At 41.4% G+C, this 144,179-nt stretch overlaps 2 protein-coding genes and 1 long non-coding RNA gene across 5 annotated transcripts; 2 read left to right on the top strand and 1 right to left on the bottom strand.

Annotated features, from left to right (window-relative positions):
- Window positions 1–77,745: 77,745 nt before the first annotated feature.
- LOC140316783 (teashirt homolog 1-like) lies at window positions 77,746–115,545 on the bottom strand. 2 transcript variants are annotated; one of them, XM_072394753.1, is made up of 3 exons: window positions 115,359–115,545; window positions 112,625–113,163; window positions 77,746–82,679 (listed from the first exon to the last, which is right to left on the bottom strand). In XM_072394753.1, exons 2-3 carry the CDS (start codon window positions 112,662–112,664, stop codon window positions 79,144–79,146), a joined length of 3,576 nt encoding a protein of 1,191 aa, XP_072250854.1. In that variant the 5' UTR covers window positions 112,665–113,163; window positions 115,359–115,545; the 3' UTR covers window positions 77,746–79,143. The 2 variants fall into 2 exon arrangements, with proteins under 2 accessions (XP_072250854.1, XP_072250853.1); XM_072394752.1 differs by lacking the exon at window positions 115,359–115,545 and adding an exon at window positions 113,374–113,860.
- LOC140316787 (prostaglandin reductase 3-like) lies at window positions 114,552–118,599 on the top strand. 2 transcript variants are annotated; one of them, XM_072394758.1, is made up of 2 exons: window positions 114,552–115,198; window positions 117,499–118,599. In XM_072394758.1, exons 1-2 carry the CDS (start codon window positions 114,912–114,914, stop codon window positions 118,427–118,429), a joined length of 1,218 nt encoding a protein of 405 aa, XP_072250859.1. In that variant the 5' UTR covers window positions 114,552–114,911; the 3' UTR covers window positions 118,430–118,599. The 2 variants fall into 2 exon arrangements, with proteins under 2 accessions (XP_072250859.1, XP_072250860.1); XM_072394759.1 differs by lacking the exon at window positions 114,552–115,198 and adding an exon at window positions 116,803–117,395.
- A 9,469-nt stretch (window positions 118,600–128,068) lies between these two features.
- On the top strand, window positions 128,069–142,975 carry LOC140315744 (uncharacterized). The gene is made up of 3 exons (XR_011917289.1): window positions 128,069–128,156; window positions 128,648–128,714; window positions 142,523–142,975. It is a non-coding gene; the product is annotated as an uncharacterized lncRNA (long non-coding RNA).
- The last annotated feature ends 1,204 nt before the right edge of the window (window positions 142,976–144,179 follow it).

Genomic DNA, 144,179 nt, shown 5'->3' with positions numbered 1-144,179 from the left:
CTGAAAAAGAGGATTTGACTTTGGATTTATTTTCATGGGTTAGCATCTGCAAATGCCTTTGCATGCATGCATGCATGCACACAACAATGTCCTCTGTGTGTGTTTGTGTGCATGACAAACCTGAGCCGCTATCTGTTGTCTCCTCATTCGTTCCCACCACCTGATCTCCATCTGAATTGACAGCTGTAATGCTGACTCTTTTCATCCGTGCCACAGTTGAAAACAGGAAAATAACAGCAGGCACAGAGAGCAGCACCGCAGCACATTGATGGCGTCTGTGTATGTGTGTCATTCACTCACTGCAGAGAGTGTTACAAGTCACCCTGTATTTTTAACTCATCTCCAGCAGAACTGTAATCTTGTCCATTGAACCTTCAAATTGTTGGATGTTACCTCAGAGAGAATTGGAGGAGAAAAACACCACATATTGCTTATTGTCACTTCTCTTACCTCTGTCATACCTGCGTTTGCTCCTTTGCCACCCTGTTATTCTACCTGCTACTTTCTTCTGATTATTATTTTTTCAATCTTTTCCTGAACGCGTGCATCCTCTTTGTTGAATACAAGGCTTTACAGAAATGTATGTACAATATTGCCACAGAAAAATAGCAGTTTTCCCACACTGACAAACAAGTTTATGCGCTGAAATCACACTGAAAGTTTTGATAATCTAATTTGAAGCCATGTGCTAATTGTCTAATAACATCACAGGCACAACTGCAAAATTCTAATTCAAATTAAGTCATTGCAACAATTTGCACTGTGTGTTACTTGTTCTGCTTTCTGCTTTTTGTTGCAGTATATTACATCTCTGTTTGTTTCATGTCTCCTCTCTGCTGCTTGAGAACCCCACCCACCATGTCTCTCGCCCTTTTCTCTGGTTACAGGATTATAGGGCTGAGGGTCAGAGTCGGTGTGCGCTGGACTGTGGGCCAGAGATTAGCTTCCAAAGTTCCTATCCAGCTCAGTTCATAAAAGAGGGAGGTGTGTGAGGGGGGATTAGTGTGTGAGAGACTGCACTGCAACTCTGCAACATACTCCTCGATCTCATACACGTATCCCACTCCTTCTGGAAAGAATGGTACGGTCCTTTATGCGTGTGTGAGTTTGTAGCTCTGCCCTGTCAGGCTTTTGGTAGGGTCTGGCCCAGGAGGAATGCTAACTCACAGAGCTAGTGCCTGTCACAGCGTCTCCACTCTCAACCTGCAAACATACACATATACAGAGGTACATGCACACACACACATTGTACTTGTCATGGCTCCTCCACACCAGACTGGTAATTAAACTCCTACTGATTTATTGAGTGACACCGACAAATCCCAACTCGGCTTTTTTATGTCAACCATACCTCCTCGGGCCACAGTCACCATCTTTTTTCTCCCTCTTTTTGTATGTGTATTCTTTTAACACTGTGTTTGAATGAAGCCTCTGGGTGAGGAAATACTTCAGCCATCTTTCTTGAAAACACATAAATTACAAAAGTAAGGCCTTCAGCTTACACACAGAAAAGATCTTTAAACTTTATTTGTACCATTTTGTGCTCTTTCTTTGGTCTTGCCCTTCAGCTTCAAGTCACAAGATTGAAATGTGGATGTCTATGTTATAAATGAAGTCTATTATGAAGCCCAGCATGCTCGGGCACCCCGCCCCAAACATGCATTGTAAGAACTATAATTAGTTATTCCGTGTGACAGGAAGCCTTGTGGGTGTCTTGCTGACCACTCATGATGACACTGTGGGATGCTTTACCTTTGTAATCACAACAGGGGAACTGACTGACGGCTACGTCAAAGTGTCCACCATCATTACAAGACGATAATTGCCAACAGATAAAAGAAGCTTTGCTCTCTAAATACAGTTCCTTCTCCAAACACAAAGTTCTCATCACTAAACCACAAGCAAGGCTTTCGTTTGTCAACATGTGCTATCATGTACCCTTCCTCAGTCAGACAGAATTAACAGGAGTGAAAGGAGACAAGGGAGAACTGGTGTATCTGATTCCTCTAAGATGATGCTTGGGTGGGCGCAGTGGTGGGATAAGAGCCTCCGCTCCTTGGCAGCTGCCAATCAAGCAGCTCTCTGAAGGGCAATCAATATCATCAAGAACCTCGTCAACCTGACTCACCTCAGAACAAAACATGTCTCAGTTCATTTGAGGAGAAGAAAAGAAGATTTCCATTAGGAATTGTGAAGTAAATGTCAAAACGCATCCGTCACTCAAACAACTCTATTTATGTATCTTTTATTTGATGCATGCCTGTCATCATAAAAGCACAACAACAAATGTTTGGGTAGAAAGTTTTCTTGCAGGAGTGTTGGCTGGTGAAAAGTGCACGGGTGGGGCTCCCAGACTGTGGGACTAAAGGTGTGTCACAGGGGCGGTGGAAGGGGCGGGGTGGCGGTGGATTTGCGCTGACAGCTCAACACATGGAGAGCTGCTGGCTCCCTCATGACAGAAAGAACAGCATACTAAATGCCTACCTGAGGTGCTACAGATGGAGAAGTCAAAGACAGAGGATCCTTTACAAGGCATTTTGGAAGGCGCCATTAATATTTCATCAAAACTGCGTTTACACACGCAAACAAACAAAAAAGGAAGCATGTCGCCTTAATCCACCCTGCAGTCTCTCATTCACTGACACTCACATATGCTCTATTCTGTACTTCTGATCCCCTCTTCACTCACTCCTCTTTTCTTTTTATTGCTTCACCCATGAGCCCTAGCCAAGAATTACATTTTGTTGTCTTACTTTGTTTCACTAACTCCTAAAGCAAATAGGTTTAGAAATGCTTAGCAATGACATACTTAACAGTTACAGCCAGGTATTTTAAGTTGTTAAATTCAGCATTTTATAAATTCCTCAGCAGGAGGTTCGATGGTGTTAAATCTTATATTTTGCATGAGCTTTAGTCTGGCCTCTTATCATCCACTCTTGTTTCGGGAAGTGACATGCCAAGATGGAAAAGCTTCTAACAAAAGAATTGTAAGACCAAAATTCATGTAAGTTCACTTGACAGGCTGAAAGCTAACAACCACTTTTCTGTCTGTGTGCATATCTATATACAATCTATATACAGTAACAGTAAAAAGTTCAGACACATATTCAGAATGAATTGGTTGTTGTGCCCAAAGTCTTAACCACAACTGAATAATCAGACGACAACATCTTCAAATGTGATGGGTCACCACCATCTTTTTTGTTGCTTCCGCTTCTGATAATGGAACGACACTTACATTGCAGAACATGTATCCGATTCATGTGCACAATATCCATTTTGACAAAAGTTTAAACATTAATTTCTATATGAAAAATGCTAAGCAGCTTTGTACATACTTAAATTGGTCTCTGGCAATCTGGTGGCTCTTAAGAGGATAAGTATTTGTAAAGACTTTTGTGACGGTATTTCAGCACTGAGCCTCTGAACTTATTTTGTTATAAAGCTGCTCTATGGATCTGTTGGACACATTTAAATAGTGGAACAAGTATTCTGATCATTTACTTAAGTACAGGCGTACAGTACAGCTGAAATGTAATGGAGTGGATGTAGGCTATATTGTAGCATAAACTCAAGTAAGGCAAGATAACCTCAAAACTGTACCCAAGTACAGGACTAACTGTCCTTAAGAACTTTCAACCTCTGCTACTCTGTAAATTGTGTAATTTATAGAGAGAGATCAGTTGCTCCATAGTCTCCTCAGTTCTATGAAACAGTTAGCTAAATGTTTTATTCTTGCTAATATTTTGTGTAAACTGGTGAATGAGAAGCTAATTTGCCTTGTCTAAAATTGTTAACTTACATTGTAACACTTGCTGCTTTGAGTGCATACGCGTGTTAAATTGACAAGTACTGACAGCGTGACCGCCAACCAGTGTTCAAAAAGTAGGAGGATTGTCTAATGTATTGGCAATGCTAGCTAGCTAATTAGCTAGATATTAATAGGGCATTACCAATAAATGCTGTGGCATTGCTCTTGTTTATAATATCCTTGGTGAATTGATATCTAACATGTACCATTTAAGTACAATTTGATGGTTTTGGTCGCATACAGTGCCTTTTTAGGTGGTAATAAATTATTATGCACAGCCCATTAAACTGTTTTGGCATTACCTTAAATAGAGAGAATAGTACATAGCTAGGTTTCCATAATTGTTGAGTTAATTGAGTAAATTTTGTGCTGCCTTCTGAAATGTCAAAATATCCCAAAACAATCTGGCTTCAAAATGCCTTCAGAAGATGATGAATTATATACACATGTCCATAAAACAACAACAACAACACTTTATTTGTTAAGTAGAAATTAAACCATGAGTAAGCACCTTAAGTTTACTTGACCACAGCTACATTACAGTAAAAATCTGTGGGCTGTATGCTAAGCTCAGAATCAGTGGCTCCAACTTCCACCCAATTGTTGTACGTGTGTTTTTTTGTTTCAAGAGGGCTTGTTTAGATTATTCTTTCATATCTGATATCTGAAGCAGAAAAAGATCATTGCACAAGTGAGTAAAATATTTACGACATCAGAACTTATTTCTATCTCCCTTCATCATCTTTTTCAGTGTAAAAACTTCCTGGGAATCTGAAGGTATTTTTTATTCCTTAGTTTAGCTGTTTTCATCAACATTTCCTAATGTGCAACTTCAAAATGCACTACAAAAACTACTGAAGACATGACTGTGGTACACAATATCTCTCTACACACAGGCTACTTCAAACAATAGCGCATCAAACTCAGAATGCCAGATGATGATCTGGAAATAATCTGAAAATAATAATCTCTGATGTTATAATATAGAGCATTCTTATTAAGAGGCTGGTCTTGAAATACTGACGAATTTTCCATGGTACTTAACTGCCTTTATTCAATAAAACCCACCAGCGCACGGAGCACAAAATCAGAGACATATTCACTCAGCCTTTTAACCCTGCTACTGCACAACATAGATAAATTCTCCTCTGATCATAATGTGCTTCACTGATGCATTGTGTGGCACTCTTGGATTGTTGGCCAATACGATCTGAAGCCATCAAAGTTTTTATGGAAGCAGGCAGTGACCACAGACATCAAGTGAGCAGCAGGGTGGAGCTGCTTCGGCATGTTTTAACATTTCTGCAGAAAGGCATGAACTGTTAGATCAGAGATATTGGGAAAGCTGGAAATGTGTATTGCCTGTTCAGTCACTGTAAAATCTAGAGTAAATATTGCTGTGGTATGAGGACCAGTGCCTCTGATCCACTTAATCCAAACATTCAGTGACCTGACCTGACTTTATTAGTACAGAACCGAGTAACAGAGTCTCCTTGTAATATAGGAATGCAAAATCCTTCATAACACAGGAACATAAAGAATAATGCCAAGACACACACATATCGTCTCACTCACACACACTCGGAGTAACACATGGCACAGTGGTAGATCAACATGTGACGGTGAGAGATAGCAGCAGCTTGCCGTCTTTGCCGGGAGCAGCCATTAAATAAACATGTCAAGTTGTGTGCGTTTTAATGATGATCAGCCGAGCCCTGTGAAGCGCCAGCCAAAAAGGATCGACACAGTGCAACTCCCCAGACCTCCTCTCTCCGTCTCTCTTTCTCCGATCCTGCCTCTCATCCACACTTCCCTCACACTGACAGAGATGGAAAGAAAGAAAGAACAAGAGGCAGGCCCCTTTTGAATCAGGTTTGGGAGTGAAGAGGGGGTTGTTTGTGTGATGATTTTTCATTTGAAAAGAAAGAAAAACATCAGTCAAGTGCATGCTTTTGTGAGGGCTTCAACACAGCGCTATCCCCGGTAGTGCGTGTTTTAGTTAGTTCTGAGTGCTATGTGTTTGACATGAGAGTGAGTAACAGGCCGGCTGGTAAACGCTCTGTTTGTGTGTTTATGGTGTTGCACACCCTTAGGTGAGGCGGTTCTCTCTCTCTCTTTTCCTTACTTCCGTCTCGACTTTGAAGAGCAGGGGCTCGGCGCCGGATTAAAGTTTGTTTGTTTTACGTTTAGCGAGCGAGAGCTGCCATTTCTCCCCTCCTTTCCTCCTCGTCTTCTCCCACTCAAAGTATGAATGCTTACACTCTGGCGCACACATCCCATAGTAAATCTCACAAACACTCCCTCACACACATACACCACACATCAGAAGTAGTGTGGAGTGCTGAGGCTGCATATGTAAATGCTGAGAGATTGTCAAGTGTCTGGGTGTGCATACATCAGGGTAATCAAGCCAGCGCTGATGGGGAGCGCTCGCTCCAGGAGCAGATCCGCAGTACTGGCAGTCACACAGCCGTCACTGAACTGCTGCCAATAATGGGTTTGAGAGGTGCTAGAGGAGGGGGTTTAGAGCGTGTGTGTGTGTGTGTGTGTGTTTACTCGCACACAAACATGCCCATCTGCAAGTTGCCATCTATTTTGTATGGCTTGTGTGCATGCATGTATGTTAATGTGACACCTCTATGATAGAAAGGCTGATTGAGAGTGTGAAGGTGAAGCCAATCTGCCCGCACTGGCGTTGGAGTTGCAGTTTGAGTGCTGCTGAGTTCCAATCTGATAGAAAAATGCCCGCAGATAAACTGGCGTTGCTGCACCTTTTTTTCAGAACCAAGTAAAATCCAATAATAACCTTTTAGCTCCTTTCCAACCCAATCACATCATAGGCGGCTGTTTTCGTATCCCTGTGACACCAATCAAAGGCCGGATGAAGCAGTACCTGACTGTCAAGCTCCCAGTTCATCCTACCACACCCTAGCCTACATCCAATGAAATGTCCTTTACTTTCTTCATTCCATAGTTCACACGAATACAAATGTGAAGTGAATACAGCAGAGTACTTCTGACTATGTAGTTTAGAAAAAACAACAACAACAAAAACGCCTTGCTTGCCACCAGTTTCACTTATAAGTGTGGAAAGCGGGAAGTGAGAAATCCTCAGATGTAGGGTGTATCCTTTATGAGGGGTTGAGGAGGTACTCAGATGCATAGAGTAGCAACAATGCTGCATAAAATTGTTGAATTTAAAGCAAAATTGGAAAAAAAAAAAACATCTAGACATACATATTCTGTTTCAGAAATTAGCCCTGTTGAGTCTCACTCCCGAATAATGACAAATGAATCGATGCATGGACACGCTGGCATCAAATTCTCAGACACATTGTATCCTTTACCATCATTTTTGTGAGTGGGTGTACTTTGAGCCAAACAAAGATCTATTGTTAACCAGTTACAAAGTAGATATTTTGACCAACCAAACAGTTCTGATGCCTAAACCTAATCCCAAACCAAAATGATATTAACTGAGTAAACAATAGTCTCACACTGGACTCACAAGAGAGGTGAAAGTCTGTCTGCTTTTGTCCTCCCTGTCAGAGGAGGTAACTTACACTATCGGGACCGACAGCAGGAATACTTTGTTCATATTTCAGAGATCCGAGAGGCCTTTACAAAACCTGAGTATTTTATGCCTTGAGAATAAGATAGGGTTAGTAATACTTACAGGTGAACTAACATAGAGACATTTTACCTCTGTAGACAAGGTAGAGCACCTTTTTTCCCTCCTACTCTCAGAAAGTGTAAACTAGTATCGATCATATTTCATCTGCTCAATAAATGTTTAGCATGTAAAATCTTCATTGACAGTACACCCTCTTTCAGTTCAATGGTTTTACTTATCAGCACATAAGAAAAATCATCTGGTTCTTACACTGTGTCATTATTCAGTCAATAGAAACTAAGCCAAAATGCAGAAGCAGTATGTATGTAAACACAAGCCGCGATTGAACAGCTTGCAGAACCAGCTTCAGCAGAAATAACTTGGAGTAATGACATTATAATCACTGTGGAGGATCTTTAGCCCACTCTTCTTTACAATATTGTTTCAGTTCACTGAAGTTTGTGGGCATTGTTTATGCACAGCTCTCTTAAGGTCTCACCAGCATTTAAATCAAATTGTGATCTGGACTCATACAACATTAGAACCAGGCCATTGCAACACTTTTTTCTATTCTTTTTTAGTCATTTTGTTGTAGATTTGCTACTGTGTTCAGATTTCAGTCAAGCTTTAGCTGTCGGACAGATGGCCTCACATTTAACTAATTTATTTTGGTGTACAGAGGAGTTTGTGGTCCACTCAAAGACTCGAAGATGCTATGGTGCTATGGATGCAAAACAAGCCCAAACCATCGGCCCTCCACCACCATGCTTTACATTTGGTATAAGGTGTTTGTGCTGATATCCCAACGTTTTTCAATAATGAGCCGAATAGACCAAGTAGTTTGGCAACCCTTCCCAGATTGATGGGCAGCAACAAGTGTTTCTTTAAGATCATTGCCGACATCTTTCCTCCTTGTCATTGTGCTAACACACATATGCATATAATTACACTCTTATCCATTCCAGAGATCATTCTACATAACAGTGTATTGTCTTTTGTCTGCTATGTTTTCATGCTTAGCCTTACAATGCTATTCTTCTCTGAAGAATCCTTTATCTCATCCTTTTCTGTCACACCCTGCTTTTATATTGTATCCTACACCAGTCTGCTCCCTAGCCTGGCAAGAGCATTGGCACGTCTGATCAGCTAAACAGATCCCCCAGCAGGCCTTATTCTTCCCCGTGGAGAGCCTGGGATTGGGAGGAATGTTAACGTTGCATTACAGCACGCCGCCACATACACCATGTCCTCGATGAACGACACGGCTTTATCTGTCTCCCATGGGATCGCAGCGAAGCCTTCTTCCTTCACCCTTGCTATTCCTATGATATTCTCAATGTCCCCTTCTCTCACCTCCCCCTCCCTTTCTGTACACACATGTGCGATAGAAAGAATATCAGGATTACAGTATGAGCTGACATGGTGACACGGTGTTAATCGTTAGAGTCGTGTTTGTTTCCGCCCAGAAACTGTCACCCTCTAATAACGAGCCCCCAAAAACCCAACACAATTGGCGCTGGAATGGCAGGAGTGGCACAATAGGCACAAAAACCCGGCAATCTTGTCAACATATACAAATGGAAGACGTGGAAGGAAGCCACACACTTCCCCTTTTCTCTTGTTGTCATAGAACACATGCGCACCCTTCATGTCTTCTTCCTGAGTCGTGTCAGCAGAGGTCTGCAATTAATTTGTGTAATTGCTCCCTCTATACACACAAATCTGCACACACACACATGCACACACGCATCAATATCCAGTCCAAATCCAACTACCTCTCCATCCCATCCTTTCAACCTCCTTTGAGTTTGGCAGCACAGTCCCCTTGTTTTATCCCAACACATGCCAGTCAACTCATGCACACAATGTGTCCAAACAAACACAGCAACACACAAAGACAGATTTTCATTAAGGCTTTATAACCAAAGTTTTTATAAGGCTGTCGAATGGGTCATAAAAGAACTGAAAGGCTTAAAGTGAATACCCTGCTAATGAAAGAGGAATAGACTTACGAAACTAGTATCTTACAAAACAAATACTTTTTCCAGACTGTGATGGACTGGTGACTTCTCCAGGATGAACCCTTCTTGTTACCTATTAGTAGCTGGGATAGGTTACCCCCTGTGCTCATAAGTTGATTAAATATACTATCGAAGTTTCTTTATGCAACAAAGTTTTGCAGTGAAGTTTAAAACTTTTTAGCTGTAAATCTTGACATTTTGCAAAGTCCTGATGTGCTTACAGACGTGCCAAACTAACAAATTTCTTTCTCATATTCAATGGTGCCATTTTGACAAAGCTACCTGGTGGAAGGTCTGCTTCAAGAGAGACACTTCAAGAGACAGAGGCTGGGTTGATGGAGTACATTGCAAGTATGAGACTTGTCTTCTTCCCACTTAGGTGTGTGTGTTTGGTTTTTGATCCATTTTTTGCACCGGCTGTGTTCAACCCAATTCACGGTCAGAGTCTGGAGCCTGTCCCAGCTGCCATCAGACAAGAGGTGGGGTACTTTCATCACGGGGCCACGCAGAGACAAACAATCTCACGGTCACTTTAGAATCATCATAATTACATTTACCATAACCAGCAAAACTGATTAAGGTTAGACACTGAAACTACTTTGTAAATTTGAGGCACAAAAATACTCAAGATATATCTTTTCTCAAATTTAACCCTGCAGCTTCAAAATACACACCAAAGTGTGACAACAAAAGGGGTGTTAGCCAATCTGCCGCCACTCCAAACCTATATGGACACATTTTCAGGATCTCTCGGTGACAGTTTTTAACACACACAGCACCCTTCAGCAACACTTTTAATTGTAGCGGGAAGTTCAGTCCTATGACTCAAAATTGTTCTGTTGACATGCTTGCTCCCACACTGACAGTCAAACTCCAACACCTGTCCAGGCCTGAAAACATGGACCCTGTGGGCCGTTATAAGACCTTGGCAGGCAAGATGCAGCTGTATATCAGCATCCTGTGTTTAAAAAAAGTCTCCAAAGGGGTATCAAGTTTGTTCAAATATAACGCAAGTGGCTCTTGTCAAAGCATCAGGATGTGACAAGTTGGGAGTGAGAATGTGTTGTCCTCACAAAGCAGCATGATGTGGAGCTAGAAGTGACAGAATAACATCAGACCTTTGATTTGCCAGCAGAAACACCCTTTCTTTTGGGCTGAATGACTTATAAAACAATGGTCTAATGCATATATGTAATGATTTCTTTCGAACTGGAGAGAATTGCAGGACATAGCATTGCGTAAAGCTCTATTTCAAAGGTGAATTTTTAATTATCAATTATTTCAAAGGTCACTGTGATTTTGAGTGAGGTTCTCATACATCTGAAAGAGAACACCCTTTTGCTTTGTCTTGTTATGGCATGGAGAGTGATTTTTTTTAAAATTCTAATTAGATGTACTTTGATTTGAAAGTTTCCTGCCAGAGACAAATAAAAATGTTCTCAAAAGGATTTTGATTTCTGGGGTTAGGTCATAGTAAGACCACAGCACATTTTAATAACTACATTATTAATCATATTGTTTTCTGTGCATCATTGACTACTGTGATTGCCTCATATTAAGTTCTGATTGGAGGCTGGTAACTGTAAAACAATATATCAGTCTAACGTCAGTGTTTGTGTGTGTGCTCGGCTTTGTGCTTTGATAGCTGCACTCCTGCACTGCCATAGGGAAAGCATGTGTAGAGCGGCAGCTGCAAAAAAGGGCCCTCCCAAACCCGAGCTGACGCGAAGTGACAGCTCTGCATATCTCTCACTGGCACTGACAGCTGACAGATGGATAGCACTCATACACCGCAGGAAAAAAGACAGAGAGAGTAGGGGGGAGTGTGAGGAGAGGAGGGATGGAGAAAGGGAGAGAAAGAAAGAGAGAGACAGAAAGAAAGCCCCCAGGATGATTCGCCAGCACTGCTCTCTGTTCAGAGGGCCGGCGTTTGATTGAGTGCTACAGAGAATAATAAACCCTCTACTACCCGATGCAGTGCCAAGCTTTCTCTCCCCCTTATCTCTGGCTTTTCCCTCCCTTTTCTCTATAACCCCTCTCCTCCCTTAATTCTCTCCCTCTCTCCCCAACCCTTTTATTGTCGCCCCTCCTTTGGCGCTCTGCTCTTGCTCCTTTATGCTCAGGCTCCTATTCCCCAGGCCCATCTTCAACACCTCGTGGGCTATCTTTATGTTTTTCTCTCTTGCTGCTCTCCCTTTCACTCGTCTGCTATCTGCTTCTATCTGCCGTCCCGGTGTATTTGTCTCTCTCTATCTGAGGTGTGAGAGACAAGGGTAAGAGGTCCCTGTCAAACAAACCAACAGTACTCACTCACAGCTATTCCCCTGTGGATCTGACTGTGTATCTGGATCTTTACGGCGCTCTCTGTTTCCGCAACTACTGATACACCAGGCACACGCACACACACAAACACACACACATGGCAGCTTTCCCCACAGCAGGGGAACATGTGATCTGCAATATGAGCAAGAGCATTACATCAAAGGCAAGTAAACATTCATTATGCTTGGAAACTGGTTGTATGAGAATACATAAACCCTTACGCAATTTAATTATCTCATCTGAAGAGTGCAGCAGCATAATTCGATTACTGCCTGTTAAATAATACCTTGTAAAAATAAAAATAGTTATTTTGGTGATCTGGTGAAACAATATTAATTGCCAGAATGCCCCAAATTTTTTGGAGATAGTGTAACATTTTAAGAATGTTACAGGCTGAATATTAACTCAGGGTGCACCTTTGACAGGATGCAGGACCTTTATAGGAAGAGGGAATGCACACGATGACATCAGACATGTGACCGCACTTGGGTTACTGAGTAGCTAAAAAGTTGCAGACTCAATAATGTTGGACTCTTTGGCCAGCTGGAAAACACAGTAAACACATCGAGGAGGGGGAGCTGTTGAGTGACTGAGTGTACCAACAGCTTCAGTGACTTCTTAAAAGTATGGAGAAGAGAACCAAACGGTGTGCTGAGATGGAAGGAGACAACTGGAAATCAGGGCTTGAGTGACAGTAATTATGGAACAAACCTGACAAACTTTGAGCAGTTATTTAGCATTACCCATTTGTGGTCCGTTTAACAATATGTTTTTGCCAAGCATCTGATGGGAAATAAATATAACAATGCTCATTTTGGTCTGCATTGTGGTTGAAGGTTAGATGTTAGCAATCGAGATTTTAGTTCACAATTACCTTCACACAGAAAAGCCCTATCTAACCAGCAGTGTCCTGTGTGACTCATCTGATCTGACTAACTGTTCCCCTTCCTCTTCCTGTATCTTATTATTTTGAAAAAGTTTTGATGATGGCGTTGATTGTGCAGATTGTTGAGCCAGGCTGGTTCTTTCGTTGAATGGTTGTAAAGGTTCACAAAGAACTGACAGAGATAATTAGATTAAGATTCAGATGTTAATCTCCACGGCGATATTCTTTAAGCAACAATTATTAGTATAATTGTGCATCTTTACCCAACAGCTCCACCAAAACAAGTTCAACTCTGACTGCACTGTTTCTACATCCTGAATTTAGCGACTGTGATTGGCTTAAGAAAAAAGGGCTTTCCTTCATTTAACAAGGCAGTACAAAGACCTTCCTGACAATGAAATACAGCACCTGTGTCCATACCCAGCAAAAAAGCTCTGTCAAATTCAAGGAGTAAATTTTCTGTATATCATCATGCTGGTTCTTAGAATAAACAACATTGGTTTCAGTGCAGAAAGTGAACTGTCGATGTTACTTCTGTCAATATGGAACATAAAGTCTTTCAATAAGATAAAAAAAAAAACATATATTTTAAACAATCTATTTACAGTACGTTTTTATATAAACTCATGTGTGCTGTACCTGGCTTTAACTCCAGCTAAGGTACAGTTGCCTAACATAAAAGAGGCTATTTATATCTGACTTGAGATGAGTTAAGGGATCTTCCTTAGACCACTTGATAATCTGTTTACACAAACAACACCAATTATTGCATTTTTTTTCAGTGTTTGAGATTGAACAGATTCAAAACCAGAACCTTCTATGAGGCAACACTGTTAACCACTGTACCAATGTGCCACCCTTTAAAAAAAGGTAAAGAAAATAATCAGCCCTCCTGCTCACCCTAATGTCAGGGGAAAAGCACTATAAGTGAACCAACATGCTATGTTTTGGTCACGTTTGGTATAATACTATAATAATGATATTTATGATGCATTTGTCTGGAGATTTAATCATAGAAATATGACAATGTGATCCAAAAACCCAAAGAGGACTGTTACACTTCTGAATATGTCGTTCCACAAACAATGATGTCATCTTAAAGGTCACTTCTGTTCTCTTCTATTATTGAAAAAAAATCCCTTTAACTGTTGAGGAAGAGGAAATGTTCATTATGATGAGTTCACTGATTTAGGATGACACATTTTTTGTTAATATTCTGGTTTTATATTTTCAATTGTCAGATTGTCAAGCTCATAGATCAGCCTTGCAGTAAATGTAAGTCATTTTAGGTTATATTGTGCTGAATGTGTCTGATTTACTGGTTCCATTTATTGTCTTGATTGTTTACAGAACTATACAGAACTGTTATAGTAACGAACAATTTACGGTAATCTGTTAGCACACAGTGAAGATATTACAGACAGTAAAATCCTTCAACTTCAACAGGTAACAGGTATCCAGCAATGATTATAAAATCATTGGTCGTAGTTCAGTGGACATGTCAGTGAAGCTGTCAGTGTCTTACCAGCAGCAGACAGCAGTCAAAGTGCTCAGCTAGAAGAATCTGAGGAACTCTGACGGGAGCGCTAAGCTTAGAGTTACTCCAAAGGGAGCCTAAGAGAAGCAGATGTTTGCCATATAAAACAACTCAAACCTCAAAAATTTCATGGCAGTCTGAGTGAACTCTAGACAAGGTTACTTCTGCATTGGACAGCTGTGACTCAAACGTCTGCTGGTCCAATCCCGAAATACCCCTACAGGACGGTAAAAAACGGAGGAAAAGCCTTGAAAAGTGCAAACATGTAGAGTCTTTGAAAAAATCTTTGTAAGAAATAATGCCTGGCAGTAAGGTAGCCAAGAAAATTAGTTTTAGATGGGGAAAATGTTCTGTACTGTTGCCCCACTCTGAGTAGCTGTCAGCTTAGCTCCCCCTTCTGAATTCCTCCCTGCTTCTCCATACTGACTGCTGTCTACTGCACGTAAGACACTAATTACTCATAAGTACCTTACCCAATCCCTCTTTAAAAAAGCAAATAAACAAATAATTAAACAAATAATCCTTTTAATCAAAGTGACTAATGCAGATTGTCAGTGTACAAGGCAAATGTGACCAAATCAAACAAATACATACATATATATATATATATATAGTTTTATATATATAGTTTTGTAGAAACTAGAGTTTTTGGATACTCTTGAGGCCAGATTATATTTTTCTACAGTGACATTGCTTTTGGCACTTTGATCCATCCCAGAGAAAAGGAAGCCACTCTTCAGCTGATATTTCAATACAATTTCTTCTAATTAAGATGAACTTTTCATATAAAGGTAAAGGTAACTAACCACTTCTTGCAATCTGTGTTTCTCCACACTCACACATACACGCACGTTTGCGCAGTTCCGCTCTATTTTCCATCTCCTCCATGAGGGTTAATCTGTGGATGTGTTCCAGTGCCCTCCTCTCTTTCTCTGTCTCTCTGCCCCCTTTCTTCTCCTCCTTTTCTTTTCCCCTCTCATCCCTCCATCCCCATGGGTCTGCAGACAGCCTGTTTCACTGCATCTCAGCGTTGAAGGGGAGAAGCTGAGAGAATGCCTAGCTGCTCGGCCGGCCGGCTGGCATGAAATTGAAAGATGTTTACTAAATAGCCCCCATGTCCCTGCGCCTGGCATTTAGTAGTCAAGACTCCGCTTGCCTGTTAGAGCAAAATATGAAGGGGAAATGACTCATAGCATGCCTTAGTGACATAGAGCATGCACAGTGCACTCTATTTGGGCCTAACATTCACAGTTTTTAAATATTTTAATAAGTCATTTCAATTATAGCACTCAGTCTTGAAACACAATTTTATCTGGGGAAACACTAGATTATCATTTTCACTTCCTGTAACACCCTTCTTCACATTTACTCAGATGGAAATTCACACTGGATGCCACTCAAAGAAAACAAAGCACCTCCTCGTTGCAGATTTTTTCTGTTCGCTCACCTCTCTCACTTTCGGAATGAAGTTGGTGGATGTTATAAGAATAACTTGGCAAAAATGTGTACTTCTGTTGTGGATGGTACAGCCGGGAGAGCTCATAAACTCACGAGCTCTGCCTGTGATTTTCTTTCACACACATCCAATAAAACGCACATACAACCTCAGACTTGCTCATCTCTGTGTGGGACAAACCAGGTTCACCATAAATCAAGATGATGAATCCCGATCATAAGTCAGTCAGGCTGCCGTCAGAGCCAGCAGGCAGAGACATGTCCTGGGATGACAGGGACACCGCTGACACGCGCACCCATCACCTTCACATGTCACCCAGCTGAGACACAGAGATTTCTCTGTCCACCACTGCTTGCTATCCTGTCCTTCAAACATCCCGCCAAGGACATACCCTTCCTCTCGCAAAAAAAAGAGAGAAAATGAAAGAAAATGCACACAAACACATTATAGCACTTATTCTACTTGAAGATAGAGCTCTATGTTACTGAGCCAGAGCTACAAAGGAGGAAAAAAAAAACACATGTCTACCTTCACTTATGTGAGTCAGAAATGGTCTTGGCTATTAGCCTGGGCCGACCCTCATTAAGAGATTACCATTGATTCCTCAGAACGAGCTGTGTTCCCTAATTAAAACCAAGAACATCACGCTGGTTTACCCAAATAAACGTCTAATAAAATATCAGCAGAATAGTGTAGTCAGAGGCGACGAGTGGCCTGTGCTGCCAGGCTTTGCAGGAGGACACCAAGGTAAATCACACTCAGAGAAGTGAGTGTTTGACAGACCTGGTCCTTGTGCCGCTTGTCACGCACATTTGATATTTTGATAGCTTCCCGTCTCTTCCCATTAGCCCCTGGGGTCCCAAAACCATTTTAGATGTTTATCGGCAAAGCGCTGGGGGTTAATTTCGTGTCTCGTCAGGAGCTCCGGCAAAGAACGGTATCGCGCTGTCACCCATCGTGGCCGACCGCCGCAATCGGCCGGCTTATCAGGGAGAGTTGTGTTACACTGACTGACACATGACAATGACCCTGGTGACTCTCAGTGGGCTGATAGCATCTGGGTTTTTCTTTTCGCTAGTCTCTCGCTCTTTTCCACCCGCCTCCCCTCCATCTTTCTCTCTTACTGCAGGCAATGGAGAAATTGGGACTTTGTCTCAGGGGAAGTGAAAAGAGTAGGAGGGAGAGTGTATGGTGTCTTTGAAGGAGTGTAATGCTCACACACATGCACAGATAGGACACATACAGAAAACCCCCATAAGCTCAACGCACACAGCAGCTCTGATTGTGCAGAGGGGGTGTGCATGGGTGATAATATGCATGCCTATCTGTGGCCATCCAGTTTTATCAGTGACAAAAAGGTATTGGTTTCACTGTTTGGTGTGGAACAGCATGGAGCCACAGGGCATGCCTGCACAGTAATCAGCTAACACAGACACACACAAGCAAAAGAAAGGCTCAACTCAAACCATCAGCATGCTGAAACCGTCGAGGTGGTATATGAAAGAATGCACACGCACAGGACACGTAAAAGTACACAAATAAATCAACACACAAAAATTCAAGTGTTCACATTGCACAACACATCGTGGACACAATCCAGTCATTTCCACTCTCAATAAGGCACCTTTCACAGCTTGCCAAGCTAACAGTTTGTTGGCCTCTTTGCTACTTTGTTTATTCAGCTTTCTGGCTCACAGTGCGGCCTTTCTCTACAATCCACTGCAAAAGTTAAACTTTATCGACTTTCTTGAGGCGTATTGAGCATAGCTACTGATTATGCAGCTCCACATTGGAATGAATGGATTTCAGGTCAACTGGTATGAACACAAAAGTATGTGGAGAGGAAGCACAGGTGCACCATTTGAAATTTCATTTTGAACCTCTTAAATAAAGCCTAGTTGAAAAATAGGACAAGTCCTACTAATAAAAATTGGAATTTTGAATAAAGTAATGGTGCTTTTCTGTGGCATGGCACAGTACAGTTTTGTATGGTGCAGCTTGCCTTTTTGTTTTGTTCGTTTTTCATATTGGTTAGTATCATGTTATTAATATTATCTGATACTTGTTTTGATATTACCTCAGTTGAGTTTCAGAGTGAGTTGAGTCGAGACTACAAAGTCGAGACGTGGAAACACTGCAGACTGCTGATTGGTCAGAAAAAACAACCAAGTGTGGGTATAAACAACTCTTAACATCAGCACCAACATGCTCACACTCCATGAAGTGGTTGTACAACGGACAGTTTACACAGATATCTCATTTGTCTGCAGAGATCACATATTGTTGTGTGTGTGACTAATGAATACATGAGCGTCTTTATTAACCGTGAGTATGGATTTACAAATCAGGCTTTGTTTCTCCGCTGACCAGAGATTAGCTTTGCAGAGCTCAGTCATTATGATCACTACCAAAAGATATTCAACCCCTGCTGAATTAAAAGCCTGTTGGAAACTTATTTGGTGCAATAACTACTCTGAAGTCATCTATACCCCTGACTTGAAGGTCACTTTGGATAAAAGCATCTCCTAAATTAATGTAATGTGATAAACACACATACACAATAAAGTTGTGTGTTTCCTCTTTATCATCACAGCTTCACACACGCTGTAATGATAAAGAACTGATCCTGAACAGAGTGAGGGGACACTGTAGGGAAAAATTAAGCATGGAGGAACCATGTCCAGTCGAGCTGTACCGTACCCTTCTGTACCATGTGATGGAAAATGCAATATCAAAGGTCTGCCTCAAATGAAGACCTTCATAAGCTGTTAAAGTAAAAGCAGGCCATGGCCTTTGTTTGAAGGAATAAGGTACACACATAAATGTAATTTATTTACATTTTCTGTTTTTTTTTATTGATATATATCTGTTGGTTTTATATTTTATTCTTTTGTCTTTTTTTCAGGACCTTTGTATTCTCTTGATGTTTGGGGTGGAGGTTTCAAATGAGCACATGGACATTCTTGCTCTTCTTGCACTTTTTGGTATTTGTAATTCCTTTTCCTTTGACTGTTTTGAAGAATACCGGCTGGGGTCATGTATATTAAGCTAATTGGTAATTCTAAATTGTTCCTCGGAGTGAGTGTGAGTGAGCATAGTTGTCTGGCTGGTTTGTCTGTGTGTGGCCCTGTGATGGACTGGCAACTGGTCCAGGGTGTACCCCGCCTCTCGCCTGATGGCAGCTGGGATGGGCTCCAGCTGTCCCGTGACCCTAAATTGAATTGAGTTGGTATAAAAACTGTATGGATGTATGGATGGTTCTGTTATGTGTTTTAAATGGTGCTAACTAAATGAAACTGTAATGCAAAAAACCTTATGACAACTCAAAGATGATTACTTTGTAACAGTGGCATGTGTGGGTCTGACATGTAGACGATATTAAGTAATGATGAGAACTTCCTTACAATGATCTATTCTAACATCTGACGTATGGAGTATGGAGGAGAAGCCTGCTGCAGAAGAAAAACGTGTACCTTCCAACATGCGATTGTTGTTGGCAAAAGATGTATTTTAACACAAAGCATGATACTTTCCTAAACTTAAGTTTTGGTGCCTAAATGTAACCAGACAACAGGAAATCTTTTGTTTTATTTATGCTGAACTCCTTCAGCTTCTAATTCATGCAAAAGAAAAGCTAACACTAAAAGGCTACTCACTGTATTAACGGCGATGCCAAGAACCCCTGACCGAGCATCACCGCATAATGAGTTGGTAGCAAAGATGACAGGATGTTTGCTGATGTTTTGGAACAAGTCTGAACTGTAGCACCTTCAGTCTTCAACATATGCCGCTTCAAGGATATGCCGCCAACGTTTTGCTGCCAGACACCCCACCACACCCTCAGAGGTCTTGCAGAGTTCAGGCCAAGCAGGTTGGAGATGTTTTGGCTGTTCGCCGAGGACCAACAGCAGTGGTGGTCGTAATGTTTTGCATCATCAATATGTTATTGCTGGGCTGATTTAAACTGAATTCAGTAACTCATAGTCAGTACAATCCTTTTCATGCTGGACTGCAGAAATACTGAATGTGTTACTCACAGTCACAAGATGATGCATCTGTGCATGTTTGCTCAAGTGAAGAAAGCGAAGGGGGCGTGTGTGTGTATATGTGTGTGTAATTCTTTGGGCGCCAGCCATGTCAATCAGCCCCCTGCAGTGCAACTGCCCTTCACACTTCTGTTTATCTACTGCTGCTGAGGACTGGCAAGACTGATAAGAGTACATCACTCCCTGTCTCCCTCTCTCTGTCTCTCTCACAAGTATTAATACACACACACACATGCACAGATTGCTTGCTGTCCCTTTTAGCAGTCTTCATCAGGAGTCAAGTTTATCCGGAGTGTGTGTTAGCACAGCCATAAAGAACACTGTGTTGTTTGAAGCAAGACCTGTTCATTGTTGATATTCACCCCCTGCTCTTCACATCCAGTGTTTTCAGCTCAGGTTTCATCTGTGTACTTTGGGGATGCACTCCTTTCAGTGGTGTCATGTTTGTCCTCCGATGCTGAGGAAATGATCAAACTTATGTATCTAATGGTCAGGGACAGACAATTTTCCTGCTTTTCAATTTGCTTCTTCAATCACCATGTGTGTTTGAGCTGTTTCAGATCGTTCCTTAAATTATAATCAAGGATCAGAATTCATTTTCCCATCAAAGAGCTTGCCGGCGGCTATGTTGATTAACACAAGCCCCTAGAATGTTTTTTTTTCAGTTTTTTTGTTCTCACTGCCACCTGAAATGTTCTCAATTCACGTCTGAGGGCTGGTGACTGCAAGGCTTTACATTTCCCTGGAGACTGGACATTGTTACCATGGTCTCCAGACATTATTGGCAGCCATTGTGCCACCCATGTACACCTGTCACTCACTGACAGAGCGGCTACTCTGAGTACACAGGCTATTGGCCTGAATGTGAGCATATGATTGTCCTGAGCGTTTACTGAGTCTATGCGTGTATGTCGAGTGGCAGGAGTTTACATGCATGTGCGTGTGTGTGTGCTGGCGTGAATATGTGTGCTTGAAAACGTCTGTGTGTGTGTCCTCACTCAGTCAGCCAGCTGAGTCTGCAGTCAGTTTACGTTTGACTGCAGGGCAAAAGCTCGAGCAAGAAATGAATTCTGACTCGCCGAGCGCCTTACATAAATTCCCTTTCTCATATTCAGACACAAAAGACAACATATCTGCATTGCATTAGCCCTGGGACTCCTTTCTCATTCTGATGATGATTTAGGAATGTTGAGATCTCCCCATGAACATCAGAGAGAAACAGTGAGACAGAGATAAGGAGGAAAGACACACAAAGAAATGACTTTAAGTTGTGGAGAGGGGTACTAAGAGAAGAAAAGAAAAGCTGAAATTATATATAAGCGGACGCAGAATTATTTGTTTGCCAAGATTTAAAGGTGCACAAATCAAAATTGCAGTATGTAAAGAAAATGGCCATAGTCAAAGATTTTACCTTCACTGTTATATTTCAAGTTTGATAATTGAATCAATGACGTTTTTTTAGGTTTATTATCATATTTATTACCTCACTTTTACAATTTGATAGAGTGCTTATATCTCCTAATACCTTATGATGTAATGTCTGATCATCTTATTGTACAAATTTTCTACACCTCTAGCTGTGCTGACATGAACTGGCACATTCCACGCACTTTTTCATGGTAACAAAGCTTACAAAACAGGTCTAGATTTGAATGAGAGATGTCCATTTTTTTGTCCTTGCGCAGGACAGATAAACGTACCAGATAATGTTTTCGTTTGATAAGTTGACAGACTTCGATTGTCATTTAGTCCCAGTAAAGCCACTGTAACAAGAGGCAGATGTTAAAACAGACACAACTGATTTCAAGTTTTTATTTTCTTTTTGACTGAAAGATGAACTTTTTAGGAGTGTAAGAGAGCACTTTACCCATATCTCAGCTCACTGTGTTGCTACAATCATACTGCAATAGAAAATATTGATGGAAACGGCAAACTTTGCAAAACCAAAAGTCTCTTTAAACTCCATATTCAGTTAACACGTTTAATAAGGTTTGAACATGGCAAAGTGTCATTTGTATGTTCATGTGCGTATGGCGCTGAGTTTCATATGAAGAAAATATGAATACAGTGATCACATGTCTAAATACTGCAAAGTTGACTCACTTACCCATAATTTTCTGAACATATTCTTCATTATAGCTTTGTGTTCTTTGACCCAGAAGGTGGACTGCATTAGTTAACCAATTTTCTGGCAGCATCTATACCCACATTTGAAACAGTGACCTTTCCACACTTTAAGGCAACATACTTAATGGTCCAAACGGTGACTGCATCATTGGTGCTTCACTACATGTTGTATTGTTATTATTGTCTCCGGTACAGTACAAGTAAAGAAGGTTTTAACCTTCATTTGGTGCTCCAGGGATAAAGGTCTGGCACATAGGAGGGTGGGGGTTGTGTGTGAGTGTATGCGTGTGTGTGTGTGTTTGTTGGGGGGATGAGGGGTGTCTCCTGGTATCAGAAAGGAAAGGGTAAGATGCAACTGTGAACCTCTCATTATCGAGTGGCATGTGTCCTGTCACTCATTCATTGTTATTGGCCATGTTCACATCTGAGCTCTTTCACATTACTCATCCTCTGTTTGCCCCACCTGACCTCCCTCTCTGACACACATACATGTACACACATGCATGTGTGTTAGTGTACAGCTGCGTACGCAGGCAGACACAGCTTCATTGCTCTACAATATTTATACATCTCAGTTCATGTGTGGTCGACTTAGAAAAGAGGGAACTGTCTACAAAATACCTCCCATGCATTATTTACTCCTCATTTCCCCGTTTATACACACAATTTCTTTGTAACCCAACTTTATGAACACAACCATAAAGAAATGCCATTTCAGAGGAGAAGTACTGGAGTACAATTAATAGTCATAACCACTTATAACATCACATCAGACAATTTCAAAAGGTTGTCTACAGTAGGTAAAGAAACCATATGACTAACAGTAGAAGACCAAAGGAACAGCGTTTATTTCCCCCATCTTGGGGTGGTAGTGTGTGATTATGATGGTATGGGGAATTGCATTGGGCTATGCTGTACGCATCATTTCATGGGTGACAGAAAATGGAGAGCCCCCAGTGGGCGCCTCCTTCTGCTCGGAGAAGCCAGAGGACAGAAAGACTTTAGGGACTTGAGAGAGTTAAGAAATGGAGTGAGAGAGGGGGGTTCTGTCTTCACATGGGATGGATCAAACCACAGCTGGCTGATTTCATTCGTCCCTTGCCTCCCCCTCTTCACATCTGACCCTTCTTCTCATTCTAACTCCTCCTTGCATTTCCCTGACCTCTTTCAGCGACGCAGGGGAACATAGAAGATCTAAAATGTTTTCGGTGTTCAGCCTGTTGATCATACCCAATGAAATTTTTATGAACATGATTTCTGTATTTATAAACTAAATACTAATACAAATATTATCCACCTCCAAATCTTTGTAGTAATAAAAGAAACTAAAGACTCTCTCTGGACAAAGAATTGTAACATATTGACTTAAGAGAACAGGAACTCTTCTTCATAAATACAACCATCCAATTAACCTGACTGCCCATCTCATTATATATGACTACGGTACCCAGTTGGCTAAAATATAGTGCTGTTAAAAGACACAAAGGCTAACTATGCAGTTGGGACTACAATATGGCTTAATCTTGCTGTGCATTGTCGTACTCTTTATATTTTTTCTGATATTAGTCACAGCAAAAGTTTGCATAGCAGTGCTCTGGGCTGTATGCTAATGCCAATAAGCTAAAATGCCACTATCTTTGTTTGCCATTTTAACATGATATTCTTTGGCATTTACAAGAAGCTGACAGGAATATCTCAGGTTTTGTAAATATAATACAAGACACATAATTAAAATAAGAATGAAATTATGGCTGTACAATAGTGGACCTGTGGGGTACAGAAATTTGGCTCCTACTGCCTGAGGTCAGTAATGCGTCTACAAAAAAGTGACAAGAATTCCTTTCAATAGTTTTTAAGATATTATAGCCTGGACCAAAGAGGCTGACTGGCAAATTGACTTGTACTTTTATTACTAAAGTCAGTTGGTTCTGCCTAGAATGATTTAACTGATTTCATAACATAGGTATTGAAAGTAGTTATGTCTTCTATCAGGTGTACCCACCTGCTAAAACCTGTTAAAACCTGTTACTTTTTGAGTGAAAACACCATGAAAGACATCTACCTGTGAAGCTGCAGACTGCAACCAACTGTGTACCCCTTACTTCAATCTTGTGGTCCCTACAGTGGTCCCTAAAAATGCAAGAGTTGTCTTTTCTGTTTTGGGCTAGTATGAAAATAACTGTGTGGAAAACAATTGGCTCCATCTGTAGAAGATGATAGGATGCATGTTATGATCCCCTGCAGTTAACTTATCCCACAGTAACAAAAACACAGCGGCACTAACTTCCACATGATTCTACACAGATGAAAACACACCTATGAATATTACCATGTATTTCTGCCAACAGACGATCAAAACCCTACACAGTGGAACAGCAGTTGTACTTTTTTCCTGCTTTTTGTCAGTTTATGTATAACTCTTTTTGATTGCTTAAGCTTTCTGAGGATACTGCCAGTGGCAAGGGTTGTATTTATCACATACAGTATCAATTGTCTCCTTCTAAACTGTAAGTACAGATTACCTAACTCAAGGCCAGAAAAGTCCACATGACCACCAGCCCATGGCTATATTTCAATCAGCGCTGTTACCCCTACCTCCTACGCTTCCTGCTCCCTGCTCTCTTTTTTTTTTTCCATGCAGAGAAGGCGGAGGACGGAGAGAGAGATCAGACCACACATACAGATCCAGGCCTCCACCCCCAGCCTCCAGTTCCCCCCACCATCTGTGCACGTCCCTCTGCCTGCAACTCCACAACAACAAGGCCCTGAACCTCTGCAGAGGAGTCAATCCATCACTGGAGAGAGAGAGAAAGAGACAGAGAAAGGAAATAAAAAGAGAGAACCGATGGGTGGGGGTGAAGGAGGGGTAGAAGAAAAAAGGAGAAGTGAGGAAAAGCGAAAGTGAGATGCCATGAAACTTAATCATAGAAAGGGTCGTGTCGGGCAGAGGAGGGGAACAGATTAAATTAGCATAGCATTAGATATGGAAAATGATCTCTGTCAAAATCATCCGCTGCACAATTATAATATGTTAATTACTTATTTCATTAAGGAAGTTTATTATGGCCTCGCAGATGAAATCATGCAGGCCAAAGACACCTGGAGGAAAAGCACTGATGCCTGAATCTCTCTCCCTCCCTCTCTCCCGTCACTCCTCAGTCTCATCTGGGGCTCTCGCGTCCCCCCGCCCTCATTCCTTCACACATCTCTCTTTGTTCCTCAACACATAACTTACAGTGTCACATTTTTAAAACATCATGTTTGATAATCTCTCTGATCACTGCAGAAAAGAGCTTTACTGTTTAATACTCTGTCGCCTGACTCACGGTCCATCGGGTAGAGGGTGTCCAAATAGGAAATCTGGATGTGTAAACTTAAAGCCAAACACACACACATATCGATACTGTACAAACGATTTTATACAAAGATTAACATGTACGGACTTCGGACGCTGAATGATCTTTGTAACAATATAGGAGTTTGCTATTACTTTTTTTCCTTTTAATTCAAGGTTAAACTGCTAAGTATTCTAAACTAACTGAAATAAAATGCATGAAAAGGATTCTGTCAAATGTCGCTTTGAATGATTTAAGATGTTGTTTGAAAGAATTCTATTCATTACCAGCTCCAAAGGAGGTCTGTGCCATTGTTATGCAACCCAGTCAACAGAATAAAATGTTACCATTTAATAATTATCGAAACTCAGAATCTCAACGTCAGTCAACGTGATTGATACACTTCATTTATCCCCTCTGGTTAGTTATTGAAGCAAATTAACTAAATATCCGTACCTGTCAGACTCACAATAATAAAGCTGTGGTAAGTCATATGCGTGTGCATTTAAATTTGAAGTATTCACCATCAAAACTCATGCGGATCCATGAATCTTAGCCTAGCTGGACTGCTTTACGTGACTCTGTCACTGCCAAGCTCTCTGAATTTAAGTTGCTCTTTAACCAAATCGACTCCACTGTAGCGAAGAGATGCAAATCACTTTAGACTGAATGATTTAGAACATTCTCTATTGTTTTGTTATGAGTAAAGGTTAGTTGTCTAACTTGTTATGAGTTGTTATGAGTAAAACTTAGTTGTTTAACTTCAGCTCTCCACTAACAGAACTGTGGCTGCTAACTTATTTTTTATTTTTTCATTTCTAAGCATGATATATTCACTCCTAACTCATCTGATAAAAACATATGTAAATCTTATTCACTTTTTGTTACATATTTTGTTGCACATCCATATTTTGTATGTTAAAGCTTAACAGCTTATCATCCGAACATGTGCCATAGGCAGTTTGCATTTGTTTCCACAGTCCTGCTGTCTGGCTTGGTGCTTTTCTTGCTCGTCCACCCCGGTTGGACAGACAGGCGATGATGATGATGATGACAGTTATCAGGGATGCAGCAGTCTTCCATCTGTCCATCTGACCATAGGAGCGAAAGAAGCAGGTGTTGTATATAAAAAGAACTGAAAGGGAGGTAGTGAGTAAAGAGCAAAAAGACCTTTGTTTATTCCTGGCTGCAACATTTTTGAGGTTATTTTGGATTATAATCAAGGTCAGAGAGACGTATGCTCAATAAAAGTCTGATCCATCAAATCCTCATTTTCAAATATCCATTTTTGCCGAAGTGAAATTCCACCGCATCAATAAAACAACAAGTATCAGTTTGTTGCACTGCTGAGTAACACTTTACATTAACCACTTTAATATTAGCATGTAAGGGTACTAAAGATTTGTAGGAAGGTGATATAGCAGATAGCCCACCTTCATACATACAGTAGTCTAACGTATGTCCAAGATTTAAACAGCATAACTACGATTTAGTCTTCGCTATAAGTATTTGATTATGACAAACTAGATAGATAACTGTGCAATGCTACCAGAAATGTCGGGGGACCACTGAGCTCACAGCAGCTCTTACACAGTTACACAGTTCTTACAGTATTTTATTTTGTATGTTTTATACTAGTATGATTTATATGATATAGCCACAGTGTAACAATGTGATAAGATTACATTAGATTAAGTATTTAAAGCACTTTTTATAGAATTCATATTGTACATTTGAAGTTTCAGTGTTGCAGACCCACATCACACCTCAGTGTCAGCGTGTTTGGATTCTCCTTGCAGCATATGTCTTTCCCTCGAGAATATCTCCTGCCGTCTTTGCTTAACCTCGTGACATTTTCGAATGAGGTAAATTTCGAATGAGGAGAACAAAATAATTTTTTTCAGAGCTAAATTTAACAGCCTTCTATCAACGTTTGCTGACATCTTTTGGTCAGAACCAAATCGGTGGACCATGTAACTAAAAGGCATTGTGATTCATACTGCTAAAATGGCTAAAGAATTTAAACAAATTTGGGTGTTTATTCGTTAACGTTAAAAATTGTGTGATTTTTATCATTAAGCACGGGGATGATGCTTTGAGCTTGTGTTGCAGCCTGCGGGACAAGGAGTGGGGGGAAATAGACTGAGTTAAACACCAGAAAACTGTGGAAGCAAACATAAAACAAAGCACACCCTCGTTCAGTTCAAAGATTTTATGCATAATTCGCTGCAATCAAAAAATCAGGTCCTTACCAGGTCCTAAAATGATTTAATTACAACCTCCTGTGAACAGCAACAAGTGACATATTTGGGCTAAAGAGGGTAAGTAGCTGACAAGTGCTGCTAATAGAACGTACATTATCGTTATCGTGTTCTAAAGGTAAACAAATGTTGAGGGTTTTTGCTCTGGCACTCACAGTCCTCTGATCTAAACATCACTAAGAGAGCAGTACTATTCACTCAAGATGGCCCCAGAATCTCAAGCAGCTAGAAGCTTTTTGAAAGGGAAAAGGAAGATAGAAATAAAAAAAGGAATCTCGCTTGAAATATTAAACAATTGCATCCTCTCCTTAAACTTCAGACCTTTGGCAAGAGAAACGTACGTCCTCTTGTAACTGCAGGTGGATAAGCCTGACAGCCATGTGCTTTTGTTATTTACATTGTTCATTTATTCTACATGTAATATTGCTTATTTATGCTGCATTGTATTTTATCAAGCCAGTCTAAGAGTGAAAATTTTGATTTTTATGGAGAGTATAATGCCTAAGAATGCACTCAAAGAGGAAGTTGTACCTGAAAGCCTTTTATTGCCTGAGTATAAGGTTATTAAGACCATATATATGTGAATCTGATGCTTTGAAAACCCACTAGAGACACTAAGTAGGAACTTTTCATGTTCTAAACTTTATCTTTTAAAAGTAACGAGGTCTCCACAGAAACCAAGCAAAATATCATACACTGTACAAAGTTGTTCAGTGCTGGTTTCAAATGTAGCATACTGATTTCAAAGTAAATTTCTAAATACATAAATATGCATATCACATGTTCATCTGGTAAGGATAGCTGCTACATCCCTGATTTAACGATTCACTAATGGATTCAAGAATCAAAAATATGACATGAAAAGCAACAGAAAGATCAAAGATAGCTGATAAAAAGCTATAACGTCTGATGCATGTACAGTAAGCAGCTGGGAGCAGGGAAAAACAAATTCAGACATTCAACATCTATCCGATGATCCAAAATTTTCAAAACATCTTCACTGTTAAACATGTTTAGCATTCTAGCTTCAATCCCATGGTACCTCTCATATTGGCCGCCAAGCTTCAAGCGAAAACCGTATTGATCGCAAAGTGAGAGAACTTGCAGAAGATAAATAAAAGGAAAAAAGAAAGGAGACGTGAAGAGAATCGGGAGATATACACGGTAAGAGAAAGAGAGAAAAAGAGAGACAGAGACAGGCCAAATAAACCAGGGGCAATCTTTAGTATCTGGGGTTCTGTTCTGGAAGAAACACCAGGAGGCGGGAGGGAGAAAGAGAGAGAGGAGAAAAAGTGGAGGAGAGTGAAAACATCTTAGGGAGTGTGTACAAAGAGAATGAAAACACACACACCCTAAGGCTGGGGTCACAGTCAGAATGCTAGAGAGGTGCTGAAGACCCAGCGGCTACGTAAGAGCACCTCGCTCTGCCTTTAATATCGCCTGCCCACCGCACAGATTTCAAAACAGATCGTCAAAAACAAAAATCAACGCCCCCAAACAAGCACACATGCCTCTCTCAAACAGCCTCTGCCGTGTACATAAACTCTGCAGCCCCCATGCAGATGTACTGTAGTCTTGTTAGGTCGAGCTCAGAGGGTGGGAATGGGTAAATTCGACAACAATGGCAGCCTCTGGGGAATCGCAGAGTAGTCTCACACATACACTAAACTCTCCCTCTCTCCACATAATACTCTCCCCATCTTGATCTCTCGTACGTACACACACACACAAACAGGGGAAGTGGAGAAATGAAAGGTAAGCTTTTCTTACAGTTTCATGCATAATTCTGCCTTATGGTGCCAAACACTGATACATTTTCACAGGGCAGTTTTTTTTTTTTGGTGATTCATTTTGTTTGTTTCCTTTGTTTATCTTTCTTACTCTCATTTTCCTTTTTGTTTTCCTGTCTCTCTTTTTTTTGGTTGAGTACTTTTAGGGCCACAAGGTCTCATGATGGGATGGTAAGGTTGGTTTGGGGCAGACAACTTGATTTCAATCAGGACATTTATGAGGAGTTGAATCATTTATGCACCCAGCGTCCTGGGCGTATGACAGATCCCTTGGAAACACAAATTATCATGTTGACTTGCAACAAACACAGTGTAATTACATCATGGCCTGTCAAGAAGCATTAAGGAATCTTCTCCCTATCTCCAAAGTAATAAGACGCTAATGCTGCTACATACGACATAGTCATTGGCATCTAAAGGATTCACCCAAATTCACCGCCACTGAATAATTCTAAAACATTACAGTTTTAGATGTAATGAACTTAGAGAGTCTCTGGCATGTTGGTTCAATTTCAGTAAAGTGTTCAGTAATAAATTCACCATCAGGGACAAATGTCTCTGTGGCATGTTGATACATCTGGTATTATATCGTGTGTCAGAGCTGCCTCTGATTTCATTTGTGCATTTCTATTCTTAGTCCTGCTCTGACTTTAGGTCCCATTTGAAATCCAGTGCTAAAGAGCTTGAAATGGGACGGTCCTCCTGAATGCGTTAGTACTCCACTTGATCCATCAGGCACCTATCTATTCACAGAGGTCTCTTTATGGGCAGACTGCTCAGGGCTGTTTGCCTTCGCAATGTAAGTGTGAGAGAAATTGGGAGGGCCGTAGCCCTTAATGGTGTTGCCCCTCCCCACCCACCCCCAGCCTCCTATCCTTAAATCTGCAGGGAATAAAGAGTGCTGTTAAACCAAACTGGAAGACAAATGGTTTTGTTCAATGGGAAGCTGCCTCTATAAATCCCCACTTAATGCGGTGGAGGAAGGCTGAAGCAGGAACAGGTGAATTTGCTGCTGTGAGGGAAAACCATACATTACTTCTTAGGAAAAGGGGTGAGATCAGGAACAGAATAGGCTGGGATGATAGACAGATGGATGGGCAAGATGAGAGATAAGAGCGAACACAGAACAGCTGTATGCCAGTCTTCCATGAAATCATTTAAAGGATCTAAAAAAATTTGAATTTGACAGTCAAAATCTCTGCTTCTTATTTGATGGATGCAAATACAACAAGTTCTCCAAACCATACAACATTGCACAGTGTTGCATTAGGGTTACATAACACTCATAGGAATGCTCTTTAAGTCAGCACCCCTACAAGGAACAGGCATATATCACACCGCAAACAGAGCAAATATCATTATAGTAAATGGACTGTGCTTATGTAGCACTTTTCTACTCTTGTTGACCACTTAGAGTGCTCTTATACCACGAGTTACATTCACCCATTCACACACACCAATACAGCACATCTTAGTCTCCATGGAGTTGCAGGCTACTCTCTGTGTTACACACATTCTTGCGCAAGGACACTTCTGCATTTGATCATAATGTTTTGGCATTTGAAGCTGGGGATCGAACCACCGGCCTTACGACTGGCACTTTCTGCTGACTTGAAAGGCTCTTGACCAAGCGTCAGTATATGATGAGTTCAGAAAGAGAATCTGTTGCCTGGTTAGTTTTAGGTGCTAAAACTACTTGGTGTAGTGCCTTACAATACAGCATTGTGGATGTTGTCTTGGTGGCGCATCAAAAGGAGATTCCGCAGGCGTCTCTTCACACAACATCAAGAGACTGCGTATTTTTAAACCGTTATAATGATCATAATACTTGGAACCTGAAATATTGACACATAGTGTTGATTTTGGTTACGAAATTTAAACCAAACTGTGAAGTGAAGGTCAGAATCATGATGGGGGGTTGAAGAAAACCAAATGCGGGAACACAGGAGGAAGCCAGATGAAGAGCAAAACATAAACTTTGATAACTTAGTGAACAGGAAGTAAGAATACTGGAGGAGTAGGAAAAGACTAAAAGTTCTTCCTGAAAACTGAGAACAAAAAACAAACAAGCTTGGCAGACATGAAGAGCCTGGAGGAAAGACAATAATATACCGGTGAACTATGGAAACCGACCATGATATATACAGAGGAATATAATCAGAAATTAACAACAGGTTTGGTAACCTGACCCCGCAAGTCAAAGTGTGGCAAATGATGGTATGAATAAAGGACCGGAAAATAAAACAAGGAGTGAAAGGAAAAGGAAAAGGAAATTTACCTCAATACCGAACATGAAAACAAGGCAAAAACTAAAACAGAAGAGGAGTAAAACAAAAGCAAAGAACATAATAAAACCAAGGCTAACTAAACCAGGAGGTATTAACAGGAAATGTAAGTCAAACTAAAAATCCAAACCAAAAGAAGAACAAAATCCACAAACCTTGATAGATGAAAAAAAAAATTATATATATATTCAGATTCCACTCAAAATTCTAGCTCAATGACAATGACAATTATGTTGTACCTGTAGTAATAATAATGGTAAACTGAGACATGTAATCAATTATAATCTGAAAACGCTGATATCTCTATCAGCACTCAAACATCTAAGTAATGAGCCTTGACAGAAATACTTAGTATGTACGATAACAGTGGTCTAGAACAGATTTGGATTTCCTGCCAAAGAGCTAAAAATGATTTCAGTTCAATAATGCAATACATGTGCACAGGACCATGGAGAGGAGATATTCACCAAAGAGATGAGGCGAGGATAAGACAGAATAAGAGGCTAAGGGGGTGGGGGGTGAGAGAAGTGAAGGGAAAGGTAGCCCGGGAAGTGGGGTGTTGGACAAACAGTCGAAGGAGAAAAGGGGACTGGAGTATGGAGTGAGCAGTAAGTGAGTTATTTTTAAACCATTAGGCAGTTTATTCGCTCAGTACAAATGCAAATGAACCGGCATTATCATCATGGCCTCTTCCCTGGAAATCGACTCTTTCTGTAATACCTCGGCAGAAGTGGACCGGTCGTGAACCCTCCTCCTCTGCAGTGCCAGCTAGCCCTCAAATGACCTACATAGACAGCTAGATGTACACACACGCACACACACACACCCACACACACAGGGAGAGTACCCCCTCTCTCTCAGGCACCCGCCCAAATCAGAGATCAAAGGCTGGATTTGTAAAGCTAATGGCTGCTGCGCTGCAGCCAGGGACAGGGAATAAGGGAAGAGAGAAACAGAGGGAAAGAAGGAAAAACAGACAGCAACAGCGGAGGCAGAATGACACAGAAGCTCAGAGGAAGAAAATGTCTGTGTTTTCACATGCAAAATGCCTTAACACCATGTCGCATGTGGCTGTCTATTGCAAATGCCACGCTGTTTAAAAATAAGGTAATGAAGCATATAGTAGGAGGTATCTCTGAAACACCTAGACAAACGCCACACTGAGGCGTTCACACTTTTAACTTTTGCTTGGTACAGTTTTACTTTTAGGCAAAGTGATGAGAAACACATCCACAGATGGTGACTATCTCTCGCTCATCACTGTGTGGGATTGTGGGATTGATGGTGTTGAAACAGACCTTTCTCTTTGTCTCGCACATGGCGCAAGTGCTGCTGCTATTCCCACAGTGCACTGAGGGGCCATTGAGATAAATGGCATGAATACAAGAAAAGGAGTGAAAAAGAGAAAGGAAAGGAGGAAAAATGTGCTTTTGCCTTTCAGAGAGAGAAATCTTAAGCCTTCAGTCTGCCAGTTTGTATTGTCCCAACATTTATAGTGCTTTAAGCCTGTCAGTAGTGCTCTGTCACTCCCACTCATTACATTGGAATCCTCACTATCACACAAATGAAATAGAAATTAAAACAAGACTATTTTCACAGGATTTTTGTGATCACAGAAACATACTGAGAAGCATATTTAAGTGGAATTTAAAACTCCACATCTGCTACACTTCAGCTCACATCTTGGCTTTTTACTGTCTGTAGTTCGATAAATTAGGAGCCATTTTGGGAGGGGGGGCAGCTCACTGACAGTGATGAGAAAAGTAGCTCTTGCATAGATTAGCAGTGGAACCAGGCCAAAATGCTAGATTTCTCCTGATGACACCAACACTGTGACTTCATTATCATGACAATAAACAAGCAAAATGAGCAAAAATAAAATAGTCTGAGCAGTGAAAACCTGTCAGTGGCTGGTTAGAGCCTCTGCTGTGACGGGAATACCTTAACGTGTTATTCAAGACAGGTGGTAACTGTCTACAAAGATTTCTTGGTTTTGTTTCAGTTTTTAACAGAAAACCAATTCAATTTACTGTATTATTCAAGCTATAAGGCGCACAGGGTTATAAGTCGCAATATCAATGATTGACTGCTAACGGGTCTATTTTCATACATAAAGTACATCGGGTTATAAGGCGCATCAAATTAAACAAAACTCAGATAAGTCAAACTTTATTCAACTTTATTGTACTGCATGACTGATAGCATTGAGTTTGAAATCCGCTTCGTAAGCATGTCTCCTAACAGGAGTCATTTTTGGGGCAGCGGGTATAGAAAATGAATGAATGAATGCACACACCTTAATGTTGAAGCACAGATCGTATTACTCCACGAGGCTCGTGACTACGGTGGCCGTAATGCTCAATCCATCAAGCAGTGCAGCTTCGTAGTTTACCGAGGCCGTGCTAAAACATTTTGACAGATTTTTGAGCGCTGTGTACTACATAAAATCGGTTCTAGGTCAGAAAACACAACCAGAATTAATTTATTCATTAGGCGCACCGCATTTTAATTCGGGTTATCATTCAGTTACTGTATTTTTGGGACCATAAGGCGCACTTAAAATCCTTTCATTTTCTCAAAAATCAACAGTGCGCCTTATGGTCCCAAAAATACAGTAACTGAATGATAATTAATTCCACAATTTTTGCAGCACAAAAAAATCAACATTAGTCATTAATCTTTGTAAAAAAAAAAAGAAGAAGTAATTGAGTAGATGTGTACTGAGTAGTGTTGTTGCAGCAGAGCTGAGGAAGCCTCTGGCTGAAGACACTTTGTTGTCACAGTTATGTAGAGGGTGGGAACTGTTGTCCTTTATGTTTCAAAACTTTTGCAGCATTCTTGGCACAATCAGCGGGGGCTCTAAAAGAAGAATCCCTGTGTTATTTTAATTTTCTTTTCTTTTTTTATTTTAATGCCATAAAAAGTCTTGGAAGTTTCCCTGGGATGAAGATAGCCTTTGAGTGTTTCGTCACCCCCGCCCTCTTCTCCTCACCAATCCCTGAGACTCCATCAGTCATCGTGATGGGGTGCTGAGGCCCCTCCATATCCCCGTGAGAGAGAGGATGAGGAAGAGGATGATGCAAAGGGATGAGGGCCAAAGCCACAGCTCTTTTGTCAGATGACAAAAGCTTGCAAACACAACAATGGCTATCAGTCACTCCCGGAGCCTGTCGGATTATGCGGATCACTATACAGCTGCAGTCGTATGTGTAGGTGTCTGTTTAAGAGGTGTGAGTGGGTGCGGGGTTTAGAGTTGGCAAGGAGGGTGTGGGGATTGTTAGGAAGCTGGTCATGCTTACAACCTGCTCTGACCCTCAACACATTCAACATGGACTATCAGTAGATCACAATCATTCTGCTTACCTAATAGACAAGTAGTCACACCTCCCGGTGACACTGGAGCCACATGAAGTAACCTTTCATTTTGTGAGCAATGCCAAAATACAGGGTACAAAAAAGGCGTTATCATTAACATCCATGATTAATTCTGCATTACATTGTTAACATGTTGTATTCATGAATATTTTTGTTCAAATGTAGTGGCGAAGGGTGAGTGGGGCAATGACAGTGACCTCCACTTCCACTTGCTTCCAGGTCAAAGTTCAGGGTGAGATGATGCTAAAGGATCCTGAATGTGAGTACGTGGATGGGTTCCTGGTTCGAACAAAAAAAAAAAAAAGGAAAAAAAATCAATGCATGGTTGGTGGTGAGTCTCCTTCTCAATCAGCCACTATGACAGCTGCTCCAGATGGCCACTGGGTAAGCTGGCTGTCAGGCCATCAGTATCATCATTACCCATAAGGCCCGGCACGGTCAAAAGGTCAAGGGGTGGCCTCTGTAGATTTGTCAACCTGAATCACCAGGGAAGCACCAAATATTTGTATCGCTGTCAATGTTTGTGACATTTATCTTCCTTTTTTATTTTTTTGCAAATGGCACATTACAGAATCCACCAGCAAAACACACAAACACAGTGGAGCTGAAAGGGATAATTCATCATGGAAAGTCAGCATCTTATATCATATTATCTATTATTATTTATTTCTTTGCGAAATGGCATAAATGTTTACAGTGGAGACAACTGTAGAGACATGTCTTTTTCTTTGTTTTTATACTACAGTTTATGCAATACTTTTGCTCACAGCTGAGACTGAGGCTCAGCCAGTCAGACAGCACTTCTAGGAATGATGATCTTAGTGCGTACACGGCAGCTGGAGGCTCTGTGTGTCTTTGAACAGTAGATGACCCATGTGAACTTAGCAGTAACGTCACCCTGATGAATCTGAGGCCTCGCGGTCATGAGAGGGTCAGGGGTCACAGAAAGGACTCCTGTCTGACCTTTTGCCCTGTGTCTCGCTGATAACTTTGCTGTGGAATGAGGAAGCTGGGTGTTCAGAGAAAGTAAAAGGGGAGCGTCACTTTTGAGCCTTTTAACAATAGCTGCTTTAGCCATTGATCTCTTCTCACTCTGGTTTTCACTAGGTGCTCATTTAGCCAACAACACATCAGGTTCAGTTTAGCCATCTTTCTTTTCCCATACCTGTCTGTCCAACCCAATGTAATAGTGTAGAAACCAAAACATTAATGGGTCACTAATTAACTATTAATCCTGTTTGTTCAAACAACCAATGTGAAAACATAGCACATTATTTTGTCAAAGAGAGGAATATTTGTATATGGATATATGCTGCATAGAAGAAAAGATTGTAGGTTCATTTCCACAATGTTTAAAATGATGTATGAAGCCTCTGAATTATGATTTGAACCATTCTTGGTTTGTGAATGGGCATTAAATTTTCTTGGGAATGATTTTCTGATACAAAATTCAACTTACTAATACCTGTAATGTTTAATGTTTAATGTTAAAACTTCAAACTCTTCACACTTCCATAATGAGGGAGGAGAGTTAGGAGTTACCTGGCCTCTAAATGCATTGGGTTGGAGGTGTTGTGGGGATGCTGGGTTGCCTGATGGGTAGTGAGGCCAAGACTAAGGAGAGGCTGCAGTGGCAGATGGGAGAAACAATAAGAGGCCAGAGTGGGAGTGGACACGAATGGGCCTAGGGACACACTGCATGAAATGATCAAAAGATCCCTCTAACTACACCCTATCTCTAAAGGAGCAGCAGGGGAAAGTCCTCAGCAAGATCCAGAGACAACAACTTACCTGCTTGTCCTGGATGGGGAAGACAATGTAGGAGAGGCAGCTTGTCTAGGGCAAGAACAGGTGACTCATTGGGCATTACTGGACTGACAATGCCCTTCCAAGCCACCAGTTTGGTACAAACACCCTAGAAGAGCCTTCTCCGTTACTCTGAGGATCGTGTTTGACTTTACTAAACTAACTGTGGCTAACTGTGATGACTAGTCTAAGTCTGACAGCAACCAAATCCTAATTAATCCCCTTGGACCTTCCTCTCTCAGTTTTGCCGGGGTAAGGTGTCACTTTTCTTGAAGGAATGAAGGAATGAAGGAATAATGGACCTTTATCTGGGGTGTTGGGACCCTTTTGCATGGCAAGAAAACTGCTACTCCTCAGTCCTCAAAAGAAAAAGGACACCTTACCCCCACAAGATGGAGGAGTTGGGGCAATGAGAAGAACTCATCAGGCCTGTGTAATAATGTATCTTTAACAAGGTTGCAATGCAACTTGAATGCATTCCACTGTATGTTTTAGAAGTATGCACAAAGCCAAATCCTTCTGAAGCAATCGATTAATGCAAATGCAGTCAATACTACATGGCAGAACTACATGTTGTCATACTAAAAGGCAGTACAAATTAAGACAGTACCACCTTTGACAGACAGCTATAATGCTATATTTTCAGTTTCCTTTCCTGGCTTCCAGTGATTAAACACAATGAGGGATCAACAGCATGTTTTTAAGACTGCTGTCTGTTTACTGTCATGCCTGGTCAAAGACAAAGAATTTGTGTATACAAACATTATGTGCTGTCTTTCACACACACGGCTGTATGGGAAAACAGCATTCGTGTAGGAGGGAATGCAGCAGCGGTATGTCTGATGAAGCCACAGTCTGACACGACCCTATAAACAACAGATGTAACCACACACACGCTGGCAAATCCATGCACGATGAAACACGCCCGTACCTACTCTGACTAACAGAGGCGAAAAGACATCCACATTCAATCACAAATGCACATAATACATGCGCTAAATGTGACCTTGCCCTGACAGTGGCATCCACCTACGCCACAATCTGTTTGACAGTAGAAAGCAGGGAAAAAATGAGATCCCCATTCTTGAAATGGCATTTCTATTTGGTTTTCTTTCTGGCAGTATTCTGTTCCGCTCTTGAGAAACTGCAGTTAAAATTGACAGAGATCTGGCTCTTGTAAGTTAACAGTAGAGGCTGAAAAGGTGATGGATGTGCTCAGAAGAAGAATTAGAGAGGTCAGCCCATAGATGTTTTTATTTTAGAACTTGAATTTAAAATGCACTTGATATTGGATTTGTACCTCCTTCAAACTTTAATGGGTTATATATAAACAATGAATTGTATGAAATGTAGAAGCTTTTTGAAATCTTTAAATTTGTAAATAAGTAGGTTTCTTTCTGTGTCTATCGGGGGTATTTTGATAACCGCAAATTTTTCTGTGTTTGCACCCATCATCCACATGCAAACGCAGTTTTGGGCACTAAAGCCGAACTGTTTGGAAAACTCCTTCCTGGGTGAGGATTTTCATTTACCCCAACCATAACGTTTCTGTTTTGACTAGAAAATTGTAGTTTTTGGCTACATTTGTCTCTCAGACAGCACCTATAGTCTGCTCTGCCAACTAGAAAAACAAGGAAGGAGCAACAAGACAGAGGGGGGGTTCTTGTATTATCCTCCTCACAGGGTGGGTAAGGGGGGTTGCTGTGCCATGTTATTGAAATCTCCAAGTCCTGAAGCACTCTGCTGTACTTCTCATTAACCGGCACAATGTTTGCCGGGGTGTCTCTTTCCTCTTTAATAATAAAACAACGCTCCCCTCTTTTCTGCCGACTTAAAGGATTTCCTAATTTAATCAACACAGGCAGAAACAATAACAACAAAAGCATCAACAATGGTATCATGGCCTCCAGTGTCTTGTCGTACTTTTGCAGAGCAGCGAACATGCCAGGATGTGGGGAAAGTCGTGTGTGCGCTTATGTTTCGGGTTCTGAGAAGCAGAGGATGGGGGGACTACGGTGAGGTTGACATTTAGTTTGCCTCCTTCTCTATGTGCTAATAATGTGGCTGCCAATCCATCAGCTGCTAACCGCAGGTGAGAGTGCTGCGTTTATCTGAGCACACGTTTACACTAAAGGATAATCAGCACTGTGGAGACGAACTATCCAGCAGAGAGGCTCCTCACAGTGAGCCACAGTGACCACTGATTGACCCACACTGCACACACCAGCCTTGGTGTACATAGGCAGCCTGACCTGACTCTCACCCCAAATATCACTCCAACACCCCAACACTCCCTTGGGGGCACACACATACAAGGACACATGCGCATATACACACACACATAGCAGTTTCTAGGGTCTGCTGACCTCATGATCAACCTCTCACAGTCCAGCTGGCCTCTGTTTCACCCCTGACCTCTGAGTCACCCCAGACAGCACCCTGTGAGAGGTGGACAGGATGGGGTTATAGGTGAAAGGCTATGGTCATTTTCCTCTCTGTGGGTTTGAACAAATCCACTTTCAAACCTTGTCATGAAAAAAGATTTTTCAGCATGGCTGTAAGGAAAAACATTTGCAGTACAACTGATTTCAGGGTTGAAGTTCATTGCAACACGCAACAAAACAGTCACTATGCTAAATTGTAATAACAGATTAGTCTTTGTTTACGGAATCTTTCCAATGCAGCTTTTGGAGATAAGCTGTATTCATGTCACGTTTCCGGTAACTGGAAGTGGCATAAGATCCACAACAAGTGTCTAGATATGAATTTAACTTGGGTGCTGCCCCTTTTCTTGTCACATCAAAAAACGTGTATCTTATTAGTCTTACTATCCCACTCACATCCCATCATACTTAACCTTGATTTATACTTGGTATTATATTGACTATTGTTGCCTATACAAGAAGACTGAGCCCTTGTGAGCATTTATGCAAGTGCACTGTTGTGTCTGTGTCATTTTGTAACTACACGGCCAAATGCTGTTTGGCAGCTTTTCTATCCCACCGTGTCAAGTATCTTTGTGTAATTCAAACAATGGCAACTGAAAACAGTAGCTACTAAACTTAACTCCAGTTCTGTGAGTATGTGGGTTGGCGGTATTGGAGCTAATAAATGTTGAGCAGCTGTTACAGTCGTGTGGAAAATAAAGCTCTTTTCCTCCCTATTCAAAGCTTTATTGCACCAGGACATGTTGAGAAATAATCGGGTCCTTAAAGTAAAAATGAAGTAAATAAAACCTCAGATAAAGAATGACACTTTACACTGTCATCCTTTAAAAACAAAGCCAAAATGAAATAGTGATGTGTGTGAAAACCCCCTGATTCAATGGCTTATAAAACCACCTTTCTGTGTAATGACTTTCAGTATGATGTCTGTCACTTTGTTGTGGAGAGATTTTGGCCCTCTTTTCTTTACAGTGTTGCTTCAGTTCAGGTTTTGCGAGCATTCATTTGTACACAGCTCTCTTATGGTCCTGCCACAGCATTCCCATCAGTTTGAGGTCTGGACTTTAGAACATTGCATCACCTTAATTATTTTCTTTAATTCTGCTGTAGATTTGTGTGCTTGGAATAATTGTCCTTTTGCACGATCCGATTTCATCCAAGCTGTCGCACAGATGGCTCGACATTTGACTCCAGAATACCTTGTTATTCATTTAAGCTCATGGCTGACCTAATAACTACTGGGTGCCCAGATCATGTGGCTGCAGGGAAAACCCAAATCATCAGCCCTCCACCACAGTGCTTGACAGTTGGCTTAAGTTGTTTGTGCTGGTGTTTAGTTTTTGCCAAATGTGGCACATTATGTCCAAACATGTCCATGTCAGTCTCGTCTGTCCAAAGGACAGTGTTGAAAAAAGCACCACAACAACTTGTGGTTTCATTAGATGAAACTTTGCAAACCTAAACTGTGCTCCATGTTCTTTTTAGAGAGAAGAGGTTTTTCTCTTGCAACCCTTCCCAACAAGTCACTTTGTTCAGTCTTTTCCTAACTGTACTGTCCCAAACTTTAACATTTAACATGCTAACTGAGGCAGCTCTCTGTTTTTGTTTTGCTGTTTCTCTGGACATTGCACAGTCTGACCTTGTGGGGAACTTGCTGGGACATCCACTCTTGGGAAAGGTGGCAGTTGTCTCTAATGTTTTCCACTTCTGAATAGATAAATCTCATTGAAGATGTTTGGAAATAGCCTTCCTAAAGTGATGGACAGCAACAGTTGCTTCTCATTGCTGATGTCTTTCCTCATTGGGACTGTGTTAACACACCTGAATGATCCTGAACTGAAACGATCCTGAGCACCCAGCTGCTGCTTACCCATTGCCCTCCTTTCACACACTGCTTCTGCGTTTAGTTTTTGTTAAATAGAAGTATATGATAAACCATAAGCTGTTGTTGTTCATCTGAGGTTGTATTTATCTCATTTTAAGATCTGTTAATGACAACAGATTTTTTTTTTATTTCATCATGTTCTTCTATGCTAAACCTTGAAATTGTAAGGTTCACTTTCTTTTTCCCATTAAAAAAAGAAGAGACGTTTGACATTTAAACACTGAAATGACGGAGTCTGAAGGTGGATTGATAAAACTTTGAAAATGAGATAGCATTTGGCTTCTCAGGGAGGATGCCGTTAAAGGTAAAGATTATTAGCAAGCTAAAAACAATAACAGTCTAGTTTGCTTTTTTTTTCTTCCACTGAAGCCTCATCTTTGAGCTAAGCAATATGTTGTTTAAAGCCAGCATACCAGGTGGACCAATCACAGTTGTTGGAGTCTGGTTCTCCGTGACATTCGACCATAAATCAAGCTTTACTTTATATCATAACTTTGTTTGCTTGCAACAAACCTTCTTGAGTGTTATAGCGCCTTTTGTGCCCCTATTTTAGAAAAATGTCTTGTTGAAAATGAACTTTTCCTCTGATGTATCCCTACTCTGCTGGTTCAGGTGATGTTCATATGAGATGTATATTACGCAGCAGCGTTCCGCTCCAGATAACAATGTCATAGAGCAAGGCATTGTGGTTAAACAATATTTCAACATTGTATTAGAAAAAAATCTAATTGTGTCTTCCAGCCAAGTAGAACGTGTAACATACAGGAATGCAAGGAAGCATTGGGGGAAAGGTAGAATTTAGTGCACAATACGCAATTGCTCCATCATATTTGAAATGCAAACTGGCTCTTTTGGTGAGAGACTAGTGGGAGTTGGAGGTGCACTGCAATGGCTTCTGGGAGTAGAAAACAAACAGCGCTGTCAAAACAAATGCTTTAATGCCTGCGGAGGCTGTCCTGCACTCTGCAGTTAGCAAGACTGGTCCATACCAGCCTGCTTAATGGGCTAATATGGATGAGAGATTTTTTTTTCCTTGTGCTTTTGTAAGCTGAACTTTACATCAAAGACCTATGATTAATTACTGATAAGGGGTTAATAAAACATTAATACTTTTTGTAATTAACTACGACTCTGAGATACAGTACACCACCCCTCTACCCCCCTGTTGCCACCACCACTTCTCTCCTCACTCACCCCCAGCTATGTCTTGTCTTCATCTTTTTATGTCACATTCTGCTGCATCGTGCCATACTGCATTTTTTTTTCTGAGGTTGAAGTGAAATCATTAAAACAGAGTGTAGGATGGGCCAGAAGGGAACAAACACAGCCCCAGATTTGTTTATCCTGCTCCAGAGGAGGACAGGGTGGCGGGTTTTTAATTAAGGGCTTTTGAATATTAATTTGGATGGGTGATGGAGGCCCCAACAAGGTCAAGATAAAAAACAAGAGCTTCATCACACTGACTTTCACAAGAACTGAGCCTCCAGAAAACAAAACACTCTCATTAATTGTCTCATGCAGGCCAGTGAGAGGGTTCAGACAAAAAGTAACGTTGCATCAGATGCACCAGGATTCTCGCTGTTTTCTTCCACCTGACTCAGGAAAACAAAACCCCGCTTATATACTGGTATAAAATAACTAAAATGCTGAGATATTTTGAAAGCAGCCGTAGATCTTATGGTCATAGTATGATTATGCTGAATGAATGGCATCTGGTCCGATCTGAATTATGCAAGACAAAAATGTAGACAAGCTATGTAGTTTTTCAGCTCATTCCCACCAGAAACATGTAATGGGTACAATTGTCCACTTTTCCATTGTGTAATAGCGTGACAATACAGGGTTTTAAATTGTGATATTATAACATATCCCGAGGCAGTTGTTTTCTGTCAGGCAGCCTTTAACATGATATGACAGGAACCATAATGTAAGTCAAAACCATGTAGGCCTGGGTTTAAAAAAATGTTCTGATTCAAATCATTTTACATTTAAAAAACTCAATATCAATTCATAAAATCTTAAATCTTTGTTTTATCATATGCCTGCTTCCTAAAGCAGATGATGCCTCTCGTTGCACAGACTCGCAAGACGAGCTTCACGTGACTTTTCTCGTGACATTGAGCAACAAGATTCACGGATGTATCGCGAAGAACCTGTACTGTCTGTGAGGAGAAGGAAAACATGACAGAAGCCGGAAAGCATTTTGATTATAGGAAGCATGCGGACCGAGAGGAGCTTGCCAAAAGCAAAGATCATTTTTTTAATACCCACTTCTTTTATTTTTGCAATTATTTTTGTTAAAACCTCTTTTAAAGCCGAGCCAAATTTGTACTGGAACTGAATTATAAATCGAAATAAATCGCAATGTTATGGATTGGAATTGAATCGATTCTGCAAATTAGCAACAATACCCAGTAATATAACCATGTACATTTTTGTAAGTCTCTTACATTTTGACCAATTGGTTGATAGCCGATGCTGATTGTTTCGTCATTATTTTTTTCTTTAATGAAAGTGAAACAATACAATATGCACAGTAAAAAGGGAAGTAAACAATTTTGATATATTTGGCCTTTCCCTCACACTGTCCTTCAGTGTGTATAGGTTATTTCGCACAAATGTATCAAGAAACCTTTATAATCAACTTTCACATAGAAAAGATCAGTTGTGTAAAGCTAATAACAGTTTCAAAAGGCTTCTTTTAAACCATGCAATGTTTTTTTTTATCACTTATTTGGCCTAACAAAATTTTAAACTTAAGCTACATCTGTGTAGGGAGCAGAGTAAGGAAGATGTCCAAGCTTTTTTGAGTCTTCATTGTGAAACTCCTACATTTTGCATTGTGGACCATTGTAGCTGTTTCACATTCTGTCATATTTACATCATGTGCAGAAACAGCGCAGAGCACCTCTTAAGTGCAGAGGGACTTAGAGTCGAAGAGAGCCCATACCATTGTTTCCTAAAACATACATTGTCAGTGAATTTACCACATTATCATTTTTCTATACCATTTGTTGCACAAAGTTAATCATTTTCCACTGTACAGTGGCTCAAAGCACAGAACTGACACAACAACAAAATCACGGACATAAAAAGAAATGCACAATGAACGTAGAGATTTATCTAAAACAAAAGGGAAAAACACAAAAAAATCCAAAACAGATGTAATGATAGAAATAAATAACATGTTACAGTAAGTTTGAGAGTGATGGACTGGATTTAGATAAGCAGAGATTTTGTGTCCTAGTGATAATATTATATATAGTTACATTTTTTTTTTTTTTTACTTGATACTTTAACAGTATGAGTACTTTTGCAGTATAAACTTTAGAAATGAGAAAAACCTCCCAAAGTGAACATAGCTGTCTCACTACAACACTGAGCAATAGACTGTGGGCATCCAAGCACAAATCTAGAAAGCACTTTCACATATGCACGCATACAAGCACACACATGAACACACACACGAACACACATGGAGAGGTCATACACATAGCTTCTCTATTAAATGCTTACACCTATGCACAGTGGTCGAGACAGTGGGAATATGTGGTTAATATTTAACAAACAGGAACAGAAATAGATGGGCTTGTGTGTTCAGAGCTGAATGGGTTTCAGCAGAGTGGCCTTGGTGGCACATGAAACATTTAACACACTCCAAACAGTAAATCATTGGAAATAGAAAAGTAAAGTTTACATCAAGATAGACTTGTAAAAGAGCTTCCACTGGGCTGGATGTGACAAGAATATGAACATCTGTTTTTCTTTTTTTGTTTTGGGCATAGTGTTTGCTTTTTAAGTGCTTGATAAGACAGTGTAACCCAGCTGCAGTAAATAACTAAATATAAGCTGTACATTACAAAGAGGCAATTGAAAGGGTGCTTTGTGATTATTCAAAATCACTGGTTTCTGGCAGGTTTAAGAAACCACAGTGCTATATAATCTGCTCTTTCCCCTTTCTGAAGGAAAGGCCTAATAGTTACTGCTTATTATATATTAAGGCAATCAGCGGTGCTGATTTAAAGTCATCATATTACCAGGTTTGCCTTGAAATGTACAAACATCTGGTGGGTGAGTTTGTGGCTATCTGTTGTTTTTGCTTTTCTCTGCCTTTTTTGGAGCCTGCACATGTGCTACCTTTGTGTATGATAAATCTGTTCCCTCTCATAATCTATGTGATTCAAAATGTGATATATGTGAGCATGAACTTTGAATTATGACCCAAACAGTGGATCGTAAATCTCTAACCCCCCCACCCCACCCCACCCCCACCCACCCCCAAACTCTCTCTCGGTATACACTCTTAGACTCTTTGGTTTGGTCCACTCATAAATCTCTCCAAACTGGAGCGGAGGCACAAGCTCTTTCTTTCTTTCTTTCTTTCTTTCTTTCTTTCTTTCTTTCTTTCTTTCTTTCTTTCTTTCTTTCTTTCTTTCTTTCTTTCTTTCTTTCTTTCTTTCTTTCTTTCTTTCTTTCTTTCTTTCTTTCTTTCTTTCTTTCTTTCTTTCTAACACTCTCTCTCATACAAGTTGCAGACAAAACAGCTGGAGAGCCCAGTTGACTTTTGGGAATACACATATGGAGGCAACACAAAGGAATTTGAGACTTTTGGAAGAGTTAAAAATTCCAGAAAAGCTTTTTGAAAAATGTAAATCCAGTGTTTGACATGTTTTGCCAAATTGATAAGTGACAAAAAGTACTTTTCCTAATAAAAAGAAAAATAACGGTCAAAATCCTCCCACAGCTTCCATTCTGACCACTGATTCTAGAGCCTTGAGGGTGTTTTCCAGTGTTTTCTCTCTCTTACTCATTTGTGTCACAGCCAAAATAGGATTTCAGGAGAATCACAGCATCAGCTGTCAAAACCAGAGTGGTGAGAGGACAAAAGAGTCGTTTGCTATTGTTACCCTGGCTCTCTATAATTTGCAAGTTAGCATGAGGTGCGATATCGCAAAATAACGCCCTGAAACAAAGAAACATTTTTTTTGCTTTCTCTGCATAACTTCTGTCACCTGTGAAGAGAAATACCTGTGATGCACAAGGGTTAAGGCTGGCTGGTGGTATGACGGTACAGTGAATATTCTCAGGCTGCTTCTATAGTCGGCTGTATACCTGAGATGTACAGTCTGCGGTTGTCAGTCAACCTGATTTAGAGCTTCTTGGATGAATTTGTTACACAGATGTGTAAATCTGTTTCTCACAAATATTCAAAATAGCTTCTTAATTTTTTACGTGCTGTGTTATGACAATGTAAAAGATCAGCACACACTCATGAACTGATCAGCCTTCTACATGCCACCATCCACAATCGTCCATCTTTTGTGACAAAAGTCACGTGTGCATTTTAAAGCTGTTCATGAAAGCTATGTGGAATTCTGCATAGAGAGGAGTTAGGGTGGACGAATGCATGGGTCAACAAAACATTTCAATGCTATTAACTAAAAATACAGGCTCTAATGTTGACAAGTTATTGTTTCAACTAAAACTATAATTTTCTGTTGTGACACCAAACCTATTTTTAACACTGTTTTGATGGATGTCAGGTTAATTGGTGACTCTGAAAATCAACCCTAGGAATGAGAGTGAGCATGGATGGTTGTTTGTCTCCTGTGATGGACTGGCGACCTGTCCAGGGTGTCCCCTGCCTCTTGCCCTAGAGCACCGCGGAGCTGAAATTTCACAGTTCACGGCACTCAAAGACTTTTGACCTTTCAAATGTGCTGAGAGTCGCACTTGGTTAGGGTTAGGCATAAAAAGTACATGGTTATGGTTGCATATTAATGCGTACATGGTTAGGAATAGGATTAATAAAGCATGGCTCGGCTGAGATATTATACATTACACGGGCATCACATTGTGTGAACTCTCATTGAGTACATTGAAATCTCACAATTTCTGCCCCTTTATTGTGACACCACATTTTAGACGTGTTTTCTTGTGAGATTGGTCTGCAGTTTTCCTAACTGCCATAAGAATTCTTTGGGATTTGGAAATGTTCATTCTAAATGGTTTTTGTTTCTAATTTTTGAACAAATGATGATATCTATCAATCATCGGTAATCCTATTTCTCTAATTCATCCCCAGACACACAGGCCTGATGATTTTTTTTTATATTAGACACAGCTTGCATTTAGTGAACTGATGCACCTGATATGGTTCATTATGATTGTCATTTCCACTTCTGCTCCTACTGGTGCCGCTGCAGTCATTTTGCTGCCGGTAACAGCGCTATATGGAGTAATTAGCGCGACTGTGTCGCGGTGGGTTTACGGGACGCCGCGTCGTTGCCTCCATTACGGCTGACATTCATCGCTCATCAGTCCACTCACAGATGATGATGATCAACATACGGCGCATCATCGCTGCTAATGAGATGCGCTTTGCTGATGAAAGCCATTCGTCGAAATTCAAGCGTAAAAAATAGAGGCAGAGAGGAAGAAGACAGAGAGACAGGAGGAAAAAACACATACACAGGAAGGAGCATTCGGACAGCTCTCATCGTTCAATCTAATGGTGTTAACTAAGATTCATTAACCACCAGCCATCGTTGTCCTACAGGAATCTTGGAAGTGTATTTGTGTGTTTCTCTGCTCTCTCTTTCTATAGGCACATACTATACATTCTGTCATGTGTGGCATGTGGTCAGATGTGTGTATGTGGGTGAAAGTACTGCATTTGTACAAGTGGCCATTGGAATTAGCCCAAAATTCATCTGTTTCAATGGGAAGGTTCACCTCATGCCATTATCTATGGTAAAAACACATTCACAAATTACTTGCTTCTGGAAATGTGACCGTGTGTGTGTGTGTGTGTGTGTGTGTGTGTGAGCACGCATGTCCTGGTGGGTGTGTGTGGGTGTACTTTGTGCAGACGGGGTGCTCATCATCTCCTGGAAGGATTGATATGAGCATTCTGTCACTCACGGGCAGCACAGATGGCTAATTTCCGGAAAAGAGCAGATTTGAGCCAGGTTTTAAAGAGAAAAAAAAAATAGAAATGGCACTTTTTCAAAGTGCATGTTTGTGTGTTTGGGAGAGACAGAGTGTGTGTGTGTGTGAGTGCCTATAATGTAGCGGGGGTTCAGTCAGGCTTGACCACTGACAGATAAAAGCTTTGTGTTGTTGAGCTGCCAGCACAACATGGCTGCCTGTCAGAGTTTGAGTGAGCAGTGTGTGCACGTTTGTCTTTGTGTGTGCGCGCAGTGAAACCTCCAATGTGATCTAGGCGCCCACAGCTGTGGAGCTCTTCCAAAGTGCTAACATTTAAACAAACAAATCCTGCTCCACATCCATTGCGGAAAAAAGAGAGAAAGAAATCCAAATAACACACTTCAATACGAGTTTAACACTCTGCTCTAGCCACCAAACATTGGCAAAGGTTTTGTGGAGAATAGCACAGTTTACTGTAAATAACCAATTTAGTGGCCGCTGGCAAGCTTCAGGCAACAGGCCAGAGGCTCAAAGACAGAAACAGAGATACAAATGTGAGTCATCTGGTTGCCTCCCCAATAGGCCAATGCAACAGAGGTACTTTCGAACTATGCTTATGTGATGCCATGAAACATAACAATGAAACAAAACACTCCAGTAAAAGAAGATCATTTGAATTAGAAGAACTTCCTCTTCAGTCATATGCTGAGTGTCTGAGCTGGGAGTAGGGTGGTCTCTTGTAGCCGTAGCCTCAAGGGATACAAGATGAGTTTGAGAAAATCAGGAATTATACCAAGTTTGTTTGTGTTGGATGCAGATGTGTGGATGTGTGGACACATCCTTTCTTGAATAAGAAGTTGGATAAGCACAAACCAAAGAAGCTTTTTTTTAAATGGAAAAACATGCATTAGTCATGTATCTCCAACAAATCCTCCAGTCAAAACAATACCATTGGTCTTCTGTTTTTCCTCATATACCACGCACAACGGCATCCTCTTTACTACTAGATATGTCACTAAGAAATGTTCAAGACCAACATGGCACTTTTGCCTTAGTTTCAGTTAGTTCCTGGTTTGATTTCCGCAATAACAGTACTTGGTTAAAGTTAGACAATCGTCATCGTTAGGTCTAAAAATACATTCTTTTTACAAAGTGATCACTATCCTCTTGGACACCAATTTGTTGGTTGCCTTGGATACATGTAAATACAATGTTATGACAAACTGTTACAATTTCCTGGTTGCGCTTCAGCACTAAAATCACTTGTTCAGAGTTGGAAACAAGTCTTCTTGGTTTCAGAAAATAGAAAATGATTAGGAATTAAATACTTTGTCCTTGCAGTGACCCCATCAACAATTCATATGTAATCAAACCAACTGATGTTGCATATTCTTCTAATGTACTTGTAGGTCATTTTGGCCTGCATGAATGCACAACCCATGGGATGTAGGAGGACAATCTCATTTTCTCACATTGATATAATGTCTAAAACAAATGTAAACTTATAGACTTCTGTGTGTGTGTGAAAATGTGGATTTGTGCATTCACCCAAACACCAGTGCATCATAATCTTAAATGGATAGTTTGTTTTTCTGTATGTGTGTGAAAGAGCACTGTGTTTAAGTAGACATGCATTACCTTTGCTTCTGTGCAAAGCGGATGAGGGGCCCAGTGAGCAACGTTAAAACATCTAACTTCTTGTCCTTGCCCTTGTCAACATGGCGCCGTCCGTTATCCCTCACCTAGCACACAAAGACACTTCTTACAGGAGGGATCATCAGTCGCCTTTGCAACTCTGCAGATTCAGTCCATAAATCCTAATTATACCCCTCCCAAGCCCCCCCTCCTTTCCCACTCCACAAATAAATGGTCAGAAAGTGTAAAACATCTGCTGCATGGATCATCTCAGTGGCTGCAAAGGTAAATCATCCTCGTCTGTTTCTATTATAAAGGTGGGAGAGCCAAGGGACTTCAACTCCACTGAATGTGAAACATCACTTCACTGACTTGTTCCACCACGTCACTTTACTTTACAACTACTAAAACTAAGAACGGATGTCTGCTACCAGCATGTGTGTTGCTGACCTTCTTAAATAATCCTCATTAGGTACAACTCAGGGTATAATATACTGAAGACAATATTTGTCAAAAAGCTTGCTTAATGTTTTATTTTTTTCGGCTATTTGATGAATTTTTTTTTCTTATGACTGGAAATTAAGGCTAAGTAAACCTTTCAGTGCTTTTATGAGTCTATTATGCCGGACAACAGAGCATTTCACTTCAGCTTAAGTGCTTCGCATTCAAATACGAATCATGTGGCATCTAATTAGTTTGGCAAAAACATTTTTAACTATTCTTTCCACTTCATATATTGTTCTAGTTGAAGCTATTTAAATGTCAGATAGATAGATAGATAGATAGATAGATAGATAGATAGATAGATAGATAGATAGATAGATAGATAGATAGATAGATAGATAGATAGATAGATAGATAGATAGATAGATAGATAGATAGATAGATAGATAGATAGATAGATAGATAGATAGATAGATAGATAGATAGATTTTATATCCTTGTGATATCGTTGATGAACAAGCACATCTTTTACCTTTCAATCTGTGATCAGCCTTATGCTGTTATCAGCATGATGTTGTGTATTTCCCACTCGCCGTGATACAGAGTTTTTACTTTAGTGCTCTGAAGTAATGTCTGGAGTATATAAACATGGGGCAGTGCTGCCTTTGCATCAAAATAATGTTATGCATAATCAGATGTATATTAGAGTTTTACTTTTACAGTATTTCTTTCAAATGTTTTATTCCAGGAATCACACACTACTTCAGCCTCCTAATTCACAAGCTACACAAAGCAGAGGGGGGAAGTGATTGCAACCTTTTCATGATTATCAACCCATACTCAGACCTATTTTACCGCCAAGCGAAGCAAACATACAACAACACAGAACGAGCGAGCTAACCAGTCATTTACCAGTTCATGTTACCAGTTCACTAGCAACAAGTCTAAGTCAGCATATGCCTTCCATCCTGTTTTTTCTCTTAGCTCTCTTCAATGAGTAAAAGCCCGTTCCTATGTTCACCCTTGTCTTGTTTCTTGCTCATTCACTCCTTGGGTTTGCCTTGGGTCTCATTGCCGCATACTACAAGTCTTTTTATGATGATAATGCTCTTTTTGAACAACTTTATTATGGTACCGTAAACCAAAACTATATGTGCGCGGGATGGAAATAAGATTTTTTACCTGAGGTTTCTCACTCCCTGGATGCTCCAGATGCAATTTCAGGCCAGAGAGTGTGCATAATAAATGTCATTGTGGCATCGAGATGAGTCTGAAGCACGTAGTTTTAAGGTTCACATATTTCTCTCGTGTTGCTTAATGGAAAAAAAACAACTGGAAAGTACTTCGAAGTGTGATAAATGAGGAAAATTAACACATCCAGAAAAGAGTGTCCTCTGACCAGGAGAATCTATTCAGTATGCTTAAAGAAAAGCGATTGATTTTGCATTATAGATTTGACCACTGCACAGTTAATGATTTGTTCAACCTTTTACTGTTGGATCTTCTTTCTGAAGCTGTGCTTTTTCAGTCACATCATGGTTAATGATCGTTCTATGGTTTTATGCTGCAAGCTCTTTCAGTTACTGGTGAGAGATTTCATGTCGCTCACTTAAGCATTTTATATTATGTGGGGTACAGAGTGGGGAAAAAGTAGTCACTTAGCAATTTTGGAGGTTTTACGGCAAAACTTCAGTGGTAGGCCAGCATAGCCCATTACATGTTCTGCCATATATATGTATGTGACATAACTGGCAATAGCAATACTATTAGTATGATGCAGAGGCCATACTGTTCAACTCATTCACATACAGTAAATGTGGGCTCTTTAACTTCAGCAATTTAATTCCATTCAATATTAAACAAGTGTTCTCACCCAGTCCTGCTGATATTGACAGGGCATTGTTGTTTACTTGTGTATGAAAAAAAAAACAGATGGCCTTAACATATTTGATACTGGGGGGAGGGGAAGGTGGCAGCAGGTTCATGCAAGTTTCGTTTTGTGTGTATTTCTTGGGGAGGCGTCTGGTATTTTATTTGCCCTCGTCCTTTTCTGCCTGTCTTTTCTTCCTTTCTCCCTCTCTTTCTCGGCTCTCCTCAGCCTCCAGCCAGCCTCGCCATAGACAGGAGGTCAGGCCATGCCACTCCGCTCTGCCTGCTGTGAGCGCTGGGTCACCGAGCCAGATAACACCACCAACTGTTCAATATTTGAAGAAATCAAGCATTCTGTTTGTTTGAATTTTCACTATTTGTTCACATCCTTTCCACCTCCCCTGATAAATCTTGCACTTTATGCAAAACAGCAGATCAGTTCAAGGTTGCAAAGTAACAAATAAAGATTTTGTGAAAGCTTTAAAGCAATTGTTCTTTTGTATGCTTGCAGTTTATGAAGTAATATAAATGTATAGTTTGACTCCTTTACTTTTCTACATTTTAAAAGCCATCCGTTTTGGAATACACTTTTCACTATATTTGTAATAGAAAACTTGGGTCAGACTCATGACGAATCAAATGAATTATTCCTAAAAATTCAGACTTTTAGTCCTCTTCTTACTTAGATGCATAGAAAATATTATGCATCTGAAAGGGTTTTGTTCAAATATCTTTTGAAACACACCTAACTTTTATATGCCCCTGGATTTTTACAGCAGTAAGAGATGGTTCAGAAAAGATGCTTTGACTTGAGTGGGACATTTTGGCACAGTTTGTTGCTTTTTACCATGAATATTCAAAGCTATGAATCATTCTAAGTCTCATACACCAGCCAGATCAGTAAGGAAACCCTACTGCACAATTCAAGGTGGTATGAATAAAAGCTGGCTACTGTGAATGTTAAGATTTCTTTCACTTTACTCCTCTTTTTGGTGCACTACGAGAAGTGAATGCAATAATTGGTGAAATAGTTGAACTTACTGTAAGTAAGCCACTGTTGTGTGTGTGTTGTATAAAAAGGTTTTTAGATAGGATGTGCACCACACAATTATGTACCCCCACCCCCAACCAACCCATAAAGGTTTTGAGGGACTGTCAAGCCTAGCAAAAGATCTCACCAAGTGTAATTTGATCTTGAATTGCTCAGTTATGTACAGCATTCAAGGAAGGGGCATCTGCGTTACTTTTCTGTACTAGAATTGCAGACATTTCATTCCACAAAATGCAGACCATGTAGACATGAACATGCATCCCACAAAAACAGATTAAACATTCCTATGAGGGCCAGTATGACAGCATGTGGTAAAGCATATCTTGAAGTGATGTCTACTTTTCTACACAGCCTGATTTTCATCTTGTGCACAATATTATCACCTTTTTTCACCTTTCATTCCTTTACTGTCAGACATATTCCTTACTACCTGCAACACCTGGAAACATACTGTGGGGAACAGTTATGAAAAACACCAGTGGCCAACAGAGGTCACAGTTTTAGACTGAGGCTAATATATTTGCTGATTTATTTATTTATTTATTTTCTTCCATATTGGGGAATGACAAGGAAAAAAAACTTTTTCACATTGATGCAGGGTCATTCCATATCAGTTGAGCAAAGGTTTCCCCACTCAATTTCTTTTATTTATCTATCTATTCATTTATTTACAAATGTCAACATTTTCATGCTACAGCAATATACTGCCGGAATAAACAACTTGAAAACATTGTTATAAAGTAAGAGTAGATTTTCTTCCTTGATATTCATTATACTTTTTGAGTAGAAAATGTTCAAAGTTTCCTGTATTTGTGCATGTTTTGATCTAAAAGGAAGAGAGAAATATCAGTGAAATCTGCAAAAATGACCAGAGCTCTGCAGATCAAGTAGGCTACATATCTGACCCAACAAACGTGATGATAGATGTACAACATCTGTGGGTAAAATTGCTGACATAGTGTAATTCTGATTAGCCCTATAATGGCAGTAAACTAATTAGCATACAGTTGCCCATTTAAACTAGCTACGACACAATCTACTTGCTTTAAAAATCTCCTGTCATGCTATAAAATAGGCACACTGCAGACATAAAGCTGGAAACACAGCTGAAAGACTTACAGAGTGAATCTTTCATATGTTCATATGTAAGCTGTGAAGCTAATAAACTACAGGAGCGTAGCAATACTTTCTACCGCCATGTTAGCGGCTGTGTGAGGCCATACAAAGACCGTCTCTACGACCAAAACAACTTATTTCAGGGTGCACTGATGGTTAAAAAAAGAATATACTTCCAGTCTCCTACGTGGGCACACTTTAAGTATTGTAAAGGTCGTCTGGAAGAATAAAAGTACATTTGAATGTGCCTTGTATGATTTCAACTTTAGAGTTGAATATAAGGATGGGTAAATATGAAAACACTCTAGTATCTAAGGAACATGTCTGTGTTGTCAGATCCTGCTGGAGTGTGCTGCCAAGATACAGACAGGTCTTAATGAAATACATTTTAATTTGTTGGTCTGTAGAACATTCAAGTGTGCAACTTGTGTAAAATGGGTCTGTTGTGTCCGTCAGGAAAAGTGTCTACTAAAGGGTTGTGATACTGGAAACAACTCTTCAGTCATCCCTCTCTTTCTGAACTTTCTCTGGATGTACATACAGTTGTTAAAACAATGTTGTGAGTAATAGTTTATCATCCTGATATGCTCACAGGACTAACATTTTAGCTCAGATAGCCAAAATATTAATAATATTTGGCATGCTAGCTTTTGGCTGCCAGCACTAAACAAAGATTTGACCCAGCAAATGGTATTTTTTTGTTTTAGGAATAGCTAGGCATTAACAACCAATGCTTTTTTAAGTCATATTCAGGGACCAACCCAAAGCCAAGCCATAGCCTGTTATTGGATGCAATCAGTCAGTATGTTTTAGGTTTATGAGATGAGGTTTACTCCTTCTGTCAGTTGATTTCACATCATCCTCTTCTTATTATGGCAGACTCTCTCTCTGCAGGCTATCTCTTCCTGTCTTGCTAACTCTCTCTTTCCATAATGTCCTCTCCAGACACCAGTACACTTGAAGGGTTTAAGGTAATTGCACTCAGGGCTTCATCTTAACGCTGCTCTCTCACATGTGGAATCGTTATCCAGGCTAACAATTACAGCCTGCTCGAGTAATTGATCAGAAAACTGTCTCACGGAGGTTAAAAGGTATTAAATATCACCACTTTCTTAATTTACTGCGCCTGTCAAATAAAAAAGAAGGAGAAAGAGGAGTGAAAATGAGAGTCTTCAGCCTTTTCACTCTCTCAGCTTAAATAATGACCCCCAATTAGAGTTCTTCTCTGTTACTGTGCACTGCTCTAATACAGGTCGGTTGGCCCTGTGGCTAATTTTGTGTACACAGGGTCATGAAGGTTTTAATTTATCGTCTTTGCATCGTAGTGTGTTGCATGTGTGCGTGCGTGTGTGTGAGAACTGCATGTGTGTGCGACATGTGAGCATGCATGTTTTTGTGTGTTTTCTCCTATTTTCCAACTTAACTTTCATCAAATCACCAATTCTAATGAGTTGCCACTGGCAATTATTGCCCACTTTAGAGCTGACCCTACAAGATGGGAGGGTCAGAGTGTGCTACATTTTGCTTTTGTATTCCTCAAAATGGGGAGGGGAAATTATCAAAATGTGCAAAAACAAACAGGAGATGTTCATTGTGGACTGAGTAAGCACACATCTACCCTTAAATGCTTCAATAGTACCCTACTCAAACTCTTTGTAACTCCTTTTTAGAGCAATATTACAAATTGGTTTTTATTATGCTTTTATGTCACATACTGATATGCAAACACATTGAAATATTGTGTGATTAATTCTATTCTTTAGAGGTGTGAGTAAATACTGAAACATCCAAATTTCAAAGGATTTTTGAGTATTTTTTTAATCAAAAAAGGAAGTTAAAAAACACACACAAAATGATATAAGGGCAACCAGACTCTTTAGAATATCCACACCTTGATGTTACCGCTAATTCTTCCTTTTAACCTCTATTAAACAACCAGCCCCAACCCATCCTCTGCATCTCTCTCTGTTTCTCTCTCTGCCCCAGTAAGGACAGCTGACAGTGATGGGCAGACAGGGTGAGGTGGAGGAGGCGATGGGTGGAAGATGAGGGAGGAATGGAGGGATAGAGGGTAACAGCAGGGGACAGCAGGGCTAGCAGGGTGAGCGACGCTCGGTGCCTCTCAAATCAGGTCCATTTTTTTCATTAGCTCATATCCTTGCCAAGCTTTACAGCTGGCTGATCAGCAATCAGCGGCCGTTTGTTTCAATCAGGCAGCGACTCCACTGTTACAGACAGGACCAGATTACTGAGAGAAGGAACAAGGGAGGGATGAAGAGGGGTGGAGAGGAAGAGGAAGGCAAGAGAAGGGGTGGGGATGCAGTTGCGGGGGGGATGTCTCAACCTCACCATCAGTGTGATGAAAGGGGTGAAGCAGGGGACATGCAGATACAAAATGTACCAAATGAAGAGCAAGGCAGTTGCAAATGTAAGGTCTGGAACAATAGAGTGAACAGTAGTGGAAATGAGAAAATGCTCCCTGTCACTGCAGAAACAATGGAGTGAGGCTAATTTTATTTCAGTGTTGCCACTTGTGTGCTGGAGAAGTGACTGGTACACTGAAAGAAAGTATCTTTTTCTGCCAGTCCTCTCGATAGTGTCTTTATTTTTTTCTAAAAACAAGTAAAGAAACAATTGAAGAAAAACTGTCACTGAGCAAGACAAAGACAGATTTGTCTTATTTTGCTTTTTCTTTTTTAATCAAGTGGTAATCTGCATATTTTTAACCTCATCTCGAGGCGCGTTTATAGCAAAAATCCAGTGACGAGTGAAGCTGTAAGTATAACAAAAGAAATTGATTCATCCTTGCCGTCCAAATTACCCTCTCATTTGAAGACAAATAAGACCTGAAGATCAGATATGAGATTAAAAGCTATCGCTGAGTGAGAGACTTGCTTTTTTTGCAGTGAGGGGAAGTGTGAGGAAATAAAGAGAAATGAGAATAATATCTCTCTCATCCCTCTTCCAGTCATCCAGGCAGCCTCTCTGCCTCACAGTGTCAAAAGGAAGAAGTGAAAAAAGATGAGAATGAGCAATGATTTAAGAGGGAAAGCCAGCACCGTGCCCAGGGAGGCCTTGTGCCTACTGAGCGTGCCCAATGACTGGCGGAGACTGAAGCGTGTTGGATCTATAAGCAAAGTATTTATCCTGCCAGAGACCCTGAGAGATTAGCCTCCGCAATGGTGATTTATACCGACACACAGCCATCCTTTACCTTATACTACAGACATCCCCTCTCTCCCTCCCTTCATTCCCTGTGGATTGTGTCTGTCAGTGGGCCCTGATGCCCAGTTAGCCTCCAGCTATGATATTTGATCATAGTAACTACTGACTCTGTCACCTCCATTTCTTTTCTGTTCAGATACATTATATATAAGCTGCTAAGACTTGGATGTATAGCTGAGAGGGCAAGAATCATATGGAGATGGATTAAAACCAAGTCTGATGAATACAGCATCTTCAGCATCTGACAATTTGGTTGTGGGTTTATTTTGCTTCTGGACAAGCTGTTTGTCTTTCTGTACAAACAAGACAGCACTGAATATATTACAGCAATCAAATTTATTTGACACTGTTAAAATGCAGTTAGATAAAAACTGAGACAGCAGTCAATTACAGAACACAATGTTAGGTGTGGAGATAACAGCAACATGCTCGATGTGCCTTTTGAAGGCCAATCATTTTCATGATTGTTGTTATCTTTTTTTTTTTTTGCACCAAAAGGAAAAAGAATGTTTTATCATCAGATCAAATGCATGCATTGGTATATAGTCAATTTGATGGATATTTAGTTAAAAAGGTCAATTTCACTGAAATCACTGGATTATCTTCCATATGAGCTTTTCAAACACATCCTGTTCTTTGTTAATGTCAGAATAGGTCAATTACCAGATATTCTCTAAAATCCATATGTTATGGTAGATAAAATGGTGCCGGCTTAACACGTGTAAAGTGCTTTCACCCAAGAGACTTGTGTTGGTGTTTTGGGTTGGACCAGTACTTTCTTTTAGTTTTACTGTAGTTTAATTAATTCATGTATTTATTTTTGGCCAGTGTGAGGTACCAAAACATTTTAGTTGCATTTAAGTTTGGGCAAAACTAGACTACTTTTACAAATTAACTATATTTTGGAAGACAGACTTTTTCCATCTACAGCAAACTTACCATAACAAACTCAACCGTATTCGTGATTGCCGGGACAAGTGCTGTTGATGTGATGAAACCATCACTTTCTGATTTTTTACATTTTACCTACATTTCTCAACACAAATGCAGAAAGCTGCCTAGGTGAAGACCTCAGGTTTTAATTTTATCCTCAAACAATTTATTAATATTTTTGTACTTTGTATTCAGATATTTATACCAACAACAAGGCAACTTGTCATGTTTACATCACATCTGCAGTATGACATCTGAATAGTTACATTGATTACATTAATTCATCAATAATCAAATGTAACATCAAAATCACATCAGGCTGCAGGTTAACAATAGGCACTGTTATGATCATGTGTGCTGCAAATGTATAATCAAATGCAGCCGTATGGAGAAATATAGCCAATTACATACAAAACGCAAAACTGTTACAAGTTATCTTTTATGCCAGTCTAATTCAGAATATCCACTAAATATCTGAGCCGGCATAAGCAACAAAGCCTCCCTTCAGCTGATTTACAGTCCATTGTCAAGTTTAATGTTATTAACAATGCATTACACTTAAATTTAGACCAACAGCCAGTGGGATGTGGCCGATCGTGTGAGCCTCTGTTTGCACCCGTTGAAAACCCCCACCCTCTCATTGTGGCTGTAATTGGCCGAGCGCAGACAAATACACTGTGACAGCTAAAAGCAGCAGACAAGTTGGCACATTATGCTAATTATGAGATGTCATTACATCTTTAAGGGAAATGACTGGGGGCACAGAGAGAGGAAGGAGGATGTCATCAGAAGCCATATCAACACAAGCTCAATCCATTAGATGTCCAGCTCCTTACTCCCACAATCCATCTTGCCCTCCCCTCTCTCTTCAACTTCACACACTTGACACCAGCACCCTAAAGCCTGCAGTACTCTAGTCTGGCCCAGTCAGGCAAGCTCATCATGACTGTTACATATCATCTTACGGCCTCACCAGAGAAGGCAAGAATACTTGTTTATTTGATAGCATCAAATGATCACACGAATATATCAGTAATTAAAGGTTTATCTTTAAGATATATGAATATATCAAATTCTCTAGGAGTTTAAAAATTTTTGTTTATTTTTTTAAGGTTACGAGAAGCTTTCATGAGTGGTAAATGTCTTACTTGCTGAGGACAGCGATTTAAGTGCTCTGAGTCTGCAGAATTAGGGAAGATTTCTGATGGCTAATCTAACAGCTACTCAGAACAGGGCCTCAGAAGAGTGAATAATTCTCCATCTGAATCAATTCAGACCTGAAAAATGTCATTGCAAATTCAGTAAACGCAATACTCTGCAACCATTTTCTCAACCGAAAACGTCTGTGTTGCTCTGCTGGATGCCAAATGTATGATTCCTCAGGTCTACGATCAAAATACCAACTGCTAGACAATAAGAATAAATCAAAAGCCCAGAACAGTATTAACACTTACCATATTTAAAATCTTTGAATCTCTATTTCAAACCCATCAATGAGATGGAGCAACTGGGACATGAATTATGTGACAAAGTAAATAACCGATGTAAAGGAGATGCAATCTAAAATTCAATGCATTTGCTCAAACTGTTATGAAATTACGGAGGCTTGAACAGAATCTAAGGCCAAAATTTCGCTCATCACTGGGTGCCTTTTCAGTAGTAGTTAGCTTAGCTCCACATCAGAACTCCCTCCTGATGCTCCAAATTGAGAGCACTATGACCGCTGTCTGCTGCAGATAACACGCTGACTACCTCCCACAACCCAAGTTAAAGAAAAGAAAAAACAGAACATCAAAGTGTCCAAAAGTTTCATGCACAAATAAACTTGGAGAGCTTTTAAGAAATTCCATAAATAGTTGTATCTATTAATTAACTTTATGTAGAAGACACTAGCTACCTCCATCATAGTATTATTCAACCTGACCAACCTTTACTTTTGAAACAGCTCCAGTTCTTTGAGATACACTCAAAGATTGATATACAGTAAGTATATAATTTTTTTTTGACAGGGCATCTTAGAGAATTTGACAGCTCCTATGTGGACTGAAACAGTTTCACTGACTTCTGTCTTTGACTGTTGCAAGGCTCCTTGTTCTTCTTGTTACTGAAAGCTCCTCATTACCCTGGCTGCATGTTTGGTGTGGCTGCTGAATTTGAAGGATGATGAGATCACTGGTGCACACACAAAATTAAGTACGTACAATGGTTTTGTGTCTAACTAAAGATATCATACTGTGAGTATACTTGATCGTCCAAATTAAAGCATGAACCACCGTGGGTATCAAAAGCATTATTCCTGTGCTGCTGAGGCAAATGAGACAATATCTGATATTTTCTCCCACGGTGACAACAGGTAAAGTGGGTAATCAGCAACTGCAAAAGCATTCGCACAGACAGACCTGAATGTTTATACACGGGCACAGAGCATTCATCTCTCACTAATCTAACCATGGGGATCCCTCACAGTTATGGCCCAAAATAGCGGGAGCTGTCAATATGGACAAGGTTAGTGAACTCAGGGTCATAACAAGCTAGACCCCTACCACCCACCAACACTTGCACACTCTACATCCACTTAGCACAAACACTGCCTTGATTGCACATTGCCTGGCTTTGATCACATACCATGAATGGAATTTCAGAGTATCAGAATAAGCGGCGATTAATGTGTGTACACAAACTATAAACTTCTTAAAAATATCTAATTTTGATGACCGTTCAATACTATCCTTTAAATTCAAAGCTCTATGATTGCTCTGAATACTCAAGGACTGTTTTTCAATTATATGAAAATATATGAATTCTATCACCAAATATCTATCTAAAAAATAGATTCACTCTGTATGCTCATCTGGAGCAGAAATCATAATATATCGCAAAAGTGCTTGTCTGCCAGTGTTTTCTCTGTCCATAATTAAGATTAAATTAGAGTATAATATGAAAAAAAGTCGTAAGAAGAAGAATCATCAGGCCGATAATAGGATTATTGTTGTTTGTTGTGTGTTTGTTATGGATGGCGGATTAAAAAGAAAACCAGGGTTAAACGCAGGGAAGATTAGCACAGGCCTGCGTAGTTATCGCCCTGCCGTTTCATAAAATTAGCAAACGCAACAGACTGAGAGCTCATTTGCATGAGGAGATAACGCTGGCATTGTTGTACGAGTGTTGCTGCTAATTAGAGGTTGTGCGAATACTGTTATGATGAATTAAACCCTTCATCATTAACACTGAGAAAACTCACAAATGATTGGACAGAGGGGGGAATAGCTGAAACAGGAGCTTGAAAGAGTATTTACAGGGTGTCAACTTGACTGACACTCCCCCTCCAAAAAAAGGCGTCTAGGGAGGGGCGGCTTTCCCTTTTCGAATATTATCAAAGTCAGTAAAGCCCCAGATTGAAATATTATGGGGTTTAATAAGACTTGGGGGGTGTGACCTGCTTCTGTGCACTGGTTTGTGTGTGTCTGCCTTCTGGATTTGGTTTGTATCCGTGTGGGCACACTCATCTGTGTGTGCCTGTGAATTATGTGTATGTGCTCTTCTGTACCATGCTGTCTGTGTGTTTGCTTTATCTAAAGTGGTTAATTAAATAGCGGAGTGGAATTGTCATTTACTTTTAATTATGTGCCATAAATGAGGAGAGCCGCCAATTCGCTCTCCTCCTCTCTGTGAACTGGTCCTTCAAAAACATCACTGAATAAAACCTAATATACTGTTCTGTTCGACGTTATGCAATCTGACGAGAGTTGGGGGATGGCGGTGTTGGGCGGGAGGGTAAAAAGAGAGCTGGTGCTAATTAAAGTCAGCTCTCTGTCAGTTCTGGTGGATAAACACTTCAAGAAGCTTTGCAGATAGACGAAAGATGCCTTTGTGTCAGTGAAATCTCTCTTACGTGGAAACATACTCCGCAATGGGTGACAATCCCCAGGGAGAAAGCATCTGATAAGGACCTTGTCTTAGTTTTTAAAAAGCCAGAACAGGCCTCATTAAGGACTGAAGTCATATAGATATGCCCTTTGCCTGGTATCTATAGCCAGCAAGATAAAAAACTAAAGAAAAAAAACAGTCACAAACACAATGGAAAATGCTCAGAACGGTGATGATTAACAACACGTACTTCCTGAGTAGATCAAAATTAGAATACTATCAATTTATTAGTCCTTTTCTATAGATGATGATTTTCATCTGCTCGACAGAAAAATGTGTATTACTCAAATATTTCTAATACCTTCTAAATGTCTCCCCATTCCATTTTTTTTTCTGGCAAGTTGTTGCAGACTCACAAGAGAGCCTCGCCATGAGATGAAATCAATTATTTTACTGCAGCCATATACCACTGTCTGTTCATGGTTAATTTATTTAGCTTATTCAATCAAATTCTTAAGGCTACAAGATAAGTATTTGTCTCAGAAAACCAGAACTCTAATCAGTCTCTGTGTATTTGATTCGGGTCTGCCTGATGTCATTGTTGATAGCTTCCCAGAGCTGAAGGGACAGGTGAGCCATCAGTGTTGCATATTTAGGATTTATAAAGCTTAATTCATTCCTTTTTGTTCACTGTAGGACTGCCATGATGTAAGTAGGCATGTTACTCCGTTGAACACAGACAAAAATTGGTCAGCTTAATATGTAAACACCGCATATGGCCTTACCCAAGGATAATATCTCTGTGTAACAAAGTTTTGACTGTATGTGTTGGGATACAACTGTGTATGGATCAGTGTTCCGTCAAAGTAGCCATTAGCTGTTTTGGCTTTACGTCTATTGACTTAACTCATTCAGTGGTCTTCTCTCTTTCCTGTATTTTCATCATTTCAGTCAACAACCATGTATGGCCAATGTTTTGGATGAAAGAGTAACGTGTCTTAACCCCAACCTTTCTTTTTATTATCCTCTATTGTGAATAAGATCTTGGTTTCTGATACTGAATAATCATTGCACTCTCTTTTTATTTACATTTTACAAAGTGTTCCAACTTTTTGGGAATTTGAATTGATAGAAATAACAGTAGCTCATTATATTCATTATAATCATTTCACTTTTCTACTAACTGGTTTGACCAAAACAAAACAAAAACACCTCAAAGCCTGTATCATGCACATAGAGACCTTTTGAATGAGATTTGAAACTACACGGCAGTTCAAGCTAGTAGCTACTTTGAACAGAAGAAATGTTTGACTGGGAAAAAAAACACATTACCGTGCAAATTAAAACAATAAATAACACATTAGTGACATATTATATTACACTGTGGTTACTGACAAGACTGTACAGCAGTTGGATCATGGCTAAATGATCTCATACTGCTTAAATGAGCACTTCTTCAAGTGTTACCAGATATTCTGAAAAAAATTAATGAATATTCTTGTAGATATCATCTTCGGTTAATGGCAAAGTAACCTCTTTCATATTTCCAGACGCTGATTCTGTTCTCCTTTGTCTGCTTTGGCCTGCTGATGTTATTGTGTTACTTCCTGGTCAGCAGATGCAACCAGGGCCTCACTTCTTGTAGATATTGGTTGATGGTGGAAAAGAGAAGCGACTGTGGGTCCAAAGGACCTCCGTGCCTGGGGCCAAAGCTGACCCCGCTGTCCTCCTCCAACTATCTGTGATGAGGAGCTGATCCTGGCTTCAGGCGACAAACATATATGAGGGAAATGGATGGATGGAGCAAGGAGGGGTATGCAAGGATTCAAGGGGCAAAGGCTTAATTTGCCTGTTTTGTCGCTACATTTTTAAGGGAGATGCTCAGAAGTGCAACGTTTCACACTGTGATTAATCCCACTCTGGCATGGCAAACAAGGGGCTAATGGGGAAAAATGGGATGAGGGAGTCAGGATGGGGGAGTAGAGAGGTTTTCCCTGAGGTCTGGGGAATCAGTTTAATGGTGGTTTGCATGGATGTTTTCCGTTTCCACAAAGCATTATAAGAACATTTAATCTTGAGTAGAAACTAAGTATTTGGATTCACAGCAACATCCTTTAAAATCCTAAGAATTCATCAAAGTTTTTTGGAAATTCATTCTTTTCCGAACTTTAAATATCAGTTTCTTTAACATAAGTGTTTCCTCAGACTTTTCCTCAAGGAGAAATGACTACAGCAGTGAGTAATTGTATGGTTAAAAGCCACACTTGACAATAACATGAGTCGCGGGTGGTCCGATCACAAGTGGAAAGCTCCAAGTAATAGTGTGAATGCACTCGGGATGTGCTGAGGACACTGTGAGATCGGACCACGCAGAGGTGGTTTGGAAAACATTCTCTAAGCCGTGTAAATGCAAATATGGCCTGGGCCACACCGAAGCACCATGACCAACTAATGCAAGGTCTACATAAGGATTCTATCACCTCAGTCTGCTGCAACATTCACTGAAATCCTCCTCATTTGAGCATGTTTTTTACAGCGACAGGAACACAAGCGCTTTCAGCTTGTTGGCAAAACTTTTGGTCTGTCCTACATATCCAGGGAGCTGTCACTTATTCCCAAATGTTTTGAGTCAGTCCACTAGTATTACTGGATGTCAAGCTGTATTTTAATCTAACAAAGTGGAAGTCTGCATGAAGCATCGAGAAGATAAATGGAAATGATTACATTTTCAATTTGAAATGCCACGTCCAAATGTATATGAAACATGATATGTCATACTCACCTTGTCACATGTTTTCTCACTGCATGTTTACGGTGGAACTGATGTACCTTCGGTGAGCATCAGTGACTGTAAAAAACTGTTGAGCTTTGAGTTATTTTAGACATCAAGACTTCCCTTCTATGTGGCCGTGTTTAGGGTAGCTGTTAGCTCAGTTCTCCGTCAGAGGTCCTTACTGATTCTCCAAAATGAGAGCTCACTGACTGTCTGCTACAGATAAGACACTGACCCTTTGTTTCTTAGGCAGGTTTCCTAGGCGTGTAAAATGGCAGACTGGGCTCAAACACACACAGGCACATAACAGATGAAAGATAAGCCATAAAGTTAGGTTTTTCAATGATAAAAGCAGTTTCCAATGAGTCCTCATAGTTCTCCATAGACATGAGTCTGTATCTCACAGGATACAAATAGTATTACTGTTTAGTATCATGACTTTGGAATGTATGTGATCTGGGACAATGCTGAAAAATTAGCAGACCTGCTGTGGCAAAACAGGAAAGAAGATTTATGCGAGAGACGACCCAAATTGTCTGTGTCAGGCTTACTTAAACCATTCTTAACTGGCTGAGTCGGTGGCTGTGCATTATTCAACTTTTTTATTTGCTACTTTTTTCGTTACACTCATTGCCAAAACCTGTGAGAGGAATTCATTGCAAGGTATTTGGTGAAGGTTTTTTTTCCCCCTCCCTTTTATTTCTTTTTTTGTTTGGGATCTGCAGCACATTTCTCTTTGAGTGACAGCCAGCAGTATTTCCAAGGTTTTCCTTCCTAGTGATGCCCGGGCGACAAACTGCGCATCACAAGCCGGCCAAGATGGCATCCATCTCACAGCCCTGCCACTGATCTCACCACCATCGGCCGCCAATCAGACTCATCATGTAGCTGCCTTCTGCTTGCTGACAGCAGCCAGGGCCAAAAAAGTTAACTCTTGCTGGACACAGACTACTAGAAAAAACTGATTCTTTCTCCTTCCCTCTTCTCTTTGTCTCTGGTCAGATATTATTTGCAGAAAACAAGATTGAACCACAGCAAGCCATCACTCTCTCCAGGATCCACCTCAGCCTCCTCACTGTCACCAGGACAGCAATGCAGCTGGGTTTTCTCTGTATCTCTGCTTTACAGCTCGACCAGTCTTATCATTTCACTTTGCATACACAACACCATGGTAAATTATTGTGTGAATGTGCATGGTGAACATTTCTAACTTAATTGGGAATATTGAATAGCAGATAATTAGATATTTGATGTGACACGTGGCGTCTAATGGGCTTGATGCAGTGGTCTCATGTTGTTCCCATAGCGAGAGGCATTTTTGATGTGTTGTCAGGCTCCGGTGTAAAAATAACTGAAGTGACAGCAATGACTTGGTTGTCAGTGTTGTTGAGGCTGGTGCGGATTTTCACAGCCGTGGTTCTTGTGCATGTGTGCGTGGATATCTGTGTATATCCAGTGTTGTGCTCGTACTTGTGTGTCTGTGAGCTTGCATGCACTTGTATACGTGTGTATGTTTGTGCACTGCAATGTTGTGGGTGACAGTGCTGATCGCTGTGTGATGACAGCCTATCATTGTCGCCGTGCAAGAGTGAGAGTGGCAGGGGGGCCTTTTTGGCATGTGTTTTCTCCACGCCTTCATCTGTGTCTATGGCACTCCGAGCTTGGCTTAACAAAGGAGAAGCAGGGTGGTGAGGTGGAGGGGGGCACTTAGTGCTGGATGTCGGAGACTGGGTGGGGCTAGCCGTTGAGAAAATGTGATGGCAGTGCAGTCACATGGTGTCATTTCCATCCACAGTTCAGTAACAGGAGTCAGAATTCACAGAGTGTGTGGAGCAAAAAGCCAGCACAGCAACCACCTTCTTTTAAACTTTTCCTCTCACAATCATGTAAAAAGAGGTGCACCTTATTTTAATTCTATGGTTATACACCAGAAAATAATATTAATAATAATCATACATCTGGTCCTTATCAAGCCTTAAAATCAGGTAAATACAACCTCAGATGAATAACACCACAGGACATATTACACTGTATCATTATTTACTGGACAAATTAAGGCCACCATTGCTGCTTCAAGAAGTGAAGATAAGTAGCAGCCAGATTTTTGCTAATCAAATGCACTTTATTAATAGATTATCAGACAGTGTGAGCACCTCCATAATAGCAGCTGTTTTGGCAGTTGTTTGATCTGGAGTACTCAGTAGTGTGTTAGTACAATGCCAATGAAAAAAAAAAACAGAAATTAGTCACCATTCATCAGTTATAGTTTATCAATCCAGGAAAGGCAAATTCCAAACAATTTGGAGTCCATCATTCTGCAGAGAAAGATTATTCACAAATGGACTGTTGCCAATTTTCCCAAGAGTGGACGCCCCAGCAAGTTCAACCAAAGGTCAGCCTGTGCAACACAGAAAAATGCAAATAATCACAAGCAACATCTAAGACTCAACAGGCCTCAGTTTGCATAATGATGGATAAAGTTGAGAGTACACCTAGAAAAAGAACATGGCAGCACTGGTTAGGTTCGCAAAGTGGCTTTTTGCTTTTGCCTTTGGAGAGACAAGACCAAAGTAGAGATACTTGACCATAATACACAGCGCCACATTTGTTAAAAAACAAACACAGCATATCAGCACAAACATCTCATACCAACTGTCAAACTGTGGAAGACTGATGATTTAGGCTCATTTTGCAGCCACAGGAACTGGGCATCTTGTAGTCATTGAGTGAATCATGAGCTCCTCTGTATACCAATGTATAAGTAATCTGAGGCCATCCATCTGACAGCTAAAGCTTGGCTGAAATTGGGTCCTGCAAAAGAAAAGTGATCAAAAGCACAGCAGCACATCTATAACAGAGTGTCTGAAAAGGAAAAGAAACAAGGTGTTGGGACAGTCCAGTCAAAGTCCAGACCTCAACCTGATGAAAATGCTGTGATGGGACCTTAAGATAGCTGAGCAGAAACAAATTCTGCAAACCTGAATAAACTGAAGCAACATTGTAAAGAAGAGTGGGACAAAATTCCTCCACAACGATGAGTGAGACTGATAACATCATACAGAAAATGATTACTTCAAATTACTGATGCTAAAGGTGATTCTGGTAGCTGATAAATAATGGGGATGTAGCTCGATTGTTATCGAGTGCGTCTGCCCTTTATTTGGCCTAGTTTTTGTTAAATAATGGCACAGTGTAATAATTTATGTGTTGTTGTTCAGGTGTGGTTGTGTTTACTTTATTTTAGGAGCTCACAAGTGCCATGACTGTATATGTTTGCATATGCAGTATTCAACTGTTGGTAACATTCAAGAACTTAACTTACAATAACTTACATTATATTTCCTGACAGGAATCTGTCAGCTTCATTTCTGGATACAGAGACCAAAGTTCCACCAAGACCAGAATCTCTGCATTGAAGTAATGGTTGAGCAATGTATGACATAGCAAAAAACATTCCAGCAAACCTCATTTTATTAACAAGTGCCATGTACCAGCAGTCATTTCTTTCAATGGCCAGGAATTAGGTATGGGAGAGGTCTTTTAGAAAAACTTGCCTGAAGCCATTCTTCACAACACGTTTTAAGGAGCTGGATCACATGATTCTCTGTCAGAAAAAAAGCCCTACGAGCTGCTCTGGAAACACTGAAAAAAAAGCGTCTCTCTTCTTAGTGTTGTAACTGTGCAAGTGAATGAAAGCAGCATTCGTGTTAGGGAAAGAAATTCTTTAAACCAATCGTAGGAGCAAAAACTCCCAGAGAGGTTGGCCTTGGCATACTTTGGAACTAGTCCAAATCTCTGCACATTCAGTGCATGCAATGGGAACAATGAGAAGGGTAAAATTATCTTGGTGAAGTGTCAAGGAAGTGACAGGTTGTCCATTAAATCAAAACCCAAGTGCAGCTTTCTACCTTAGAACTACAATGGAGGTCATTAACTGGTGTATCTGGCAATCTGTATCCTCCAAACCAAAGCTTTCAGTCTTCTGTAGAGTTCTCCTGTCGGGAAGCAATGTGAGATTTTAGGTGTAGATCATAAACACGAATTGCATTCTATAATTTGGTTGATTATAACCTTTATAGTATCAAGAAATGCATGGTATCATCTCCCTCTATATGTATGTTCTTGTACCTGGCTTTCTGTTTGCCTGTTTTTTCTTTTCTGTCGTTTTTGATTAATTTAGTTGAATTTACGTTTTTGTTTGGATCAGACTAACTGTGAAAAAAGTCATTCTATTATCCGTGAAGAAAACAAACTTCTCAGATGCTTCAGTGACAAGCTACTACATGCTGAGGTTTGCTTCATAAGTGTGGAAGCAGTTAACCTTTAATAAACAGGTGGACATCCCCAACTGGTGCTGTGAAATCAAGCATGCTTTAAATAACTGCAGGATGATTACGTTCAAGCTGCCTATTCATTTTACTTTTTGTTTCATCCAGGGTTATCTTGGTTAGGTTTAGACTGCACCCAAAGGCCCCTAACCGGTATTACTTGTTGCAACCTCAATAATGGTGTTAATTGTTTAACTAAATCAAATTGACTATAGTTGGCATCATCAGGTTTAAATGAAAAATTCTCCATTGTTCATATCTAGTGTGAACTCAGAGTTCTGCTAACAAATAAACACTCTTTCATGGCTAAGACTTAGAACTGGATTTTATAACCATTACCAACATTAATGCCACATAAAAACTCATACTCAGAGCAAAAGAAAAAAGACTGCGTCCATAGTTTTTCAGCATTTTTTTAACAGTTTAAGCAACCCTGTCAGCAAAAACTGTTATGGAGATCACAAGTGAGTCATGATTGAACTGGGTGTGGTTACGGTAGAGAACCGCCTCCAGACAAGCACTGCAGTGCTTTGATGAAGAGGAACAAGCTACAATGCATGCCTTCTAAGCTCCAAATCCTCCAGGCGATGATCGTTTTATAGAATTCTCAGGAACGGCATTCAGCCTTTTACAGAACTCGAAAAATCTCCATCAAAATCCATAAAAAAATTTCACTGCTGGTTTTCCAGACCAAGAAACACCACACTGGAATTATTTATGTGGTCACACATCTGATCTTAAAGTGATATTAACAAAAACATATTGACTGGTTGTGGTCGGTGGAGAACCCACCACAAAGGGAATAGAGATTAGATTATGTGCATTCTGCCCATGTGAGTTAATGTCTTGTCTTTTGCAATAAGAGTCTTGTCCTGATAGGAAATGGTGTTCTCTGGACACATTTTTTGTACTCAGCACAAGCAAACTTTTATTCTGATAAAAAGCCTTCAGCAAAACGTTAAAACTCCATTCATTCTGCTTTACAACCTACCATGTGAACATGAATGTCACTGCCTTTAAATTGCCTCAAGTTATACGGGCCTATTTCAAATGTTCTATTTGGAAAGATAAAAAAATATTTTGTTATTCTGTCATTGTGCTGAGATTAGGTTGATTTATGGTAAAGACATTTCAAACCTAATGGAATTTAACCTCCTTCCTGTTACATTTCCCTGTCGCGCTTATAAAAGCTGTTCACATTGTTTGCTACACTTCATTGTACAAACCGTTTCAGTTTCAGTTTCTACAGTTTCAGTATAAAATAAAGTTTCAAAGGGTCCACAACAGGAGAAAGCCAACAAAAAGAAGAATTTCACAGCCCTTTTGCCAGAGTGGATTCATATTTTCTTTGATGTCTTTTAACTCCCAATTCAAAATGAATTCATTTATGGAATTATTGTATTTTTTCCTTGACCTTCTGTCTGCAGAAAGCAACCAAGGCATATTATAAATTTTGAAAAAATTTTGACAACGGTAAAGCACCCAACATTCTCAGTTAAAGTTAGTGTTATTGCTCAGTTGCTAAACCATACGACATAAAAGTTAGATCTATGCTCTGATCTAGGATTCTGACATCCCTTCAACTATGTCACAGCAGATAATGAGCATTCAACCTGCATTAACACAAAAAAATGGCATTTAACTGGGTATTGTGAATCCAAAATAACAGGGTTGTTTTCTTACATTTAGAATAATGTCTTTTTTTTTATCAGTTTTCACTAATAAAAGCCTTCAAAATAATGCTATGATCACAATATAGATAGAAAAGTTCAAATCGAATCGTTTCTATAAGATACATTAACTTTTGTAGTCTGTAGTCTTAAAGAATTGCAAATAATATTCTGATTTTAAATCATAAATATCATCATATGTGCATTTCTAACACAAGATCAATATTTTCAGTTATTTTAAATCATCATTATCATCAGTGCTAATTGCGACATCCCATATCAAGACATGACATTAGTTATTTGATGCTGGAAGAGACTCTGATTGGGAGAGGTAAAACCTTAGGCTCAGTTAGGCTCTTTCTTCTTATCGGCCCTCACTTAACACAGAAAAATTAGAAGAAAAGAAAAAAACACAGATCAAACCAACAAGAAAAAAACACAAGACGATTCTAATCAAATTGCAGGAAAACTTTTTGTTATGTTATTACAGTTAAATGACTGAAATCTTTGCAAAGATAACAATTATTTTGGTGAGATGCATGTGCCCTGAGATGAGTGATGAAATGCTCTCATTTAGCTAACCAGCTGGATGAATCTAGAAAGTGACTGGATGCAGGACAGATCTCAATAGCATCGATATGACATTAACACGTTGGAAAACCTGCAGCACGCTTTCAGTGTTCCAGTCTTCACCCTTGTTGTTACTCTTCAGTAGCCTTTGGGGTTCATGGCAAAACACTAAACTGAACTGAAATAAATATTTCCCATCATACACCGGTACTTGTGCTGTAATGTCAGTGGACAGGTGACCTACGGCCCGTAGGACCTCCAGACCCTCCTCCATGCCATCCCCAGAATAAGGCCTGTCCAGGAAAAGGCCTTGAGGGCCCTGTACTGTACTGTCTAATCTGGTTACCGTGGCAACAGCAGGGATTAGGGTGTGATGAGGGAGGGGCACTGTAACTAGACTAGTCATATGCATAATTCATGTAAACGAGCCAAACAGAAGGGGGGCCAGGAGAAGTTGATGGTTGATGAGCGTGTCCAGAAGAAACAAAAAGATGTCTAATCACAACATTAATGTATTTAGTCCATTGAATTAAGTCACATTTCACAGCTAAACCTCTTTAGAATTAATTCTGTCTTTAAATGATTATATGAATCTATTTTTTTTTTCTAATCGCAAACACTTTCACCCTCAAAAGTGTTGATTCATTGATGCAAATATAATGCCAGGCGGATGAGAAGTGGTGTCAGCTGTGCTTTTACAACACTGCAGCTGAAGCCTGGAACACAATCACATCCAATGGATTGACAAAGGGTCATTCAACAGTATTAGTCACTTTCACTCATGAACAGATGTCTTAAGGGACAAGATTATAGCTGTGATTTCACTCTGACTCAGTGTGCATGTCACCAACGTGTGAACATGCCTATGTGTATGTGATAGAGAGATAGAGACAAACTGGGTGTCTGCATTAGTGGATTTGAATGCACTTGTTTACGTGTATGTTGCTCCTCAGTGGACATGACAAATGTGTCGGCCCTTCAGCGTGCATTACACCAACATGCCGCTTTCTGCCTTCCCTCGAAAACACACACTCACACCCTGCCACCTCTTCGCCCTCGTTCTCCTCCTCTTCCTGCCCCCCCCCCCCCCCCCCCCAAACACACACACACACACACACACACACACTCCACCTGCATAATAACGAACTCTCCACTAACCCCACCCCCACCCCCTTCTGTCTTTCCTGCCAGAGCGCCCATGTCCAAAGCAAACACAACAGATCAACAACTCGACATGCAGATCGTGTCACGGGATAAATTATGCGCAGCGTGTCAGCTTCATACGTGGGCTCTTGGCTGGCTGTCCGTGACATGTGTCAGGGTGCCCCTGCATCTCCGCCGCGCAACGCTAATGACGGGATGCTGGGTTAGCCTCCGATGCTCTCCACCCCACCTCTCCGCCTGCCCCTTCCACCCCAACCCTTCTACCAGCCCCCACCCATCACCAACAATGAGACAGTATGTCTCCTCCAGAAGGGCAGAAGATTAAAAAATAAATAAATAAAAACAGGTTTTAAAAGGGTAAAGATGGACATTGTTTGGCTCTGGTGTAAGACTGTGGCGGCTGCTGAATGAGGGCCTTTAAGTGTTTGATGAGACTGGATTTTTCGAATGTAACAGTAGTTAATAATCAGTGAAAGTAACTCCTTTACTCAGTATCTTTTATTTATCATTTGAAATTAATTCAAACAGATTTTCACATTTCTTACAACTGAAACCTAGAGTTGGCGATAATACATTTAATTATCCATCATTTACAACAATAATTAATGATACATTATCCTCAATACAGGTACTTTTCTTTCATTAAGTGTGCAACAAAAAAGCCAGTATCAGATCTGTATATCAGTCTAACCCTTTTATGAACACAACATGACATGCAAGACCTTTTTAAAACTATTTACCAGCCTCCCCCCCTTTAGGTCCCTACCTTGCCTTCCTACTCAGGATGGTGCATTTTTTATTTATGCTTTTTTTTTCTTCTCATTTTTAGTCTTTGTATGCAAATCCTGTCTGACTTGTCTGAATTATGTGTGTCTGTCCAGGAGCCTCTGTGATTCGGAGTGACTGAGGATTGCACACACGGTGATTGCATCCACTGGGCCCACTCTGAGCCTTGCATAAGTAATTGAGATGTCAGTATGTGTTCTCATATTCCCACAACAAAACTGTAGGAAAACATGCTCTGTTGAAGGTCATTTGAATAATTCCTTAATGGAAGGGAGGCCTTGTTTTTCGGGATGCATGAAAAAGCAAATGTCAATGATCAAAATCAAGCAGCATCATATCTCACAGAGGCAGCACTGATTCCTGGAGCACTTCACCCTCTATCTCCCTCTCTTTCTCCCTGAAAAGATAGATAAGGGATAAGTGTCTTTGTGCATATCAAGCACAGCACAAGCCACTATTTCTCAAGGGTCTTTTTTTAAACACAAATTGGTTTTGAGACATTTTCTATGTTGACCTCTTTGATTTGAAATAGGAAATGACAGGAACATGGTAGTTGTTCTCTTATTCGAGAAAGAAGGTGGGGGGTGCTGAGAGGTCAATGTTTAAATCATACATGTACACACGGCATAAGGAGAAATATGTCATTAATCTTTCATATGCGGATTACTATTATAGCTATAGACATGTCCCCAGGTGAGCAGACAAATAGAGACAGATTAGCTGCTTTACAGAGATGCATAGAAAAGTAAGTTAAATAGAATACAAAGAAAGCATAAAAATGTGCATGGCTTAGAGTATTCTACCCCATGAAACAAAGATTTGCAACTTAAACAAACCTGAACAACTCCACCCCACCAACAGAAAGAAAGAAAAAAAACGTGAAAAGGTGAAAAAAGAAAAATGACAGCGAAATAGCAGAATGGATAGGTATCATATCTTGTTTTGTAAAACCACATCCCTCATCCACCAGGATGGAGGAAACATTTCATTCCGCTATGCTTTGTGTTTTGTCCGGACATGTGATGGATGAAGGGCCTGGCGACACACACCTGCACATCTCATCCACTACCATATCATAACTAAAGGCTCGGCAGACTGGGATGGTCTTCTGCATCCGTTAGCCTGCTGCTGTCAAACACCATCATTCTCTGAAGACAACTCTGTCACATCAGCCGTCCCACCACAAGATGAAGCCACCTCGATAAAAGACTACCGTGTGTCCATCAAAAAAAAAAAAGTACAAATATGCTGTCGCCTACACCAGCTGGAGAGCTGGATTCTCAGAGCCAGAAGTCTGACGATCACACTGTGCTGCCTGGAACGATGTGGCATGGATGTAGCTATTAGGGCGAACACGGATTTGTTTTTTTTGCAAACTGAAAGTGGGCTCAGTGTAATGGATCTTGAGCAGAATGGGGCTCATTAGTGCCCTGAAAAGTTATGAGATCCCAAGCAGAATTCTACTGTTCTGATGATGTACGATAAAAGTAAAAAATTGGGAAGATAAAGATGAATAGAGGAATTTTTTAACTAGACACATCCCTTTTGTGTTTGTCATTATATTACCTCAAAATATATTAAAGTTCCTTCAGTGCAGCTGGTATGCCAAGAATATAAACTTGAGGATCAGTGTTCATAGCTTCCAAAAGCATTTATTTTAAACAGAACAGTGCTACTAATGAACAAAAGTTATTTTGTTCAGAGTATGAAAGGTAAAAATCATGCACATTTTTAAGTATGAACCCAGCAAGATATGTGAATCAAGTCCACAAACTGACTTATATGAACTTAAAAATAGACTGTGGCTGGTACCCTCTGCAAGACATGGATACTGATAACTTCTTCTTAAGTGCAGTTTCCACAATGAGACATTTTATCAGCACCCAAACAGATTCCTCTGACTTTACTCGCTGATTCGGTACAAAGGCTCCTGGTTGTTGCAGCTTTGTTTGCTGATTCTCTGGCAGACGTTGTTTGCTTCGTTTTAAGGTATTCTGGAGGAGTATTAAACCATACATTGGAGCTGTGAGCAAAGTTGGGGGTTTTACAGACTGCAGAGGCAACACCGGGATCCTCAGCATGAACCTTGTCTTTGTTTCCTAGCTGACAATGACCTTCATGCAGTTATCATACACATACTGGGAGCAACGAACAAAAACATACAAAGTCTAACAAAAGACTTGTCAGACAAACCACAGGTGTGTTTCCTCTGAGCATACATGCATTTTGAGATAATAACACACCATGAAGCTTTAAAGGAGGACCTCTGGGAGGAGATCAAACATCACAGGCACTCAGATCAACGTGCTCTCTTATTTAGCTTCACTTCTCTGTGAACACTAGCTGTAAGGTGACACCTCTCCATCACTGTCCCTAACATAAAGGTACACAGCAGAGCAGTACGCTTCATTTAATGTACTAAATCAGAGTGTAAAGCAGAGTTCAGATTGACATGCAAACACTATTGTAACCCTGTTCCACCAAGGTAGAGACAAGTTATGGAGGTTAATATTCCTTCCAGTGTTCCCACCAGCCCAGGTAATTTTGTTATTCCGTTTGTGGCCTCTGTCTACACCCACCCCTGTCTGCTGTACATAATGGTCCCAGCCCAGGGAGGAAGCAGGCATTTACTTATACAAAACCTTGAGGAAATCCCTACCAATCCTCAGGGCTCACGTTCAGCAGCGCCAGAAACACAAAGACTATGCAAATCTGCCCAGCCTGCGTTTATCTACCCTCGGTTTCCGTTTGCACCACGGGAACCAGCATTGTGCTGTGCGTGGCGATTATCGCATGTAATTTACATAGAATACGCACAGGAAACAGTGCGCTGATCTCTAACAATGCAGGAAAAGAGCCTGTATGGGCTCAGGAGCTATCTGACGGCACAGCAAAATTACAGGTTTTAGCTGTGGGGTATTAAACCTACAAGGTGTTTTTTATTTCAGGTGTGCTGGGAACACTATCTCCTCCAAATGTTGCTTGTTTATCTGCCTTGTTTGTTTTATAACCCGACTCTAGCAGCCCTTTTCCGAGAAAGCGGCGTCTTCAACCAGGCTAATCTGCCCTCTGCCTGTGTTTCCTTTGTCACTGAATCCATGTATCAACACAGTGAGGTGCAGCCAGATCGAGGAGGTGTGTAACTGCACAATGACACTAATGCTAATATATCTGGGAAAGAACGTGTGTGTGTGTGTGTGTGTGACTGACTCAGCTGACATAAGACATGTTGTGAGTGTGAGCAATGGAAGTCACAACACTGCAGCATGGATTCATCCATACAAAGCCTGGTACTGTAAGTACTCTATCAGGAACTTGAGACATGAGGGCGAGATGAGAGATCAAATTCCTGATATGGACGCTTCACCTGCAGGGCTGCCTGAGGAGGAAAACACAACTCCCTGACTACCTTTGGATCAGGATCATGTTGAGGTCATTCTACATAATGAGACACTTTCTGCTCTCACATCAGCTGCATGTTAAGGCAGTGGTGCACATTTAATGAGTTTAGACTTGCATCATAAGAAATACAACTGCAAACAACATCAAGAAAGAAAAAGTGCAAGGAAAGAACCTAAAGGACTCTGAAGCTGCTTCACTTGTCACAAAGGTGCCGGAATCTTCTGTCATGCCCTCCGAACATTCATATATTTAGGAACGAATGAAGGCCGTCAGTGAAGCGGAGAGGGAAATGGCAGTGTTTCCTTTCAACCAGCTACATCAAATCTGATCGACCTTAGACAACCTGTGAAAGCTGTGGAAATTTGCTAATGAGCCCGTGCACTTTGACAAGTGAACCATTTGGCTCTGATGCATGATAATGGCAACATATATCACATATATGTTATAATTCAGTTGTGATAATAGCCTCCCTCTTGCCAAGTCTTACTTAAGCAGTGCAAAAACCCATCTGATTTAGTTCCAAGAAGAAAGGCAAAAGTACACTGCCGTCATTAATATAACACTGATTCTTTCAGAATGGCCCTCCGAAGGCCAGTCACAAGCCTAGCATGGGTTTCTTACAGCACAATAGGCACCCTTACAGGCTTATCATCCCCGTCATCTTCATCATTTTAATCATTGGCGGTATGATGCGGCTCAGTCATCAGTTATGAGTATGACACTAGTGACTCTCCTTTTCCTCTAAAAAAAAATCGTCAAACATAAAAGCAGGCCTGTTGTGCAAACAAGCTGTGGACTGATAGAGACATTTTGAATCACACCTCTGCGGTACTAAGTTAAGAATAACCATAAAAGGAAATCCTGTTACACTGGGTTAGGATTTGATATGGGGGTGAATGCTTTAATTTGCCCGGGAGTTAAGAATCATACACGCTGAGCTCGGTGCACCGCCATGACAAAAGAACACACAACCACAAATATATGACTGTTAACAACTGCTTTGGGGTTTATTTTACAATTGAGAAAAAAATGAAACAAACTAATCGGTGCTAAAAAGTTGTTGGGTTTCTTTTTTTTTTTTTTTTACAATATTGTTGATAAAACATTGAAATGTATAGTCATTGTGCATCGCTTATTTATTTTCCACACCATTTCATGCATCAAATTGGATGCAAGTATAATTAAAATCATTTCTGTAAACCGAGCCAAAGAAGCTTAATTTGTAATTTTCTTTAGAAAAAGGACATTTTGTAGCTCTACAGCATATATCTATGTACACCATCTGTTTTTATTTTTTTCAATCATTTTTCTATATAAAAAATGACAATATAAAAGTTAGAGAATGCACACACCTTAAGATACAAAGAATGCTGAGCCGTTTCAAATGGTAAGATATGTCTTATGGAGTACTGACATTTTCACTGGTGGTCATTTACATGTAATGGACTGTTCTCTTTACAGCTGAATAAAGCGACACAATTTAGAAAGAGAAGGTCGTAACAAACCATACAACTGGAAAACTGCTATAAGGTGATACTTCACAGCAAGGAAAGGTTTTTGTTGAGCAAACTTGCATACCGACGGCCATTCACTGTCACCGACTGAGTTGTAACCATGAAGCAGCATGTCAGTTTTTCCACATATTCTTGCTTCTCTAATGCACTGACAGATATATGAGTGGGCCATTCATCATAAAAAAACATTGCAGTGACAAAAACCCAAGGAGGAAAGTGTGTGTGTTAGTGTGTGTGTGTGTGTGTGTGTGTGTGTGTGTGTGTGTGGGGGGGGGGGGGGGGTTGGACTGATAATCCTTGACTTTTTCAAATCGGATTTTGAAAAATGCGAGACATTTGAAAACACGTCCTCTTTTACAAATTCAAAATTCAACTGTCTAAGGTGCTACTTCAGTCTCTCAGGGTATGCTTTCGTTCTTTTGGTGTATACATTTAATTTTCATCTTCTTCATATCAAGTATTATACAGTTCTCTCTTCCACCAATTCTTTCCACACGCCACTGTTTTTTTTTTTTAAACCATCGAAGCAGTAGTTGTCTTTTTTGCCATGAAAAGATTAAAATCTTGTGTTTAACCTTGTTTCACTAAAATACATGCACAGGTCAGACAAATAGCATATAAATATGTTACAAAATAAGTGTAAAAAAGCTTGGCAAAACAAAACAAAGGAAACAACAATAAAAGACATGGTCCAGTCAGGCAGTTGTCACAACTAAAAATAGTAAGACTGATTTTTTTTTTCTTTTTCTGGCGGCTCAGTTCGGCCCAGTGCAGTAACTGTGAACAATGTCATTTTAGTGCAATGAAATTCTAGTCAGTTCCACAGCTGTCAGTCCTTCCCCTCAGCAGCTCGCAGACTTGCTTGATTAAACTTTCTCCATTTTGTCGAGCTTCTCCAGTTTCTCCAGAGCAGTGACAAACACCAGGTGGTCCTCTGGAGACTTGCCATGGGTCTTGCTGAGGTGCAGTTTGACTGCGTGTTTGCTGACGAATGTCCGATTGCAAAGTCTGCACTGGTACACAGAGCCTGTGTCGTCCTCTGGCGTGGTCAAGGCTGACAGCGGGCTGCCGAATGTCATTTTGTCCGTGATCACCTTTGAGGCAGCCTGCTGCTCCCGTAGGTGCTCAGCTGACAGCTTGGACAGGTCCTTCAAACTGAAGCCCAGGTGAGACTCCAGGTGGCTGATGTAGGAGGAGGGAGTCCTGAACTGAGAGGCACAGTCACCACAGAGGAACACAGGCTGGCATGAGTCCATGTTCTTGAGAAACTTGGTGCCCCCAGTTCGTCTCAGCTGGTACTTGACATTAGCCAGCCAGTGAGATATGGTGGTCATGGACAGGCCTGTGAATTTACAGATGTGGACCCTTTCCTGAGGGCCCAGGTCCGTCATGGCGTAGCGGCCCTCTGGGGTCTCCCTCAGGCTAGAGGCAAACTGTGCCTGCAGGATGAGGAGATGCTGGGGATTCCAGTTGGACTGCCTCCCTTTCCTTTTCTGCACCGGCGAGAGGTCCTCCAGGGCATCCTCAAACGCACTGCCGTCTGCATCTGACTTCTCTGAGATGGAGGAGGGAGTTGAGGATTTGGGGGTTAGCCTTCCTGTGAGGTTCTTCACCATATCAGAAATGTCCATCAGAGCATTCTCTCTCAGAGGAGAGGAGACAGATTCAGGGAGGGAAATGAGGGGTTTGTTACCATTTACACTGCTGTTGGACATGAGCACACTGCTGCTGTTGTTATTGTTGTTGTTGGTGTTAGTAGTGAACTTGTTTTTACTCAGGTCTATAGGTTGGTCATTGTTTTCATACAGCGGATAGTGGCTGATGGGCTCAGCTGGCTTGCCCTGAGGAGGTGGGTTGAAAGCTGGCTTATCAATCATACTGTTGCTGATTTTGTAAAGCATGGATAGGGGATCTGCAGCTGGGCTTACTGGTTTGGATGCCTTGCCCAAGTGTGTGTTCATGATCGACTGGAGTGCACTGAGAGGGTTGATGAAAGGACTTTCAGGTGAGTGATCAGTGATGATGCCAAGACTGTTGCCGTTGGTTACTGGGGACTGGCACGCCTCAGAGCTACTCTTTGAATGGTTGTTGTGACCATCCACAAGGCTCTCTTTGGGCTCCTTCTTACAGACGAGCTCTGAATCAACACTGCCTGGGCTGATGCTTCTCATACCAGATGGTTTAACTACAGAAAGGTCATTTGGAGATGGTAATGGCTCTCTTTGTTCTCTCAGTGCAGGGGAAGGGGATTTTACTAACGATGGGGGCCTGCAACGTTCCAGGCTCACCATCTTCTCTTCCTTTTCCTTCTTAACAGTGGCAGCTTTTCCTGTCACTTTCTCCACAAGCTCCTCCATGGCAGTGACATTACTCCTGAGGGGTGTAGGGGAGGAAGGGCTCCGAGGCGAGTGGATGACTGAATTGGGGTCACTCACAAGACCTCGCAGGCCACTGTTAAACATTGGCTGCATCTGGATACTCTGGACTGTTGGGGGTAGAATAGTAGCTGAGCTCTTCATGGCACCCTGCAGCTGGTAGGCTGCATGAATGCTAGGGTAGCCACCCCATGTGGGTGTGCCTGTCTGGGCCTTGCTGATGGCACTGGATACTGTATTCTCAAGGGATTTAAGAATATCTAAACCCTCTTTAGGTGTTTCCTCCAAATCTTCTTCTCTAAGGTATTTATATGATGTGATATCAGTCTCTGATTTTTCGCTTGAGTCATCTTTCTCTTCCTTAATTTTTTTCTCCATAGGCTCACAACCCTCGACTCTTTCTTCCTCAACTCCGTCCCTCTTTTCCTCTGAGCCAGAAGAAAGGGCTGGGGACACTGGCTGGGACTTAACACTAGTAGGAACGGGGAGTCTTGTGGTGGTTGGTGGTAGTGGAATAGACTGAATCTTCTCTTCCACGACTGGATCGAAGACCAGCTGTTTGCCCTTCTTAGATGCAGAGTTTGTTACCTTCAAAAAGTGACCTGTAACCATCATGTGGGCGGTCAGCTGCTGTAGTGTATCGTGCGAGCTCCCACACTCCATACATTTAAGGATCTGCGCTTTACGAGCTTCAAACTGCCATGTGTAGCTGGCACCATTTTGGTAGCCATAGCGGTTGTTGGGCGTCACATAGGGGTTAGCTGCAGCTTTTGAGTCCTTGCCCACATCACCAAGACATACACTGCCACCACCACTACCAGCGTGGAGAGAGTCTGGGGAGCATGGAGAGACTATAGCATCTTGGATAGCACGTTTCTTAGCTGAAGTTTGCACCAGCTTAGTAGCCAAGGCTGGCACTGGTTCTTTGAGAGGCACTTTCTGGTAATGCTTGGTCTTGATCATATGAACGCTGAGATCTTGCAGAGACTCAAACGAGTGGCCACAGTACATGCACTTCAGGACTTTCTGAGCATCTTCTTTCCCCTCCATCTCCATCAGGGAACGCTTGCGAGGTTTGGACCAGCGCTTCCCATGATCCTCCTCTTTGTCCTTGTTGTCGTCTCGATAATGGCCTGTCTCATTCATATGGACTGTCAGACCCACCAGTGTGTCATAGGCAGCACTGCAGTCTTTGCAGCGAAACTTGCTTGCACCAGTAAAAACAGAGCCGTACAGCTTGTTGTTCTGCCGGTAGAGCTGCACTGTGCTGAACAGGCTAGGCTCAGGTAAAAGATGGTAGGGGGTTTGCTGGAGAGTTTTAGCAAGTGCTGCCTGATGCCAGTCATAAGCTACACCGCTACCGTTACTGGCCCCACCACTGCTGCTCCCACTGCTGCTGGTTGCACTGTGGCTGCTAACAGAGTTAGCTGCTGTGCCATTAGTATTGGCACTAGCACTGACTATATGGTTGACAGTGGTAGAGGAGCTCCTGCCATTGTGGTGACTGCTAGCTATGTTTACCCCACTGCTCTTGTTAATGGTTGTGGTTGTGGAAGCAGAGGCAGCAGAGACAGGTTCAGGAGTATTGAGGGCACTGTTGACACTGCCAGCTGCAGCAGGCTTGGATTTCATGATGTCCATTGTGATGCTAGACCAAGAGGCATCTGAGATCAGGTTTGCATAGACGGCTTTCATTTGTGCCAGGCTATCCTGGAGAGAAAGGCCGTTGTTGGGACGGAAGGGAAGAGCGGTGCCTTCCCTCTCCTGGCCATCCTTGGAAGAGGTGCTCTTGAAGTCTGTAAGTCGGTCACTGGCATCACTGAGTGGAGAACCGTATCCAGCATCAGGATTAGTGCCATTGCTGAGTGGAGAGTCTCTGTAGCTGGGTGGCTGGCCTCCATCCACATCTTCCTCTTCTTCGTTACACAGGAACTCTGTGTCTTGGCCATCTAATGAGAGGCCATCATCCTGCAGGTGCTCCTCCTCATCATGAGAGGCTGCCTTAAGCTCATCCTCGGGCATGTACGCTGGATAACAGAGAAAGAGAGGGAAAAAAGAGGTCAGCTCAATGAAATTAAAGATTTACAAGACATTAACAGGACCACTGTCAAAATAACATTTACAGAATACTCAAAGATGGAAAATGTAGGCTTTTATTCTCATCCAATGCAGTGGTGTGCATATGTCTGAATGCACGCATGCATGCATTAGTTTGTGTGTGTTTTACACACATGTGGCTCTGAAAGCCAGTGGTGAAAAAAGCCTCCAAGGGAAAAATAAATCACCGAGTTTCTGACAGTTGTCCTTTTCCTTCCCAACTATCTATGCTTCCACACATGCCTCGTGTTCCCTAGGAAATCACTGACTGTTTGGCCTTGTTAGCCAGCTGCACCCTTGCATGTTCAACTCCCTTTTTTTCCCTCTCTCTCTTCTTTCCTAAGCTTTCTTGCCACTCACTCATTTAGTCCATTAAGTTATGCTCATCACAGTTTTGGATTATGCAACTGATTGGGAGCAGAAATGAAACACTAGTTCAGAGATTTTTGAGCCTTTGCTAACCACTCTGAAGGTCATTTTTATTTGAGCTAATAAGCAGGAAATGACAAAACAATGGCACTTGGACTGAGACTAGTGAGGGTCTGGGACAGAGGGTTCATGCATTTGTGCTAGCACTCTTTTGAGACGGACAATGGCACAGACATTTCAGGAAAAAAAGGAAACCAAAAGCATGATCAAAGGTAAAAATCAAAGATAATCAAGGCTGAGACGTAACAGGTTTACCCGTAAAATGTGGAAAGGCAAACGAGAGGAAGGATACAAGTCTGTGTGTGCATGAGCATGGTAGGAAGCAGCAGTAAGTAAGAGAGACAGGAGGTGGTTACAGGGAGAAGAAGTGAATGAAAATATGTGGGGGGAAAAAGAAAGAGTGAGCTGGAGGTGGTGGAGAGAAGGGGTGTAAGGGAGAAGCGGGGGAGAAGAGTGGGTGAGGGAGACAGGAAAGACGGCCCCCTAGCTTCTTCCTTTATCTCCTTCCTGCATGGTGAGATATGTGTCCTAGATGCCAGTATCAGTCTCTCCTGATGAAACAGATGTGCTGTCAACTTCAAACGGCACGCTAACCTGTCACATCATAATCTAAGTGGACATAATACCTGATGTATATACACTGGCACCATTTACTGCTGCCTGAGAGGAGATGGGTGGAGGAGGTGGGGGAGGTGAGCAGCTGCGCCATCAACTGCGAATGCGTGATGATGTGTGTATGAGTGCTTCTCTAAGCGCCTGTGTTCGAAGGCGTGTTTGCCCGTGTGCTTACCCTCCCATGCCTATCTGTGTGCGAGTTCTGCGGCTCATACATATTTGCTTTTACCCACCAACTATAACATTGCCTATAAGTCTGGGTTCACTGTGTACTACTGATACACCCCTCCCAAAATGAGCAACATCCTCCCAAAACGCCTGACAGGATTTCAGAGAAATGAGAGCACTACAGGAGAACCTGGCTGTGCTTCAATCCTGACAGACTGAGACCAAGACAGTTTCTAAAACTCCTGAAAATCCCTAACGCAGCAGATTAGCATTATTGTACTCTCTACAACACATCTGCAGTGTCTTCTGTTACTGTGCTTTCCCTCTCACTAACACGCTTCCACAAGAGCAGGCTATCAATACATATCAGCCATTTAATATTCAAAACGCCCCACAGAGTGGCTATCCATTCTTCACGAAGCCAGAGCAGCACAAACATACAGTAGGAAATACCTAGGTGAGTCACTCATGTCAGCTGCAGCCAAAAAAAATAGCTAAACCTCAATAGCTGGCAGTGTTTAACACACACACTCCCTCACACATACATAGGGAGCAGGCATGAGAAGCAGCAGATCAGAAATATCCCTGGGTGAGTGACAAAACACAGACTGCAGCAGGGAGGGGCTTCGAGCGATGAGCAGGTCGCCAGGGAACCCTTTGACGATCCCTGTCAATCAATTCCTGTCCTGCCATGTTGTCATGGAAACAACAAAGAGGAAGATATCAAAAGCACACAGACAAAAGACTGGCAGAGACAGACATCTGTAAAAATCACAGGCAGCAAGTGGACGGTTTTGCAAGCCATAAATGTGCAATATTAGTGATGAAATGTGGTTTGCATGAGTCTGATCTCTTCATCTGTTTTGAGAAGCAGAATCTATTCGGACAGGATGTTAAAATCTGAGGCATGAGGAAGGAAACCTATTAAGAGCTACACATCAGCTCAATCAGTGCAACTTGAAGATATGTGTTTCTGACTGGCGAGCAGATTAAGCTCCTTCTCTCGTCCTGGATGTACATATGTGGCGCAACACCGGCAGCGAAGGGCCAGGCACGGGAAGGGGTAGGGCTGGCGTGCCGTCCCTGGCGGTTTGGTTTGCAGAGTGGGTGATGGCTGTGAGCAGGGCCATCTGCACGGGCGCCAAAGCGCCTGTCACTTTTGCTCGGGGATGTGCCGCCATCAAGGAGACAGGCGGCAGCGTGGCCAGGATAGGACTGCAGACTCACTGTCAGAAGCAGCAGCAATCAAGCCCGCCACCAGCCACGCTGGATCACAGACAACATGCACCAAGGAAGCAAGAATTAGCAGCCCTGTGTCACTGATCTCCCAGTACCTACACACAAGGTTAATGTAGTTTTAATAAATATAATAAGCAGGGTTTTGGAGAAGCCTCTTTATATGTTATGAAGAGCTCTTTTAAAAATGCATAATACACAAAAACAAAGCTGTGGCGTGTGTGTCACCAAAGGTTTTTGAGTCACAGGCTATGAAGTATACTTTAGGCTCCAGACTCTTACTTGATTAAAGAAGAGAGCTTTAAAATAACTCAAGTATATGTTTTGTTCCCATCTGTCTCATTTATTATTATTATTATTTAAATGAGAGTGTTCCTGGAAGACTAACCAACTAATGTGCTGTGAAGCACCCTTGATTCTGACTTGTGCCTAACATGTAAAGACTACAAAATGATTTGTGTCATTACAGATTCGGTACTTGCAATTTGTGATCAGTTACTCAGAGACCACAGCAGAGCTGACTGAGCGCAGCCTCTTGTTGTGGAGAGCAGACACAGTTTGATACAATGTTTTTCTAATGAGAAGACCATGAACGTCCCATGTCCTGCCTAAACTCGACACCAAGCCTCACAGTGGGACGGCACCATCGACCTAAGTACAGATCATTTCTAAAACATTCTCCCACATGCACAACTTTTTGTATGACTTGATTTTTGAGAATCATCCCAGATGAAATACGACCAGAAGACACGTCAGGACTTTGGCAAGGAGCAAAGTGGCAGCATATCACTCCTTTTCAAAACTTTACTATTTCCACGCCCTTCTCATTTTCTTTTTTTTTGCCTTTTCCCTTTTCTTTGCTGAGAGTCTGCTGGTTGTTAAATCAATATAACTCTCTGTCAGGCCTGCGGAGCTTCACCATTTGGCCGCTGTCAAAGCCAAACAAACCAGATAAGAAAAGCAGAAAGGCGATGAGACGTGAGAGAGGGAGAAAGGAAAAAGACAGGGATGAAACCAGTCAGCTTCCCCTCACCACCACCTCCGCCACCAGGCCCATTCCTCAACACCCCTTCTTCTATTTATTTACACACGTTTCTTTATTTATTTGATGTGAGTTTGGGAAGAGGGGGCAATCACAGCAGTCATTTGTGGCACTAATGTCCAATCACACACCCCTTCACTCATGTGATTTAGGCAGTGCAGGAGGAGAGAATGGTGTGGGGTAGGTGGTGGGTGCAGGTTGGCTGGGTGGGGTGGGGGGGTGGCAGAGGCCGTTTAGGCCGGCCCCTAATAGGAAACTGGCAGTCTTATTCCTTCCCAAGATTCTGTTTGTCACCCCACTCTCCATTACGTGCCTCTCAGCGTTGATGGCTTTGGACAGGAGCTGATCAAAAAGCCATCGCTTGACCTACACGCCGTGGCAGAACGGGACTCGCGCCCTGCACAGGCAGAGGGGGAGATGAGACGGAAGAGGAGGAGGAGGAGGGGTGTATGTCAGAGCATGGTGCAGAGAGGAGGCAGAGGGAGGAGGTGGGGTGATAGCTCTCGGACTGGGACAAGAGGGCTGTAAATAAAATGACATTATTATTTCCTCTGTCCCGTCATGTAGAAAAGCCAATTATGGTAATGCTGCTGCTGGCGTGTCAGAGGGAATGCTGGGATGTGCTTCCCGTGAAGCGGCTAACATGAGAGCAATGCCCTGATCAGGAACACAGGCCTCAGTTTGACAAGAGACTGAACAGATAGGAGGAATAGAGGGGGAGAAATGGGAGAAAGAGATATGAAGCTAAGAGCAAAGCTGTGTGTGGACCTTGTTTTCCAAACAGATAAATATTGAGCTATCTGCAAGAGAGATCTTTTTGCGTTTTAGTCTAATGATTCAGTCTGAGGGGAGCAGATTTTTATTGTGAGCATTCTCTCTTTTTTATTGTCATTTCACAGTCATCTTTCAGCGGCACTGAGTTGTGCAAATCTCTTTTTATTTTGTGAGAAATCAACAAGTACAGTAACAAAACCACCCGTGAGGATGGGTGTCATCAGAACCTTATTACATTCAGCTTTGTGAATGTAATGCGTGGGATGAGGCCTCAGCCCAAGAGAAGCTATCAACATGAAAAGTTCAACAGTTCATGAATTATACGCCGGCTCACCTCAAATTTTTGACGAGATGAATTATGCAAAGACAACGGTGAAAGAGCCGGATATTGAGGGTGAAGACGATCATTTACTTTAGGAGCTAATTCGTTCTCGTCTCATCTTTGGCTTCTCCCAGTATCCATTTCTTAAAAATCCTCCCGCCCTTGATCGGAGACCTCTGCTTAAAATAATTCCTCAGCTACCTTTCTCCTTTCACTCCCCTCCATTACCCTCTTATTCTCTTTTTCCTACCACCCTCCTCCTCTCTCCAGTCTTGCTCACACGCCCACATGGGCCCCTCCCAAGCGGAATAATGGGAGCATATGGCCACGGCAGCACCTACAGGGCCTTAAATAACTGCTGCAGCTATCCAGCTCGCTGTACCAATTTATCTCTCACCCCCCTCTGCACCCCATTTCAAAACACTTCTAGCCTGAGTTGAGCTGAGCAGACAGCAACGGATGAGACATGTTCTTCTTCAGACACGTAGATACATGATGGACTGATGTTGAAAGGGGTGTGAGAATGATTAAGTGCTGAACAAACACAATTAGTGTTGAAATGCTATTTCATTGGCAGATATCTAGTAAGTAAACCTTCAGCTTTCTTGGTAATCGTGTGTGCTGGTGGCTCCATGCAAACGCCTCAAGTAATGCAAAGTTACAGTGGGCCAGTGGCCTAATGTGAAGTTGCAGCACTAATGCTTTAGATAGCAGATGGTTAGTGTATTTTGTGCTGCAAGAAGCAGAGTTCGAGGATGGCAGTGCTGGACTGCTTGCCTGCTGGTCCATATCTTGACAACTGCTGGCCAGCAAAGTAAAAACTGCAACTGGATGTTGACAGAAAAACATCCTTGCATTGTAGTACCTGTTACCTTACTGTTAACTTCTTTACAGATAACAGGGCTCCAGAGTATCAACAATTTGGTTGCACGTGACTGAAAATCTGTGGAGTGCAATTTACTTCTACTTTTCACTAGGTCGCACAGGTGCGTTAAAAAATTTATCAGCTCTGGGTTTTTTGGTTTGGTTTTTTTTGCTTTTGTGTTTTTTCCACCAAACTCACAGTCGTAGAACGAGAACATGAAGGTGAAAGCCAATCTGAGGCAGACACAGGGTGGTTCATCACCTCTGATTGGCTCTGCCACAGAGACTCTTCCAGATGGATGTGTGTGCTTTTGGAACAGCAACCTTTCTCACCAAGAGCAACACGTGCTATCTGGTGAAACAAAAGGGCATGCCAGGTACCAGTAACACAACATGAAGATGGGAATTGGTGGGTTTTTTTTCTGTTTTTTTTTAGGAAAATGCTACTTGCTTCATTCATGATCTTGAGTCTGAAAGCTACAGCCTAGAACTTACACCTCTGGTAAGATGGCAAACAGTTACCTTGGCCAAGCATTGAAGGCTTGTAGGCAAATCCAACTGAGAACAGTAAATATGCACAAAATATTTGCATTTTAGAAACACTGAATGGCCCAGTTTCCCTGGCTTAGCTACTGATAAATGTCCTATGTGATATACTCCATTGCATAGAATTTAGCCAAAGCATGTGTGTAGAGTTCCAGCATTCAAATGAAATGCTGAAGAAACACATCGTCTCTCATCATAACTGTCTGACCAACTACGTGCTCTCCCTTGCTACATTTCAGCACCTGGCAGAGGAAAGTGTGGAGTGAAAGTTGAAAAAAATCTCAATATTGCTCAAAATAAAGCCAAAGAAGAGATACCACTCACTGAATTTAAGTCACAAATCATCCTCTTGAAAAATAACTGGTTAATTGTAACCCCGGCCGACAGCAACCATGCTGCATGTTCAATTACCTGCACCTTTATTCCTGCTTACAATCATTAACATTAGCTACCAGTGAGTACGGGACATTACAAAATAGTAGTCCTTAAAATATATTATTGAGGTGCTAAAGGCATTGTGAAAAGCTTAGGTACCCCTAAATGTTTTGCTGGTGCACCTGACCTTGCACTGGAGCCCTGAATAATGCCTTTTTAACAACATTTTGAAGATATCAATCATGTATTTGCTTATGCAGCGTGTCAATTCAAACGAAAGCATCAGCTAAATACCTAGATGTGTGGAATGCAGGTGGATGTGGGGGTTCACGTGATTACATTGACAAAACATGAAATAAGGACGGGTCAAAGGTCAGAAAAGTAGCCGGCTCTATGCCAATACAGCTCATGCTCACATGCAAATATGTCAATATTTCCCACAAACATTCTTCATTATGACCTTTAGAGAGTGATGTATGGGTTAATGGGCAGTCTATACATGAGTATTTGTGTATATGATAGCATTTGGACAGGTGTGAGATGCATGAAACACGCAGGCGTGATTGAATGTGTGTGTGAGCAGAGGAGAGTGAGTGTGAAAGGTGCTGCTGTTTTATTTATAGAGCAAGTGCTATTTATACCCAACTCAAAGATCAGTTCAGAGAAGCTGCTTGTGGGCCACAGCCAAGATCACTCTCCATTACAGTGCACACACAACACCATTGACTCACACACATATGCAAACACACGCGTACACACTCTAGCTTATATGAGATGGAACTGCAGTCACTGTGCTTTTTGCCTTTTAGCACATGCATACAGTGACAACTCAGGGAGAATTATGTAGTTTATACAGTCTAAGTGTGTGTTAGTTGGTGGAGGGGAAGGGGAGGGATGGGAGGGGGTGCATGAGGGGGGTGAACCCACACTGACTGACTGAGTGTTCTTCATGGAGTACAGCAGGCTTTAACATGCTCGGGGATCAATAGACTGAACCAGCGCCAATCGATTGCAATTCATCTGGCTTTTTTTCTACTTTTTAATTTATTTTTTTATTTCATTCTCACCCACTCGCACCGCACACTGAGCTGCAGCTGTCCCGCGAGGCAATGCATAAATAAACATACATACATTTGCATACACAAGAACACATAAACACAATACCACATGCACTCACACGCACACGCACCTGAGTGGCTGGAGAGATTGTGCCCTCTCCACGCAAAGCAGGTTCAATAAACCCGTATGGAATTTATTTATTTTTATTGAGCATATCACCCCATCCTGGTCCTCTCTGCATAACAAGGCCTGTATAATTAAACCATAAATTTCAGTGCGCTCCTTTAATTACCACAGACAATGTCAGGAGGCAGCAGAGTAAACAAATGGCTTTGAAGTGAGCAAGTAAAGAAAAAAAAAGAAAAAAAGCTTTGACACAGCGATGGAGAAGCTGTTCATTTTGGTGCGAATGTTGTTGCACTTGAAAAGAATGAAATGTTCAAAAGGGTGTATGTGCACCGGGAGTACAGTGTGCATTCCTCCCGTTTTATCGAAGAATGCTTTTGAGGGATGCAGTTTTACTGTGAAGTGAAGGAGGAATCAGTGTATCGCTGCAAGCATGAAGATGTGCAAATATATATGTGTGTGTGTGTGTGTTTGTTTTTCCTGAATGCACGGAAGGTGTAATTCTGTTTGTATGTGATTTACAGGGACTCTTGTCCCTCTTGACCACCACTGGAGACGCCTACCGAAATGTTTGTCTTGTACAATATATGTGGGCGGGTGCGTGTGTGTATGTCTGCGTATATTGTTTGCACGTGTGTACATTTTAGGTCAATGTCAACACACAGGCCTGCTTCTCAGCAGCTTAGCTAATTACACAAGAGCCCTGAAGGCCACTTAGAACAGGTTAGCTAATTAACAAACAGGCTGATTGCAGATTAATTGAGAGGTGTTCTTAATCTTCACCCCTAAATGCAATGACAAATGCTAACTGGCACTAATTAGGCCGGTATGGAGTGCCGAGAGTGGAGGTTGTATTTACAGTTAGCGTGGCTCGTAGGGATGTGTGGCTTGTATAGAGTCCCCCCACCCCCCTTCAAGATATCCCAATAGGTTAAGCAAATTACTGAAACTCATCGACAGCCTTTTTGGACATAAGTGCACTGTTGCCTTAATATTAGAAGACACTGATTCTCATTTCTTACAGTAAACATAGTTTTATTTTTATCAATCTAAATTTGATTGTTAAGCTACTGGATATTATTGTCATTGTCGCAATCGTTTTCATTAGAATTGCGATTAAATAGTACAACCCCAATTCCAAAAAAGTTGGGATCCTGTGTAAAGTGTAAATCTGAGATGATGCCATCAAATTCAAGAGCTAATGTTTGTCATTAAGATAGTAAAACGCATCATCATTTGATATGTTTTCTGTGTTCTATTGTGAGTAAAATATTGATTCATGAGATTTGCTTATCATTTCATTCTGTTATTGTTAATCACTATTTTACAAAGCTCCCTCTTTTTTAGAATTGGGGTTTTAACTAAATATTTTATCTATTGCTTGTCATTTGTGATACTATATAATAATAGCACAAACAATTATAATAATTATACATATGTATGTATACACATATGTACAAATATATAATACATTATTACACTACAGGTTTTTCTTGTTACCAGCACCTTTTCAAACCTGGAACCATCTTCTGTTTTACCTGTGATTATTATCTTCTCTTTTTGAATATTCTTTTGCACATTCACACTGAAAGCAGATTGTTAAGATTATAATGCTTTCAGCTGACCTTTCATTGAGTGTTTGCCCGTGTGTGGCTGCATTCACATCTGCTCCAGCATGAATGGTTTGTGGAGAACATGAAACCTGAAACGGTGTCAACACAATGGGCTGCGGTCTATTACAATGGCGAAATGAAGAGAAATAGTCCCCTCAGCGGGTATCTGAACTAGCACCCATCTGTGGACGATCAGCTGCCAGTAGAAAATACACCTTCCCTTCAACCCCATCACACACACCCACTGAATCTTGCGATTTTCCACATTTGCCACAAAAACTACTCCCTCAAGGTCCCACTCCTTCCAACTTCCATCTGCCTGGATAAATTTATCATACAGCTCCCCTGTCTATCACCACACACCTGTGCCTTTTAAGCCGCCCACCCTCCCCAAAAAACAGACACACTCAGACTCCACCTGGCCTCTTTCAACCTACGACCCCACCCTCAACAAAGTCTGTGTACTTCTAATAATCCCTCCCTCCACCTATTGACTCCAGCGTGTCTTTCTTTGCTTCTACCACCTGCGCTTTTAAATCCCTACATCAAGCTGGACCATTTTACCTGAACGCACACTGCCAGTAAATACACACAGGAGGACCTCCACGTATTAATGTTCCCCTTGCCTAGATTCCAGGAAACACACACAAACATAGGTATGTACAAACACACACACATGAGCTGTCCCTGACGAGACAACAGCCTGCAGCAGCTGCTTCCATCTCCTAGCAACAGCAAGCCTGATAGATGACCCAACGATGGATAATTACCGTAAATCACCACAGCTCACACACAAGGCAAGTGAGGGGTGAGAGAGCTAAAGAAAGACTTAAAAAGAAAGAAAGGAGAGAGGGAGAGAGGAAGGACTGAAAGGAATTTGAGGTAGAGGATTGGAACCGGTGATGTATGCACTAATGCACCTTGATGAGCACAAATTCATCTGCCTTTTAAAGCGCACACAAGCTCAGTGATGACTCAAATGTGCAGTGGCATGTAACAATACATACTTACAAACAGGCAAAGCATATCCTCACTCACACACTCAAAAAACATACGTATAGTACATGAAAAGGTGCACATGTGCAGACCACACCTCCCTAAAGACTCACAGACTCACATCTTTTACTCAGATGAACCAATAAAAGGTATTAAAGTGCTGCAGGGTGGATTTAAAAATGACAGACTGGAACCATAGACAGTATGAGGAGGAAATGTTGTTACAGTGACGTCACCCACAGGGTAGGTCTTTGGCTGTGATACTTACAAAAGTACCTCTTTTGGAGGCTCAATATCTACTTGGAATTATTTTTGGAAGGAGCAGCAGCAGCACACTGATGAGAAGAGGTGAATTTAGCAAATGGTATCATTGTGAATTGTGGAGAAAATTCACCTACTGAGGGCCTTTCACTAGTCTGTATTTTTCGTATGTATTCCATTATCTGACAAAAAAACAAACAAACATGTTATGCTCGGAAAGCTTCCACATCAATTCTGATGTGTTTTATCAGTTTTTACCTTTTTGCATATTTGCATTAAGGATAAAGGATATGGTATCCATAGCCTATATTTCCATTTCTTCTTCCTCCTGTCAACTTCTGCCCTGATGTTCTCACTTGTTGCTCACAGTTTTGTCCCACAGGTTTTGCCACAACAAACTTTATTCAATTAACTTTATTGAAAAGAATGAGAAAAAAATAGCTACCAGTTAGCTTTCTAAAACAAAATCACTCCAAACTTTCATGCATCCTGTGATCAGCAGCCTACCTGCCATTTCCAAGTTCAAGCTGTTCTACAAAAATCTGCACAACCTCTCTTTAAATTCCACATCCCTGCCCTTTACATAATTTGTCATAAAATCAGTCTGTTTGTAGTAATTTTATGTGACTTTGTTTGCAAATAGGGTGACTCCGAGCAGAAATTCAAACTCTCAAAAGTATCGTACTGATGTAAAAAAAAAAAGAAATTGAACCTCTTCCGAAAACCTAAACGATGGACAAAGGCTTCAGAGTCATTGTGTGGATATGATTCAACTAAAGCGACATAATTATCTTATAAAGTTGTGACAATATTGGATGAAAAAAACCTTTTTATGCAAAGGCCTTCGCATTTGATGAGAGAAGTTGTTGCTTTTTGAGTGGAAGTCAGTTGGAGGCAGAGATGTGCTGGAGCAGGCAGTTGAAATCAGTGCCTCTGGTTTTGCTTGTCACACTCGATGGCTATGTCCATATCTCATAAACAACATGTTATTATTTTGTTCAGTGTAAGAAATCTTTCATTTTCTGGATTTACCCGAAAGGTTATCATGATGTGTGCCTTTTTAATTTAAGATTCATGTCTAATGACTTTTTTTTCACTCAATGGACAATGATGAAACACATTTACATGTCTTTATTCCATGAATTCTGAATGTTGCAAAGTGTTCAAACTGCCTCCAGAAGTTTGAAATAATCCCACCATGAAAACTTAACTCCAAGTTATCAACAAATCTTTGATATACACATGCAGCTGCTCCATTTACTTCCCCTTCATTTTCAGCTCTCCCAAACATGCAATCTGTCCCTCTCTTTCCCTTCTTTATTTCCTTGCCCCCCCTCCCATCCCTGTGCGAATCCTGGCTGCTGCAGACATTTGATCTGGCTGCCTTGTGATAGATTGACAGGTAATGAGGAGGTTGAAGGGGCGTTGGGAGACAGGAGCAGGTGTTCAGCACAGTCTTTTTGGCCAGCGCTAAGCTGCCATGTCCTTCACTGCTATACCGCACCACTCAGCTTCCTCCCTCTCTCACTCATTCTTTCACTTCTTTCTTTCTGTCTGTCTTTCTTTCCACCACCACCCCCCCCCCCCTTTTTTTCTTCCTGAGAGAAGAGGACTATGCAATCCATCACGCACTGACACGGTCGGACATAGACTGTCTTTATATGGGGAAAACGCAAGGGCCGTGGAAATAAATAGAGAAACATCAAGTTCCATGCTGGCAGCAGCAAACTGGGCCTCAGTCTGATCAATCAAACTGTGTTGAGGAAAGGACCAGACTGATGTGGACGGATATGGGCTTTTAATATGCCAATACCTGTCCTAATGTCACTTTTATGTTTTTTAAATGTACAAATATGTATGTTTTCCTTTTAAATGCATTCTTATTTGTAAGGAAAACCATTAAAATTGTATTTTATGTGTTAGATTATTCCAAAAGTATCTAAAGTAAAATTGTATTCATTTTGCTTTAGCAGCTCTTACAGGCATGGTACTGTAGTGTCAAAACTGTAGTAGTATGAGTCTTACAGCCCTATCAGGATGCAGAATATCGTTCTAACCTTGTCTGAGTCACTCTACATTCTGACCTGTTTCACTCTGCTGACACAGCAAAGCATTATCACAAACTAAGGAGGCGAAAAGACAAGAGAGGACTGTGATAAGCAGGGGGAAAGGGGGGAAATCTGAAGAGGAACAGAAATTATGACAAGAAAGGAACAGTGTCATTTCAATAACAATATCATTTTTCATTCATTCTTACAGCAAAACTTCAAATTGCTAAAAAATATGTTTACGACACTTGGGGGGAAAAAAAATTGTCTTAGTCCAACCAAAACTGGACTTTTAAAATGCATATAGATATGTTAGTCTGACTGAAACCGTAAAAAAAATTTGGCTTCAAAAAACCAGACTAACACAAAAATAATGTGGTTGTTGATCGAATCACTCCTGTTTACACCAAACCAGACTTAAATGGGCCTATAAACGCTGTATATGCTCCAAAGTTGCATCTTTATGCAAATTTTAAGAGTACAAAAATACAGCCGATCTCCCAAAAAAGCTGCTTCGAATTCACATATTTGCGTGTTTCTTTTGTCAGAATGTGTAAAGAAATTGTGACTGAAAAGCAGCCGCTTAAAGCATTTCCTATCTGTCGCTCTGTTCTAACAAAATCCTGATATTACAACCACAGCGACATCTGACAAAATCACCATCTAAGTAGCTTAAAGACAACGTCTGTACAACAAACTATGCTCTTCTAACATGAAATTATTTCCAAACAGTGAAAGTATTGCCACTTCACACATACTTCAGTCAATAACTCATTTCCCCTCCTGTGCATGTATTTGGACAAAGACAGTGGTAATGTAAAAAGGCCCAGTCAAGCTGTTATCGTAGTTCTACTCAACTGTGGATGTAACTGATTGTTTTTCCTGCATTTAGGGTGCATTGCATACATTAATTAACTTAAATAACTTAAATATCACAAAAGCCTACAAGGAAAGTAAAAAAATACTTAAATTACAAGGTTTTGGTTTTTTTTGCTCTTGGTTTGAATGATCTAATACACAGCAGGTTTAACCAAAAATGACCTGTTTGCTGTGGTTCAGCTGAATATTTAACCCAAAACATCCACTGTTGTAAGATGCTCCTGCTTTGTCTGCTCTCTCTACGACATACGACCACACAAGGACTAAGGGAGTTACCAAGTACAATGAGGGTGGAGTCTGTTGTATCGTCACAGGAGCCAGCGGACAGAGCCGGTGAGGGAAAAACAAGGCTTCGTACTATAAATCCATTCCCTTGGTTTACTACTCAGCATTAAAGGACATGTCACCCTCCTAAATCAGTGCACCTCGAGGAGACAGCAGGGCTAAAACAGGGAGCATTTGCATGTTCCCTCAAACATTCCTAAGGGGTGAACAAAATGCTCGACCACCTTCCTCCCGTTATATCAACATTGCAGCTCAAACTATTTGCGATTACGCACTACATGATGGATGCCGCTGGCTTGCCGTTATGACAAACCTCCCTGAATCAAAGAAAAGTTTGGAAAGTAGAAAGAAACTAATGAGTTAGTTCTGTTTTTATCAGCATTCCTACAAATTGATTTAAACATTGAAATCCAGAACCTGACCTGGTGTCTGACCGGCTTTTTCACTTATTCAGAGCCACCAAACAGCTTCACCTGGACAATCTTACAGACAGCTTAATTATTTAACATAAAACTAGATAAGAGAGTGTGGAATTAAAGAGGAAGCCACCAAGCCTAAAATTAGCCTTTCTCAATTGTCACCCAACTCAAAGAGAACCTGTATTCATAAAAAAAAAAAAGTCAATGACGTGCAATCACATTCAAACACGCTCGCCTGTCAGTTTATAACTCTCCGACTCACACACACAGACCAAACATCGACCAACACGCAAATAGACACCCACACTTGCACACTTTTTAAGCCCTCGCCTGGCATCAGCTGTCACACAACCTGTCTCGGAGAACTAAGCAGAGACAGACGCTGTCAACTTAGAGTGCCTCAGATGCCCACATCCAGCCAGGCAGAGGAGAAATCAAGCCTGTCTCCCAGTATAATTTGCGCTAATCCTTCATGGGAGATAGTGAAGTCTATGGCATATCTGCCTAATAGCATCAGTCACCGGCAGGTTCTAATCTCATATTTAGACCCATTTCCATCACGGACTGATGACAAAAGCACCAGCACAAAGTGTGATTACCTTCTTATTTTTTACATTTCCGCATGACTTGACTCCTGATAATGGCGGTGGGGGATTTTAAAAATGCTAGAAGCAAAAAGTTTGAGTTTCTTTTCTTAGTGCAGCGAGAAGAAAGTCATTTCAGGCAACCGCGGGAGACAGGTGGATAGAAAAAGAAAAAAAAAAGTTAGGGACCAACTATCAAGAGAGAAAAAGTGGAGGTAAAGAGAGTGAAATCCTTTCAGTCAAGAGTCTGCACAGACCCTCACACACTCACATTCACGTTAACACATCTTCATGTGCACACACCCTTACACATTCACATACACATACTCCTTTTTTAAAGCATTTACAAGCGGTGGTGTTTGTCCTGCTCTGCAGACTGCTTTACCATGTGCATTTGAATGCCGACTGGAGTGCATCCCTCTCATTCAGACAGCGCCATAAAAGACGACACACACAATGAGGATTCTTTTCAGCCGAGTGGGGCTGCCTGGGGGCAGGGAAGCACCTCCAAAACCGCCACAGCACTTCAACTCTCAAGGCACAATGAGGTGCTAAGCCTTGATGAATAATGACAGATTATTCATAAAGATGACAAACAGAACAGAAACAAACTAAACAAAGTATTGGGATGAAAAGTCCTTTAGTTGCAGCTTTACTTCAATGGAGTGTGTGTTTCCAGTGCATCTCAGTATGTGTGGCTCTATAAGACTGGCTCGGCCAGAGAAGAGAGGCAAAAAAAAAGAAGGGGAGGTAACGCATGGATCCTAATGAAGCCGTAAATCAGCGTCCGATGAGAACAGACTCTGAAGGTGGATCACATCAGTGGAGATCAATGCAGACAGCTCCACACACACACTCACACACACACACACTGATGAGAATAGAGATGAGAAACAGTCAGACACAAACACATGCCAGAGTTCCCAAGCAAGGCAAACTTATGAAGGTAAAAGCAAGAACATGAGCACAACTATTCATTTGCAAACACATAAATGAAGCACACACACTCACACTCATCTAAAATCTATTAACGCGCCCCCCACCTAAAAGAGCTCGCCTCGCCGAGGGGCTGAGAGTCCCACCTCCTTGCTCAATCCTGCTCATCTGAATAATATCTGCGGTGATGAATGGCACCATAACTCTGATATCCACAATCAATCTCTGCTTTAAAGACACATCCATCATCTGTAATGCTGAACTGTGTGGAGGTGGTGGTGAGGAGGGAAAGGGGGGATTGGAGGACGTGTTGGGGTGCTTGCCTAACCTCCTTGGGGAAGTGGAAGGTTGGGGCAAGAGGAGGACTCGAGGGTGCTGATGGAAGAAAGACGGGGGGTGGTGGTGGGGGGGGGGGGACACTGAGTGATGTCTGTCAGCTCACATCTGGCTGCAAAAATAAATTAGGCTTATGAAGACAAATGAAAAGGGGCTGTCCTCCCAATCCCTTTACCTACGTTAGAAACACACACATACACACACACGGCCAAACAGGCTCATAGACAGTGGAGAATGGAGGTGAACAGACAAAGAGGAGAAGGGAAGATGAACAGGAGAGGTGGAAAGAGACTGTGGCATTTCATTGCTATAATCTTGATTCAAGAACAGTGTTGGGATTTTTTTTTTTATCTCAAGGCTGTGTCACACTGCTGCTGCTGAATGTATATGGTGGCCTTGTCAATATGGATTGAGTCATCAATAGATGGCCAAGTTTTTGCCAAGCTTGTGAGATTACAATCAGATGCTTGATCAGGACAGTATAAATTTAGTTTTTTCTTGTTATAACTGGCCGACATCCTGGCTTACTAAGACAATTAACTGGAAGGCACATTCATGTGCAGTACAGTATCGTTGCTGTGGAAACATAGATAGTAAAAGTAAAGATATGTATTCACTTTTACTATCTATGTTGTAAATGTTACTGAGTAATTAATAATCACTTAATAATTACTAAATAACCTACGGCTACTGTGAAAATACATTGATAGTAAACCTTCAGGCAGCTGCAGCTTATTAGATAGAAACAGGTATAGAAACTAACGTCAGGCCTCAGGGCTAAATTATTAAAGACCATGGTATTGATAAGCTCCACTGTTGTCAATTCTGTTTTACTATACTCAAGCTGAACTTGACCACATCCTGTCCATCAGTTACAGGCTGTCACTGAGAACGTTCTGCTCAAGAAGAAAGAACAGACAGTACAAGCAAAAACTCTCAGTCTTGGACTCACACCTATGACGGTGTGTACAAAGGAGGGGGGGGTTAGGATCTTGGGGGAGTGGTGGGGGTTAAAGAGTGAACTATCCATGACCTGTTTGAAGGGTCACCCTTCGGTGACACTGCTGCTGAATATTCCTCTTAATGATGTACCATTTCTTTTAACCCCCACAGCCAAAGCAAGGAAACATTATACTGTCAAAAGGACTCCCCCACGTCTTCTTCTGCTTTTTTTCCTCTTCCTTTCCCAACCATTGTTCACTCTCTCTGTCTGAGCTCACCACCTCACCACCTGCACTACATTTTGAATAATGAAAAGGAGAATTCCACCCAGAGTTTATCAGCTGTTCTTGAGGCTTTCTGGTCTGCTAGGACCTGGCTGGGTTCTACTCTGTCTGCACGAGGAGAAATGCACTGTTTAGTATTGTATAAGAAAGCAGGTTTTTAAAAAAAGATGCATTCTTTCTAGGTGAATAAAAAATGTTTGCCTGTGAACACTTTTAGCATTTCAAACTGCATTGATTCACTGAATTTAATACCAGATTTCTTTCCCTATAAATTTTAACCTGACTGCATCTACCTTGACTGTATTCACTTAAAAGAAACTATATGAAGTGAGCCTTAACTTAAAGAGAAAACAAAAATGACATCAAGGTAAGGAGGTGGATTTCGGCATTTAAGCCCCTTTAAATATCTAATCCAACCGCGGTGCAGGAAGGGAAGGGCACCCAGGTGAGATAGTTTATTGATTCAAGAAGTGGCCAAAATGGAGTCAACCTGAGCCGCAGCAGATGATGGGGGTAGATGAAGGGTTGGGATGAAAGGTGAGCCGATGATGGATGAGAGGAAGCTGGGAATGGAGTCTGCGTGGTGAGGTAAGACATTAACACAAAAAGTGGTGGATAGACATGCCATGACTGGACTGACATTACTTGCTATTGTATGTGGCAATTCGGTAACAATGGGCATTCCTATGTACATGCTGTTCCGCCACATAATTTGATCTTAAGCAGGTCTCCCAAGCAGCCAGGAAAGCTGTAAACTCTCCGTCAAACAACCCTTCAGTCGCAGGTATGGAGAGAATGTGTGTGAGTGTATGTTTGCATACAAGTGTTTCCAGACTACAAAGAGATCAAATCAATATGTAAAGACTGATATTGGGTATATGCAGACAGTTTTTCTCGAATAAGGCTTCAATGAAAACATAAAGGAAGATAAAGACTGTCTTTAACCACTTCTCTGATAAGCAGACAATTACCAAAATCAAAACTGGGTAATGGTTTTATGAAAACTCCATTGAAAAATCTGAGTATATTGTTGAGCTGTTTTTGAAGAGGTGTTGAATGCTTTCTTTTGTGACTGAAGAACGGATTTATTTGTTAAAATCTTCTTCAAAGTTGGCGTCATAGTGCAGCCAGTGCCTGAACTCTGTGGGGTGAAGTCTGCATACACAAACACACAATTGTACACACAGCTGCTGGGAAGACGGGAAACATTACAGGGCCCTTTTTCGGCACCAGGCAAAGTGAGTGAGGTATGGCGGGTGGGGGGAGGAGAGGAGAGGAGAAAAAACGAGGAGGAGAGTGAAGAGTGGGGGCGGGCTGAAGGAGCAGAGATGAGGGAGGGAGTGAGTGAGGGAGGGCTGAGTGTTGGAATGAACTCTCTCAGGCTTTGTGGTGCACGTTTCCCAAGGCCCCCGCCTGGCCCCTTTGATAAATGACACATGTCATTCTGTCAGCTTGTGACACTGCAGCTGGGAGGCCCAGTGATATATGGCTCTGCTGAAAAAGGAAATCAACTTTTTTCCCTTCTCCTCTCCCCTCTCTGTTTCTGTCCCCTTCTTTCTTTCCCTCTTCCTCCCTCCCTCCTTCCCTCGGCCCGGGCTGAGTGCACGGCCTTTTTATTCGAGGATTTAGGTTTCCTCTGGTCCAATGAGCCCTCCCTAAATCCACACACACACACACACACACAGCGACAGATAGGCATGTGTGCAGCCAGGTTGCGGCTGGTTTGTTCTCTCACACACACTCGCAGTGACGCAGCTATCGTGATCGTGTTCAAAGCCATAACCCGAGGAAAAAGAGGGCAACGCTTCATCGGAGGTGGATCTACGATTTATGGCAAAAAGCCGAGGAAGTAAACAAAGTGCGCACTTTTTAATAGTCAATGGGGGGTGGGTGGAGAGAGAGTGTGTGTGCGTGGGTGTGTGTGTGTGTTTGGTGGAGGGGGGCACAAGATTCCGGTTGGGCAGGATGGCTGGTGTCTCCCACTGGGTCATCTGTCATCCATGTGTCTGACTGGAGTAGGAGCACACACAGCTCTGGAAATGTTGCGCATAGACGCACACACACACACACACTCGCTCCCACAGGAACTGGGATGTACTGAGAAAAGTATGCCACACACACACACAAACAAGAATGGATACAGCACATACACACACACACACACACACATATATATATATATATATGTGTGTGTGTGTGTGTGTGTGTGTGTGTGTGTGCAAGCAGATGAATATTCACACACTCCAAAAGACTTTTCATAGCGAATGCCCACACTATCAATCTTCAAATGATGAAAAAAAGAAAGAAATGAAAACAAAACCACAGTTAGATTTTATTTCACAGGGCAAATGAATGTAGCCAATGAGGTGCTCCCGTGAGGCCTGCCCTAACCCTCCCTTCCTGGCAGATTAGCCTATCACGGCATCCTATTGACCTCTCCACTCCATGCGCCACCCACGCAATGGGTGAGCCAGCATAAAGAAGACCAATTTTTCCCTTTATTTTCTCCCTTGCTTACACATTCTTACTCTCTCTAATCACATCCTGAGTCTTGATCTTCCTCACTCGACCCCCCTCCCTCTGTCTATCTTCTCTGCTCTGTCTACCCCCCACCCCCCGTTTCGCTCTCAACGGCTGACCTGTTATCAGGAGATTTAACGGCCCAAAAAAAAGGGGTAAAAAACAACAAAAACAGCCAGGCGTGGCGGAGGGACCTTTCCCTGCGTCGCCTCTCAATCTTCATGCGCTAGAAGAGAAACACATTGATTTGAAATTGGAAAATGTGTGAAGATCTGCACTGGCATTTGCTCGGTGTGGTCAGGTGAAAAAAAAAAAACATGATGAAGGGATGGCTGTGCTGGTATGAAATTGCAGGAATGAGGAGCAGGATTGAGGCCATTCAGCAGACTGCATACACACTAATGAGTAAGAGTTCACTATGTGTTGCTATGGGGACCAGGGCTACTTTTACTGAAGGAGTGCAAAAGAGCTGGAGACACAGAAAAGACAGGGAGGAGAGAACGAGAAAAGAAACAGCATGAAAAGGCAGAAGAAGTTGGTAGGGATCCAGAAAAAAAGGAAAACACAGAGTATGGTCAGACATATTGTATCATTTATCAGTAAGTATGAAAGGATGACCCTAACTGCTCCAGAGTACATTTCATCATCAAACAGTTACTGTGAAAATAAACACAATGCTGTTGTGAAAGCTTTCAGCCGCATTTAATTCTAATGCAGCGTTCTGATTGGATTACACAACCAGGCAACAATATTTTTAGTGTTATTATTATTATCATTGCCATTATTGTTGGCTTAGAGCATTTTAATATCATGTCATTCTGGGCGAAACACAGAACATTTGGAATTTTTCGCTGGCGTGAAAAATTGTCAAATTCATACCGTGCAGCATTAAAAATATCAGCTATCGGCACCTTCCCGCAGCGGAACATTGATATTCTCTGTAAAAGGCTCGTATCTGTTTGAACTTAAATAGAATAGAGAGCATGAGTGAGAGCTGTAGAGGGGGGGGGGGGGGGGGGGGGGGGGGGGGCAGCTGTTCCAGAGAGGGGGAAAAAAGGGAGCAAACAAGAACCTGCATGGTCCAGACTGTGGCCACCTGGGGGTCACGACCTGCCTTCGACCCCGTCAGATGAGCGCTCTGGCCTGAGGGTGTGTGTGTGTGTGTGTGTGCAAGAACAGGGGGGGTATTTCTGCTGCAGGGCCGACACATTTATAAATGCCAGAGGGCCTTCACAATGCTGTCAACGGCACCAGTGTAACAACTTTGTGTATTGTGTGTTGAAGAAGGGTGTGTGTGTATCGGGGGGTTGGTGGTCAGTGAGCCACCCCTGGTAGTAGCCCCCTCCCTCGTTAACAAGCTGCCTCTGTAACCCACAGGATATTGCCATACACATGTAAACAACAAACACACTGGAAACACACAGCGCCGCTGCCACCAGAGGAACATTCCTACCACTGATGTCCTTCAACATGAATAGTGAAGCCACTGTGGCCATTTTGTTTTTGTTTAGTCTCCCTTTTGCGCAAAGTTTGCTTTGAGCGGTTTGATTTTCTCTTTTAATCACAGCTGGAGGAGAGGAAGAAAGAGGCACGAGGAAATGAGGGAAGCGATATGACAAGAGGGGCAGTGTGCAGAGGCAGGATCCCGGGAGTGCGTCGCTGTTTGTAGGCAGCAATTTTGGACTCCAAGGTCAGCTGATAAACACCACATTCACAAGTCAAGAGCAGAGGAAGGGGGAGATTCCGCAACCTCCCACCCCCCACTCTCCCCGATTCCCCCAATCGGAGCCAAGTCTTTGCCTCAATTAATCACCGGAATTGTTACACCACGGTAATACCGAAAAACAATCTCCATGATCACACGCACAAACAAAATTTCAAATTGCTATCATCCATCTCACCTGCCCCTGTTAAAAGCACAAAGGTGGTGGTGGGTGGGGGTGGATGGGTGAGCCAGTCATCGGCCTCCCTCTCCTGCTCCCTTCTACAGGCCTGGCCAGTTAGATGATGGTGAAAAATTAACGGCAGGCAGCCAAACAAGTAAAGGCGCCAGGGTGAGGGGGATCAATGTGCAGCATCCATGGCGGGAGCAGCTATGTAAAACACTTGCCTTAAGTCAGCTGCATCCGGTTAATATTTAATCCCTCCATCCATCTCCACAAAGAGCGTTTCCCTTTTAGCTTTAGCTGCCGTTTACTTTGATTACACACAACCGTTTGGGGTGACTGAGGTGTGGAGGGGTGCTTGAAGCAGGAATGATAAGAGAGCACGGTGGGGTGATTTTCATGGGGATGGAAAATATTCTCAGGCTTGATAATCACTCAGAGTACTCCAATGCCGAGGTGAGACAGGACAGAGGCAGGCAGAATTAAATAAATAGGGAAAAAAAAGGAAGGGAAAGATCTTCGGTTTGTGAAGATGAGGAGCGAGAGAAAGAGGTGACGCGGACCGAAGCTCAGGAAAACAAGCCGAATTTGACTGCAAGGGGGCTGCCTTATTTAAAACAAGAGATATGCAAATAAAGCTAGAGATGCAAAATAACACTGATCTTATCTTCCCTGGTTATTTTCTGTGGCAAATAATTTCTAGGGAGAAAACCCAAAAGTGGAACTCCCAAGTGAACATGCAAATCTATCTGTGTATTCCTGGGAAGCTTTCAACACTCGCTCTCATGTTGCTTTTTCACGTTGCTGTTTTTGCTTCCTCCTTCAGCAGACTACAGCTTCTGATGTTTATTCTGCACCAACACTGAAAACTGCATTTATTACAGAAGCAAGCAATAACTATACAGGGTCAACAGCATGACCGTATATCAACTTTCAAATTCATACGTACTTTTAACGAATGTGAAAGTAATGGTTACATCTATCACATATAACTAGAAATTAAACAGCGTTTATGGTTCCCACTTTATTTCTCCCATGCAAACTGTCACCAGTTGGCAGCTTGAATCCTAGTCCCATGCACATAATGCATTCAGTTGAGCTAGATGCCACCGTACCTATTGAAAACACCTCAAAAGTTTTGTTTTTTTAGCTGTGAAGCCAGGACTCTGTCGACCCCAAAATATGTTTGTCAGTCAGAAGCTTTACTGGGCGGGAACGTTCATGATGGGAAATAGCAACTGTTCATTTCACTCATTGACATCAACTCCTCATTTTACAATGTGGAATTAAACCGGCTCCGTCCGGAGTGAGTAATACAGAGCCGGCATCCGGGTTGGTCTGCAGCCGCCATCGCTTTGCAAAAATGAACAGAATAAACACACACACACACACACACACACCAGGGAAGAAGAATAAGGAAATAAGAAAAAAATAAATAAATAAAGATACTTTTGAACCTGCAGAATGAGGTTAAACATTGTAGAAAGGCCTGATCTGAACAACAATGTAGTTCAAGCCACTGTTTTAAGAAGTTTTAGCCAGTGCATCTGTCTGGTACTATTTGGTTGCCTGAGAGCAAAGCGTTCTCCATCACCATGATCACGAATATGTGAGCTATTGATCAGACAAGGTTTGTGGGGGGGTACTGACAAGGGTACAGTGTTATTTCTCACACAAGCTGACAGCTGGACAAGAGGGTGGGTGGGAGGGTGCTATAGAGATGGAGGGACGTGCGTCGGGAGGAGCGTTCGACCGGCCAGGCAGTAATTCTTAATTGACACCTGTCAGGATAATGGCGGCAGTCACAGCTGTTGCAGGAGAATTTGTCCATCGTCCTGTTCATCTGTCAGCTTTAATGCCCATCCTAAAAGCTCACCCATCCACCCCCACCCCTCCTAACACATACACACACATTTAATCTATCCACCCTTTCCATCCCATTCCCCCACCCACCAAGAACCAGACCAACAAACACCAGCTTCCTTGATGCTACTGCTAGGCTAAATTCTAGTTCTCACGGCCACCTTACAAAAAACCTCTCCCAATTCCACTCAGTTGTTAGAAATTACATCAGTTAGGCGGAAGCATTCAAAACGTGCCGAAATGATCCAGTATTTTGAGGAAAACATCTTAAAAATCTGGAATGTGCCACAAAACTATCTCCACCTAACTCTGTCTGAAGAAGTTCAACCAACAGGAAGGAGCACGTAGCTAAAAAACAAAACAAAATACTTTTCCCCCTCTTTTTGGCACTTCTCTCTCTTTTCTCTTTGATTTTGAGCGTCTGAGTGTTTATCCAGAAGAGAGGAGGATGTGAGATGAGAAGCATGCTGGTGAAAATGAAAAGAGCAAGAAGGAGAGGAAGAGGAGAGATGAGAGGTACGTAAAAGAGACGGAGAGGGGAAGGAGGAGGATTGGAGGGAAAAGAGATGGAGGAGAGGGAGGAGTACGCAGGCGTTGGGTGTCCCTGGACAGGGCTTTTGCTCCTCTGTAGTGGGCCCATCTCGTTTGTCTTGTTTGTTTGTTGGCATCAAAGGGCTGCCTCTCACTCCCCCTGCTAACTGATGTAATGAGTGTGTAAGCTACATGTTTCCATTTTTTTTTTGCCCGCGCCAAGGAATTCAAATACTTATTAGACAAAATATTCTGTAATTGCTCATCTTTTATTGATAGTTGTAACATGTTAAATTTGGCTCTGGCAGACTTCCTCATAGCCTCTCGAGGAGGCACAGCTCTGATCAAGAGAGCAAATTTACCCCAAGCAAACGTAATACTTTACTTAAGAAAATTTGAGATATCAATTTTTGTGCCTTAAATGTTGTATGACTACTTCTCTTGAATGCTTCCCCTCTTATCTTCCTCATGTCTCAAACTATGTGCCAGGAGGGGAAAAAAAACTGAAAACATAAAAATCAACAGTTTTTCAATAATGAGCTCTTAAGCCTTACATCCCTGCTGCGGACCCTTAACAAAATGTAATTACTCAGCACAACACCAATATTACATAGTAATTAAGCACACTTCACAGAGAGTTGAGAACAGTGACAGGAGGCTGTGTATCAAAGTGCTGGGTTCCATCTGAATTTCACTAAAGTTAAGAAAAGGAGTTTGTTCTGCTGCTGCAAGACTGAAAAATGAGAAGAAAAATTCTTTATTTGGGGGGGAAATTGTTTTTCTATGGCAGTCAGGAGTAAGGCTGCTTGTCAGCCCGGTCCCAGAGGGCTGCTTTCTATCTGTTTCAGACTTGATTTTCTCAGACTAGGATTTTTTTTTCCTTTAATTTTTTTTTTCTTTTTAGATCCCATGACTTGCTGCTGTTTTTATGTGCTGCGAGGCAGGCAACAAAGCACATCTGGCTGCTTTAATGATATGATTTCCCATCATACTAAGCCACCTCCATTATGACCTCCCACGGAGACGTGCTGGCTGCACTTAAGCGTTAGGTGTAGGTGTGTGTCTGTCTGACTGTCTGACTGTGTTTATGGTTGACGGTGTGTATGTGTGTTTAAAGTGCGGCGAGGGCAACACACTGCTGGCGATGGTGGCAGCGAGCCCTGAGGGCCGCTTTTGGTGAGAGTACCCCACCGAAAATAATCAGAAAAAGATGAAATGGAGAAGTAGAGCTGTGGTGCAAAACATAACTTTGTCTTCTGCAACATCAGCTGTTTGATTATTTTTAAAAAAAATGGTAGGTCTTAAAATTCTTTTGAGGTTTTTGTCCACAATCTTTACACAAGAGGACAACAAGGATAGCAAACATTACTGATCTGTGTAAGACAGAAAAATGCCAAGGGCACTTGTGATGACTGGAGGCACTAGAGGATCAAGCAGAGCATGTTTGACCTCTGACTCGCCAGAATCCCAGATGCAAATTTAACTATCAGTTTCGGAGGGTGGTGCAGGAGCAAAAGTGGCCATCGACAAGGCCGATCGAAGCCACCTGCTAAATACGCTGCTGCTCCAATTAGCGCAACCCCTGGCTGAGCCCAACTGCCAAGCAGACACGGAAACATACAGTACAGCTGAGGGCTGGGAAATAAAGCAGGCTGCGGTGGATCGATATGTGGTCCTGCTCTTTGTTGGGAATTGTGCAAAGATATGACAGAAGGGAGAAGCATGTGGCACTGCAGTTAGAGGTTGTTTTCCTGCTCCTGTGGGGAGAGGGGATGTGAAGGCAGGCCGTGCTAAGGAGGATGACTAACATGGTGTGGTTACCGTTACACTCGTTTGAGTTATTCATTCCAGGAAAACCAACACCGGTCAGAGCTGAGCGACAACCGCGCACACACTCGCACCCTCCTTGTCTCGTCTCGTCTCTCCTTCCCTCTCTTACACACTCGCACAAACATGCGCACTTTTTCTCGTGAAATTCAAACATAAACTCTGTACTCGGAAGGGCCTCGAAGTAAAAGTTGCTCCAGCTTTCAGGCCAGAGACATTACCATTTCCTTTTTCTGAAAATCTACTTTTTATCAAAACAAGACTGTACTGACGCTCAGGAAGGAGAGTCCTAATCAAATACAGCAACATTAAAAATTAAACACACACACACCTCGAGGCTATACACTGCTGTATTTCTCAGGACGCTGGGGTACAGAGAAGGGGGGGGGGGGGGGGGGTCACATAAATCTCAGCGTGCTGATTATTTTGAGGGGAGAATAGAGAATATCACATAACAGCATCGTGAAGTGAGAGCACAAAGGTCGCTGTGTAATCTTAGCTGCCCCCGAACATGCAAAATCATTAATCCCTGTGCACTGTGATTCTCCGGCTCGGAGTAAAACCGGAGGCCTTCAGTGAGCCGGGAGGACGTTCAGCCACAGTACGTGGAGGCCGTGTTTTGATGTGGCAGTGATTTACAAGCGAGGAGGCCTGCAACACATGCAAAAGTGTAAAAACTTCAAGAGAACGTCCAGAGTTTAAAAATGGGTTCCTAGGGTTTCTTGAGAGCACCGATATATCAAGCGGTTAGAACATGCCAGAGCTGCGTCATTACTGAAAAAAATAACAACTAATGAATAAATAATTAAATAAATCTCTCACAAACCGCTGAAAAATTTCCGCTCAAATGTTCCAGTCGAGAGCAACCAGAACTTCAGGGGAACTGTGCTGCGGTCTCGACGCGTAAAATTATAACTTAGGAGTTCGAATGAAAACAAAAGAGAATTAAGGGACAAGAGAGCGAAAGGCTGCTGAAGCGGGTCCTTGTTGCTTATTACAAGGTTATAAGAGTGGTGGGGGTTCACCGAGGTCATTAACTGGCATTGTCTCCTGACGTGATTAGTCAGGTAGCAAAGTCCATTTGTCACCTGCACAGGCAAATTGAGTTGGTGCTGCACTAGGGGCTATGGGGACTGTATAATATCAACTTGATTACATCAAGGCAGCTGCGGACTTGACACCTTACTGAATTTGTCAGCATTAATCGTTAGGGCCTGTCACAAATCCATCAGCTCCACAGATAATTAGGGCTCTCTCTAATGAAGCCAACGGGAAGCAACCTGACCACCCCCCCACCTCTCCCTCTCTCTCCACAGCAGCCACCACAACCACCCCTTACCCAATCTTTCACTCACACACACACACACACACATCTCTCTTATAATTAACCAGCGTTTTCCAAAGAAGTAGGAGCAACTATCTTATCTGCTCCTCTTCGTCGTCTGCCTCCTCCAAAACTATCCAAGCCGGCCCTAACATGAAAGGCGGCTCCACTTCTTTCTGTCCTCCACTTATTCGGGATCTCACTCGTGTCCTCATCACCTCCAAAACAAGTCATTTTTACAGATGATGTAAGTGTCACACGGGAGCAACAAATACACACTGCAGAACATATTCACAAACTACAGACTTTTTTCCTGTCTTGGTTTTCCTATTTGCAAAGACGTGACTTTTCTATTTAAAGCTGTAACACTACATTTGTTTCATTTGCAGAAATTTTCATTCCATTTTTCTTTTTTTTGTAATTCTATGCCATCTTAAGTCCATATATGGACACACACACATAATGCTTAAAAACAACACATAGAATATTAAATAAAAAGTCGGGCAATTTTCTATTTATTTTTTTTGGGGGAAAAAATTAATTGTTGCATCCAAATAAAACTGGAGTGTTTGCTGCAGATTAAATAAATACATAAATCTAAAATTCAAGAAATGATGACCATTGCAAAACAATTCACTTCTTTGCCAAAAAACCTGCTAAAAATGTAAGTCACTTAACTGTCAAATTTGTATGACAGGTCATAAAAACATGCTAAAATCCATAATTACTTCTTTTTCCATTGTTTTTAAGTTCTGTGATATTTTGGTGTATGATTTGGTCTCCAAACCCTAAAATAAAACCTAACCCACCAAATACTATCCTCCAATAGTAATAGGAGGTGGGAAATAAAATTAAACCTGCCGAGACAAGTCTGTTATTGTTGCTTTAATTGTCTTGACTCCTGATTTCCGTGCACTTTCCTCTTTGAACTGCAGCACAGAGAGGAAGCCACAGGTCAGCTCCCAGCAGAGCATCAGGCCAGCCTGGTGTGTGTGTGCATGCGCATGTATCTGTGTGATGGCGTGTTAGAGTGGAGGGTGTCATCTCTGACCGGCCCTCATGTTCATGGGAGAATGGAAAACATCCCGTTTGCCAAGCGGTGATTGACCATTACAACCCATGATGTTCATGGCACTCAGTGGACAGTGTAATGGATCAATGGTTTGCGTGTGTGTTTTCTGTGTGTGTGTGTGTGTGTGTGCGTGTGGTAAGAGAAGGGAGGGTAGGGAGGGGTCACAGCAATGTCATGTTTTTTCATGCCTCCATCTACATGCAGAAACCTAACGGGAGGCACTCTGCTCCCACCGTGGCCGACCTTTTCGGAGCCATTCTGCTCCCACCGTGGCCGAGAGATATTTCCCCAAAACAACGCTGGCAACTCTCTCGTACACACACAAACACACACCCAGAACAATCCAGTGAGGCTCAGTATGGAAATCTGAATCCTTGCTTCTCAGTGTGGGCCAGAAATCAGTTGAACCCTACTTTGTTAGAAAGGCAAAGGAGGCAGACAGAAATTAACAGCGAGCACCGGTTGAATGTTCTCTATCCTGCTCTCCCTCTCATCCTCCTCCTCATCACCACTACCATCATCACCAGCTCCCTGCTTAAAATGATAAAACCTGCTGAGTTCAAAGTCTTCGTCGGCTGGCCCTCCTGCTCGACCCGCTTTGCACCTCATATTTCAAAATCTCTTTAAAATTCTGTAACTGTCTTTTGTTCACTCCAGTTGTTAATGCCCAACTTCAAAGGCTCGGCCTCATTAGCACAGAGGTAGAAACCCCTGTCACTCATTTACATTTGTTTAAAGGCTGCGGGGAGACGAGAGGAAAAAGGGGGAGTCCAGGTCCAAAGCACTAGAAGTCAACCTTGTCGGTCCTCTGCCAACACCTGATTTTATCAGCTGGTCACACAGCAAATATCACACACCACCTGTGATTCCATTGCTCCTAACAGGGATCTCGGGATGGAAACGAGCAAAATCCTCAACATGTATCCATAAGAACAGAAAGGAATGTGAGGGGATTCAAACGTGATTAATAAAAAAAAAGAAGAAAAAAGTAGAGTTTGGGCTGATTTTTCCTGCAATCGATTCAGTACACACACACACACACACACACACACACACAATCCTTTCATCTGCTCTTACTGCATACATCAAAATAAATGAGCTGATTTTTTCCACCTTAATTCATAACTTTTTTTAAAAAAAATAAAAACAACAGAAGGATTGTGTGTCTGAGTGGCTACCAGAGGCATGCTTGCCTTCATGGAGGGATTTATTGATGTTTATCAGGGATGAATAGATCAAAGACTGCCACATGACAGGCGATCAATCACGCATCAAATCAAGGATGGCAATCCTCTAATAAAACAGAAAGAAAGGGAAAAAAGCGGCTCTCACTGCCGCCACCCCCCACCCCCTTCTTCCTCTCTTTCCCAGTCAATTATTCATTATTACTCACTCACTCTTGAACCTCAAAACTCTCTTTTATCCCCCATAACATACCATTTAGTTTATCTCACCGTGCTTTATAGGGCTTTCCTGGCAAAGGAGGAAAATAAAACTGCGCAGATACGTGCGTCATTTGCGCAGTTAAGACACATTCGGGGTGAGTTGTCCTAATGACAAAACTTAAATAGTTTAAACAGATTACTCAAACAAATGACAGCATGCAACACAGCCAAATGATGTGATGTGGAAAGAAGGATTTACAGTTGGTACTTTGAAATGAAAAAGAAGTTGGCATGAGAAATGGCATGAGGACGGAGGGGCGGGTTATACCTGCTGATCGCCGCGGCTCTTGCTGCTTTCTCCTCGGCATAGTGACCGTCACGCTCCACGGTGCTTCTCATGCAGGAATTACAAACAAATCTAGTCTATCAGTTTGGAAAAATCATCCCGTTCACGGGGCAAGGGAGGGAGGGGTGAGGGAAGAGTTTGATATCAGGGCTTAAAGTGTCAGGCTTCTTCTCGAACCGGCAGCTCTTTTTACGGACGTGACAGCGAGCGCAAGCTCTGAAATTACGAAGGGATTCGGCCAGCTCCCGACACCTCCGAGTCCATTAAAAATCATCTTCCTTCATCTCTCGTTGGCAGGAACACCAGCAGGAAACTAGCACCTTCAAACCCAAGTTCTCAGTTCACTCCTTCTGGGAAAAAAATCCTCCCTATAATCTCTTGTCCTGCTCGGAGGGGGGCAAGACAGTTTGCTGCGCCTTTTTACGCACGCCAAAACTGAAAAATAAATTATTTCTGGCGGTAACCAAACAAATAAGTCCAGTGTGAGCGCAATGTATCCTTGCGTTTAGTCTACCAGAGACCTGAAAGAGAGAAAAGGGGGTAGAGGAGAAAACAGACAGACAGGCATTAGATGGGTTAATGTCAATCCCGTCACCACCACGCCACCTCAGCCCGGATCCAGCCTCACCAGTCCGGCGGAGACTTTTTCCTCCCTCCCCTCCTGCCCTATTCCTCTCCCATTGAAAAAAATAAGAAGAAGAAATGCTACGAACAGGCTTCCTCCTACTTACGTTTTACGAGTCGTGATAATTATTTCAACCGCTCATCTCATCGCATCTCGGACAGAGTGGCTTTTTCTTTCTTTCTTTTTTTTTTCTACATTTTCTTTGGAGGTGGCTGATGCGGTGGAGAGGATATCACTTGAGAGAAGAGAGGGGGTGAACAAACAGGACGCAGGCGCATCCAAGCTTCGCCAACAGCAGATCAGAAAGGCATGGATGGAAATATTTGTCTCTTTACAACAACAACAACAACACAAAAAAAAACAGGGGAGGGAAACTCCAGGGATTGATCCGAGGTCTCTCAAACGAGGAAAAATGGAAACGCGGTGGATCTCGAAGCTGTTTCAGACAGTCTCAACTGATAGACAGACGCATCGAGTGGCTTTTCCTGCTACATTTTTACTCCTCCCCTCTCCACGAGCGTCACCTCTGACAGAGGAGCCTACCTGTCAATCTTTTTAATTGTCTTGTTTTCCCCCCTCTATCCCTCTCTCTCGTCTTCTACATTTGATTTTTAACCCCCCCACCACCACCACCACCACCAAAAAAAGCCCTCCGTCAACAAGGAAAGGATCCTTTTTGGAACTCCAAGTCGACAAAAACACACACAAACTTACACGAAGGGCAAACTACAATAGCCCAAGTACTCACTTACAACTTGGGTATCGTGTTTAGCTTATGACTGCGCCGCAGTGACATGAGGCATGAGTTTAGGAGCTTGACTCCCGGGGAGGGTGGGACGAGGAGGGTTCAATAGTCCATTATCTTGTAAGAGCGCTGTTACATGACTTAAAAAGAAGCAGTCGAAGCTTCCAGAAAATGATAGTCAGATGACAAGAGATGATAACACAGAGGCGTGAAAGCTGAAAGGAACGAAAACAAAACACTTTCGAAAATCACTGACACGGGATTTGGTTACAGGTGAAGCCCATAACAACGCTCCAAAAAAATTAAAAAACGCAAATCGAGCGGGTGATAAACGTGTGTGTAGCTTATATACATACATAGTCATATATATATATATATATATATGTATATAAAAAAAAATATATATATATATAACCTATATGTAATTATATCTTAGTATTTCCTTATTTCGATATATCGGGGGAGATTGGGCCGGGTTAGTGTTGTTTTCGTGGCTGAGGATACGTTGGGAGACGAGGATTGATTTGTTTCACCTTACTAGGAAGTGAGTGTTGTGTCCGGGAAGGGGAGGGACTCCGACGACAAGTCTGAGGCGCCGCTGAGCTTCCTACCAAACTGCGGCACTGCTGCGTTTTAACGCTAAAAACTCCGTTCTGTGCTCGTTTTATCCGCCGAGCCTCACTTTGCAAAGCGGGGTTGTTGTTGTTGTTGTTTTTATGGGGGTTTAAACGCGCGTTTAACGTGGCTCGGCTCGGCTTGGTCCGGCCTGGTCTGCACGCTGTGCACGTGCAGGGGAAACAAACAAAAAAAAAAAAGAGCCTGTAGCGCAGGCTAATGGCTGTTGTGTTTATTACGGCCACCGACACACGTCAAGTTGAACTTTGTCACAATTCGGAGCCATGTCTAGTCTGCTGCTGCTGAGGAGGAGCGGCGCGAGAGCGGCGACGGTTATCCGCTGTGTGCGCAGAGGCACCGACGCACTTTCAGGAGTTCATCCGGTTACGAGGCGCTTCATCATAGATATGTCCTACTCCGCGCACTTCATGGATTTTAAAGGATCCTCCATACCGAGCAGCATGAAAAAGCTGGTCGTAACCAAGCTCAGTCCCAATTTCCGAGAGGCCGTTGCTGTGCAACGCGTCGCCGTTCCGACGCCCGGGGACGCCGACCTGCTCGTCAGAAATCGGTAAGTTGTTGTTAAAAAAGAAAAAGAAAAGAAAGAAAGGTGGGCAGAGATACTGCTTCTGTGGGCGCGTTCGGAGGAGCCGTAGGTGACCCGAAGCGAGTCCGTTTCGCGTCGATCTATCACTATATTGTTAAGAAGTTACAGAAAGGGCTCCGCTTACCTCGATTTAGCCGCGTCCAGCACCTGCGATCATCATCATCACAAGATGGCAAAAATACGTGAGGAATAAACGCTGTCCTGTTACTCCAAGTTCCGCCCTCCCTGCGTTTGTCTATCAATCCATCTCTCTCCCTCTCGCTCTCTCTTTCTCCCTCTGTCCTCCTGTCTCCCTACGTCACCAACCTGCAAACAGAAAGTCGTGGGGGGGCTCAACTGGCATCAAGAGATGGAGATGATGGAGAAGGAGATGCGGTGTTACATGGCGCTGGAACTGCAGCATCATGTCTCTCATTCTCGGCAGCAGGAAGCGGGAGTGTGTTTGGTGGATTCATACACACCTTTTGGAGCCTGATTCAGTCTAAATGATTAGACATGAATGCATAAATTATATTCAACTAAACATGAAGTCATTTCAGTCACACAAAGGCTTCTTTTTTTCTGCAAATCCAGCTGGAAGTCATATCTTCCTCTGCTTTTGATTTGCTGCCACATTGCTGCTGTGAGCACGCCTGATGTGGTGTTTTGATGTTTAATCTGCTTTACACAAAGACTCCCCAGGATTTATTGTTGCATTTATTGCCAGTAAAATGCAGTTTTGCCATAAGACCGAGTGTAAAGCACACTACACTAGGACCTTATTAGCTTGTAAGGCAGTGATCAGCCGCTTGTGAACCAAGACCTTTGACCGTCCAGCATTCGTGATGCTTCAGGGTCGTGAGAGCCGGGAAAAAGGTTTGAGGGATCCGGGGGGGTGGGGGTATCCGTTTGTGGAGGTAGTTCGCAACCTGAGATCCCTCCTGTGCGTGTTTTAGCACAGTGCGAGTGCAGTGTTCTAAACTGAAAGATGAATTTCAGAGTGAGCCATTTCTGCTTGAATAGATTGCATCTGCAGCCAGAGAAGAAGAAGATGCATTTGCAAGACAGAGATGAAAGTTTTCTCTCTTTTCCATCTTAGACTGATGACATCACTGCTGCAGATGTTTTTTTTTAAAATATATTTGAAGTCCCTCAGTGGCAAAACTCCCAATTTGTGAGTGAGCGTCACGTATAACCAGTGTGCAAACTTCAATGCAGTCATACAAATGTAACACATGACGGGCTGACGAGAGACGGCCGCGTCATTAAAGTGTGTGTCATCAGTTTTTGTTCCCAAACAAGACTTTTATTAATGTATCGTTCATGAAACTCTTCCATTTGACATATTACAAATGGACATCGGTTGTTCATTTGTAATATATTAAAACCTGAACTTTTGATTTAGTACTTTTTATGAGTGGCTTTCGTCACAAAAAATAATAGTTAGATTATGTATGAATATTTGACCACGTGTTTCAGCTATGTGCGATTGTTTTACAGAGCATCATCTTGCTAATCGGCTTCAAAAGTTTTTCAAAGGTTTAGATTTGAACAGATTGTGACTTTGTTGCCACAAACATCTTTTTTTTTCTCTCTTTCATCTCTAAAGGCTCTGTGTTTTTGGTCTTTACATCCAAATAGTTGTACCTTTTTGATAGTAACACAATGTGTGTCTGTGAGGAAAGTGATCTATAGATGTAAAGAAGTCAAATCAAGGTGTTTTGTTATATCATTGTTACCCATCTATAAACCACAGGAGCATTATCTACAAGCTCAAAGTACACGTGTGACATGCACAGTAATGAGGCACAGCATGCGTGCCGCTCTAAAAGACAGTAAATGATTTATTTATACATTCCTTTCTCACAGATTTGTTTCCTGCACGTTACAAAGGCGAGATGAAAACAGCCGCCTTCGTGTTGAGGCAAGAAGCAACTATTTAAGATTTTAAAAAGTGCAGTTTGTCGTGGGTGTCTCTGAAGACAATGATTCATGACATCACGGAATATGTGTTGTGCTACAAGCTTTTTCCTGTCAGCAGAAGACTGTTCATTTCAACAGAAAAGAGCCAAAACAAGCCAGAGTGTTTGAGCTCAGCGCTCACATGTCAGTAGACATCTTGACCTTCAGTCGGGATTTCAGGAAATATGTGCTTACACTTCCGACCACCAAAGACCCATTGGTACCTTGAAATGAGTGTTAATGATTTAGCTCACCACTTAATGATGCAGAAGTTTTGTCCTGTCACACTTTAACCATCAGTTATTGTCTTCTCTGTATTTCAGTTTTGTGGGAATCAACGCCTCTGATATTAATTACTCTGCAGGCCGTTATGACACTTCCGTGAAGCCTCCCTTTGATGCTGGTTTTGAGGGTATTGGTGAGGTTGTCGGCCTTGGCCTCAGCGCTAGCTCCCGTTATACCATCGGGGACACTGTGGCCTACTTCGGCAGCGGAGCATTTGCTGAGTACACGGTGGTAGCGGCCAAGGAAACTGTGCCTGTTCCCTCGGTGAGGCCAGAGTTTCTCACCCTGCTGGTCAGCGGTGCCACGGCCTACATTGCCTTGAAGCGCCTGGGTGACCTAGCCAAAGGTGAGGCTGTCCTGGTCACAGCGGCTGCAGGAGGAACCGGACAGTTTGCCGTGCAGTTTGCAAAACAGGCTGGCTGCCACGTCATCGGGACTTGTTCATCCAACGAAAAAGCTGGCTTCCTTAAATCCATCGGTTGTGACAGGCCAATCAACTATACCGAAGAAGACCTGGCAAAGACACTGAGGAAAGAGTACCCGAAAGGCATAGATGTGGTGTATGAGTCAGTAGGAGGCAGCGTCCTAGAGCTCGCTGTAAACAGTTTGGCCAATAAAGGCCGGCTGATAGTGATTGGCTTCATCTCAGGATACCAGACTTCATCAGGGATTCCACCTTTCAAAGGAGGAACCCTACCGGTCAAACTGCTCCAGAAGTCAGCCAGCATTCGGGGTTTCTTCTTGCCCCACTTCCTCAGTGACTACAGAGAGGCTCTGAGCAGCATGATGCAGATGTTTGCAAAAGGGAAGCTGGTGTGTGAGGTAGACTGTGGGGATATGGCGGAGGAGGGGAGATTTGTAGGCTTGGAGTCAGTATTCCGGGCTGTTGACTACATGTATGCGGGGAAAAACCTCGGCAAAGTCGTGGTTGAAGTGAATGCACCGTCTGTCAGTGATAGTAAGCTGTAATCTAATCGATTAATGATGCACTAAAGAAGTCATACTTGACCTCAACTGATAAGCTAATCAACATGATTGTTAAAGCCAAAGAAATAAAGATGTAATGCTTCTACGTATAAACTTAGATGGCAAACTATGATAATATTTGAAACTCAGCAATAAAGACTGATTGACTGTTATGTATGTGGAAACTGAACTCTAAATTCAGTATTAATATCTGGAATCACCTCATAACCCTGCATTAATAATAGCATAGCACATGCTTAAACTCAGAAACAAAAGCCCCTATATTTCACATATAAAAATATTTTCATGGCCTCTCTTAATTATTTGCACCCACCCACCCACAAGTCCACCTCTGAAATGCTTTAAACCAGCTGCAATAATGTGCTTGCTTTTAGCACTCTCAAGCTCTTTATCTACCATAAATGTTTTATGATAGATTTCATTGTTTTTCTAATAGGGGCTTACGTTGGTATGAGCTTGTCAAAAGTGAGTGCTGCTCCAGGTGCGCTTGGCATTTCATTGCCTGTTTGTGGCTGACAGAAACAGCATTCACACAATCAATCTTTTCATTCACATGCCCCGAAGCTGCACATAATAAAAAAAAATTAGTCCTGCTAACCAGGAGTTGGACTAGAAAATGTCATTATTTTCTCTCACACTGGGTGGGAAAAAAAAAAAAAATCATTGTAGTGAATGTTTTGGAAAATGCTCCATGACACATTTTTTTTGTTTGTTTTTGTTTTGTTTTTTTCTTCACAAAAAGCAAAACCTTGCCACATTACGCAAGAAGTTTACGCACGTAGCACTTTCATAAAGCTACACGACGGACAATTTCACACAAAATGTTACACTGAGAATATGGTTGTTTATTAAAATCCTAAAGGCATCCTTGGAACAAGTTTTAAAAGATCTCACGTGGTTTTCATTTTTAAACCTCAGCAGCACATAGGAGGAGTCGAAGCAGTCTTATGTTGTAATAACGTACTGTATGTCATCTAAAACAAACACCTGTTCCTACCTGGCAGGGAGGGCTGTGGTCTTCATGCACTGTGAACATGTTATTTCCTCATCCAGGTGGCTACTCAAAATATAACCCAGTGTGAAATGCGTTACAGGTGTGACCCCAGCATGCAAAGCTGCTACCTTCACCAGACGGTGCAGGAAACCAGTAACATACCAGGCCAAGGCCATTTTGAATCCATGATGGGGGAAGTCAGAACACCACTTAAAGTCAGTGGTCATTTTCAAACGTGGGTGTTGTGATTTCTGCTCCAGCAAGCCTCTTATACAGTGCCTGCATTAGGAAAAGGACTCGACCTGCTCAGTATTTTGCCATCTTTGCACAAATGGTATGAAAGAAAGAGTACATAGTTTAGCAGAGATAGAGCCAATAGAGAGCCTCTTATCAGTGTAACCTTAGCGTTTGTACAAATTACTATTTGGGGTTGTATCACTTAATGTGGCTGGTAATATGTTTATTATTTCGTGTAATATTGTTTTAGAACTGAAAAAAATGTCAGTTGGTGAAGTGATTATTGAATTATTAGAACAATATAATGTCGGACATTACAGTGGATATTTAAGATAATATTACAGTCTCTTGCCTGAATGTGAATTTGGTTCCATCCTGCCTTTGTTTGTTCTGGGACAGATGTCACTGTCACAGTCCAGAGAGCTACACGTGCTGCTGATAAATAGAGACGCAACTGAATGTTGGCACTTATTAAACAAGTTTCCCAAAAAACTAAACGGTAGGCCCTCGCTTCACCCCACAGTCCGAGGGACTGGAGAACATATCTGGTAAGAACCCATGATCCATCCATGACGGATAAGATTTAATCATCATAAAAGAATTCTGATTTTAGCTTTGTTTCTAGACTATAGTCTAAAGCAGAAAAGAGGGCTTTGATATACTTCATACTGCGTTTAAACGTACACAACAGCCAGCTCTGTAATGCCACTGTTTGTTCAAGTGTTAGAAAGCAAAAGCAAGTTCATACATGCCAGCCGCATAAAACGATGACAGAGGTGATGATGTGCACGGATGTTTGTATGAAATTATTGTACTTGAGCACAGTGTGCATTCACGGTGGACCACAAGGAGGAGACCAGGTTTACCATCTCTTCAATTAACAGAAGAGGCCCCATCTCTGCGTCCTCTGGGGCCTACCTATACCTGCACTGATTAGTGAGCAGTCACAGCCCCAATTAGAGAACACAGGATCCTGAAGAGACAACACTCTTTATTTAATTGGATTGTGTTGCAGTCCTCAGCCGCTTACTGGCATTGTACTCAAGCTGTGTTGAACGGTAGTGCAAAACAAGACTGGAAAGATAGAGAGGCTCCTCTGAAGATGTAAACTGTGGTCTGATAGTCAAACTGGGGAAAAGAATTTCTTCATTAAAAAAAAATTGTTTTTCGTTTTATTTAAGAGTTACTGTAGTACTGCTTCCCAAAAACGTCATTAAAATATGTCAACTTAAAATAATTTGACATATTTTGCATATAACACTAATGGAGGGTAAACTAAATGTATAGTGAAATGCAAATATGGATGAATTCCATACCATGTAGATTGTAAGTATTGTGCTCAAATAAGAAAAGGAGTGGACGTGCTGCTGTTCCTTCAGAAAATTAGACTAGGAAGGACAAGTATATCTTTTCTCCCAAGAATAAAAAGTTTATCTCAAGAATTTCAATACCCCAACTGTGTGGTGACTGCTCCAGCCATATGTGTTCCTGAATGACTGCTAGCTTACTGTGGGATGGCAATAGCCGACTACTGGCTTTGCTAATATTGTAGGTTTTATTTGATTTGCATTGGCATTTACCATCATTTTGTTTCTGTCACATGTTGCCATGTTGGATGCTACCACTCAGAAAATGTTATACTACCTTCAAATTGAAAATAATTCTAGCTAGTTCGCTAGCTACTAAGTTTCAGTATTTTGTGGCTCTCCATTTATCCATAGAAGACAACAGCACAGTGTTGATTTTTTTTTTTTATTGTTGCAAGTTGACACTTGGGGTAGTAAAATGTTCAAAGGTTTCCCCATCTCTTCTTTTTTGTTCAGTTCCCCCTTGTTCTAATATGTGTCACCTAACAAAGACATCACCCTCTTAAGTGTGGCATGGTAGTCTACCTCCAGGCACCTCAGGGACACTAGCTTGCTGCTCGGTGCTGCCAGCATCCAGACAGTCCAGTTTCTTTCTCTGCAAGTCAGTCAGACCCCTTCAACTCCCAAACTCCCTGAGCCCCCATCACTTCTACCTCCGCCTAATTACCAAACCTAAAACCCCACTCAACTAATTAGCCACAGCAGACCCAGGAACTGTGAGTAAAGGTAAAGAGATGGCTTCATTCAGCAGGGTGTGTGTCTGTGTGTATGCGTGTAAGAAGAGGAGTGTGAAAAAAAAGAGACAAGAAGAAAGGAAACAGAATATTCAATAGAGATGTAGATATGTGCTGTAGCGAGCACATCTCTACAGCCAATTAAAGTGTTTATTAAACTGTTTGCGAAACCAGAAATGTGCTCGACAGAATGATCCAGGAATGTGGTTGTGCATATGTAGAAGTGCGGATAGGTTCCATGCACACGCACTTTCCCCTTACACACACATGCACACACGAACGTCCACATGTCTCAGTATGGCTGGCAATCTGTCGGCTTTTCTGTCGATCAGAGCTCAGTGGGACATAAATTACAATATGCAGCGGCACCACTTGTGTAAGTCTCAATGAAGGGGAGGAATAACTTTCTTAATCAAGTTCCCCTGATTAATTGTAATAAAGGTGTCATCCGTAGATGTGTCCTCCTGATTGAGTAATTCGGGGCTGGAGACAGTAAGCACATCCCTGGTGATTGGGGAGGGTTGGACAGGGTGGGGGGAGGGGGAGAAGGAAGGTTTGTGGAGGACATACTGAGACACAAATAGCTCCTGGGCACACTGGCAGCCTTCGCCCAACTGACAGTTATGAAATACAATTATCAGTGTGATCTGCTTAGGAATTCATCAGCGGCTTCACCGGCCAGTAAAGACGTTCACAGGGAGACAGAAAGAGAGGGGGAGGAAGGGTGACATGAGAGGGGAGAAGGCCTCACTGATTAAATGAGGATTTTATTTTGTCCACCAGATTGTTCCCATTATGTTACACTCTTGTAAAAGGATAACTTCCTTTGTTAGAGCTTTTTTTTTTAACCTTTTAATGGGTGGAGTAAGTCATCTAAAATCTGAATCAACAGTTTTGATGAGTTGTTTCTAGGGATTTTTCAAGGCCAAAAAAAATCCACGTGTATAAGTAAAAACTGGTTTAGATTAGTTCTTTTAGACACTTACTTTTCTAAACTTTCTGGATTGTGATCTCTTGACGGTAACGCCCTGTCGAGATCACATGTAATATGTTGCACATGTTAGCCCAGTACAATCGAAAAGCAATACTCATGATACATGATAGCCAACATGATGTTAGATCGAAATGGCAAAGCAAAGATTCAATAGTTAAAAAGCACACAAGCATCTGCTGAGGGAAACCATTTTCCAGACACTTTTTGGTTTTTTTAGGGAATTATAAGTTTTTTGGATAATTAGACAGTGGGGTTAATGTTTTTTTTTTGTCTTGCCTGTTGTGTTCACTGCCCCACGAGGTTCCTGAATCCATACATGGTGATGACAGATTTGCATTATTAGGTCTTTAGCCATGGTAATATTGGGGCCCAGGAGGTGTCAGATTTACATCCTGTTGATCATATATTGATGGTCATGTTACACCTTTTATTCGTAGGGTGACACAAAGTGCTTTCTAATGTCTCTGTTCAACCATCCACACGCCATACAAGATGTACACCTGCCATAAAGTGCAACCTGGGGTTCAGTGTCTTGATCAAGAACACTTTAACATGTAGCGAGTTGGGCCATTGACCCATCAGTCTTAAGATTAATTGATAAGCTTTGTTCTTTGTTCTTTATTCTTATTTTGTGTGTTTGTTTTGCTCACCCCTGCTCGGTGGTAGGGTCTGTCACAAGGTTAATGACTGAGGAGCAATAGAGATGAGGTGGCAGCCTGCTGTGAGGCCACAGCTTTAGACTGTGGGGGTCCTTTTTATTCAGTTAAAAATTTGTTTTTGTCACCTCTTTTTGCATCCATTCCAGCCTAGAAATCTGCTTCTTCAACATCTCTTTTGGGACTCTGTAGTGCCAGACGATAAATCTTAAAAGAGGCCCACAAAATTACACTCAAGAATATTTGACCGATACATTTCCAGCTGAAAGGGGTCAAGTTTGAGATGAGCATAAGCAAGCACATCATTTCAACAACATGTTTTAACAATGTGGCAAAAATCATTTCAAAACAGCTGTTACCAATATCAAAAGTGTAACATAAAACCTCACTCCAACATTACCAACAAACATATTGAATAAAAGATCAAAACAAGCACTAACATTTCTATTTGACAGATAAAATCAGACAAATTAACAACATTCATCATCTCTCTCATCTTTCTTACATTAACCCTTCGGGGCATACTTTGTGGCCTCTGAAGGGGAGTGAGGGTGTATGACTGTGTCTGTTCTGATGTAGATATATATCCGGGTGAAAGGCAAGGGCACTGTTCACCAGCTCAGGATTAATGACGACATCGTCACCATGCTGACCAGCGCCACGTTTCTATTCGTTGGATAAAGAGGAGAGGGAAGATGGTGGTGGTAGCAGGGGGGAAATATGAGCATCCTGTCGGCAGAATGACGGACAGGTCCTCAGTCCAGCTCCCCCAGGTCCCCCCCTGTCCTCATTCTTTACCGGCCTGAGTTTGGCTGCCGAGGCAGCGTCTCTGCGGCCAAGGACACAGGGGTGTCAGCAATGCGTCTGGGTAACATCGTTCATCAGGCCGCATCGGTAATGGGTAGCTCCCTGTGACAGTGGTCATCAGGACACAAAAGCAAAAGGGCCCATAAACATCACATGACAGATGGCTGGGAGGACAGCTTTGGACAGGGAGGGAGGGATGAAGAGCGAAAGATAAAGTGAGATAGAGGTAGAAGGACTGGGGTGGAAGAGAGATCTCAGGCGGGATTGTTAAATCTAAGGAAAAGTCTTAAGCACTGGATGGTTTATGAAGGTCCATGTTCAATGTCAGCTGTGAAGGGAAAGAAAGTGAAAATCACTGGGGAATTTCTCCACAGCTAACGTCCAATGAAAATCCTTGAAATGAGCATAGTTAGTGCAAAAGAGGACAATTAAATCAGCTGAAGTGCTGAAATTAATGCAAATATTTTTGTCCTACTGCAGTGAAAATATATTGACTCAAACCTGTCTGCTCCAAAGGAACTTCCTATCAACAACAGGCCTTGTTAAAAACATGAAGTTTGACTGTTTAGAATTTTATTTAAATTGCTGTTTTATGCAAAGTTTTGCAGAATTTGCGGTGCCTCTGTTAGTTTGACTGCGTTTAATCAGTGAATGTAGCCAATTAGAGCAGTTAAACCTTTTAACCTTCAACATGATGTGTGCGTGAGTTAAAAAAAAGAAAACAGTTCAACAGAAGTCCAACTTAAAAGATGTGTTTGCTTAAAAGCTTTACAGAGAGAGAAAACTTGTTTATGGACAGAAAAAATAAGAGATTGCCAAGAACACCTCTTCAGACTTTCAAGCCTGCAGCACTCATGTGTCAGAAGATTTTCATCAAAAGGTTGTTTTGCACAACTCCTGACAGATAAGCACACAGCATCGGAGGAGCTGCCCTAGAAGGGTGATGTTTTTCAATAAATTACGGCCTAAGCAGTCTGGGGTGGGGTGAAAGTTAAGGAATAATTATGGAGGTGATAGCAATGACAGAAAGTGAGAAACAGGTTGTGTGAAATGAGGAGAGGTGAGGATGTCGAGGGCTGTCACAGAGACGACTGCAGAACCTGTTGTAGGTCCCTGTGGAGGGAAGACGATTGTTGTGTTAGTAACACCTTTGTCACCTCAGGATGTATACTTTGTACTTATGTGTTTACAGGGACGTTTCATCCTGAATCTGAGGTATCATCTCCAAAACACGTCGAGATTCAGCTCCCTGCCCTTCCCAGCGACGCTGCAGGCCTTGCTGCGTCTTTCTTTGTTTTGTGGAGGCAGCCTTGCCCATCCATTAATCGTCATCCATCCATCCTGTGCACCTGTATATAAAAGGGAAATTAGAATATCCATCACTCGAGCAAAACGTCACCATGATTGATGGGTTAGTCACAGGATCCCCTCCGTTCCCCACTCAAGTCGGTGTTTCAGGAGTGAGAAGTGAACATTATCTAGTGCCATGATCAGATTTAGTCTGCACATTTCCATCGAGGAGAGCATTTTGAGCGGATGATACACAATCCACACAAGGAGGCAGCCGGCAGAAGGTTTATGGAAATCTAATATCATAAGGCTTTTTTGGTTTGTTAGACTTGTTATTCATGGAGTGGGCTGGTGACACGTCTGATATAACAGTATAAGACAATGTAACGAGGCAGAATCTCATTTTGTTGAAGTGTTTCTGTCAAACTATGGGCTGAAGGATGATGGGGAAAATCTGTGCAAACAGGTTTTGAGTGGGGTGTGCTAAGTCTAAAATACCAACTGTTCTCAGAGAAAAGCCTTTTGTAAATAACAGGAAACGTCCTCTGAGAAGGTGATATAAATGCCAGAGAGCGCAGAACGCGCATTTGCCTTTTAAGTGAAGCAAAAAGCATAAATAGATGGTGCCGGTAAACAATGAGAATTAAACTTAAGATTAAAACAGCTAAAAATGATAAATCTCCATATGGCTACTGTGTCGTCTCTGTCTGTCCTAAACTGCTGGTGTTTAAAAATCCATCCTGTTGAAGTTTACGTCTCCCAGTCGCTGTCTGTCTTTTTGCTTTGTGTGTGGTTGTGTGTGCATGTGTGTGCGCTTTGACGAGGTGCAGACAGGAGCCCTAACGCTGCAGGATGGAGAAAGGTGAACAGGAAACAGAAGGTGCCCATGGAGGAGGTATATGACATCTGTCAGGATCCAGGGTGGGTGGGGGATTCAGCGCCCCCCTTCTGCCGGCCGAGGGTCACCCATCGCGCCGCAGTCGCTGAAGTTGTCACGACACCATGACACTTCCTTGGCAATGGTGGCCGAGAGCTTCGACAGCCACGGACATTCAAGACACACACATATTTTTGAGTAAATTTGTCTGAAGGGAGTGGAGTGGGGGGGGTGGCATTTTGTATGTACTGTTTGTTCTTTCTCTGAGCAGAAATGTCAGCGTCTTGCTTATTGTTGTGTCTCTTTTTTTTTCCCTTCCCCTTCCTCTTTGGGGTCTTGGATAGAGCAAGGTCAGCTGACATGGCAAGGTCGACAAACAAACAAACAGAAGGAATTAAAATAGAGAAAAACAGGGTAGACGGAACGTGGCGGTGTGTTTTTATCGCTGTGAGCTTGATGGCTTGTAGCAGCCATTACTCTCTGTTGTGTCCTCTGCCCCCCATTGGTTGCAACAACACCGCCTGGCACGGCTGCCAGTGTCACATCATCTCATACTTCTGCTTAACTACATGGACAACAAGGGCCACTTCACACCAGGATCAGTTTACTGTTTCTTACTATTCAGGCAGCTGTGTTTGCTCAAGGTGAGAAAGGTCATTCACACCAGATTTCATGCAAAAATAAGTTCTCCTCAGCCAGCATGAGATCAAACTAGTTTTTGCACTTTGTGTTGTATGTATGGAGGACGGAAAACAAAATAAAAATCACAACAAAAAGTTTTTTTAGTCCATTTCACCATAGACTGGTTCCAGTCCTTTGACCAAAATTATTTATGAAATGACAATTTAGTCATTCATTATTTAATTAAGTTGATAGAAACATATTTGTGGTTGTGATAGAAATAATGTGAAAAATCAACAATCTTTGAATAATTGCAGCTCTGCGACATATCCATACATGGTCCAGTGCAGACCTTTCAGTCACGGTGCTTTTATGCCACACTATTTCTCATTAAATGTCAGTAGACAGCAGTCAAGACGCTTTCCATTTAGAATCAGGGAGGAAGTCTGACAGGGGAGCTAAGCTAATGGCTACTCAGAGCTGGGAGACAGAAACTGTGTCTCTGACATCTGAAACAACTAAAACTTCATAGCTGTTTAATTGTGGTTCAAGCAAACACTATATATTGTCGCTTTCACACCATGTAAATCTTGCATCAGTCAGTTGTTTACTTTGTCACTATTATCTCAACCAAAGAACATCTGTCTCACTACGTGCAGTAGTTCTGCATGCAGCTGGCTGCCCAACGCATCCTACTGCTGATCAGAGTCCGTCAGAAGTTCTGTCAGACTTATTGAACAGCTTACTGCTGGGTGTTACTTCAGCAAAGAGTCCAAAGATGGTGTTTGAGCTTTTACACACTTTTTTTTGCTTGTATTCACAGACTCATAACTGGTATTTTAAGATTAGAACGGTGGGATTGTGAGTCAAGGCTGATCAGTGGCATGATGCTTTGGGCAGCTGCTGCACATGTGTCATTCTTCCGGTGAGGAAATACTAACCAAGTAAACAAGTGTCTGATGCCGGACATTTGGAGGTAAAATTTACTACATGTAATTTTCACTCAAACCTTTGAAATGTTTTAAGTTTCTGAAGCCTCTCTCTTCTGTGGCCCCCTGAGGAGCAGCTGCTAGTTTGACTCTCCGTCACGAATTCCTCTGATTCTCCGAACTGAGACCACTGGCTACTGTTGGTAAGACACTAATTACTCTTAAATACGTCACACAATCCCACTTGAAACAAACCACAATATCCTTTGAACTTTACTGCACCTAAAACTTATGGAACGAGTGTAGTGATCCTCTCTGAAGATTTGAGAAATGTTTGTTGGTTTAGGATTTTAAAGCCTTTCTTTTGATATTTGCTTCATTTCTAAAAAAGTTACCTCCAGCTTTTATTCATTGAGCATAATCAATGTGATTAATCAATTGTCAAACAAACTCAGTTGCAGTTAACGAAAAAAGAAAATTAACAACCTACCCGTATACATGAATAGGATTTATCTATTTGTTTAATTATTTGGACAACGCCGTAATAAACTGGCAGAATACTGATCATGACAACTCTGAAATGCTTTAACTGCAGGTGAAGCCTGGATCTCACCATCACAGATCTGTATGCAGAGTGTGTCTTTAAAAAGAAGCATGTTTCTTTTGTTTATTCTTTGCGTTGTCTTCCGTGCAGAGTTTTGACATTGAAGATGACAGGTGTCTGTGGAGTGGAGGAGGAGTAGGAGAAGGAAGAGATGCTGGTAAGAAAACAATCTTTGACTGCCTGTGGGTGAAGGCAGACTCCTCTAGGCAAGGCGGCCTTCAGCGTTTAGCTGGGGGCGCAGTATCAAAATCACAGCCACTGCTGTACCCCTAAGGCGCTAATCTCAACCAGTTACCGTCAAGTGCAGCTTCTTCTTTATATAATCCTTCATTCCCCCCCTTTCCTCCGCTCTCTCCATCTCCGCAGCTCCTCAGTTTTTCCACACCCAATTCACAGAGGTGAGAGGATAAATGACAGTTTGAGAAGGTTCAGGGGAAGGCATGCATCTTGAATCCAACACTGTCTCTTTGGTTATGAGTGTTAAAATAAATCCAAACCATACAGCAGTGACAAAATGGTTTTCTGGGATTGCTATAACATAATTAGCTGGACCTCAATGCTTATCTGTAGCGATTTCACCAGATGTTAAGGAGACCTCCGCTGTCATTCAGTTTGCTCAATGGGTTGTTGTTTGATCACTGGATGTCTGCTAATTTAATAAGTGTTAACTACAGTGTAGCCAAGCGAATGAAACAGGGAAAAATAAGGGAGAATTTCAAAGTAAAAAGCATTAAGAACAACTGATGACATGTTCAACTGTGCGCATAATATGAGGCTTAGTTAAGTACGCACATGCTGTTTGTCAATTATTTAAAACCCCAGGAAATTAAGTCCAGGTAATCTCGTAAGGTGTAAATAACATTCTTTTTCATGGCAGCTTAATTGAATTCATTTGACGCTGTTTAGAAATAACAGAATTACATGCAACCAAAGAATGTCATTAGGGGTTCTTTGTCAATGTCTGTAAAAGAGGAATTACAGTGTGTTATTTCAAATAGATCAGAAGGGATCAGATTCGGAAGGGATTAGATTTGATGATAAATGATGTCACAGAAGACTCCCCATGCTTTCCTGCAAAAACTCAAAATCCCGAACATTGCTCAAGAATTATTTTGAGATATGCACATTTTTTTCAGATTATCCTGGTCTTGACTTCAGTGTCAGTCTACTATCTGATTGACAACATCAGATAAATTCCCCAAATTCCAGGCACCAAATAGATATTGGAGACCTGTTTAAATCTTCAGAAAGTTCAAATCTCAAATATTGCATATTTCTGCTAACAGCTCAAGGCTTTTTCAGCAAATGTTTTGATCTGCATTGCTTTTTTTATATAATTTTTTTTGTAATTTTATGGCAGCTGAACACACACAAAAAATAAGTAAACGTATCGCTAGTGGGAACTGAAGCAAAGATGTTTGACAGTGGATTGTAAAGACCAGGCCAACCATGCAGACGCAGAGACAGTGGCCTCAGGCATTTCTTATTTGGAGTTACTAGTGGGATGGCATGGCTTGACGCTATTTAGACACACACACACACAAAAAGACCCACACACCCACAAAGAGTCTTGATGCAGACTGTAGGTGAAGGCCGGTATATGTCTGCCTTGTCTTGTGAGTGAGCGGACCGGAGATGGAGGTAGGGTAGACAGATTGGAGGGACGGAGGGGAAGAGAGGAAATGGAGGGATTAGATGAAACCTTTCAGTGCGTGTCATCATCCCTGACATTCTGTAGGGCTTGACCTTAACAGAGCAGCATTGTGTCAGATACAGGGTCTCATCACAGCCCCCATACACACACACACACGCAGACAACCCTTCAGAGATACCGACAGCCCGGACACCAGCACCCAACATATATTCCACCATAAACGCATTCATTCAGACACACAAATACACCAGACATAAAACAGATTATTAAGGCGATACTAAACCAGTCAACTGTCATCTGCCTCCGATGTGAGGCACATAATGAATTATTAACTTTACCAATTAATGAAACATTAGTCATGCTCTGAACAAAAAAAAATATTTTTTAACAATTTCATGGTTGTGCTGAATATTCATGAACATACTGCTGGTAGTGTTCTTGAGTTTCCAGCTGTGGTTTGGTTAATTTATTTGGTGTTGAACAAGGACAAAAGTTTTTTTTATTAACAGTTAGCATATTCTAGTAACTGATATTTATTATAGCTAATTGATAGCCACTGTGAAAACCTATACTGACACTCATAGGTTAGTAACTTCAGTGACATATATGTAGTAAAAACAACTTAGGTTAACTTAGGCTAGGTTGAGTTTAACAAAAATAAATGTGGGATCCACACAGGTGTTTTAAACTGTGAAGAGAATAAAAAAAAGAACTGACACAACAGAACACAGCCTTAAAATTATGAGCCTGATGGACATAAAAAAAGACCAGAAAAGAGCTAATAATAGGAGAAATATCAAGTATCAAAGAGAAATTGATTAGTGGTTTGCAGTGGAGAAGAGAGCTGTTGGCCTGCAGAGTTAGCAGTGTTAGCTAACTATTGCTAACAATCTTTTCACAGAGTTGTAAAGTTTGCCATCACATAAGAGTATTACAAAAATAGTGGTGGTCGTTTTTTAATGTAGAATTAAGTGGGAACAAATGGAAATATCACCTGGTGGGCTAGAGCAAAATTGGATTTTTCTATGCCAGAGACAGTGGAGTGGGAGAGAAACATGAAAGACAAGCTATTGAATTGAAGTGAAAAAACAGTACTAAGAGCACACAATTCTGATGTTTTGGGCTGTATCTCAGCACTCCATCACTGTCAGTCAATTTGGCTCATACACTTATGGCTGTAAAAGCAACTTGCACGTGTGAATCACAATCTGCTATCAATCTCACGATTCCCATCTGGATTCCCTTAAAATGTCAAGTTATATGACACTTTTGCCTAAAATGAGCATCACACATGACATTTGTCATTCCAAAAGGATGAGCAAAGTCCTGTTCTTTACTAGCACAAAGTGGTGCACCCAGGAAGGAACGCTAGCTTCACTGGCTCCATTAGGGAAAACTGGAAAACTGTGGATTCCATGTCCACAGCTTTTGTTTTGTTTTGTTTTGTTTTTTCAAATATAGGATCCCTTGTCAGAATGGTTACTTATTTTGAATATATACATCCATTTAATCCAAAGACACATCAGAATGATAGGTAACTTTTCGACCACACATTTAAACAAAATATCATGCATATACTTTGTGAACAACACAACCTGAATGTTAATCAAGTGAATAATGACAATTAATTGAGTCTTTTTTACAACTTTGTGACTCTTTACCACTTGCACTGTTGTTTCTAATTTTAGCCAATTTTAAAAGTATAACTTTGAAATTGAGTAGCTGCTGTCCAGTGTCACTTAATGGAAAATATTAACCAGTAAAAAGAGAGAACTCACAAGTCCCTGTATATAACTACCAAGACTGAAAGAGTAACACTTGCTGCTGCTTCCACACCTTCTCGCATGACAGAAATGTACTTAACGCCAACCTATAAAACATAAAGCATGTCAGAAGTCCCATCTTTCTACCCTGCCCACCTATAAAGAGTGTGTCGTAACAATGCCTCGTGCAGGTTCTAGACTTTATCTCCTGCTCCGTCTCATTGGTAGGCCTCTATATTCTGGGGACAGATTTAGAGTTAGCCATAGGGCTGTTATTATGAAAATATGGTTGACCTTTGAGGACCAGGGATGGTTGAAAGCATGGTTGTTTCTCCTCAGTGCTGTTTGGACAGCATGCTCTTCTCAGTCTTATTAACATATGCCAGTCTCCCTAAATGTTCTCAGTCACTTTATTAAAAAATTTAAGTACAACAGTATAATTTTTATTATGCCTATAAAGGCAGCACTGTAGCTCATATTCATTTTTTCATGAACAATGAACTTTCACAAAGAACCTCTGCGAGTTACACAATTAAACCTGCTTTCTGTTAACCTGCTGTCATATATCTCAGGTGTTCTTTTGGTTTTTGCTTTAACCTTGTTTTCTATCTGTCTATCGATTTACATATGAGGACATAAGGTAAAATGCTGCAAATATTGACTATGATTAACTGATCATCAGCAAGTGTGTCCACCTCTGTAAAAGCAGGACTTTCGGCAGTTTCCTGGTCTGGAGCACTCAGGTGTGTGTTAACACAACGCCAAGAAGGAGAGGCATCAGCATGGTCTAAAGATGCAACCGTTGCTGCCCATCATCTGAGTGGGGTTATAAGGCCATTTTAAGTCCATCATTTTACAGTAAGAAAGTATATTTACAAGTGGAAAACACATAAGATAACGAAAGAAAACAAGAGCTACATCTCAAACTCCTCAGTTAGCATTTGAAATGTTAAAGTTCATGGTAATTAAGAAAAAATAAGGATGTATGAATGGTTAGGAAGGACTGCCATGAGAAAGTATCTATCTATCTATCCATCCATCCATCCATCCATCCATATACACCACCAAGTCACATAGAGCAAGCTGCATGGAAACACTGTTTGTTGCCAGTGTTTGTCTGTAAGAGTGCTGCTGGGAGTCTGCAGAAGCAGTGCACTGGTAGCAGTGTGTTTGTGACCCTATCATGCTATCTGTTCTAATGATGCTCAGGCCTCCATCAAAGTAGGGACCCCCCGTGGCTCCTGGGGGGCCCCTGGGCTCAGGCATAGCTGCTCTGACTCGTTTTTCCCCCACTAACTGCTTGAGGCTCAGCACAGTAATGAGAAGTAGAATTTAAAGAAAGCAAAATAAAACAACAAAAAACCCTCCATCTTAGACTGACACGCAGCCTGTGTTCAGTCAGCTTGCTCTTTTTCTCCTTGTCTGTATCAAAAACAAAGATTGTTTTAATGGAACAGTTCAAACACACTGGGCAGCTTTTGTTCACTGTAGCATTTTTCTCATCCTCACTTGCACACACACTAACACAAACGGAGGGATTAGTGTGGAGTGTGCAGATGTATGGATTGATATGTTACAGTTTACTGGACCGATGCAAGGCAGAGGGAAAAAATATAGATTTTTTGCCAATACGGCTGTGTGTTGATCCTGGGGCCACATTCATTTTCATCTCTCAGAGACAAGGGGGTAAGGCAGAGGTGTGTCATACTTGTTTTTCCAGTTTCCATGGCAACAAGGATCATCCAAGTCAGAGGAGGTCAGGTTGCTGGTGAGAGGGGAATGTGGGTTCACTGAAATCAACATTACATGAAATGCCCTCCACCTTTCACTCTCTGTTTCTCGGTGTGTGTCTCCTTTATTCTTCCCATTACTTCTTCTTTGTCTCTTAAACTGCTCTGTCTCCAGTTCCACATGCATCAACACTTCTGTTGTTCCCATGTCAGTATTTTTTAATAAAGGCAGCCCGGGGAAACTAGCTAGTAGCCATCAGCACAACACTGTGGACTTTCCTTGAATTATTGTTTAAACAGAAAACTGGATTCTCTCATGTCCCTCTACTTCAGCCAGTCTGCAGCTTTCATCCCTCATTCTTCTTGATAAATTAGAGTTTATTACTGTGATCCCAGATTTGTTGTCACTGTGTATTAGGGTGGAAATTTGTTTCCCAACTCCTCATCCAATTTGCTTGGGGCTGACGGGTGGCTGATTTCGGGAGAGGCATAAGAATAGGGAACGATAGCTGCCAACTGAGTGAGCCCAACTGACTCTCTTCAGGTGATAATTGGCTGCTGATGCAACATCCAACTCATCGTAATTAATCTCTGCAGTTGTCGGTCTGTGTATGTGCGTCACTAACATGATTATCTTGTGTGATTTACCTCACTAAGTTCACAATACAAAATAGACGGGGAGGCTCTGTTCTTGGGAACAGGAGTTACATCTATAATACTGTACATGCAGGTGGGGTTTCAATTTTCCTCACATTACAATACACATATGATTATTTAGGTTGTTACAATGCTGGTGATACACAGCCAAAGCTCCATGACAGACTACAGAAATAAGGCAGAAATAAGACGCAGGTAGAATGAGCATCTATCTTATCATGTTAATTAAAGACAATTAGTCCTAAAGATACTCAGCGCTGTAAATGAACACAAAATGATGAGTCCAGCACCCAGCTCAGAGGGAAAGTGACAGATAATGGTGATATAAATACAGACACAAGCTGTTTCCATCCAACTGTCGAGCAGACTTTTGAAATGCCAACAAAAAGCAATTAATTATGTGTATTTCTGCTGGGGTTATGTTCCTATACACTTCTTCTTCTGCCGTTCTGACTTCTGCGGAACTGATGAGCATATTATTTATTTGTAGATGATGCTGTCATATGTCATGCTGTCTGCGAAGGATTATAAAGAAATGTCTATGATAGCCTACTAATTAGTTTTCTTCTAATATCAAGTCTGATGTCAGTCTAATGCTGGAAATATTTTTAGACTAAAAGTCTTTTGTTGGGGTTTCGAAAGTGCAGAATGGCAGCTGGAGAGCTGTGAAGCTAACTGATTCTTGTATGATTTCACCGTTTCACTTTCTTGGCCATGAATTCATGTGATTTACTGTAGATGGAACTTCATCATTTGTATCTTAATACCTTACCAACCAAAAGCCCTGTCCGGGTGGCTGTCTTTTTTTTTTTTTCACGGTGATTCAGTGGCTGGCAACAGTAGGAAGCCGGGCATCCTCGCCAGGCTTTGTTCTTTGTGACTCCCCTACGATAGCTTTCATTTGACTCCCAGTGTGAGTTCCGTGTTAATTAGGTAAATGAATACGTGTGTACAGACGGGGCCACCCTGCACTAATAGCGACACCAGCACAATCACAACAAAAGGGCCCCACCAGCTAAGGCTAAGTTTGTGATTAAAGGAAAGGCCTGTATGGTGAGGTGTAACAAAACGGCATACAGCAGGCTTTGAAGCTTATTTATGGCGCTTTATCTAATCCCTACCACCCGTGGCTATGGAGGAGATATGGATGTATTATTCATGATAATGTATGGTGGTGACTCTTATGCAGATTCACAACAAAGGCAAACTTTCTTTTTGTGCCTCCAAACGGCCAATTAATTTTATTCCTTTTTTGGACTGATGTGGAACGGATCAAATGATAAGAAAGGAAAGAAAAACAGTGTTTTTGACGTTAGGTGGACTCTTTTACTGTAGCCTATTTTCTTGTCTGTCTTGCAAGCCTTCTAGCTATGGGTTTCCTTGGCAGAACTTCTGACTACAAATCACAGTTTTATTTTCTCACCTAGGGGATGCCAGAGATCCTCCATAGTCCTTGTTGTAAAATCTGAGCTCAGTCCAAATCCACATCATGAGCACATAGGTCACAAAATAAAAATTACTCCTAAAAGAAACAAATCTCCCCAAAAACGTCTGAGAATAATTGGTAGTAAACCTTCCTCTTCAGAGCGTTTATTTTTTTCATGCGGACCTGTTTCCTCTAATGCTGTTATGTCTGGATCTGCAAAGTATGATGGGAAGGCTTGCATATGCAGCTTACTTCAGTAAGCTTTTCTGTGTCAGACATGAATGCCATGGGTAGAAAAGAGTCAACATGGTGGAACAGTTTTAACACACTGTTAACTCATTACGATGCAGGAGTTTAACTCATTCATATCACAGGTTCACAGTAAATAACATTAGCACACAGAAGTTTAAAATATTCATGACATAATTCAGTTTTGGGCCTTTCTACAAGCACCTCTCCACAAACAAATTCACCAAACAGCCACTTTGTGTTCGGTCAGTAGGTTAGTTGGAAGCACGGTCACTGACCTTACTCGGCAAAATCAACCCCCCCCCCCGGAAAAAAAGAAAAACTCAAAATGGCTGTTCTATCTCTTCAAAGATGCCAGTGTTCTTCTCACTGTTTACCACACATCAATTTAGCCTGTATTAAAGTTTGTGTAAACCTAAAATGAGTTAGCTGTCATGCTGAATTGCAGGTACAAAGAGGATATATAGTTTTTGTTGGATTACAACGTTTCCATGAAAGTATGTGGTTACTAAACAACTTTAACATCACTTCTCTGAATATTCTGAACCTCATTAGTCCTCACACAGCTATCTTCACATTGCTGGTAATGAAGACATCCCAGACACAATTGTTCTGAGTGCCTGGGTCAATACTTGCGTCAATGTGGCTCCATCAGCCTCACACACCTATAGGTATGTCTGATGCATTTTGCATATCAGCCATACTCCCGTGTTATTATTTAAAAATTCTACCGCAACAAAAACATTCATTCATATTTAGTTCACAGTTAGATGAGCAGACATTCTCCCATAGAGTTAAGTGGTACAATTTGTCAGTGGTTGGGGATTGATTCACCGATTTTCCAACTGGAAGACAAACCACTTTACCAACTGAGCCACGGCCACCCAGACAAGCAGTAATGTTCTTTTTTTTTTAAAGAGCAGTGGCTTTCTCATTGCGGCCCTGCCATGCACACCATTGATGCTCAGGCTAATTCTAATCCTGATGTTCATGTGAGAGAGACCTTTAGTTGTTCAGAGGTTAGATCGGGTTCCTTTGTGAGCTTGCAGATTATTGCAAAGTCTTATTCTTGGAGTGATTTTTTGTTGATCAGGAAGTGAGAGGGCAAGCATGGTCTTCAGTTTTCTTTATCAATACACAGTCTTTGTGAGTGTAAATGTGCAATCTAAAGTCTTCAGAGACAGAGGTTTTGTCATCTTTGCCAATGTGATGACCCTGAGGTGGTCCTCACGGTCATTCAATGAGAATACACCTCACCAAATATGAATAGTTAAACTCTTCAACATTCACAAACCTTTGCCACACACTGAAATACTGGATAATTTTCATCCCATTCGTCAACTGGGTTTTCTTATATCTACTTTTAGTACTTGTGTGAAAATCTGTTCATGTTTTTGCTCGTATTTATATAAAAAATATTTTTTTTTTTTACATTGCTGCATAAAATTTGAAGGACCACTGTAGTTTACTAATTTAGAACCGAGGTGTCTTCCATTGGTCTGATTTTTGAGATGCAGTTAAGAAAAAAACAAACTCTTTGATTACTAAAATTAACAACAGCATTATTGTATTTTTTTAAAATACTGATGGAAAAAAAATTGCTGAATTCATCTGTAAGAAAACATAGCAATATGGTAACTTTTTAAAGTTATCACTGTCATTCCATCACTTATGTCCATGTGTGCTGGTTTGCAGGGCTTTTCTTCCATGCCTTTGCTGAATTGCTGTTCCACAACTTGGTTAGTATAGACCTCTGGAATAGTGTGATACTCGTAGAAACTGCGTCAGCCACCACGAGTATATGTCTAGTCACATGTGCATGCTTGGGATAACAAAAGAAATAAGCGCCATAGAGGGATTACTGATCTGTATAGCTCTATCACTGCAGCAAGCTTTCCACGGCTGCACCATTGGCCCTAAGGGTTTATAAAGAATGAAAGAACAAGTCACGCTGAAGTTAAGAAAACAAAGAATAGAGTTTCCTACTTTGAGAAAATCCTTTTATTTTCAAGTCACTCTAATCATAGAATAGGGTGGTATTGGTATTGGAGGATTGGAGGGATACATCAATGCCAAACAATCACATGCAAGCAAAATAAAAGACTGTCATTAATTCAAAAGCAGTTAATAATGGATGAGGGAAGACATCACTGAAAGCTATTTACAGTTTGAGGAGGCAGACATATGAATAGATGACCCTTCCCTCTCTTGCAGTGACAGTCGAGGTTTACTTTACAAAACTGCTGGCAGGAGAAGATCTTCCTGTAGCAGACAGACAGAGCTGCTGTCACTCAGCAAGGAGCTGTCACCCTGTAAGTGTGCATGTGTGTGAGTGTCGATATGACAGGTCTGAATTAATGAGAGGTATATGTCAAGAGGAAAGAGAGACATTGAGGAGTAAAGGGGGCAAAGATGGCGGAAATGTGGTGGTGACTACACCATGTGTGTATGTAGAGATGGCACTTAAAATGATAATTTTAATGTTTCCTGCCTGCTGATTTCAGGTGAAGTCATAATCAGATGAATCTTTATAGTTACCATTCCTGACAGGTTCATATTAAAGCACATCCAGATAATCTATATTGCTGGTATGCAGACACCAGTAACCAGAATATACAGTAGTACATAGGGTAGATCTTTTTGATTTTGTAAACTCACTGTCTTGCTAATTCTGTCAGGGACAAAACTTGTGGTGTATAGAGAATGGTGTCAGTTATATTTCAGCTTGGAATTAAAGGAAAACCATCAGCAGTGGTGAACGCCTAAAAAAAACAAGGACTCTGAGTCCTAATGGGTGGAGTTTGTGCAACTAGACCAAACGCAATAATATGCAGTGATGAAAACCCAATACCTGACCACTTTAATGAACAAAAGCTCAACGTCAGTTATTATAAAGAGCATGGAAACAGAGAAGACTCCCCACATTACGTACAATTACATGTTGCTGGAAAAAAAAGACTATTTTAGAAGTACTACTCTGAAAGCCGAATTTTTCTTCTTGATTTCTGCACCTGTAACGATTAAAACTTATATCAGTATGCATGAATATGTGTATATTTTAGAATAAGACATGCTAACAATGACGCAGATTTCACTATGTTTGTCAGATTCAAACCTTTAAAAAATTAGCTGTTAAAAATGTTAAATGTTAGAAAATGTGCAGTTTTGGCTTTATCTATTAATTATGTTGAAGAGATACTATTGCTACCTTGTTAGCATGACAGTGTTGATGTCATACTAACTAAAAACCCTCTCCTTACCCCTCTTCTAACTTATGATGTCTACTTCACTAGACATCATCACAAGATCATTTGAGTTTTCTTAGCAGTTTCTGGCAATAGTAGTTGCATTTACTGGTTGCTCAGATGACCATGTGCTCTAGAAAATGACAACATCTAAAAAAACTTGAATCCAGATATAATACTAATACATAGGCAAGCAAATATGTTGACATGATGGCAGATTAGATCAAATAAGAAGTGAACTCAATAACATATTTTATGATTCACAAATAAGATAAGAGATAGTTGAACTTTAATCCTCTCTGTGTCAGTACAACATACTGTTTCCCATGTGATGCATTAGTGTCTATGCTAGATTAAAGGGCAATCCACCCAGTACTTTCAAAAACATTTCCCTGAAAGTCAAAGATTTCAAAGTGCGTCCCAATACAGTTTGAATCTAAATCAGTATACGTCATTCTCTCCGGGATTAAAAAATATCAAATGTGGACTGTTCTCCTGTTTGATCCACAAGGTTATCAATACAGTAACATTTCCAAAACTCTGCTTTGCTTGGTTGTACTTCAGAATAATCATCTCCGTTTAAGTGTGGTTTATTTGGATAAAAAAATATCTTCCCCACCAGGTTATTCAGAAATATTTGAACTCCTCAATAGACCAAAAGTTTATTCTGGTCATTTGGTGTTTTAAAGATCAGGGTCATTTAATGCCACAGAAAATGTCTAAGTGTCTTTGTGAATGTCAACCTATGCACTGCATAAACAGTAGCTGTCCATACTGAAGCTCAGGCTGAAAGAAAGGGGTAAGAAATCAGTATTTTCTTTGTCTATGATATGATAAGATTCATACAGTTTGTATGCTCACTCCACCAAGAAGTTTATGTGGTTGGTTTGTTCGTTTGTAGTTTACAAGTTATACTCAAAAATGTATAGACAGATTTGCATGAACATTTTTACCAGATTTGGGAAAAGTCTGTCTGGATCCAGGATTTTATTATTCAGCCTTGGAAGTGTGCAGTGTGCTCTAGTCTAAAGAACTCAATGCTACGTACTACAATTCCCATAATGCAACATGATAGCACACTGTATCCTATACTTACTGTCACTGTGTCCACTTTATGTCTCATATATTGTGTTTTTATCCTTTATCTGAATATACAAAAAAGTATTGAATAAGTAAGAGCCTTTGTCCTCTTGTCAGAAATGATACCTGTTGAAAGGATGTAATGTTCCACAAAAAGAAAAAGCTGCATGCTGATGAGTCAAACTGGTAAACCTCAGTTTGTGTACGTGTGCATTAGTGTGTATGAGTGTGTGTGTGTGAGCCAGTTTCCCCTCCTGACTGAAGGAGAAAAACAGCCAGAGAGAGTCTATCAGCGTGGCACCCTGCTCCAGAACATTCTTGATGAAGCAAAGGTTGTCTTCATTAGATGCATTAATATTCATGACGAATGGTAATTTTGACACAGAAAAGGTCTCAGTAACCTTTTCTCGTGCATTTTTTCCCTTCTCAAGGAAATTACAGTCCGGCAATGACTTAATTAATGCTTGGTTTTCTCGCCAAGTCGTTTGAGGGCCTGTCACTTTGAGGTTGGGGTATCTGTCTCACTCTGACAGCGATTGAGAGAGAGAGAGAGAGAGAGATAGGAGTAGAGAGAGAGGAAGGCAGAAGCAAGATTTCATAAAGATAGAAAGGGACAGGAATAGTTGGTTTTGCACATGCTTATTTACCAGTGAGTCCTCCACTCTTTCCTCCGTATCCTCCACCCTCTCCTCTTTCTCTCTGCCTTAACCCACTGTGCTATGATATGTTGGTCTATGGGGGATGTCGCCCTCATGGGCCCGCAGGCCTCACATTTCAGATGATCATGAGATGTGACAGGATGTGACTTTTCACTTTCCCCTCTTTATCATCTCAGTGATCATTGCGCAACATGGTTTCGATGCCACAGAGACATCGCAGACCGCCACGCATCTATAGAAATGAAAACAATCTTTTTCAAATGATATGGTCGCAAGAGTGCTTGTACAGCACATACAGTATGTATAATAACACAAGAACACAATTTATCTAAATTCACCGAACATTTTTCTGTTCATATGGAATCGCAATGAAATTTTTAGGCCAGAAAATGTCCAAATACAATAAGAGGCCTCTGGATTTGTCCGAAAAGATGTAGTCATAAAAAAGTCATAAAAGAGCATGTAAAAATTGTTACAACTTTTTTCCTAGTTGTATAAGCCCCATCTGGGTAAAATTATTCAATTTTTTCCACATTTTTATTCGACATACCCACATTATTTGGGAGTGTATTGCATTTTAAAAGCTTTATTGTGTTTTAACTGTATAGGAACATACTTTTATGAGACTACAACTAAGTGTTGTGCTATCCATCAGTCCTAGCAATGTTGGTTGCCAAACAGACATAAACACAAAGATCAAAACACATAGCAATGTAAAACACTCCATCCTTCCCATTTCCTCTACGACAGTAATGTATTTGAACATAAGGCAGCATTTCCTTTATCATGTCCCATAAAAATAGTAATTTGCCGGAGCCCCTTGTAGCACAATACGGTCGGCAGTGTGTTTTCCTGATAATGTAGAGATGACAGATAGGCCCATACTGTGGGGTTTCACTTCACTCTGGATACCAGTGTAATAAATTGCAGAGAGATGAAGGGAGGAGGGAAAGATAGAGCAGGAAGAGAGAAAGATAGAGCAACAGATAGAGAGACTTCTCCAACATCTCTCTTCTCCGGCCAGTCGAAGGCTGCACTGTGGGCAGTGATTATACGCTATGAAAATGTAGGATTAATTAGGCCGGCAAGGGAAGGCAACCCTGTCTCATTACTGGCACACTATCCCCCCTCAAAGATATCACCGCTAACACAGCCGTCGCACTAATGCCAACAGACACAGTCCTCTCTTTTCTGCCCATCGCCCTTATTATCTTATTTAAGGCCACTTAAGGAAGGCCCCAAAGGTGGGCGACACCGCAGACGCTCTTCTCTGTACGCCACCTTAATCAGAGCATCTCGTTTGCGCTCACCTAGAGTTAAAAAGTATATGTTTCAGAGAGGGACGGGTTTCTTTTTTTTCAGTTCAGTGCTACATGTGTGATCGGGTGGAGCGAGGACAATGGTGGCACAGTTTCCACTTTGTCACAGGAATAATTAGTCTATGGAGACTTTGCCCTCACAGTGTTGATCCTTGGTTCTTCTCTCTTTATCCATTTTCATAGATAAAGTGTCACACGGCCGGAGTCTTCCCCTCCCCGTAACATCTGGGATTCTCCATCATACACTGTTCATCTTACCGGTCTTTATGTTTCTTATTCGTCAAACAGATCTCATCACGAAAAGGCAATTCTCAATAGAGTCACTAAGATGATGAGAAACTACCAAGATCATTTCGTTCTTTTCTTTTTTTTTTATGTCTTCCATTTCAAGATCATTAAGTTGATAATATACACTCTATATTCTTTTAGTTTTTCTCTTTGGCAAAAAGGGCATATCTGTGTGATGTTTCTAGGTTTTTTTGTTGTTGTTGTTTGTACTGCAGCTCCTGAAAATAATCTATTTTTAATTATCATTGTTGTTATTATTGACAAGCTGAGGTGATGGTTATCCAGTTTTAACAATATTAGTATTAATTAATATGTACTGCTAAATGATTTGTTGTTTTTGGAATTAAAAGATGCCAAAGGTTTTCTGAATTGTTTTAAATAGTTCATACATGAAATTTGATCAAATATAATTAGTTTTTTGATAGTTGATGTAAAGCAACAAATGTCTCTATATTAAAGACAAAATTTTAATGATCATATATCACTATTTTACAACACTATATAACCATTTTCTGCTATTCCTTTTTTTAATCTCTTTTTTTAGTACATGTTACCTGCAAGTGCAAGTAAAAGCTGACAAGAAGTGCCTTTAAAAAAGAAATCTTCTGTTTTTGCTAAGTGGAAAAATCTAATTGAACATAAATGAAAGAAATGTGTCAGGGCAACAGTCATCATTTACATGTCAGTAAATGCTGAGACAATATCTAGAAAATACCTTTTCGTTTCTTAAGTTTAGTCGAGGCTTCAGAGTTAAAGAACGATACTTGATGATGTTGGCGGTGGCCCGACGTCCCGTAATGGCTATGCTGCCAATTGTAACATGTTGTTGAGCCTAAATAACGAAAACTAATTAGATTGTTGAGTCAATCAGCATCCCACAGGTACGTGACGTGGCTGTAGAGAACAACAAACCTGTCTAATTGCCCTGAACATGATTACACCTCTCACCAAGACTGAGTGCTTCAAACATGCTTGTTTTTGTTCTTAATTGCAAGTGGTTACATGTGATAATTGTAGCATGCAAACCTGTTGGAGTGAGTGTCAGCCCCTCAATGGAAGTTCTCCCAAGCTCACATACCAAGGTCTTTGTGTGGTAAAATAAACTGCATCTGTGTTGTATGTTCATCTAAGTCTGCTGTTTGAAACTGCTGCAAGAGTCTCACCTCCTTCGAGTCAGACTTTGCTGAACATAATTACCCAGGGCGCTCTGCGATAACGCCTACTGTCACTCCTCATTTACAAGGCCGGCTGGAACTCCATTCAATTAAGTAATAAAACATCTTCTCTGCTATTACGCTGTGTCACAAGCACTTTCAAATGGTGCACATCCATAATTGACGTGAGTTGCTCTTCCTTTAAATTGGCAAGAGGGGTGTGTGAGGAGCAGAGAAACATAATTTAGCCAAAATGTTTATTTGTTGGAGCAAGATTATTCCACTGAATTTACGATGACTGACTTTCAAGCTGTAACTCTTAAAATTCTTAACTTAATAAATGTATTTTCATTGAAATTATTCATTTAAGTGTGTGCATGCTTTTAAAAAAGACACTA

The sequence above is a fragment of the Leuresthes tenuis genome, unplaced genomic scaffold, assembly GCF_036924035.1.
Source record: "Leuresthes tenuis unplaced genomic scaffold, fLeuTen1.0.hap1 SCAF_10, whole genome shotgun sequence".
In the NCBI taxonomy this organism is placed as follows: domain Eukaryota; kingdom Metazoa; phylum Chordata; class Actinopteri; order Atheriniformes; family Atherinopsidae; genus Leuresthes; species Leuresthes tenuis.
This window is presented reverse-complemented; position numbering and strand designations above follow the sequence as displayed.

What these genes read in the sequence shown, in the direction of transcription:
- LOC140316787 (XM_072394758.1), top strand. Translation starts at nt 114,912, where the DNA reads ATGTCTAGTCTGCTGCTGCTGAGGAGGAGCGGCGCGAGAGCGGCGACG. An exon ending in GACCTGCTCGTCAGAAATCG is followed by an intron (nt 115,199 to 117,498) that starts GTAAGTTGTTGT and finishes TCTGTATTTCAG; the next exon opens with TTTTGTGGGAATCAACGCCT.
- LOC140316783 (XM_072394753.1), bottom strand. Translation starts at nt 112,664, where the DNA reads ATGCCGAGGAGAAAGCAGCAAGAGCCGCGGCGATCAGCAG. An exon ending in AGAGCCGCGGCGATCAGCAG is followed by an intron (nt 82,680 to 112,624) that starts GTATAACCCGCC and finishes TCTGTTATCCAG; the next exon opens with CGTACATGCCCGAGGATGAG.